Source organism: Gadus macrocephalus, chromosome 9 (genome assembly GCF_031168955.1).
Source record: "Gadus macrocephalus chromosome 9, ASM3116895v1".
Classification (NCBI taxonomy): Eukaryota; Metazoa; Chordata; class Actinopteri; order Gadiformes; family Gadidae; genus Gadus; species Gadus macrocephalus.
In genome coordinates this window covers 10565633-10698210 of record NC_082390.1, presented here as the reverse complement: position 1 = coordinate 10698210, position 132578 = coordinate 10565633, and the positions used below count along the sequence as shown (strand labels likewise).

Genomic DNA, 132578 nt, shown 5'->3' with positions numbered 1-132578 from the left:
GTGTGGGTGAAAAAAAAAAATTATGAACTTGTTGTTAATAAACGAGTAGGTGAACATGTTACAATGAACTTGTAGGTTAGTATGTTATATTGAACTTGTTATAATGACCGTGTAGGTGAACATGTTATAATGAACCATGTAGGTGCCTCTGAGGTAAAATGTCAAGAGGGGAGAAACAGCAGTCCCTAACGGTTCTGGGCTTCAGACGCTGACCTCTGTGTTATTTGGAGTGACCCTTGGCCAGGAAGTCGGGGCAGACTAGTCAGAGATGAAACAAGTGGGAGCGGGGGCTAATTGGCTGAGCTCTGAGGGAAGCAAGTCAATGTTATGCTAGCAATGGACCGCCTTGGGGAAACCGGAGACCTCCACCTCAAACACCACAACAGCTTTACCTCCAGGAACAGATCCATCGCTGGAACAGGAAATGGTCACGGTTCATTGGTGAAACTACGACATGGTTTCAATCTTCTGCACAGGAATCTATTTATTTTGTGAAATATATATGTTCAAGATATTTTTTTTATTTGACATATTGAATAAAAGATCCCATGAATTTGCAGTTGGTCAAGCAGGTAACTGACTGTGCGATGACAAGGTTTTGTGCAAATTACCAATGGTTCTCGCAGCTGTATATATACTTCACCTGAGAATGACTCTGATTGTTATAATGATAATAGATGTCATTTAAAAACTTGTCAACTACCTTCTGCATTCCACGGGCGGCGGGGGTTTCACTTTTCCACCCTTCTTCATCACCCCTCACACCATGGAGAGATCTGGTGTTCCTTCAGAGATCTGGTGTTCCTTCAGAGATCTGGTGTTCCTTCAGAGATCTGGTGTTCCTTCAGAGATCTGGTGTTACTTCAGAGATCTGGTGTTCCTTCAGAGATCTGGTGTTACTTCAGAGATCTGGTGTTACTTCAGAGATCTGGTGTTACTTCAGAGATCTGGTGTTCCTTCAGAGATCTGGTGTTACTTCAGAGATCTGGTGTTCCTTCAGAGATCTGGTGTTACTTCAGAGATCTGGTGTTCCTTCAGAGATCTGGTGTTACTTCAGAGATCTGGTGTTCCTTCAGAGATCTGGTGTTACTTCAGAGATCTGGTGTTCCTTCAGAGATCTGGTGTTACTTCAGAGATCTGGTGTTACTTCAGAGATCTGGTGTTCCTTCAGAGATCTGGTGTTACTTCAGAGATCTGGTGTTCCTTCAGAGATCTGGTGTTACTTCAGAGATCTGGTGTTCCTTCAGAGATCTGGTGTTACTTCAGAGATCTGGTGTTCCTGAGAGAGATCAGAGGGGAAGAGATAGAGAGGGAGAGGGAGAGTGAGGGAGAGAGAGAGAGAGAGAGAGAGAGAGAGGGGGGGGGGAGAGAGAGGGCGAGAGGGAGGGAGAGAGACCAGGGAGAAAGAGGGAGACAGAGGGAGGATGAGATGGAGCGAGAGGGAGGGATAGAGGAGAGAGAGAAGGGGGGGAGAGCGCTAGTGTGTTGAGACACCTGACACTCTGAGGGGCCACGGCCCTGAGACCGGGGGAGGAGGCGGAGCCTCTGTGAGTGACAGTCACACAGACAAGCAGACAGACAGGCAGACGGTTCCCAAGTGCCTAGCAGCGGCGGATGTTGTGCTCTGCTGCTGCATGCATCGTTATCTTCAATCAGACGTGTGTGTGTGTGTGTGTGTGTGTGTGTGTGTGTGTGTGTGTGTGTGTGTGTGTGTGTGTGTGTGTGTGTGTGTGTGTCTGTGTGTGTGTGTGTGTGTGTGTGTGTGTGTCTGTGTGTCTGTGTGTGTGTGTGTGTGTGTGTGTGTGTGTGTGTGTGTGTGTGTGTGTGTGTGTGTGTGTGTATGTGTGCGTGTGTGTGTTTGTGCGTGTGTGTGTGTGTGTGTGTGTGTGTGTGTGTGTGTGTGTGTGTGTGTGTGTGTGTGTGTGTGTGTGTGTGTGTGTGTGTGTGTGTGCAGGTATGCACAAGCTGTGCACCTCTGGGTGTGTGTGAAAGCAGGGAGGATGTGTGTGTGCAGCTGCGTGCTGCGTGGTGTTTTGGCCGGGCGTTGGGCCGGGGTGAGACACCCAGAGAAGAGCTGCTGCATGCCCACATAATCGAGTTAATCTACACCTCAGTACCCCATATATAGCATCTGGTACCATCTGGAGAGGGGAGGGAGGGGGCAGGGGAGGGAGGGAGGGAGAGGGGAGGGAGAAGGTAGGGAACTCCTCCCTTTCCTGACCATTTCCACATATGTAATACTTAAGTCTCACTTTTCACCATATATACCCTTTTAGATGTGTTTTATATTGTATTTTAAAAGGATTTCATAGCACTTATTTAACTTTTTGTGTTTAGCCATGTAATGCCCTTTGAGTCTGGATCTGAGAGACAAACAATAGAAGCACCCTCTCCTGTGTGCAGAGAGAGTCTGTGAACTAGGAAGAGACTGTTACCAGGCTGTAACCAGGGGACCGGGGTGTAACCAGGGTAACCAGCTGCAACCAGGGGACCGGGTTGCTGGGCTGTCACTCAAAACAATGCCTTCGAGTTTTAAGCGTCTACAAAAAAAGTGCAGCCTAATTTGTAACTCGTCATTTGTATCTTGTAACGTGGCTTTGTGTTACTTGGTGTAACGTGGCTTTGTGTAACCATGGAGGTGGTGGGGGTGGTGGTGGTGACAGGGACAACGGAACCGCGAGGCCAAGGGCCACCCCACTTTTCACAGGAAAAAGATACAAAAATAATTACATTGGTAGCTACCACAGCTAAGACTGACAATTGATTGTAAAGCATTATTTCTTATGGCAAAATTAATTCCATCTAGGTCAGACTAGGTTGCGGCAGGCATGTCGCATTGTAATTTGGGGATGAATAGGACTACAGGTAATTCAATTAAAAAAAGTTTTGGAAACCCACTGCAGCTTCAGCTGTCAGCTCAGATAGGAGACTTCAAAACGTATAAAGTGCATATAGAAAGTGGATATAGTCTACCCTTTACCCCACCACCTCCTCCACCACCTCCATCTCCACCACCACCCTCACCACCACCAACACCACTCAGTGGTGCCGGAATGATTTCAGTGGTGGGGGAGAGGAGGGAGGCCAATGAATGCCAGACGGCTGATGGTGTTAGCTCAAGGTCCTGTCAGACAGAGCCGTTGTGCGGGTCCTCCTGAACACTGCCCCGGGACGCTCAGCGCTCCGGCCAGCGGTCTGGATCGATTGGCGGCTGAGTGAGTCTCTGTTGTTAGAGACGCACTCAGTGGCGCTGGTCAGCCCTCTGAGGGAGCAGGAGGCCTGGAGCCCTGAGGGAGGAGGAGGCCTGGAGCCCTGAGGGAGCAGGAGGCCTGGAGCCCTGAGGGAGGAGGAGGCCTGGAGCCCTGAGGGAGCAGGAGGCCTGGAGCCCTGAGGGAGCAGGAGGCCTGGAGCCCTGAGGGAGGAGGAGGCCTGGAGCCCTGAGGGAGCAGGAGGACTGGAGCCCTGAGGGAGCAGGAGGCCTGGAGGCCTGAGGGAGCAGGAGGCCTGGAGGCCTGGAGCCCTGAGGGAGCAGGAGGCCTGGAGCCCTGAGGGAAGAGGAGGCCTGGAGCCCTGAGGGAGCAGGAGCCCTGAGGGAGCAGGAGGCCTGGAGCCCTGAGGGAGGAGGAGTCCTGGAGCCCTGAGGGAAGAGGAGGCCTGGAGCCCTGAGAGAGCAGGAGGCCTGGAGCCCTGAGGGAGCAGGAGCCCTGAGGGAGCAGGAGGCCTGGAGCCCTGAGGGAGCAGGAGGCCTGGAGGCCTGGAGCCCTGAGGGAGGAGGAGGCCTGGAGCCCTGAGGGAGGAGGAGAGAGGAGAGCGGCTCCTGTAAGAAGCCAAGGTCCACACTGAGGAACCCAAGGCCCCCTGTGAAGAACCCGTGGCCTTCAGTGAGGAACCAAAGGCCCACAGTGAGGAACCCAAGGCCCACAGCCACTCTGGATCAGTAATAGAGTTCTAAAGACCTGTGACCAGTAGTAAGAGTTCTAAAGAGTGTTGGATCAGTAGTTAAGGGTTCTAAAGAGCAGTGGATTCGTAGTTAGAGTTCTAAAGAGCGGTTGATCCATGGTTAGAGTTCTAAAGAGCGGTGGATCAGTAGTTTTAGTTCTAAAGAGTGGTGGATCAGTAGTTTTAGTTCTAAAGAGTGGTGGATCAGTAGTTTTAGTTCTAAAGACCTGTGGACCAGTAGTTACAGTTCTAAAGAGCGATGGATCAGTAGTTAGAGTTCTATAGAGCAGTGGATCAGTAGTTAGAGATCTAAAGAGCGGTGGATCGGTAGTTAGAGTTCTCAAGAGCGGTGGATCGGTAGTTTGGGTTCTAAAGAACGGTGTATCAGTAGTTAGAGTTCTAAAGACCCGTGGACCAGCCGTTAGGGTTCTAAAGAGCGGTGGATCGGTAGTTTGAGTTCAAAAGAGCTGTGGATCTGTGAGCAGGAGGTTCTCAGTGTCTATCTCATGGTGGCTCCTGCTCCCCACAGCCAACATCTCGTACTGAATACGTCAAACAGACAGTTGGGACTTTGTTCTTCCTCTCGGGCCCTTCCGGGGGTTAATGAGATAAGAGTGGAGCAGGAATTTGGGGAGGGTGTCTCTGCATCAAGAATGTCTGAGGGAGTCTGTGGGAGGTCCCCAGAGCCAGAGCCCCAGGCCACAGTCAGCCTTGTTGCAGCATCAGTCTGACGGGGGTTCTCAGAGAATCCCACAGGTGCTGAGAGGAGACGGGGTCAGGGACAGGCTCACCAGCCGCCAGACACGTTAGCAACACTTGGCACGAGACACGTTAGCAACACTAGCCGCTACACATGTTAGCAACACGTTAGCATCACTAGCCCCCAAACACGTTAGCAACAGGTTAGCAACACTAACCGTGAGCAACAATATACGCTAGATACGTTAGCAATACTATCCGTTAGCAACACTATCCATATGATACGTTAGCAACATGTTAGTAACACTAGCCGTTAACAACACTATCCAATAGACACATGAGCAACAACGACTCTGGCAGCTAGACATGTTAGCAACACAAGCTGCTAGGTATCATAGCCACATGTTAGCAACACTAGCCGCAAGACATCTAAGTAATACATTAGCAACACTCAAGACATCCAATACTGTCGGATACTGTGTGTCCAAAACAAGAAGGCTGTGGCTATAAGGGACAACTTATCTTATCTTATCTTTTCTAATCTGCTCCAGACTCGGCAGAGAACAGAACTCGAACTGAAGGAATGCAAAACAAGAGGAAGGTGAGAAACACAGCTTCCTAACTGTTGCAACTGAAACGGGCAGCGGGGGGGGCGGCAGAGAGCAGGTGTTTGTGTGTGCGTGTGTTGTGTGCGAGCCTGTCTTGTGCGTGCGTGTATTGTGTGTGTGTGTGCCTGTGTGCAATGTATAATATCATAATAATGGGGGTTATCTCATTAAATGTGTGTTGATCATCAACGGTCGTCAGGAGGAACCGAGCGGTGCTTTGCATGAAGCTGTTGTTGTTGTTTGCTGCTCTGCTGGTTTGTGGTTCGACCCCGACACACAGATGTGGAGCGGGAGTTAAACACTCCAGGCCTCTGGCTCTTTAGTTTATTACTTTACCACCATCCCTAACAGGCCGGGTGGAGGGGTCCACCAGTGAGGAGCACTGGGGGGAGGGGTCTGGGTTCAATCCTGATAGTGTGGAGTGGAGGTAGGGTCCTCCTAGAGAGGCAGGAACCTCCAGCTGACTGGAGTACAGCCGAGTTCACCCTCTCACCAGGTTCACCGTCTCACTGTATAATATATATAGATAGAAATATATGTATACATATATATATATATATATATATATATATATATATATATATATACACTGTCATATATCCAGTTCTATATGTAGTATATGAGTTCTTCCTTGTGTCTCTTGGATCTCTTGGTTCCAGAGTAGAAGCAGCATAACGCTGTGTTATATGTATATATATAAATATATATACATATATATAAAAAAAGATATATATATATATATAATATATATATATATATATAACACTGTTATATATATATATACTCTTATATATGCTATTATATATATGTACTCTTATACATACTCTAATATATATGCAATACATACTGTTATATATACCATTACATATACTGCTATATATACCATTACATATACTGCTATATATTCTGTTATATATACCTGTTATATATACTGTTATATACTGTTATATATACTCCTATATATACACTGTTCTATATATACTGTTATATATATACTGTTATATATACTGATATATATACTTTTGTAAATATTTGTTTAGATTATATAACAGGAATAATAACTTATATACACTGTTATATATGTATATATACTGATAATATATATACTGTTCTATGTATACTGTTATATATACTGTTATATATACACTGTTCAATATATACTGTTATATATATTGTTATATATACTGTTATATATATACTTTTATATTATTTAACAGTAATAATAACTTATGCATAATGTTATATATACTGTTATATATCCTGTTCTATATATACTGTTCAATATATCCTGTGCTATATATACTGTTATATATACTGTTATACTATGTTTAATATCTTCTGAATATGTTTCTTCAGAATGACGTCAGGCGTGTTGGCAGGGTGGAGGCTGCGCAGATCGGGGACGCGCATCGTCCCGTGTGAGTCGATGACGTAGTCCGTCTCTCACTCGGTCGCATGCACGTCAAGAAACACCTGTCGATCAACCTTATTGATTCATATCAATGAGGTTTAGAGGCAGCCCTCGTTCAGAACGGAAACACTCGTGATTTCATCGATAAGGGGTTGGAACGCAGACGGCCTTTTGGGGTCGAGTCCCTCCACCTGAGGAGGATGGAGGCTGAGGGACCGGGGGTCCATACACTCCTTTGGAGTCAGATGGAACCAGTCTGCCCAGTAACAGCCGCTGCTCACCCATTGGCTGAGCCGACCAAGGAGGAGGAGCAGAGAGAGGCTTTAAAGATACACGCGCTTACCACGCACACAATCACGCTCTCACCAAGAGCGACGTACACAGCGCCCTGCGCATGCTCCGTAGAGCTGACATGGAGATGTATAATATATATATATATTACATACAAAAATAATAAAAAGTCAATGTTTCTAAAGATCGGCCAAGGACTTCCAACACTGCTGTTAATGTTGAGAAATTCACGCAGGAGAACATTGAGGTAGAACTTCGGTTTACCTTCATGGTGTCTTCTGAGCTCACAGGAGAAAAAAAAAATACATGAAAAATGTAATGTCATCTCTGCATTTCATTTCCTTGAATGTTATCTGGCCACAGAGTCAGGCTGCTAGAATATAGTGTGTGTGTGTGTGTGTGTGTGTGTGTGTGTGTGTGTGTGTGTGTGTGTGTGTGTGTGTGTGTGTGTGTGTGTGTGTGTGTGTGTGTGTGTGTGTGTGTGTGTGTGTGTGTGTGTGTGTGTGTGTGTGTGTGCGTGCGTGTGTGTGTGCGTGCGTGCGTGCGTGTGTTCCATTAACATTTCATTTGGTGAATGTGAAATCAATAGTTGGCACATTCACTTAATTTCGACATGAACCAAATAATGAGCACAACACGTCAGAGTCAGAAAAGTCCCTCGTGTTGAAACGATGTGGAACTTTACATTCTTTAGGACCAATAGGCCTACTTAAGTCCCCAAACTTTACAACCAAGACTTAAGTCCCCAAACTTTACATTGTTTAAAGCCAAAACAAAATGTACGCCTACATTGTTAAGGACCAAGACTTAAGTCCCCAAACTTATTTTTTTATTGAGTAAGAGAGATTAATTAACATCCAGCGACCTAAATTCTGATTACAGGTCTCTAGCTTACCGTGATGTGTGGTTCTATAGGTTTCTAGGTCCTGCAAAGGTCTATATAGTGGTTCTTTAGGGTTTTTAGCTCTGTTACAGTTCTATACAGTGGTTCTATATGGTTCTAGGTCCTGGTTAAAGGACCTAGAACTGGTTATATGTGATTCTAGATCCTGTGATGTGTACAGTGGTATAGGGTTCAAGGTCCTGTTGTTCTAAAGGGTTCTAGGTCCTGTGGTTCTATATAGGTATTAAAGGTCTATTCATATGCTGGTGTGGGGGGGGGGGGGGGGGGGGGGGGGGGCTGCACGTGCCAGCTGCTCTGCATAGACTCAGCGACGAGTTGCGTCGCCGACGCGCGGAGGGTGGAGGCGGGAGGGTGGAGAGAGGGTGGAGGGAGAAGGAGAGACGGAGTCGATGCAAAGTGCTCGAGGAAGAGGAAAAAGTTGTGAAGGCAGAGCGAAAGAGAGAGAGCGAGAGAGAGAGCGAGAGAGAGAGAGAGAGAGAGAGGAGGTCTCTGCTTCCTGCCGTCTCTCGGTAGTTGTATGCCTCCGCTCCGTGAGTGCAGACCCTCCACCTGGTCTCCCGGATCAGAACCTTCTCCCCCGGACCGAGGACCATGGAGCTGCTATGCCTGGAGGCGGCGGTGCGGGCCCGGCCCGACCCCGTGCTGCTGGGCGACCAGCGGGTCCTGCAGAGCCTGCTCAGCATCGAGGAGCGCTTCCTCCCCCAGGTCCCCTACTTCAAGCTCTTCCAGAAGGAGCTCCAACCCTACATGAGGAGGATGGTGGCCACCTGGATGCTTGAGGTTCGTACGGCCGAGGAGCCCTATGTAAAACCGTCTGGAGTTCTGGGGGTCTGGAGGTCTGGAGGTCTTGGGGGAACTCCGGCGGAGACTAGCTCAGGACTCGAGTTTTGTGAACATTAGACAGTGTCTCTGCGACGCGTTCAGACAAGTGAGTTCAGACCAGTGAAATCAGACCAGTGAGTTCAGACCATTAAGTCCAGACCAGTAAGTTCAGACCCAGTACGGTACCGGGACCAGGTCTGGGTCTTCATGCACACGTATGCACTCCGCTCTTTATCGCCATGTTGCTCTGCGTGAGTTTCTGTTCCCGACGGATCCTCAGAACCCGGGGAACACAGGACGGTGGAGCGGGTTCTGATCCTTCTGTCGGGGTGAAGAACCTTTAGATCAGACGTCGTCAACATTTTAGATATTATACTTTATTATATATTTTTATATTATATTATGTTTCTGAAGGTTGGGACGCGGAAGGGCGCGGGCCTCAAGCCGCGGTCCTCCCGTCGCTCCCCGCGGAGTTCAGTTCCGTGTTCTGAACCGGATCAATATCTGAGTAGAAGACCGATCAGAGAAGAACCGCCGCCGTCGGGGCTTTATTATCATGTGTCGATGGTCCAGATCGGACCTTGATTCGGGTTTTTAATAAATTTTTAAAGTATTTATCGGCTGGTTGGTGACGCACTCGATATCAACTCCTCGGTCCTCCACTTCTAATTTGATACTTTTTTCGTGTTTCCCGGTCAGTAATCTGGTTCTGAATTGTCGGATCTGATGTGAAAGAGGCCGGGGAACATTGTAATACCATAAATACCCACCTAGACAATTTATTTATATTTCTAAATATTTTATGAAAATATGACGAATGCAGAAAGCGCTTCCGTGTGCGGCGGCGCTGCGGGGTTTCTGTTCTCTGCTCTCAGAACTCATTTAGACTCTGAACTCTTTCTCCCTTCAACTCTTTATTCCATAACACCGTATTTACACTTAGTGAGAAAAACTTTTCGAAAGTCTCCAATAATGTATTCTGAATGAATTGGTGATGTCGCAACAGATCGGGGCTGGGCTGGTCTTGGCCGGACCCCAACGTGTGTGTCATCGGAGTTAAATGCGCTCTTTAGATCCTGGGTTTCGTTCTCAAGCGAGCCGCTTCTCACGCCGTCTCCCCCGGCAGGTCTGCGAGGAGCAGAAGTGTGAGGAGGAGGTTTTCCCGCTGGCCATGAACTACCTGGACCGCTTCCTGGCCGTGGTCCCGACCCAGAAGAGGAACCTGCAGCTGCTGGGCGCCGTGTGCATGTTCCTGGCCTCCAAGCTGAAGGAGACGCGGCCGCTGACGGCCGAGAAGCTCTGCATCTACACGGACAACTCAATCAGCCCGGGCGAGCTGCTGGTGAGAGATCATCTTCGTCTTCATCACCGTCGCCTCATCTCCTTCCCGAACTGAGACGGGATGAGAGGGAACCAATGGATTTATTTAGTTCAGTCAATTGGTGTGTGTGTGTGTGTGTGTGTGTGTGTGTGTGTGTGTGTGTGTGTGTGTGTGTGTGTGTGTGTGTGTGTGTGTGTGTGTGTGTGTGTGTGTGTGTGTGTGTGTGTGTGTGTGTGTGTGTACATAATAGAGCCTTTATTTTTGGTTGTTTTCCGCACACGGAGCCTTTATATCTTTACTGTCAGACGTGTGTCCCAGCAATAATCAATGCCTGCATTTCACACAGAAACAACTATTGTCCAGTTGTCCCTAAAATTAGGATGTGGTCGCTGTCACATCCTCTTAGAGGTGAGGGAGGGAGGGAGAGAGAGAGTTCTCTAACAAGGATTTTACTGTACAGCGCTTACAGTTATGACGTGTGTACAATGGTCTCTATCGCCATCTAGCGGTAGATATTTGTATGGTAGATATTTGTATAGATCAACGAGGTCAACTTGAACCCGGGCCAAAATGTGATAATGTTTCTGCCAGGGAGAGAGAAGGGGGGAGGTGGGGGAGGAGGGGAGGAGAAGAGAGAGATTGAAAGTTTGCCTTTTACAGTAGCCCGCATCCAAACAACAGAGACATGATGTGTGCATTTCAATTCTGAATGGTGAGTGTTCAGAACCGCTCTGCTACGCTGAACAGCCCTCTGCTGTTCCCCGTACCTCGGGACCTCAGATGAACAGTCCTCAGGACCTCAGATGAACAGTCCTCAGGACCTCAGATGAACAGTCCTCAGGACCTCAGATGAACAGTCCTCAGGACCTCAGATGAACAGTCCTCAGGAACTCAGATGAACAGTCCTCAGGACCTCAGATGAACAGTCCTCAGGAACTCAGATGAACAGTCCTCAGGACCTCAGATGAACAGTCCTCAGGAACTCAGATGAACAGTCCTCAGGACCTCAGATGAGAAGACAAGGTTGATCGTTATCATCTCAGACAGGAAATTTGGTGCTTTGGAATTGTTTATTGTGTAATTTATTTTAAGCAATCTGTCATGAAATGACAGAATAACAACAACAAAAAAAATCGGATTGGATAAAAGGGTTATTGTTAGGGTTAGCCTTACACTAAAGGTCCATACATATATGAATCTCTGGTTATCATTCAGCTTTATACCTTTTAGCCTGGATGAGAGCCTGCTTAGAACCAGGAGGGCCCCTCCCTCTGCCCCAGCCCAGAGACAAGGGCCTCCGCGGGGCCCCAGAGCCGGTCGCGGGTTCTGGCTGAGTGCGCCGGGTCTGCAGCTCATTTCTGTATAAGGCCGGATTCTGGCTGACATGCAGATACAGGAAACACAGATCAGCTGCTGGCTGCGCGTCACCTCCCTCCGGTTTTTTTCTTTGCTAAGAATCTCTTGTAAAAGGAAGCACAGATGTTACGGAGAAGCAGCAAGCAGAAGAAGGGACAGAGAGGAAGTAGCTTTTAGATAGAGGCTGTAGTATGAAGAGGCAGAGGGGAAGTAGCTTTCAGATAGAGGCTGTAGTATGAAGAGGCAGAGGGGAAGTAGCTTTCAGATAGAGGCTGTAGTATGAAGAGGCAGAGGGGAAGTAGCTTTCAGATAGATGCTGTGTTATGAAGAGGCAGAGGGGAAGAGGCTCTCAGCTAGAGGCTGTAGGTCCCAGTAGAGGCTGTGGTATGAAGAGGCAGAGGAGAAGTGGCTAGAGGCTGTGGGCCCCATGTAGAGGCTGTGGTATGAAGAGGCAGAGGGGAAGCAGCTACAGGCTGTAGGCCCCAGTAGAGGCGGTGGTGCTGTCATCCTGGAGGCTAAATTCACCATGCAGACGTCTCACAAATCAGACTTCAGATTAAATCTAAAGTCCGATCTCAGACAACTGAAATCTGTGTGAACTGGGCAGTTCACTTTCTTTCACTTATATTTTTTAGACCAATCAGGTTGCTGGAGGCCTCCGTAAAGGTGTGATTGGTGAACACAAACTCGTTCAGCGACAGTAAACTGTAAACATTGTCTGTAAATGTTTCAGAACAACAATGTGTTTTGCAGTTATTAAAATCCATTTTCTGAGTGTTTCATCCACTCTTGCAAATCAGTTTTCTTGAGTAGAATATCTCACTAACGAAACGGGAAACAAGGTGTAACTCCGGCTCTTTCTCCCCCCCTGCTGTGACACAGTAGTACTGCTGGACCAGAGGTTCTGCTGTAACACAGTAGGACTGCTGGGTCAGAGGTTCTGCAGTAACACAGTAGGACTGCTGGACCAGAGGTTCTGCTGTTCCGTGATTGAACAGTGCAATAACTGGTTGGGCATTAATGCAATAGCTATTGGGCAGCGCAATCATCCTCATGGACACATTTTTCATGCTACTTATTTGAGGAAGTGTGTGTGTGTGTGTGTGTGTGTGTGTGTGTGTGTGTGTGTGTGTGTGTGTGTGTGTGTGTGTGTGTGTGTGTGTGTGTGTGTGTGTGTGTGTGTGTGTGTGTGTGTGTGTGTGTGCGCGTGTGCGTGCGTGCGTGTGTGTGTGTGCGTGTGCGAGCGCTTGGGTAGTGCCTAGACTATGTTTTCTATAATGGGTTTCAAGTTGGAGGTATGTGTGTAATGTGTTTCATGTTTCATGTTTTTTAAGTATGTCAATGGAAAATCTTTTTGTATGTGTCACCAGTGCTCTCTGTGTGCCCAAAGCATATTTCTCTTGTGAGAGGGACAATAAAATACTTACTTACTTACTTACTTACTTACTTACTTACTTACTTACTTACTTACTTACTTACTTACTTACTTACTTACTTACTTACTTACTTACTTACTTACTTACTTACTTACTTAACACAGTAGGACTACTGGATCAGAGGTGCAGCGTGTGTAGGTGTGTGCAGTGCTGCAGTATGATGTGTGGTACTGCAGTAATATAGTGCTGCAGTATGATGTGTTGTACTGCAGTAATATGTGTGTAGTGCTGCAGTATGATGTGTGGTACTGTGTAGTACTGCTGTACATTCGTAGAAACATTTTACCGGGTATTTAAATGTGTTTAGGTTTGAACAAAGGAAGTTGAAGTCTGGAGACTCCTTGTTGTTGTTATCTCTCTGCTTTAGGATCAGATTGAATGACTTGTAGCTGCAGACTCCTCATTAAGAAAAAAAAGATGTTGAGAGAACAGCGGCCATGTTGGATTTAAGAGAGTCATCTCTCTCTCTCTCTCTCTCTCTCTCTCTCTCTCTCTCTCTCTCTCTCTCTCTCTCTCTTTCTCAGATGTACCACGTCTATCGCTCAATTCCTGCTCTGTTAGTCACCAGCTCCTCTGCTCTTCTCCAGGAAACGAAACCAAAGTTAGCGTGTACTGGAGTGACTCTGCCGCTAGGCAGTCAGACTGGCTAGCCAGCTAGCGCCCGCTGCAGCTAGCCAGCTAGCGCCCATGGCGGGCGCTAGCTGGCTAGCTGCAGCGGCACAATGTGTAGTACTACAGTAATTTGTGCAGTACTGTGGAACGATGTGTAGTATTACAGTTAGGTGTGTAGTACTGTGGAACGGTGTGTAGTATTACAGTAAATGGTGAATGGTAAATCTCTCTCTCTCTCTCTCTCTCTCTCTCTCTCTCTCTCTCTCTCTCTCTCTCTCTCTCTGTCCAGGACTGGGAGCTGTGGTAACCTCTCTCTCTCTCTCTCTCTCTCTCTCTGTCCAGGACTGGGAGCTGGTGGTTCTGGCTAAGCTGAAGTGGAACCTGGCCGCGGTGACGCCGAACGACTTCATCGAGCACATCGTGAGACGCCTGCCGCTCACAGAGGAGAAGCTCACACTCGTACGCAAACACGTGACCACCTTCATCGCCCTCTGCGCCACAGGTAGCTCTGCCCGCCGCCGCCCCGGGGAGGTGCACGGAGGCTATGCTAAGCGTCTAGCGCTATTCAGGGTGTTGTTGACATTGGTTGTAAACATCGGTTATGACGGGAGGAGAGGGAGGAGGCGGAATGACGGTCCTCCTCTCCTTCTCTTCATCCTCTTCATCCTCTGTGATGGTCCCATCCCCTCCTAAGGTCTTTGTGTGCTCCTTCCTCTGGCCCCGGGGCCTCTGGGCTGATCGGGCTGCACGGGGGAGAATCAGTTAATTTATTTGTCAACACACGGCCCACCAGCATAAGAGGGGGAGGGGGGAGAGGGGGGAGAGGGGGGAGAGATGTCCTCCTGAGCGGACGCACGCCGTTTGCTTTGCAGATGAATATCCCAATATGTTCAAGATATGTTAATGATATGTAAATTATATGTAAATGAGCCTCGGAGGGGCCCGTTTGGGGCCCCAGGAACACACATATCTGGAGGGGAGGAGGGAATCTTTTCTTTACACAGAAAAACTACTTTAGGAGGGTCTGGAGACAGGCCTCTCTCTCTCTCTCTCTCTCTCTCTCTCTCTCTCTCTCTCTCTCTCTCTCTCTCTCTCTCTCTCTCTCTCTCTCTCTCTCTCTCTCTCTCTCTCTCTCTCTCTCTCTCTCCTCCCCTTCTTCTCCCTTTTTTCCAATTACCCCCCCCCCCCACACACACACACACACACACACACACACACACACACACACACCCACACCCACATGCACACGCAGACACACGCTTTGTCCATTTGTGTGGAGAGGAGGACGCGGGCGGGACAATGGACTCAGACCCCACCCACCACTCTATTAATATGCTAGCTAGGAGGGGCCCAGTAGGAGGGGCCGGTAGGAGGGGCCCAGTAGGAGGGGCCGGTAGGAGGGGCCCAGTAGGAGGGGCTTAACATGAGGGGCCCGGAGAGTATAAACTAAGACATACAAAGAGAACAGGATGAGAGGGGGGGGTGTGTGTGTGTCTCTCTCTCTCTCTCTCTCTCTCTCTCTCTCTCTCCTCTCTCTCTCTCTCTCCCTGACGTCCGTTGCCTCTCTCGCTCACAAGCTGTCTCATTAGCATACTGAGCGCGGGCCCAGCTAACGAGCGGATTGGCCGGGGGGCCACAGGGCTGGGGGGGGGGCGTGGTGCCGCGGGGCCTGGGGGCAGCGGGGCCGGGGGGCTGGGGGCAGCGGGGCCTGGGGGCAGCGGGGCCGGGGGGCTGGGAGCAGTGACCACACGTGGAGCCAGGGACCTACAGGGGAGTCGCCTGGCAGCCCGTCAGGGGCCCCATTCAGCCCGGACCGCAGGGAGGGGGGGGGGGGTTTGAGTGAGAGAGAGGGAGTGTGTGTGTGTGTGTGTGTGTGTGTGTGTGTGTGTGTGTGTGTGTGTGTGTGTGTGTGTGTGTGTGTGTCTGGTTGCTTTACAAGCTGAGTTGGGCCTTACTATGGGCACAGTGGGAGGGGCCTCTCTATGAGGATGGGCCCCTGCTGGGGGGGAGGAGGACAGCAGCCCGAAGAACCACAACAAACCCAATGGAGCGTTTCCATTGGCTGCGGAGAGAGGGAGGACTTGACCCAACAGCACCAGATGGTTGCCTTGGGGCCAAACCTGGGATGGAAGAACAGAGCAAGGCATTAGGGGGTTGGGGGTTCCATTCCCCCTGTGGGGCAGGGCATTAGCGGGTTTGGGGTTCCATTCCCCCTGTGGGGCAGGGCATTAGTGGGTTGGGGGTTCCGTTCCCCCTGTGGGGCAGGACATTAGCGGGTTTGGGGTACCGTTCCTCTGGTGTTCTCGGTCTCAGTGTTGTTTCTCTCCACAGACTTTAACTTCGCCATGTACCCCCCCTCCATGATCGCCACGGGCAGCGTGGGCGCGGCCGTCAGCGGCCTGCAGCTGGAGATGGCAGGGGGGCGGGGCCACTGCCTCACCGCCCTGCTCGCCAAGATCACCAACACAGAAGTGGTGAGTCGACGGCCTGCCCTCTGACCCCGACCTCAGTCACTGCAGCACTGTCCTGAGGTGCAGTCACTACAGTACTGTCCTGAGGTGCAGTCACTACAGTACTGTCCTGAGGTGCAGTCACTACAGTACTGTCCTGAGGTGCAGTCACTACAGTACTGTCCTGAGGTGCAGTCACTACAGTACTGTCCTGAGGTGCAGTCACTATAGTACTGTCCTGAGGTGCAGTCACTACAGTACTGTCCTGAGGTGCAGTCACTACAGTACTGTCCTGAGGTGCAGTCACTATAGTACTGTCCTGAGGTGCAGTCACTGCAGCACTGTCCTGAGGAGCAGTCACTACAGTACTGTCCTTTGCCACTATCCCTCTAGTCCAGGGGTCACCTACACAGTGCCCGCGGGCCCCAGGGCGCCCGCAAGGACCATAAAAGGCGCCCGCAGGCCTGTTCTAAAAAAATAGCATAGCTCATTCTTGAACAACTCTTTCCCACCTTTTTTATGTCATTGGTGTTAAATTATTGTGAGAAATCATTAACATGATCAGTGTCTTCACATAGATGAGTATCATTAATCATTAATAATATTATATAACTAAAGGCAAACTGAGCAAATTGGTTATTTCAGAAGAGTGTATCAAACTGGGTGCCCTTCGTATGTACCCATGAAGTAGCTCTCAGGTTCAAAAAGGTGGGTGACCCCTGCTCTAGTCTCTACAGTTCCTTCCTGAAGTGCTTTACCCTCACAGTGTCCATACAATACCCATCCCTCTCGGGCCCTCGCTGTACACTCCCAGGGCCTTCTTATCGTCCGTTTGTCCCTACTGGCCTGGCTGTCCATCGGCCCTCTCGTAACGCTGCACCAGAATGATGATTTGCTGCCCTCCTGACTACAGTGAGGCCTCTCTGCTCTCTCCGTATCCCATGATCCTCTGCTCCTCCATGGTTCCCCCTGGTGCGAGGCGTGTGAACTCTCGCTCAGCGCGTGAACTCTCGCTCAGCGCAGGCGGAAAAACCAACATGTGGTCCCAGCAGGCACAGGGCCTCAGTGTGTCTGGGCAGCGGGCTGGACGCCTCCCGCCGTCCACCGCTTCACGTTCCCGGACCCAGACAAGCCATCGCTCTCACGGACCGCAGGGGGAGGCCGTCCTCGTCCAGCGTACCGGGGAGCAGCAGTCAGCTGAAGATGTTGACTTAGTTTGTTTGTGAACTTGATGACCTTCTGCTAAAAGGCCGGTGAAGCGGCCAGGTGTGGCGGCGAGAACGGTTCCATCTGTGATGTAACTCACAGAACCAGCCGGCTCTCCTCCTCTTAACCACATCATGGCTCAGACCAGAGCCACTCTGGCCCCCCAGGGCCCCCCCTGTGTCCCGATGGGGCGGGGGACCCGCGGGGGAAGCGTGCCGGTCAGATGAGGCTGGAGGGGGGCTGAGGATACGTTCCTCTAGGACTGAGCCCAGCTCAGGGAACAGGCAACGGGCTAATTAGCCGAATGGACGACCAGATGGCCATTATGAAAGACCAGGCAACCTCTGCCAAACGGTGCTGCTGCCAACACCCTGATGTCCCCAGGGCCCTCCCCTGGCACCCTGCTGGCACCCGGCTGAGCCTCCCCACGGCCCACCGACTGGAACAAGGGGCTGGTTGAGAAACACAGGAGAACAAATCGACCCACCCAGGCTGTACTATGGACGTATGAGGTATAGATCCGATATAAACCCAGCCGGGACAGCCCCCCTCCTGGTGGAAGATAAGTTGTAATAAGAGGCTCATTGAGGCTGTGGTCCTGACCCAGTGAGGCTGTGGTCCTGACCCAGTGAGGCTGTGGTCTGGACCCAGTGAGGCTGTGGTCCTGACCCAGTGAGGCTGTGGTCCTGACCCAGTGAGGCAGTGGTCCTGACCCAGTAAGGCTGTGGTCTGGACCCAGTGAGGCTGTGGTCCTGACCCAGTGAGGCTGTGGTCCTGACCCAGTGAGGCTGTGGTCCTGACCCAGTGAGGCTGTGGTCTGGACCCAGTGAGGCTGTGGTCCTGACCCAGTGAGGCTGTGGTCCTGACCCAGTGAGGCTGTGGTCTGGACCCAGTGAGGCTGTGGTCCTGACCCAGTGAGGCTGTGGTCCTGACCCAGTGAGGCTGTGGTCTGGACCCAGTGAGGCCTACTGAGCCTGTCTTCTGTGTTTCTGCTCCACATCTGCTCAGCCGACCAGCACTGAGGAACTCTGTAGCCTCAACCTTCAAATGTCAAGCTGCCAAAGGGTCCTGGTTTGACAATGCTGCATTTGAGCCACAAGGCACCGGCGACAATGACGCTTTTATTGTGAAGGACGTGTGTGAGAGTTATGTGCAACATGACATTACTACTTTCAGCACAGATTTAATAGAGATAAAGGTTGCATTTAGCAGCTTTTAATTTGCATATTCATATCACATGAGGACCGCTAAGGGCGCCTGCGGATGTGTGTGGGTGGGTGTCAGGGTGTGTGTGTGTGTGTGTGTGTGTGTGTGTGTGTGTGTGTGTGTGTGTGTGTGTGTGTGTGTGTGTGTGTGTGTGTGTGTGTGTGTGTGTGTGTGTGTGTGTGTGTGTGTGTGTGTGAGTGGGGCTCAACCTCTTGAAGATATTAAATTGGTTTGCCTCCCAGTCATACTGTGTTATAGCAGAACCAACCTCTAACTAACCTCTCTTTCTCTCTCTCTGTCTCTCTCTGTCTGTCTCTGTCTGTCTCTGTCTCTCTCTGTCTGTCTCTGTCTCTCTCTCTCTCTCTCTCTCTCTGTCTGTCTCTCTCTCTCTCTCTGTCTCTGTCTCTCTCTCTCTCTCTCTCTCTCTCTCTCTCTCTCTCTCTCTCTCTCTCTCTCTCTCTCTCTCTCTCTCTCTCTCTCTCTCTCTCTCTGTCTCTCTCTGTCTCTCTCTGTCTCTCTCTGTCTCTCTCTCTCTCTTACTCTCTCTCTCAGGACCTGCTGAAGGCGTGTCAGGAGCACATAGAGCGTGTGTTGGTGAGCAGCCTCCTTGAGGGCCGGCAGCAGCAGCAGACACAGCCCAGCGAAAAGGGCCTGGAGGAGCAGGACCAGGCCTCCACCCCCACAGACGTCTGCGACGTCAACTTATGAACAGCAGGGGGCACCGTTGCAACGAGATGTTTTTCTTTTAAGAGGAAAAAAACGAACGTTAAAGAAAAAGAGTATTTTGGGGGGGAAAAGAGGGAAAAAAGCAACATAACAAAAACGTTTAAAAAGTCAAAAAGCCCTTGAGCGAGAGAGGGAGAGAGAAGAAAAGCTTTCTAGTTTTTGTAGATTTATATTTTTCAATGCAAACAAAAAAAAGTCCCCTAGACGTTATCGACGCTCTGTCTCCTCCATCCGAGAGGATCAAACAGGAGCCAGCGTGGACCGGGCTCTGGGTTCTGGGTATAGGGTCTGGGTTCTGGGTTATGGTCCTGCTGTGGGTCCAACCGGTCTACCAGACCCTCAGGCCTCTCAGGACAGGGAGGAGCTCTCAGCGGCGCCGGGACACCAGTCTCATCTCCATGGAAGGTTCTGCTCAGTGGAAGATATCAAATAGAGAGAGGGAGAGAGAGAGAGAGAGAGAGAGAGAGAGAGAGAGAGAGAGAGACAGACAGACAGAGAGAGAGAGAGAGAGAGACATTGATAAGGAGATGTAATGTTAGAGGATCCCAAATATAGAGAATTATTCTTATTGTATCATTATTATTATTATTATGAAAATTATTATTACCATACTAGAAAATATTATTGTGAATTGAGATTCATAGGAATCAATAAGCTTGTTTTTTGAATGTCTGTACGGGAGCTCAGCCTCTCTGCGCGTGTGTGTACGTGTGTGTGTGTGTGTATGTGTATACTTACGTGTGTGAGTGAATACATACGTGTGTGTGGGTGTATACGTACATATGTGTGTGTTTGCGTGTATTCGTACGTGTGTATACGTACACGTGTGTGTGTGTTTGTATGTGTATACGTACGTGTGTGTGTGTGTATGTGTATACGTAAGTGTGTGTGTGTGCATACTTATGTGTATGTGTGTATATGAATGCGTGTACGTACTTGTGTGTGTAAGCATTTGTATGTGTGTGCTTGTGTTTTCTTGTGTGTGTGAGCATGTTGTGGTTTGCTGCAGTAGTGATTCTGTTGCTATATTGCGATGTGCTTTTTAATGCATGAAGCACTTGAGCAAAGATGAACTTGATGGAGTCAAAGCGCCAACAGATCAGACTTTAGCTAGTACCTAACCAGTACCTAAACCAGTACGTATTAGTTTTACACGTATGGAATGGGACGGTAAGCTCCTAATCTTCCCGCCCGGGCCCTTAACTTAGGCGATATGTAAGGGGCTGGGATTTTTTCAGCAGAAACCGCCTAATATTTCCATGACATGGAGGCATTCTGCTGTGTGTGTGCGTGCGTGTGTGTGTGTTAATCCGTGCGTGTGTGTGGGTTGGAAGCTGATTCAGCACAGGGACAGAGGTGTCTGGAGAGAGACCAAGGAGAACGAGGGGTGCTCCCTGTTCCGAGGACATCCCTGTTGAAGGCGTTCCACAGTGTGAATGAGGAGGAGAACCTGATGTTCATCTGATTAGATCTGATGTCAAAAACAGTCAGGAGCCACATCTGTAGATTCCATTTGGTTTTCTATCAGATAAAAAAAGGAATAAAACATTTTACTTGAAATCTTTTGACACTTCTGCTCCACGTCAAAACATAAGATAAAAAACAGAAGCAAGTTAATGATATTAAAGTAAGGACCATGGATCATCATCATGTGTCCTGCAGGCCGCTGGAACAGTTTGACCTACTCTGAGAACCCCCCCCTGGTTGGGTCTCTGCGGTGTTGGGGGCTTCACGTTACTCTGAGACCCCCCCGGGTTGGGTCTTCACATTACTCTGAGACCCCCCCCGGGTTGGGTCTTGGAGTGTGGGGGGTTTCACATCGGGGCTTCAGGCTCGGCCCGAAAAGCACAAACCAGTAATGGGGCCGTGGTCTTCAGGACCTGGTCTTCAGAGGACCTGGTCTTAAAGGACTTGGTCTTCAGAGGACCAGGTCTTAAAGGACCTGGTCTAGAGAGGACTTGGTCTTCAGAGGAGCTGGTCTTCAGAGGACCTGGTCTTCAGAGGACCTGGTCTTAAAATACCTGGTCTTCAGAGGACCTGGTCTTAAAGGACATGTCTTCAGAGGACCTGGTCTTCAGAGGAGCTGGTCTTCAGAGGACCTGGTCTTGAAGGTCCTGGTCTTGAAGGAGCTGGTCTTGAAGGTCCTGGTCTTGAAGGACCTGGTCTTCAGAGGTCCTGGTCTTGAAGGAGCTGGTCTTGAAGGTCCATGTACCTTCTAAGGTGTTGCTAAGCTCTGCTCAGCTCAGGGTGACGGCTAAAGAAAAGGATAAACTTGGGAGGTTTGAGGAAACAATTGTGGTGTTTCAGCATCAAAGAAAGAAAGAGAGGCCAGGGGACGGGGGCCTGAGGCCAGGGGTTCGGGGGCCAGAGGCCAGAGTCCTGAGGCCAGGTCTCGGGGGCCAGGGGCCTGAGGCCGGGGGCCAGGGATGGTCGGGGAGCGTTCAGATAACAAACAACCAAAACACAGTTCAGAAGCAGCTGGGTGCTGAGCCTGAGGGTCCTAACGCCACAACCCTGTTACCTGTCTGTGTATCCAGTTCACCTTTGGATGTGTGTGTGTGTGTGTGTGTGTGTGTGTGTGTGTGTGTGTGTGTGTGTGTGTGTGTGTGTGTATGTGTGTGTGTGTTTGGAAGTGTATGTATGTGTTTGATTGTGCGTGTGCGGTTGGATGTGTGTGTATGTGCGTTTGGATGTGGATTGACCACATACACAATAGGTCTGAGTTTTTCTAAAGTTGAGAGCTACTGTATTCCAAAGTGAAGAGACAGAGGAACGGGTGTGAAGACAGAAATAATAGTGTCAATAATTTTGATTTAATGTTGTCTATTTTGCGCTGCTAAAAGCTATGATTTTTTTGTCATTTCTTATAAACAACAAAATAACATTACCTAGTCGTGATGGGTCACTTGAGTGTGCTGCTATTTTATAAACTTTGTGTTATAATATAATTATTTTACTGCTTAAGAGATGCATTCAGAAATCATGCCGGGGCGAACAGTAGAACAGTGGACTGGAAACTTACACACGCACACACACATGCTCACAAAGAACACACATGACCACACAAACACGCACACACACACACGGACCTCCAGTCCCAGGCAGATCTGCGTTGTTGTGTATTGTTTCACATTTTGTTTTGTTTTTGAGTTTTTTGGGGAGGAGGTCGTCTTGTTGGACACTTCAGGATCTCACTTGGCTCCAGCTGTATGGGAGGGGGGGGGGGGTCTGAGCCTGGTTCCTCATGGTTCCTCATAGGGTTCCAGAGGTCAGCTAGCCCCGCCCCCCGGGTATACAGCACCAATCACTTCATGTACCTCAATGTCTGCTGCTCCACCTTGGTCAATAAACTTCTGCTTTCAGACGTTGTCTTGCAGTCCTTTGTCTCCAATAGTCCGCTCTCCAGTGGTTTTACCTATGAGCTTTATTTTTTATTTTATTGGTTTAGTTCAGGGACATTGCACACTAATCAACATTCAAAATGTAAGCGAGCCAGAGTTAGCCCAAGAGGCTAGTTTTCATCTGTTGTCCCCTGCCAGATATTCAAAAGGCAACCTAAAATTACAGAAATAAAATGTATATAAACAAAGATTAAAAAACAACATAGTAGTAAGAATGAATTGACAGACAATGGCAAACAAACAATAAAATAAGCAGACAATAAAACACAGTGTACATTAAACATTTAAGGAAAGTGCACAAAACAGTAGATTAGAGCAGGACAAACACATCTACAATAAAAAAACATTCAGCAGCATAGAACACAAACATGCAGCACAAACATATATAGCAGCATAAAGCACAAACATGCAGCACAGACATACAGCAGCCTAAAGCATAAACATGCAGCACAAACATATACAGCAGCATAAAGCACAAACATGCAGCACAATTAACTTACGACACTAACATGACCAGCACAGGACAGGAGCACACAAGAGACAAGCAAGCAGGACACAGCATTTACTAAGATGAGTAATGAGTAAGTTAGAATAAAAATGTATCTATGATGTACAACAATTTATATAAAAATACACACACATCCAGGTTTGAATGAATGAATTAGAACAACGAGAATATATGTGAATAACGAGGCTCCACCTCGTTATTAAAATGTCCTGTTCAGTTCCACTAATATGACATTAATCTCCCAGTTCTCTGTAAAATAGGCTGTTAAGTGCCGTGAAATGTTTAGTGGCGGAGCCAGGAAATTTCCATTGGGGTGGCCAGGATGGGGCCAGTGATAATTTTTGGGTGGCAAGCATTTGTCTCACCAGGAGATGCAGAGCTATTTAAGACACATACAGCAAACATCTCAACATTATTCGGAATTCAGGTGAAGGTGCAATAGAAAAGTATTCAATATATTTAAATTGTTCTTATACCTAAAGGCAAAGTAACAAAGAAGCTAAAACTTAAAAAATAATATACACTTATTCTGTATTCATACTTGTTTTTAAACTGTGTTGATTTACCGATTGCTATTTGTGTTTTTATTTGTATTGTACGACTGAGTCGAACAATGGTTGTACAGATATGCATTGACAGCAAGGTATTCTATTTTATAGTAGAGATGCCCTCAGTTTATGGCGACAAGCCAAGTCAATTCTCTCAGTGTATCATCAGGAATACAAAACAAGGATACAAAATTAGAAGTGCAATGTTTTTTTAATCAAGTCTGATCACAATATGGATTTATCTTTAAATAACAAAAAGTATAAAATACTGAGCTAATATATAGAAATATGAAAATAAATAAAATAACATCCTGAATACAATTTGCTAAATTCCAACAAATGTAAATATGACAAGCATTAACAGCCCGTTTAAATAAGCAGTGTCAATTTTTCTTAAATTCGATCCATAAACATCTATCAAACACATAATAACAAACATCATATTCACAATGGGTATTAGGCAGACTCTGCATGATTAGATTCAAGTTTGAGCCACATTTACACATATCAGACAGAGAATCCAAACAGTGACATCTCATTAAAACTGAACACTTCAATGACTGTCCTTAAAAATGGAAAAAAAGGCATATTCAATTATTAAATTACAGCAGAGATTAATAACAATCAAGATAAACTCATACATTGGAGTGTACTATCCCATGTTACATCTAATCGATTATCTGAACACTATAATCTGCTTAAAACGTTATAGATTTGAGGCCATTCATCCAACTCTACTCCAGTTGAGGTGAGTGGTATGACTCATACCTGTTTATGAATTATCAGGCCACTGTATCAGATTGGGCAAAACTGAAGTGGAATTAAAGTGTCCAGTATGTGTGAAAGAGTGAGTATACCTGGAGGTCCACTTGGGCCGCCACTCGTTGTTGGAGGCTCCTCTCTCTCGCTGTCTGAATCTTCTGTGGGAATCTAAATATATGTATTAAAAACATTAATAGGTGTTTAAAGTATTTTCCACAAGGTGTAATGATCCACTATCCAAGTACGGTATTTCACAGATACAAAAGATTAAAATTCATTTTCTACAGCATTAAACATATACAATATAAACTTGTGGACAATATCGATGGAAAAGTTAGCAGAAGAGTACAACATACAATGTAAGATTGACAATTTACCTGGGGATCCACTGGGGCCACTCCTCAGGGAGGACTCTTCTGTCCTGCTCTCAATCAATCTTTCAGAAACATCAAAAATAATTACAATAAGGTGTACAGGTAATTTTCCTAAAGGTTTTATAATGCATGCTATATAGTGTTTAACAAACACACTATAAGCTAAAGTATAATATTAGTGAAAGTGTCTCTGGATAGCAAATACAAATATGCCATACTTTAATGTACTGAAAAAACGAACTGATATGTTTTACAATGCACTTTCAACCTGACCTGTATATGAATAGACAAACTTTAAGCCAATTGTAAATAAGATAATCTCATACCAAGCTGTACTATATGTGAGTCTCTATACTGTATACCTGGAGGTCCATTTAAGTTGCTGCTCTCTGGGGGCTCCTCATCCTCGCTCTCTTCCTTTTTCTCCATCTCACCCTCATTCTTTGCCTTAGCTGACTTCTTTCCACTTGCCATGAAGAAGGACGCTATGTCTGCCTTCTTCCTCTTCATTATTTTTCCCTCTTTAATGACACTTATCCAAAATGCAGCATAAATACTGTATATACCTGACACAATCATAACACGTTCTAGCAGTTAACAGCAAATAACTACATCGAAAGTCGATCCGAAGTTGCAAAAACAAATACGTGTAGAGACTAGAGAGAGATTATATTAAAACAATGTACACAATCTCGCAACGTAGTTATCAAATACAGCATAGCATATAGCAATTTTAACAGTTTACTATGTTCTCCTCCGATCTACCTTGCTTCTAAACTTCGCAAAATAGATAGTCATGGGTGGGATAGTCACAGTTATTAGAAGACAAAAACAACATCCATTATGATACCTTTCTGTTTTGGGTTTCTTCACTTAGCCGCAGGTTCAGGTCGAAGCGTCAGGTGGCAACAGGCATTCAGGCCATGCTTGAGCCGTTTAATTCAAATACAGGACGTGTGCGCGCTGCGCGCGGCTAAAGGGTCCGACAGTGTACTAGCGGTGCGAGAAAGGTTCCCACAGCCGTCAAAACTTTTGACCGCTGTGATGTGGTGCTTGGGGTGGCCAATGGGGTGGCCGAGATTCTACGGGGGGTGGCCGTGGCCACCCCCGGCCACCCCCTGGCTCCGCCACGTACCACTGTAACTTCTTAAGATCGGGAACGACTGTGATGAATCCCGACTAGCCCGGAGATAATTAACTGGTACACAGCGGAAATTGCGTTCCGTCTGACCGGGATAACGCTCTAATTCAGGGTCCTCTCCAAGGCACGCCTCTGACGTCAGGTATAGCTCCGCCTCCTCGTGACGTACGCTCCCTCCTCCTCCCCTTTAAACGCTGGCGGGAGTATAGCTTAGAGCCGCAGTTTCGCAGAGCTCCGAACCCTTCGCCTTTTTTGAGAAAATAACCATAATAATGGTCCGGACGAAAGCGGACAGCGTCCCGGGCAGCTACAGAAAAGGTAACGGAGGCCCCGGATCCCGGGTTGCTTCAGGGTCCGGTCTGGATTACGAGCATATGGCTTTATATGAATAATATATAATGGTAGATGAGTGTGTGTGTGTATATTTGTATAGATATATAATGACTATTCGTATGTAATGACTTGATTAGTTCAATACCAATCAGAATTGCATGTGAATGTTGGGATGAAACTTTACGTTTATTGACGTAGTTCTGTTAGCGGGGATCGTCTCCCGCCAACCCGGGTCCCACAACCTCCTCCCGGGTTCTGTTTTCATGCATCAATATGTAATCTGTGTGTATGTATATATGTACGTTTATAAAGGTTAATAGTTCTGTTGGTTATGAAGGGGGCTTGAGCGCTTTATCGATTTATCTCGATGAGAAACTGGCGCCAGTTTTAGGCGCCAGAGCTCCGAGGAACGTTAACTAGCGCGAGCGGTCACGTTACAGGCTTCATTCACGTCAGTCATGTGTTTATTCACGTTAGTCATGTGTTCATTCACGTTTGTCATGTCTACATTCCTCTGGATTCATGTGTTTGTTGTGTTTTGTTCAGCCGTCGCAGCCACGGCGCCTCGGAAGTCTCTGGGCTCGTCCACTTCCGGTAACAACGGCAGCGGCGGCAGCAGCAGCTGTGCTCCCGGTACCCCCGGTGAGAGGCGGAAGTGGAGAATAACTGACCAACTGCTTTCTATCCATTTGTTATCAATGTTGCATTTTTTTTTCATCTGGCTATAAATCCACGTATTAATGTTCTCATCTGGATTTAAATTGTTTTCTGTTGTACTGCTAACCAGGTTAACTCATGGTGAACCTGGTTAATCTGTGGTGAGCTCTAGTTAACCTGGTTAACCCTGGTTGTGTCTCCAGCTAAGGGGAAGTATGCGGGGGGTAACCCTGTGTGCCCGCGGCCGACCCCGGACTGGCAGAAGGGCATCGGGGACTTCTTCGGGGGGCCGGGGCGGGTCCCCGAGAAGGAGAACCAGCTCCCCCTGGTGGAGGAGGGGGAGGCGGGTGGCAGCGGCACCTCCAAGGCCAGCAGGAGGTCAGAGTCCGCCCACCACTGCCGCTGGGAACACAAGGGATCCAATCACATGCCAGCACACTTATTAAGATCAGTTTCCGTCCATCGCCACAGAGAGGAGACTCAGGCCGGTCTAAACAGGGTTTAACTATCAGGCCGGTCTAAACAGGGTTCAACTCATTAAACTGTCTAAAGGGGTGGTGTATCACTAGGGTGCTGTACAGGGTAGGAAGGACCTGAACTGGTAAAGGGTTCTTCATGTAGCAGGGGGCGCTGCTATTGGCTGGGCATGCTGTCTAACTTGTTTCTACCGCCCCAGGTCCCGACCCCTGCCGGAGGAGGAGGATGAATGAAGCTGTCTGCGCGGTTCTTCCTGTTTCACTACCTTCTTGAACTGCTGTCTTTTTAATGTACATCTGTAAATAGTTTACTGCTTCATTTTGTATAGCGCTCAATAAACACCATGTTTTGGATTCATGTGTCTTGTTGTCTGGAGCGAAACACAGGGAACATAACACTGTCTCACTAAGTATACTATTGAATGAATAGAACTATCCACTACCTACTATTGAATGACCAATAGAACCATCTCTACTAGTATATGACTAGAACCATCTATCTAGAATTTTAAACAGACATTGCACCGGGAGAAGATCTTTCCGTTCACAATTGTATAAAATATTAAAATGGCTGCATTGTTTAACACCAAAAAATATAAAGAGTGGGTGACCCTTAAACATCTTACCTGGATGAAGTCTACATTGAATCTGGTAAACGGAGGGGTCGTTTCCTTTAGTGGCCAGGTGGGTGTTAGTTTGAGTAGCACGGACATGAACATGACTCCACTCCTGAAGGGACGGTAGTATTACAGGTATCCATGAATGGCTTTCCCTTAGCCGTTACAAATGACATGCAAAGGTAGTTGCATCTATTATTTTGGGTTGTGAAGTCTGGTCTGTATTGATTCAGAACTATATAGAAAATGTTCCCAAAGAAATCGGGAATATCAAAATTTGTATGCAATGAATTAAAACTAACTGAGGCGAATGTGTGTAGGTGGATAAAGGACCGATCGAGTCAACATATCTCACGTTCATATACGTCTGATCTTAAATACATTTACCGTTATCCTCCTAAAAATAATGAATTATTTAAATAGTACTTTATTAGGCAAATCAAGTCTCGATCAATGTCAAGTCTCGCGAGATTTGAGTTGTTGCCGGAAAAGATTGGTGAGAGCTGGAGAGAGCGAAGGTTCGTATGCTCTGAGAGATTAGTGTTCTCTAAAGTGAGTGTTCTCTAAAAGAGATTACTGTTACTGTTCTCTAAAAGAGAGGTTCGTTTTCTCTAGGAGGGATTAGTGTTCTCTAAGAGAGATTACTGTTATTGTTCTCTAGGAGAGCTGAGTGTTCCCTAAGAGAGGTTAGTGTTCTCTGAGAGGTTAGTTATCTCTGGAAGAAGAGAGGTTAGTGATCTCTGGAAGAGAGGTTAGAATGCTCTAGAAGAAGGGAGGTTAGTGATCTCTGGAAGCAGAGAGGTTAGTGATCTCTAGAAGACTCAGGAGATTGTAAGGAGATCTCCTGACCACGAGACATCAGAGAATTGTTGGACCAAACCGACCTGATCAGATTCCTTCATCTTAATAGATTTTAACCTGAGCCTGTCATTGACCCTTCTAGGATGTACAGGGTCCCTTAATACGTAGTTGTAGTCCCTTAATATGTTCTTATAGGTCCTTAATATGTACTTATAGTCCTTTAATATGCACTTCTATCCCTTCTCCCTCCAGCCCGTCAGAGGTCCTTGTGGTTTCAGACTGAGGATCTCAGAGACGATGCTGAGCGGACCTGCAGGCTTCAGATGGACCGTCATCATATTAACGTGCCAACATAAAGACAGTGTTTATGCCTTTCAAAAAGGTGACTTCATGGAAAGAAGATATAGTGTGTTCTGGTCCTGTTTTCTCTGGTCTCCTGGTTCTCAGTGTGTTCTCCGGTCTCCTGGTTCTCAGTGTGTTCCTGTTCTCAGTGTGTTGTGGTTCTTTGTGTCCCAGAGCTGGACCTGCGTCAGACCCGGGGCTCGGTGGGCCCGGGGACCCTGCTCCTGACGGCCTCGGACCCGGAGGAGAGGCTGGGCAGCGGGGGGGCCACGCTCAACGCCCTCCTGGTGGCAGCCGAGCATTTGAGCGCCCGAGCAGGCCACACGGTGAGCTCCTCTTTATGAGCAGGTGAGGTCCTCTTAACAAGCAAGTGAGCTCCTCTTAATGAGCAGGTGAGGTCCTCTTAAAATGCAGGTGAGCTCCTCTTAACTAGCGGTGAGCTCCTCCTAACGAGCAGTGAACTCCTCCTAACAAGCAGATGAGCTCCTCGTAACGAGCGGCCACACGGTAAGGACCTCTTAACGAGCAGGTGAGCTCCTCGTAACGAGCGGCCACACGGTGAGCTCCTCCTAACGAGCAGTGAGCTCCTCCTAACAAGCAGGTGAGCTCCTCTTGACGAGCGGCCACACGGTAAGGACCTCTTAACGAGCAGGTGAGCTCCTCTTAACGAGCGGCCACAGAGTGAGCTCCTCTTAACGAGCAGGTGAGCTTCTCATAACGAGCGGTCCCCAGGTGAGCCTCCCCTCCCTCCGTGTAGTCTCACCTGTCTGATGGTAACAGGTGAGCCCGTCCGCGTCACAAAGATAAAGGAGGTTCTCTGTAATTCTGTGTTTCTATGTAGCCCAGGGTGGTTGTGGGTAATATGATCTGTTGATGTTGACAGGTGGTGACGGCCGATGTCCTGGAACACGCCCACATCCTGGTCCTTCACACGGTAAGGTGGGGGGTCTTGAAGAGGAGGGCGTCTCCTCCTGGGACCTGGCCTCCCAGGTGACCCCTGACCCCAGAGTGATGTGTCCTCAGGGCCGGGACTACCCGTGGGGCGGCTGCAGCAGGGCCTTCAGCTGGCTGGCGGAGGAGGCGGCGTCCCCCAGGCTGACGGCCCCGGTGTGCTGTGTGGACCAGCTGCTGGACCGTCTGGACACCCAGGTGACCCATGACCCCCGGGGCCCCAGGGCAGTCCAGGGGGGGGCGGCTACAGGCCGTTTGAAGTGTCTGAAGCATTTATTCCAAGCCGCCCTCTTGGTACTGTTCAGCCTTCCTGTTGTCATTAGTCTTGCTGTTGTGTTGCAGATCTGCCCGGGATCGCCCCCTGGGGTCTGGGTCTGCAGCACCGACATGCTGCTCAGCCTACCGCTCGACTACGGTGAGCCCCTGAGATACTAAAGCTAGCCACATGCTAACTATGGATGGATACATGAAGAAACCTGCTAATTATGGCAAGCGACATGCTACCTTTGACGAGCTATATGCTACCTACGCCTAGCTACATGCTTGGTATGGTTAGAAACGGCCATCAACTTACTAACCATTGCTATCTACATGATAATTGTCTGGTTATATGCTACATATAGAGCTAGAGCTAGAGCTAGCTGCTGATCTTGTGTTCCAGCCCCATCCTGGGAGGGTTTCTCCGGGGTCAGGGTGCTGGCTCTGCCCGGCGACCCCTCCTTCGCGGCCCATCACGGAGTCTACCTCGCCGACCAGCAGGTAAACAAACCTCTGGCCACTGCGTGTGTGGTGGTCTCCTAGCCTCCAGAGGCAGCGTGTGTTGTGGTCTCCTAGCCTCTAGAGGCTGCGTATGTTGTGGTTTCCTAGCCTCTAGAGGCAGCGTGTGTTGTGGTCTCCTAGCCTTTAGGCAGCGTGTGTTGTGGTCTCCTAGGGGACGGTGAAGGACATCATCTACAGAGGCAGCAGCGAGGAGATCCAGCGAGCGTCCCTGCCTGACGGGAACGTACCCATGGTGAGATGCGGGAGGTCGCCACACACACACCAAACACACGGTGGCCATGGTTACACACAGTCACCATGGTAACAGGCTGTTACCCTTGGGATGCCCGCCGAACAGACTGTTACCGTGGTGTATATATATGATTTCAGGTATCAGGCGTTGTGTTCTTCAGCAGCAGCGTATCAGAGCGCTTGCTGCAGACCCATGTGACCCCTCCTCTGGACGGCTGCACCTACCTGGGCCTGGACTCTGGAGCCCCGTCCCTCCAGGTAGTAGCAGCGGTTACTATGACGACCGCAACCAATGGCGACCGCTTCCATGCCAAGATACCATAACGACCGCTGCCATGACAACATATAACGACCGCTGCCATGACAACATACCATGAGGACCGCTGCCATGACAACATACCATGAGGACTGCTGCCATGACAACATACCATGAGGACCGCTGTCATGACAACATACCATGACGACTGCTGCCATGAGAACATACCATGACGACTGCTGCCATGACAACATACCATAAGGACTGTGTGTTCCCTGTAGATCTCTCTGTTCCTGGACGTGGTGAAGGCACTGTGTGCCGACCTGACTCTAGAGCAGTTTGTCAACAGAGAGCCAGAAGACGGCCGCACTCTGGAACCCCCCCAGCGGGCAGCGCTGAGGCGGGGGCGAGAGACACTGTGGCACACGCTGAGAGGAGCCTCGCTCACAATGGGTGAGAGAGGGCGAGAGACACTGTGACACACGCTGAGAGGAGCCTCGCTCACTATGGGGGAGAGAGGGCGAGAGACACTGTGACACACGCTGAGAGGAGCCTCGCTCACTATGGGAGTGAGGGCGAGAGACACTGTGACACATGCTGAGAGGAGCCTCGCTCACTATGGGGGAGAGAGGGCAAGATACACTGTGGCCCACACTGAGAGGAGCCTTGCTCTACTTGGTCACATGGTTCATGGTTCGTGGATCAGCTCCATAACCTCTGCTCTGTCCTGCAGCGTACGTCCCAGGTGGTCGCTATGACTACCTGAGTCTCTCTGCCAAGGACCATGTGACCCGTCTGACCCGCGACACCATGGGGAACCGGTTCATACTGGCCCACGTTCAGGTGAGCTTCACCATCCTAGTGCTACTCCACCCTAGAGCTACACCACCCTAGTGCTACTCCTCCATAGTGCTACCCCACCCTCTGGGTAAGCAGTGTCTGTCTCCTCCAGAGCCGTCCCTCAGTGAGTCCCGGAGCCAGGGTCATCAACTCCGTCCTCCAGGGAGACGTCACCGTGGCAACCGCCTCTGTGGTACAACATTGTCACCTGCAGGTATCCATGAAAAATTTGAGTTAAGCATACTGGCATTATGTTTGTCTATAAAAGTATCTTCTTACTATCTGCTCATTTATCAGATGCTTTGATTTAGAGAGAGATGGAAAGTTCAATCAGATTCCTGTCATTAAGGAGCAGGTAGGGGTAGACAGTACAGAGACAGGTCATTAAGGAGCAGGTAGGAGTTAAACGGAACAGAGACTGGTCATTAAGGAGCAGGTAGGGGTTAGACAGTACAGAGACAGGTCACTAAGGAGCAGGTAGGGGTTAGACAGTACAGAGACAGGTCATTAAGGAGCAGGTAGGGGTTAGACAGTACAGAGACAGGTCATTAAGGAGCAGGTAGGGGTTAGACAGTACAGAGACAGGTCATTAAGGATCAGGTAGGGGTTAGACAGGACAGAGACAGGTCATTAAGGAGCAGGTAGGGGTTAGACAGGACAGAGACAGGTCATTAAGGAGCAGGTAGGAGTTAAGGGGCTTTGAACCCAGGACCCTTCAGTTGGTCGGACCCCCTAACCCACCCTCCCCCCAGGGTCCGCTGAGCCTCCCCTCAGGGGGGCTGCTCTCCGGCCTGGACCTCCAGGCCTCCTCCCACCTCCGGAGGCTCACCCTGGCTGATGACCTCATCATCCAGGGACACAGGATCCGGCTGGGCGGGCTGCAGCTGACGGTGTTCAGCGCTCTGGGCGCCCGCGACCACCTGGAGGTACAGACCAGGAGCACACTGAGACCAGGAGCACACTGAGACCAGGAGCACACTGAGACCAGGAGCACACTGAGACCAGGAGCACACTGAGACCAGGAGCACACTGGGGTTAGGTGATCTCCTCACAGACCATGAGCAGACTGAGGGGTTAGGTGATCTCCTCACTGGAGCACACTGTGGGGTTAGTTGATCTCCTCACAGACCAAGAGCACACTGAGACCAGGAGCATACTGAGACCAGGAGCAGACTGAGGGGTTAGGTGATCTCCTCACAGACCAGGAGCACACTGAGGGGTTAGGTGATCTCCTCACAGACCAGGAGCACACTGAGGGGTTAGGTGATCTCCTCACAGATCAGGAGCAGACTGAGGGGTTAGTTGATCACCTCACAGACCAGGAGCACACTGAGACCAGGAGGATACTGGGGTTAGGTGTTCTCCTCTCATATCAGGGGGACACTGAGGGGTTCACAGACCAGGAGGACACACTGAACCCCTCAGTGTGCTCTCCATCGAGAAGGTTTAGTTTGTACGTGGTACCTGGTTCCTGTGTGTTATGTTGTGTTGTCTCCAGGGATCCTCTGAGACCATCCTGAACCAGGACTGGAGCCACTTCTACGCACGCACCGGCATCCAGTAAGACTCTCTTAGTGTCACTCTCCCAGTGAGACTCTGCCACTAATGCCGCGTTTCCACTGCAGGAAACGCGGAACGGATCGGATCGCAAAGGTGCGGTAGGGAGGGGGCGGTATAGCCCAGCTCAGTTCCGAGGTCGCGTTTCCACTGCCGACAGTACCCTTTGTGGTAGGCCGGATGTCGATCGCCGTGGCAGCTACGTAAACATCGTAAACAACGTCTTCCTCCCCAAGAATGCAGACGAACATCTCCACCTCCTTGTTCGCCCAAGCAAGCGTTTTACGCGACAAGTTAATTGTAAATAATAATACCTCGAGGCTACTGTTTGTTTGTTTTTATCCCCGCGTCACCCGGAAGTGATGATTCTGTCGACCAATCAACGGAGGGGGTGTGTAGCTAGAATTTCCCGGGACCCTTTCAGGCGTCTCGTCTCGTTTTCAGTACCCCAACGGAGGAGTCCTGAAAACGAGGCCAAAACGGGTACGGCTAAGTCCGGGTCACGCCCACTTTTGGCGGTGGAAACGCGACCCGATCCGCACCTTTGCGATCCGATCCGTTCCGCACCCTGCAGTGGAAACGCGCCATAAGACTCTCCCAGTAAGACTCTCCCACTGTGACACTCCCAGTATGAGGAGACGTTAGGATTCAGTAAAAGTAGTAGTAGTAGTAGTAGTAGTTGTAGTAGTAAGTCTGGCTATTGCCAGACCAAGCTCAATCGTAGATTGCACGTTGGTCTGGGGAAGCTGCTGTCATTTTCTTCAGCACAAGAGGCGTGATCAACGGGCCTAGGTCAACTGACTTTGTACGCGATTGGCTCTTTGCCGTCACTTCCCTGTCGTCATTGTGTTAAACCAGCCAATAGCGCGCCAAGGGGAAAAGCCAGCTCGGTGATTGGCTCCCGCAAAAACGTATCGGAAGCAGAAAGAAATGTATTGCCCTTCCCCAGACCCTTGTGAAGGGCGAACTCAAATCGCCGGTAGACTAAGTAGTAGTAGTAGTATTAGTAGTAGTAGCAGTACTATATGCTCTGTGTCTCCAGGCCAGAGGACCTGTGGGCTCCAGGTAAGCCCCGCCCCCTGCTGGAGGCCCGCCTCTTCCCCGCCCTCCAGGCCAGGGGGGGGGCAGTGGGCCTGGACCAGGGGGGCGTGGCCTGGCTGCTGGGCGGGGCCGGGTCACTGGAGCGGTGGAGAGGGGCATGGCGGCTGTCACTCAGAGAGCTGCTGTCGCTCACCGACCAGGAGGCGGAGCTCCGATGGAGGGAGGAGCTGTTGTTCCTGGTGGGCCAGAGGAGAGTGATTGACACGCTGACCAGCCAATCAGACGACTGCCTGCTGCCCTGCTTCAGAGCAGCAGTCCTAGGCGGCCAACAGGGGGAGCTGCTGAAGACCCTGGACTCCAGTGAGCAACTACATCAACTTATTAATATAGATATATATGTATAGAGATATATATATATATATATATATATATATATATATATATATATATATATATAGATATATATAGATATATATATATATAGATATATATAGATATATATAGATATATATATCTCTATAGATATAGATATATACATATAGATATATACATACATATAGAAATACCTCAGTTCAAAACGCTACATGACTGCTACACCACCTTAAAACAAACTATGAACTACGCTACACCACACCGCCTCTCCCTGGCCTTCCCTCCCTTTTTATGATGTTATTTTTATGTTTTTCATGTACTGTCCTTATTTTAAATCAACATCAATAATGTTTGTATATACTGTAGGTATATAAAGTGTTCTGTGTTCCTTTATGTTTTCACCATGTACGGCACTTTGGCCATAAATGCGCGTTCTAAAAACATTAGATTTACTTACTTACCTCCCCCTACACCACCCTATCTGGTTAAACTCTCTCTGTGTCCCGCTGTAGTTGCTGCAGGCACCCTGGAGGGGGCGTGGCCAGGGGCGGGGCCAGAGGCGGGGGCGGAGGCGTGTCTGGGCGTGGCCGCTCGCGCCCTGGCCTGTGTGGCGGACGTCCTGGTGTGCATGGCGGGGGAGGGGAAGGGCGGGCTGCGAAGCGGCCCAGCTGCCAATCAGGCGTGGAGCCCCGCCCTCAGCCTCCTGGAGGAGGGGCAGGTGCAGGAGGGCGTGGCCAGCCTGGCCAGGGAGAGAGAGCTCTGGCTGCACAGGTGAGACCAGTCCTACTGGGAGTGTTACTGGGGTCCTACTGGGAGTGTTACTGGGGGGTCCTACTGGGGGGCCTCTACTGGGACTGTAACTGGGGGGTCCTACTGGGGGGCCTCTACTGCGACTGTTACTGGGGGGTCCTACTGGGAGTGTTACTGGGGGTGTAACTGGGGGGTCCTACTGAAAGTGTTTCTTGGGGCCCCTACTGAGTGTTACTGGGGGTCCTACTGGGAGTGTTACTGGGGGGTCCTACTGGGGGGCCTCTACTGGGAGTGTTACTGGTGGGGTCCTACTGGAAGTATTTCTGGTGGGGTCCTACTGGGAGTGTTACTGGGGGGCCTCTACTGGGAGTGTTACTGGGGGCCGGGCCTCTACTGGGAGTGTTACTGGTGGGGTCGTACTGGGAGTGTTACTGGGGGGCCTCTATTGGGAGTGTTACTGGGGGGTCATGCTCATCGTGTGACCTCTGACCTCCAGACCCGACCTGCTGGTGCGTGCGGCGCGGCACTACGAGGGGGCGGGGCAGGTGCTGCTGCGGCGCGCCCTGATGTCCTCCCATTGGTCGGTCTCCACAGGCCCCGCCCCCGTCCCGCCTCTGGACCGCTGGCAGGAGGTGGACTGCCCCGCCCGGCTGGACCTGGCAGGTGAGACCCCCCAGGACCAGGATTCTAGGCCGACCCTCTACCTACCCTCCTCCCCATTGGCTGATGTGTTTGTCCGTCATGTGCAGGGGGCTGGAGCGACACGCCCCCCATCGCCTTCGAGCACGGCGGCTCGGTCACCAACATGGCGGTCAGGGTGGACGGGCAGCGGCCAATCGGAGCCCGCGCCCGCCGCATCAGGGAGCCCCTCCTCCTGTTGGTCAGCCATGCCGGGGGGCGGGACAGCGAAGTCGCCACGGAAACCATGTGTGAAAGTCTGGATGATCTGAAGGACCACTGTCAGCCTCACGCCCCCGGTAACCATGGAGACGCAGAGGTCATGACCCCAGACATAGGGAACCCCGGGCGCATCCAATTAATGTGTGTGTGTGTGTGTGTGTGTGTGTGTGTGTGTGTGTGTGTGTGTGTGTGTGTGTGTGTGTGTGTGTGTGTGTGTGTGTGTGTGTGTGTGTGTGTGTGTGTGTGTGTGTGTGTGTGTGTGCGTGCAGGCGCTCTCCTCAAGGCAGTGTGTGTGTGCAGCGGCCTGGTGTCGCTGAGCTCCCAGCAGCCTCTGGGGCAGCAGCTGATGGAGCGCTGGGGGGGAGGGGTGGAGCTGCACAGCTGGTCCCTGCTGCCCCACGGCTCCGGGCTGGGTACGACCTCCGTCACCTCAATCACCTCCAACCCATCACCTCCATCACCTCCATAACCCAATCACTTCGACCCCATCACCCCATCACGTCCCCCTCCCAAAACCTCCGCCCCCTCCACCAGCCATCACCTCCACCCCATCACCTCCACCTCCTTCACCTCCAACCCATCACCTCAATCAGCTCCAACCCTCACCTCCATCACATCACCTCCACCTCCTCCACCCAACACCTCCAGCCACCATCCCTGATGGCGTGTGTCCTGCAGGTACGAGCAGCATCCTGGCGGGGGCGCTGTTGGCTGCCGTCTACCTGATAACCGGCCGCTCCTACAGCCCTGAGGGACTGGTCCACGCCGTGCTGCACCTGGAGCAGCTGCTGACCACAGGTACACTGGAGGGGCGGAGCCACAGGTACACCTGGGGGGGAGGGGCCACAGGGACAACTCGGTGGGAGGGGCCACAGGCACACCTGGGGGGGGGAGGGGCCACAGGGACACCTGGGGGGGAGGGGCCACAGGAACACCTGGGGGGGAGGGGCCACAGGACACCTGGGGGGGAGGGGCGTCAGGGACACCTGAAGGGGAGGGGCCAGAGGGACACCTGGGGGGGAGGGGCCACAGGGACACCTGGAGGGGAGGGCCCACAGGGACACCTGGGGGGGAGGGGCCACAGGGACACCTGGAGCGAAGGGGCCACAGGAACACCTGGAGGGAAGGGGCCACAGGGACACCTGGGGAGGAGGGGGCTGGGAGGGACGGGACGGGGAGGATCCATGGATCACAGATAGATGTATGTATCATCCATGTATATTGGGTGGTGTCTCTCCCTAGGTGGAGGCTGGCAGGACCAGGTGGGGGGGCTGGTGGGTGGGGTGAAGGTGGGGCGCTCCCGGGCGGCGCTGCCCCTCCGGGTGGAGGTGGAGCGTCTCACTCCATCACAGCACTTCCTGGAAGAAGTCCAACGGCATCTCCTATTGGTCTACACCGGCAAGACCCGCCTCGCACGCAACCTCCTGCAGGTAGGTCTCCATAGCAACCTCCTGCAGGTAGGTCTCCATAGCAACCTCCTGCAGGTCGGTCTCCATAGCAACCTCCTGCAGGTCGGTCTCCATAGCAACCTCCTGCAGGTCGGTCTCCATAGCAACCTCCTGCAGGTCGGTCTCCATAGCAACCTCCCGCAGGTCGGTCTCCATAGCAACCTCCCGCAGGTCGGTCTCCATAGCAACCTCCTGCAGGTCGGTCTCCATAGCAAACTCCTGCAGGTAGGTCTCCATAGCAACCTGTTGCAGGAAGGTAGGTCTCCATAGCAACCTGTCGCAGGAAGGTAGGTCTCCATAGCAACCTGTCGCAGGAAGGTAGGTCTCCATAGCAACCTGTCGCAGGAAGGCAGGTTTCCCTAGAGGTCCTCAGTACAGACCAGGGAGGAGCTGGGGTCGTCAAGGTGGGGTTGGTGATGGTGTTTCAGGTCAGGGTGGTGATGGTGATGGTGTAATGGTGTTTCAGGATGTGGTGAGGAGCTGGTACGCCCGCCTGCCCTCCATCGTGCAGAACGCCCACGACCTGGTGGCCAACTCTGAGGCCTGTGTGAGGGCCTTCACAGAGGGTACACACACACACACACACACACACACACACACACACACACACACACACACACACACACACACACACACACACACACACACACACACACACACACACACACACACACACACACACACACACACACACACTAAAGCGGCCGTGCTGATAGGCTCCCTGCAGGGCCTTGGGGCGTGTCTACAGCGGGCGCGGCAGCAGAAGAGGCAGATGGTGCCGGGCTGTGAGCCCAGCTCCGTCAGGCTGCTGATGGAGGCGCTGGAGCCGCTGGCGCTGGGCCATAGCCTGGCGGGGGCGGGCGGAGGAGGCTTCCTCTACCTGCTCACCAGGGAGCCCCTGCAACGGCTCGCTGTGTTGGAGCTGCTTCAGCGCACCCCGGTAACACCACCCGTACCCCACCCTAACACCACCCCACCTTGTTTACCCTGTGCTGGTTACTGTGGTAACGGTTGTTTGTTCCTCAGGGTCTCGGAGACTTCAGTGTGCACAGCGTGGAGCTGGACCCGGAGGGGCTGAGCGCCTTGCCACCCGGCTGAGACACACACCTTTTCTGTAATGGTTAAACATTAAAGTATTAACAATTGAAGTGTGATTTTCTTGTGTGGTCGGGCAGAGAGGCCAGAACTAGTTATTCATGGTCAGTGAACACGTGATGTCATCACCAGTGAAAACATGCCGCCTTCAAAACAGCTCGGTAGTTCGGAAGCCCTCCGTGTGTTCAGCTAACGCTTCTTAGAAGTTCGTAAGGCTATGACATAAAACCAGAAAACAGATCCTTCTGGAGACTACACCTCATAAAGTATGGATGCCCGCCGGGACCTTTTTGCGCTTCTTTGCTGAATCTGATGATTCAGTTATTAGAACTGCTTGCGACGGTTGAACATGAGCAAGAATTTATCAGATGATTTATAATTGTAAGCTATAATTTATCGTAATGCAAATGTTGGAATGGGTGTTAAGTTTGCCTCTTAGTGCTTGCTGCAAGTTCACTTTAGTCTATCAATAAAATGGGCAGCCATTGTTGTGACGTGACCTCGGAGGACTCGGCTAGCTTTAGGCCCAATCCCATTTCTACCCCTTACCCCTTCCCCCTCCCCCTTGTTTTGAAGGGGGAAGGGGAAAGGTGAAGGCGTAGAAATGGTATTGGGCCTTAATTCCGCACAGCGAAAACTCAGACCCAACAGAGTGTTCAAAGCACTTTCCTCCAAGCTTAAGGTCCGAACCTCCTGGAAACTGACCGTTTTGAATGCTGCAACAGTGACGTCATCACCAGTGAACACAGTGATGTCATCACCAGTGATGTCATCACCGCTCGGCACTACCCAGAGGAACGGGAGAACTGTTCATATTTAACACTTCATATTTTTACACTTTATTCATGCTTTAATTCTGAAAGATTTACAAAAACAAAATGTAAAGTTACGCTTTATTAGAAATGTGACAATGAACAAAAACCAGCTCCACAAATATCTCGTTACTATGGAAATTCTAACAAAGACGGAGATAGATATTATAGAACAGGTACAGACATAGGTATATATAATATAGAGCAGTTATAGATGTATAATGTACAACCGTTAACTGTTGTGGTACATGTGTTGACACCAGAGTTGTGTTCCACCAGAGTTGTGTTGACAGCAGAGTTGTTACTTGTTGTGGTGACGCCAGAGTTCTGTTAACACCAGAGTTGCGTGTTGACACCAGAGTTGTGGTACATGTGTTGACACCAGAGTTGTGCTCCACCAGAGTTGTGTTGACACCAGCGTTGTGTTACATGTCGTGTTGACACCAGAGTTGTGTTATTTCCCGGCCACCAGGGCCAGCTGCTGCCTCAGGCGTCCCAGTCCGTCCAGCATTGTGTCCAGAGTCTCACGGCTCGACTCCACCACCACCCGGTCCTCCCCCAGCTACACACACACACACACACACACACACACACACACACACACACACACACACACGTTGAAGCCTTTAAAGAGGTGTTTGCTTGCGTTGTGGGGAAGGATAGCTGCAGCTGGCTGAGCAGCTAACCAACCTGCAGGCTCAGCAGACAGCTTGGTACGGCCATGCGGCTGACGGAGTCTGATGACGTCACCATGTCCACCCTCCAATCAAACGCTTTCAACTGTGGGAGAGAGACTACACACACACACACACACACACACAGACACACAATGTGTCCAAATATTGCACTTGACCCCCGCCCCTGAAGTCATGTGACTATATGTTAATGAGTCCTACTCACTGTGCGTCTGGATGGCCTCTGAGCGCCAAGCAGGGCTGAGAGGAGGTCAAAAAAACATTATCACATCAGAGTAGATTACAGATCATTAATGGGGCTATTAGATGATGTCATCACAGGCCTCACGCTACGGCCCCCAGGGGCCCCAGGCTCACACTACGCTCACCAGGGCCCCCGGCCTCACGCTACGGCCCCCAGCTGACCTGAGCTCCAGGAGGATCTTTGTGATCAGGTTCTTGAGGCTGGCATGGAAGGAGGCGGGGAACAGATCCTGGATCTGCTGCGGTCGGGTCAGACCGCGGAATACCACATGGTGGGCGAGAGAGTGCAGACACTGCAGCAGCTAGGAGAGCGAGAGAACATTACCAAAGCTTTAAACAACTTTATCAAAGCGCCTTAAAAATGTAACAAATGGAAGAATAACCGAATCCTATGGAGTTTAAATCGAACCTGCTGCGCCTGCGCGAAGGGGATGTCGAGGTCCTCCGCCGTGCGCTGGGCCAGCCGGCCGCCCTCTGGCGCCACCTGCTGGTAGCTCTGGGAGAACAGCTCCCGCAGCGCATCCTTCGAGGGCGACTACACACACACATGTTGATAGAATAACATGTTGATAGAATTACATGTTGATAGATTAACATGTTGATAGATTAACCGTAGAAGTCCAATGAGGTCAAGTCTCTTTTAGGTACAATACAAGAAAGCCTTTAGGACTTGATCCTCATCTAGGATCAGATGGCTTGAAAAGACACACGAATTACATGCGGATACATAATCACATGATTAATAACCGATTAACATTAAGACACATTTACAACACGAAATACATTTTCCTTGTATGCGATGTCAACCTGCCAGGACAACTGACGTCTCCTGAGGAAGCTTCAAGCATCCTATTATATATTATATATGATATAAAGAGTGTTGGTGAAATAGAGGCATGAACACAGAGCATCAAGACTACTGGAATAATATAATATGAATAAACCTTTAGGAGAAGTTCCAGAGACACAAAAAACTGTTCATCGAAGGGAGCCGCCATATTGCCACGTGACGTCAAGAGGACTGGTCACGTGAGGCAGATTACGGTCACGTGACAGTAGATCGCAGTTTTTAAATAAGATTCAAGATTCAAGATTCAAAAAGCTTTATTGTCTAGTATGTTGGCATACTAGAAAATTGTCTTTTGACTGAAGGCTTGGAGGTGTGTGTGTGTGTGTGTGTGTGTGTGTGTGTGTGTGTGTGTGTGTGTGTGTGTGTGTGTGTGTGTGTGTGTGTGTGTGTGTGTGTGTGTGTGTGTGTGTGTGTGTGTGTTATTTGTGTGAGTTCTTTGAGGAATGAGTGTTCTGTGTGTGTATAGCTATGGGGATGAATGATTTTTTGTAGATAGCTTTCCTGGCCAAAGGCATTCTGAATCTTCTGCCAGAAGGAAGTAGATCAAAACAAGGATGGAGTGGGTGGGAGGGATCTAAGAGGATGGAGTTGGTCTTCCTTCCCACTGCCTGGATATACAGATCCTCCAGCGCTTTCTGGTGTATTCCTATTAGCTTGCTTGCTTGCTTAGTTAATCTATTAAGTCTGCTTTTAACGCATTGATAATAATATAGTGAATAGTGAATTGAATCAATTATATTCCTCGTTTCCTAATTGTTGATCTTTAATCACTTTATTGACCGTTTGTATTGTCAGTTAATCTTTTGAATTGGGACATGGCCATTTTTATTATTATTATACGGCAAATAGAGTAGAACGTTCAAATAACAATATCAACCAATGTTGCGTGTCACAGCGGGAGGAGGCGGGGCCTGTCACAGTGGGAGGGGCGGGGCCTACAGATGACAGGCAGCCTGTCACAGATGGAGGGGGCGGGGCCTGTTACAGTGGGATGGGCGGGGCCTATAGATGACATGCCGCCTGTCACAGCGGTTTGGGGCGGGGCCTGCAGCAGTTGACAGGCTGCCTGTCACAGCGGGAGGGGGCGGGGCCTGCAGATGACAGGCAGCCTGTTGCTCCTGAAGATGATCTGTTCGGAGGAGCTCCGCTGACTCTCAGGTGATCTGAAGAGCTGAGGTTAGGATCTGAGGCCGGAGGCTGTAGTTTGAAACAGAGTTACTTAGTAAAAAACATCTTTGAAGCGGGCCAGAGGCCATGGCTTCAGAGACCAATTGGCTGGATAATAATCGGACCTTCTTCTTTACGGCCGGTCCGGGAGGACGTTGAGGTGAAGACGTCGCGGAGGTGAGTGGAACGCTCGCTTAACGGAGCTTTATCCGTTAAAAGTCCACTTTGATCCACAGAGAGGTTCCGACAGATCATCTGCTGCACATGTTTCTGATTAAACACGATAACCAAAAATCACATGAAGTCAGTCTTCATCTCAAGCGCAACCTACTGCACGCACACGCACGCACGCGCGCACACACACACGCGGGAGTGTATTAAGGGGTTGAGTCGCTGCACGTGAGAATGCAGAACCTCACAACACAAAGTAACGAATGAAGTAATAAACCGGATGAAGGAATATATATATATATATATATATGTATAATATATATATAATACATATATAAATGTGGTTTTTTTTATTAGACGGCTCTTCTCAATGCTGTGGAACGCTCCGTTCACTTGCATGGGCCTTCACAACTTAACTGCTGTTACTGTTACTTTATGTATATCAGGCATCAGAATATACATCATACCTGATTAAACAACTCAGTAAACCAAGAGGAATACACGTTTAAACTTTACGCCCTGAAACCATTCAAACCAACCGGAGCGAACCGCAGACTGCTGTCCAAGAAACCCAGCACACCACCTCTACTCAGGACCTCCAGACCTCCTCTACTCAGGACCCCCAGACCTCCAGACCTCCTCTGAGGACCAGACCTCCTCTAAGGACCTCCAGACCTCCTCTGAGGACCTCCAGACCTCCTATAAGGACCTCCAGACCTCCTCTGAGGACCAGACTTCCTCTGAGGACCTCCAGACCTCCTCTGAGGACCAGACCTCCTCTGAGGACCTCCAGACCTCCTCTGAGGGCCAGACCTCCTCTGAGGACCTCCAGACCTCCTCTGAGGGCCAGACCTCCCCTGAGGACCTCCACACCTCCTCTGGGGACCAGACCTCCTCTGAGGACCTCCAGACCTCCTCTGAAGACCTCTAGACCTCCTCTGAGGACCAGACCTCCTCCACTCAGGACCACCAGATCTCCTCTGAGGACCAGACCTCCTCCTCTGAGGCCCAGACCTCCTCAGAAGTCCACCACCAGTCTTCACCCTTTGGTTTGGTCCTCACCGGCTGCCGTACTGGCCTGGTTGGTTGACAGGGCAAATTCCATTTATCACAAATATGTTGGGATGAATGGATTTTGGATGTTGCAGGCACGGAATGTGTGTATGCATGCTAGAGTGTGTGAGTATGTGTGTGTGTGTGTGTGTGTGTGTGTGTGTGTGTGTGTGTGTGTGTGTGTGTGTGTGTGTTGGATTGTGTGTGTTGGATTGTGTGTGTGTGTGTGTGTGTGTGTGTGTGTGTGTGTGTGTGTGTGTGTGTGTGTGTGTGTGTGTGTGTGTGTGTGTTTGCTCGAGTGTGTGTGTGTGACAGAGAGACAGGAAATCCAACAGTCAGAGAGAGAGAGGAAACCAGGGTTGAAACGGAAGCTTCTTCTGAGTGAAGGTCACCGCGCTCCCTGTGAGTGCTCAGTGCTGAGCCTCATTCTACCGTCACTCTCTCTGACCATCATCTGGGGACACATCCACACCTCTCTTCGTCTGCTCAATAATCAACACAATTTGCAAGAAAAACAAAGACTGTTATGCCCCTTTACCACCGACAGTACCAGCTCAACTCACCACGACTTAGCGCGGCACGACTTGGTTTAGTTCCAGGCACATCGTGTTTCAATCTAGAATGTACCGCTTCAACGTAGGCGGGTCGTCATAGCACGCATGCGCAAAACTGTGACACATGGGCGACCACATGACACATAAACGGACAGGGTTACGCACAGGAGCGTCTCCCCCCCCCTGTCACGGTCCACTGCGTGCTCTCGCCCGCTGCTCCTGCCATGTTCAATAATCCTTCACTATTGTTGACTGAACGCTGATGATAGTGTTTAAAGATGCCGGGTGTCGGGTGTCAGGATGTTGCGCTCATTATTATTCGTCCTGTGGCGTCACAATCAGTGGCCAGCAGCCTGGTTGCGTCACAAAAGTATCAGATCAGCTCTCTTGTAACCTCGACGGAGGTTAAAGGCCCGCCTTTATTTTGCATCCTTTGGTGTTTAACTAAGGCCCTGTGTCCTCAGGTGTGTCTCCTAAGGCCCTGTCTCACCGCAGATCGGTGACCATGGGGTCTCTGCGGAGGCCCAGGGCTCGCTTCATGAGCTCCCCGGTGCTCTCGGACCTGGCCCGCTTCCAGAACGGATCCTCAGCTCTGCAGCTGTCCAACACCAGCGTGTGGAACAGGTGAGTCCACCTCTACCCCCTCCACCTCCAGCCCCTCCATCAGCTCCACCTCTACCCCCTCCATCTCCAACCCCTTCATCAGTTCCCTCCCTCTAGAGGGGCGTGGTCCTGTATCTGGTATAGAGGGGCGTGGTCCTAGAGGGGCGTGGTCCTAGAGGGGCAGGGTCCTAGAGGGGCGTGGTCCTGTATCTGGTATAGAGGGGCGTGGTCCTAGAGGGGCGTGGTCCTAGAGGGGCAGGGTCCTAGAGGGGCGTGGTCCTGTATCTGGTATAGAGGGGCGTGGTCCTAGAGGGGCGTGGTCCTAGAGGGGCAGGGTCCTAGAGGGGCGTGGTCCTGTATCTGGTATAGAGGGGCGTGGTCCTAGAGGGCCGTGGTCCTAGAGGGGCAGGGTCCTAGAGGGGCGTGGTCCTGTATCTGGTATAGAGGGGCGTGGTCCTAGAGGGGCGTGGTCCTAGAGGGGCAGGGTCCTAGAGGGGCGTGGTCCTGTATCTGGTATAGAGGGGCGTGGTCCTAGAGGGGCGTGGTCCTAGAGGGGCAGGGTCCAAGAGGGGCAGGGTCCTAGAGGGGCGGGGTCCTGTCTCTGGTAAAGAGGGGCGGGGTCCTAGAGGGGCGTGGTCCTAGACTGTACAGAGTGGTCTCTGCCAGAGCAGGGTTCACCTCAGGGTTTCTGCTGTGTAGCAGAGCAAGGCTGAGATTAGCTGAGTTTAGCGTAGATTATCATAGATTACCGTAACCCAGGAGACGGAGGAATGACCACTAGATCCTGATCCCAGAGCGCAGAGTTCAACTCTCTGAGAACGGCTCTACAACGTTAAGAATCGCTGCTCTGGATTGATTTGTATTAATTGACTTGAAGTGCAACTTGTAGAGCAAGGCACTAACACTGCCCGGGTGGGGGTTCCATTCCCCACTGGAGTCTCCCATAGTTAGAATGCACACACACAAACACAGCCTTGGCGGTTAGGGGACGGATGTGTCGGCAGGATGAGGACGTGAGATGCAGAGTGAGAGGAGGCCTCTTGTTTAGCTTTAACCTACTACTTCCTGTCTGCACAGGAAGTAGTGGCAGGATGAGACTATTGGCACAGGAAGAGCGAGAGATACTGAGTGACTCGGTATCTCTCGCTTCGTAAGGCACACACATGCACGAATGCACACACACATGCACTTTAATTAACACTTAAAGTGACTACGATTTCCTGTCCTTGTTCCTGGTGTAGATCACTCTGGTGCTGATTGGTTATATGATAGACGCTTGATGTCTTGCACAAAAAAGGAATTTCAAGATTTGGTTAAAAAATAAAGTGTCTTCATTTATTCATGAGTCGCTTCTAATTATTCAAACAAATTCAAAGTAAAAATGATTGTTGAAATCATAACATGACATGGGAGTTATGCAAGGTCTAAAACAGTATGCTTTTCCAGCCAGCCCCCCCAAGGCCACAGGTCCTTTCCTCTTGAGGAGAAGGACCTCCTGTAGGACACACTCAGCAGGCGCCAATCTATTAATTAGTCATCAATTAATATCACACACACACACACAGACACACACACGCACAGAAAACTGTAACTAAATGAAAACAAAGGAATTGGCTCCTACACACATAACATAGAGAGCTGCCAAGTGGACAGAAAAGTGTCGGTGTACGGTCTGTGTGCAAACCACCGATCACTGATCATGTTGACCAGTTTATGATCAGACATCCAAACTTCAAGAGGGGCCAGCAAAAGAGGATTTAGTTCCAAAGAGAGCATCAATGTCAGTTGGAATTGTTTGGGTGACAGAAAAGACGCTGTTGACCAAAAACAGGTACTTTGTCGAGACTGCCTTGCAATTGTTGCCACAACAAAATGCAACACGGCTAACTAGATGCCCTCCAAAGACTTTGGATGCCTTTGCCAGTGTTGCACCAGAGAGGGGTTCACAACACATCTATGCCCTCCGCGACAAATTCACCCAAACATTAACCTGAGTCCATCTGACATTGATTGACAGCCAGAATAGCCAATAAGACAGAGAGCACATTCACCTATAGCGTAAATATGAACAAGATATGAACAAATCCTTGTGTTACTGCGAGGTATCACCGCTCATCCCTCAGCCTTTGACCCTCAATCCCTCAGTGTCCAGACGGCTGTCATGAGGGTGTTCCAGGGAGGAGGGCTGCAGGCCAACGAGCTCTACACGCTCAACGAGAGCATCAGGTACACACCATGCCCTCGTAAACTATGAAAACCCTATAACATGTCCTCATAAACAGACTAGCATCCCTATGGCATGTCCTCATAAACCATGATATCCCTATAACATGTCCTCATAAACAGACTAGCATCCCTATGGCATGTCCTCATAAACCATGATATCCCTATAACATGTCCTCATAAACAGATTAACAGCACTATACCATGTTCTCATAAACTGATTTACATCACTACACCATGTCCTCACAGACGATATCACTATAAGATGTCCTCATAGACAGATTAACAACACGATAAGATGTCCTCAGAGACGATGATATCACTATAACATGTCATGATAAACAGACTAGCATAACTTGATTCTATTTTCCAATTTATTCCCTTTATTGACTATTTTATTTTATAGATTATGGTTTAAATTCATTCCATAGTCTTCCCTGGCCTTGCTACTAGAAGGTCACAGTGTACTCTGGGTTAGGGTCTAGGTCATCGCTAGCAGCACACCATCTGGATGTCTCCTCGGTCAGCTCCTGGCCCCTCCCACTTTCTTCAAATGATCTGTGATTCAGAGGTGTGAAATGAGATCAAAATGAAGGCTAGATGTATGCCGTTACCACACCATGTTGACTTTTGTTCATGGCCCTTGAAGGAACAAACTGGGTCACAACCAATTCTGAATGTTCTTGTTGCTCTCAAGAGTCGCTTCAGCATACAGTTGAAGAGAAGGCATTAACATCCTGACACACACATACGATAACATCAAGAGTAAATTCCATCTCTCATGGGAACCAAAAGCGAGCGTTCCTACGTATCAGTTCCCCATCGCTGCACGCCTGATTATCATCTCTGGAGCAGAGTTCACAGCTCAATGGAACATTGGGCCCTGAAGCCCTGAAACCCTGAAGCCTTTCAGCCAACGGCTCACATTGAGTGAGGGGTGTCCCCACAACCAGGGGGGTCGACCACCAGGGGGGGCCCAGAGAGAAGAGGACGTGACCGTGAGTGTTTCCTGTTCCAACAGGTGGCTTTTGAAGACCGAACTGGGCTCCTTTATCACAGACTTCCTACAGGTAAGAAACACACTAACAAGGACCTACAGGTAAACACACTGACTTGGACCTACAGGTGAACACACTAACGAGGACCTACAGGTGAACTCACTAATGACGACCTACAGGTGAACACACTAACGAGGACCTACAGGTAAACACACTAGCAAAGTGCCTCAGGTAAACACACTAACGAGGTGCTACAGGTGAACACACTAACGACGACCTACAGGTAAACACACTAACGAGGACCTACAGGTAAACACACTAGCAAAGTGCTACAGGTAAACACACTAACGAGGTGCTACAGGTGAAGAAGGGTTCTCATACCTGATTACCTACTAACAGCTACAGGGGTCAGGAGTCAGGTCGTTAACGTGTCTGTTTGTACCCCCAGAACCAGCTTCTGACCAAGGGTCTTGAGCGCCTCCTGGAGAAGATCCAGTTCTATGATGGTGAGATCTTTAGATGTTGAGACTACTTCTAGGATGTTTAGATCTATGAAGGTGAGATGTTTACAAAGCTTTTCTGATGTCTGATGTTCTGATGTAACGTTTAAAATGAAAGGTGTGTCATGGAGCCTTCAGTCTCGCATACAGTCGCAGACGAGCATAACATCCTGACAAACACATAACATAACATATCTGCCCTGTTGGGGTAACTAGGTAACAACCAGCTGACGATGCTGTCTGAGATATGGGTTCGATTCTTTACGGAGACACTGCCGACCCTACAGGCTATATTCTACCCTGTCCAGGTAAACCCTGATCTACTACCCTAGTGCCCTATCCCAGACCCTGCTACACACTGACCCTGATATACCCTGACCGTGATACACACTACCCTGACATACCCGGACCCTGATACTCACGACCCTGATACATCCTGAACCTGATATACACTACCCTGACCCTACACACTACCATATCCCAGAAGGATCTGCAAATATATATTTTTTTTACAAGGCAGAAGAGTTTTACCAAATGTTTGTCTGTGTGTGTGTGTGTGTGCGCGCGCGCGCGTGTGTGTGTGTGTGTGTGTGTGTGTGTGTGTGTGTGTGTGTGTGTGTGTGTGTGTGTGTGTGTGTGTGTGTGTGTGTGTGTGTGTGTGTGTGTGTGTGTGTGTGTGTGTGTGTGTGTAGGGACAGGAGCTGACCATCAGACAGATGTGTCTGCTGGCGTTCAGAGACCAGGTTCTGCTGCAGCTCGCCCTGGAGGAGACGCTGGGCGCTGCGGCCGGCGTCCCCCCGCCCCTCACACAGATGCTGCTGGTGCTGCAGGTACACACACCTGGGGGGTCGTCCAGGACCACACCACAGGACTTTGGCCATGTCTGTATCTAGCGTGGTCTGTCTGTCTGTCTGTCTCTAGTTTGGTCTGTCAGTCTGTAGCGTGGTCTGTCGGTCTGTCTCTAGCTTGGTTTGTCTGTCTGTCTCTAGCGTGGTCTATCTGTCTGTCTGTCTCTAGTGTGCTCTGTCTGTCTCTAGCGTGGTCAGCCTGTCTGTAGTGTGGTCTGCCTGTCTGTCTGCAGCATGGTTTGCCTGTCTGTAGCTTGGTCTGCCTGTCTGTAGCGTGGTCTGTCTTTCTGTCTCTGGTGTGGTCTGCCTGTCTGTGTCTAGCGTGGTCTGCCTGTCTGTCTCTAGCATGGCCTGCTTGTCTGTCTGTAGCGTGGTCTGCCTGTCTCTAGCTGATCTGCCTGTCTGTCCTTCAGGGGGTCCAGGATCTCAGTGGTCCGGGTCCGCAGTATCTACAGCTGGAGCGTTTGGTGGAGATGGGTGTGTCCCCGTATCTCGGCAACGTCCTGCGCCATGGCAACCAGCATCAGCCAGGTCAGTATACCGTTACCCTAACAACCCTCACCATCACTACCACGGTTACCGTGACAACCACTGTAAACATAGATACTATTGTTACTATAACTACCAGTTACTATAAATAAATACCATTGTTACCATGGCTATTGTTACTTTAACCACCAGTTACCATGGCTACTATTGTTACTATAACTACCGATTACTTTAAATAAATATCACTGTTACCATGGCTACTATTGTTACCAGTGAAGGAAGGTTAAAGGTTATATTCCCATGGACTTCCTGTTCCTGACGAGTGTCCTTCCCCCTGCGGCCAGACGAGGGCGTCGGGGAGCGCCCCCCCCGGGCGGGGTCCCAGGGGGCGGAGCCGCCCTTCGCCCGGCCCGACTCCTCCTCCTTGCCCCCCCTGATGGAACAGGAGGGCGAGGCCTACCTGGAGAGGACGGGGGGTCAGCGGCGCCACACGGTGGCCAACGCCCACTCAGACCTCCAGCTGCTGACCGCCTCTAGCAGGATGCATGCTGGGGGGGGAGGGGCCCGAGAGGCTCTCCGGCCAATCGCACGGCACACAGGCTCTGAGGGCGGGGCTGAGCACGGATTTGGGGGCAGGGTAAAGCCTGCTGGTCATCTGAGGTCAGCAGAGATGTGTTGCTCAAGAGAATGTGTGGCAGCTGGCGAGGAACCCTGACTCTGTGGGGACTGACCGTATAGATCACACTGTACATGACCGAATACACATCAGCATATGTACATAAGGTAATGTACATGATCATATACACATTACAATATGTGCAATAACATGTATACGTTACCATATGTACATTACAATATGGTAACATTCATTTGCATGTGTACAGTACATATAAACAATACAATATATACATTACCATATGGTCACGTACATATGGTAATGTTCATTACCATATGTACATTACAATCCACCATGTACCTTCTGTTGGACACTAGTCGAACGTGATCCACATGTTGTACTTTTATAAAGGAGACTTTTACCACTTACTCTCCAGACTTTTTCTTCACAGGTTTGTTTTAAAGGTTAGGAAGCAATCCGGCCACATTCCACTTTGGCATTTAGCCATGGTCACACTAGCAACATATCAGCGCTCTCCGTGAAGTGAGTGCTGATTGGTCGAGCAGGTGACTCATCAGGGTCCAGTCACTAAAATATATTGTGTTGGCTGGGATCAGTGTAAGCAATATTTAGTCATTTGTGTCAGCTTAGGGTTGAAAATGGTGATACTGCCCCCTAGTGTACGAGTTACCGTGACCTGAAAGTATGTGTGTGCATGCGTGAGTGTGTGTTGAATGACTACACTTGATATTCCACCAGTTACAATTTTAATAACATCAACATGTAGAAAAACAGAAGAGCATCCAGAAACTTCTTTTAAAATTATTCCCCTGTACAGTATTTACACACACACACACACACACACACACACACACACACACACACACACACACACACACACACACACACACACACACACACACACACACACACACACACACACACACACACACACACACACACACACACACACACACACACACACACGAGCCTAGCCCGACAGTCCTAGCCTAGCCCCACAGTTCTAGACCAGCTCCAGAGGTCCATCAGAAGTGTGTCCAGTGTTGGGGAGCAGGAGGTCGGCTGGTTCATCTGTTGTCCCTTTGGGAGGTTGAGGACAAAACATGAATGAATTTCAGGACGTTAACACGGCTAGGATACATTGCCAACAGCAAGGATACAGTGCTAACGGCTAGGTCATCCAAAGTAGAACCACAAAGGCTCCCGTAGCTGTGTCTTAGCAACGGAGCTGACTGGGGTTTGGTTATATCAGGGTAAGGGCCAGAGGTCAGAGGATTTGGTTATGTCTGGGTTAGGGGGAGAGGGTAAGGTTGTGTTAGGGTCAGAGGGTATGGTTGTATCAGCGTTAGGGTCAGAGGGTTTGGTTATATCAGGGTTAGGGTCAGAGGGTTTGGTTATATCAGGGTTAGGGTCAGAGGTCAGAGGGTTTGGTTACATCAGGGTTAGGGTCAGAGGGTAGGAGTCTTACCTTCCTCACCTCCTCGCCGGGGGGTACATGGAGGGAGCGGTGGCCTGCTGACTGGCTACGATGGCGGACGATGACATGCCTGTGGGGGAGGAGCCAAACGTCAGATCACTCACCCGTCCCTAAGGGTAACCCACCCGTCCCTAAGGGTAACCCACCCGTCCCTAAGGGTAACCCACCCGTCCCTAAGGGTAAGGTAAGGCTGACCTGCGGCGTAGGGCAGGTCGTACTGCCCCTTAGGGGTGAGGTACGGGTTAGGGTAAGGGTTGAGGCCTACCTGCATTATAGGGCAGGTCGTACTGCCCTGACAGCAGGGGGTACCCAAGGTGGTGGTGTGAGGTGACGGCGCGCTGGGAGGGGGAGGAGCGCGGCCGCTCCCCGTCCCTCTCCCCCCCGCCCCCCCCTCCTCCACCCCCTCCTCCTCCTCCTCCTCCTCCCCCGCCCCCCCGGGGGTCCCGGTCTGGGGGGCCCTTGGGGGGCCCGGCGGTGGAGGAGGACTTGGTCTTGTAGTGGGAGGCGTGCTGCTGCAACAATTCCAGGGCCTTGGTGTCCCCGGGCGGCTTGGAGCCCGACGGGCTGGAGCGGGACTCCGCCTCCTCACAGCCCTTCCCCCCGTAGGGCGCGGAGAACGGGTAGCCCGCCGGCAGGTAGGAGCCTGGGGGGTGGGGGGCACGTCAGCAACACCACAACACACTTCAGCACCACAACACACGGGTCTACAGGAGGTCTACAGAGTGTCTTCATGGGTGGGGTCTACAGGGGGTCTACATGGGTATGGTCTACAGGGGGTCTATAGGAGGTCTACAGGTCGTCTACGTGGGTGGGGTCTATAGGGGGTCTACAGGCTCTCACCAGGGTAGTTGTGGATCATGACGGAGGGCACCCCGCGGTAGCCGGGCGTGTTGGGGTCGAAGCCCTGGCCGTAGGCGTAGGCCCCCTGCATGTAGGGCAGGTAGGCCTGGTGCTGCTGGGGAGAGAAGTGCATGTGGAGCGGCCGGGGGTCCTTCCCCCCGCCCCGGGGGTCCTCGGGGGCCCGGGGCCCCTCCCTCCCCTCCCCTGACTCCTCCCTCTGGTGCTCCTCCTTGGGGCGGGGCTTCTCCTCCTTCCCCTTCCTGTCTCTCTCTCTTTCTCTCTCTCTGTCTCTCTCCCTCTCGCGGTCTCTCTCGCGGTCTCTCTCGCGGTCCCGCTCCCTCTCCCTCTCGTCCCTCCACCGCTCCTCGTCCGCTGGGTACTTGTTGGGGTAGACGTAGGGCCACAGGCGCGAGTCCGGCTCCTGGGGGGGGAGGAGGAGAAGGGAGGGGGAGAGAGAAGAGACGCTCAGAACAGCCGTAACCAACAACCTTCTACTCAGAGACCCTCACCGAAACACTGGCTGAGAACACTCATCTGTCGGCCTTTTACAGTGCTTTGATGTGTTGGATGATCCTGTGTTGGATGACGGGGTGTTGGATGACGGTGTGTTGGATGACGGTGTGTTGGATGACGGTGTGTTGGATGACGGTGTGTTGGATGACGGTGTGTTGGATGACGGTGTGTTGGATGACGGTGTGTTGGATGACGGTGTGTTGGATGACGGTGTGTTGGATGACGGTGTGTTGGATGATGTGTTGGATGACGGTGTGTTGGATGACGGTGTGTTGGATGACGGTGTGTTGGATGACGGTGTGTTGGATGATGGTGTGTTGGATGACGGTGTGTTGGATGACGGTGTGTTGGATGATGGTGTGTTGGATGACGGTGTGTTGGATGACGGTGTGTTGGATGATGTGTTGGATCTTCAAGGGGTCCTGGTCATACCTGTCTGTACCACATGGCTGGCTCCATGCCGGCAGGCCGGCCCGTCTCCATGGCAACCTTGGGGTCCTCCTTGCCACGGTACCCCGGGGGGGGGGCGCCCCCCGGAGTCCTCCTGCCCCCCCCCTCCTCCTCCTCCTTGGACATGATGACCGACTTGCTCTTCTCCGTCCCCGGAGTCCCGGGGGTCCCGAGGGCCCCTGGGGGTCCGGCCCCGTGGCCGGGTTCCTTCAGCTTGCTGGCGAGGAGGTGGGGGGTTGGGAGGGGGTCGTGGTGGGCGGGGCCGCCCCCCCCCTTGGGGCCCGGGTCCGGCGGACCGGGGGGAGGCGGGCCCTTCTGCTTCCCCTCTTCCTTTCCGCCGAGTGCGTGCTCGGCTCTCCTCTCAGGGGGGCGGGGCCGGTCGTCATGGGGACGGGGCCGGTCGTCGTGGGGGCGGGTCCTCTCGTCGTGGGGGCGGGGTCTCTCGTCGTGGGGGCGGGGTCTCTCGTCGTGGGGGCGGGGTCTCTCGTCGTGGGGGCGGGGTCTGTCGTGGCGGTAGGCGGAGCTGGCCTGCAGCATGTGGCTGTGGTAGGTGTAGGGGGGGACGTAGGCGTACTGGTTGTAGTAGAGCGGGGGCATGTACATGTTGGAGCGCTGCTGGATGACGGACAGCTGCTGCTGCTGCTGCTGCTGCTGCTGTTGCTGCTGCTGCTGCTGGGATACAAGCCCCGCCCCCCCGGCCTCCAGCTTCCTGTGCTCCGTCGGCTCGGACTTGATCCTCCTCAGCTCCACCTGCTGCTGCTGCTGCTGCTGCTCCCCCTCCTCCTCCTCCACCTCCTCCTCCCTCTCCTTCTTCACCTTCACTTGCGCTCCCTCCACCTGCGGCGGGGCTCCGCCCCCCTGGGGCGCTGCGCCCGGGGGCCCGGGGTAGCCGTAGCGCCCCCCCGGATCCCCAGGGGCGAGCGGGGGGAACAGGGTCTTCTTGGGACCCTCACGGACCCCCGGCTCAAGCTTCACCGACCGGCCCCCCTCCCCGCGCCCCTCGCCGTCCTCACCCGCATCGGAGATGTCCGAGTAGGCGGGGCTTCCAGTCTTGACGGACAGGCCGTCGGCCCCGTTCTGGCTGAGCTGCAGCGGCGTGAGGGGCGGGGCCAGGCCGATGCAGGGGCTGGGCGTGTTGTCGGAGAAGCTGTACACCTTGTCCGCCTCCGCCTTCATGCTGGCCAGGCGGCTGTGGTGGGGGGGGTGGGGGGGCTCCCCGTTCAGCTGGGGGTCAGAGCACTCCGAGTAGGGGCTCCTCCCCTCCCTGCCCCGGGGGCTGTCCCCCTCCCTCCCCCCCTCCTTCCTCTTCTTCTTCTTCCTCTCTTTAGGACTGCCGGGAGAGGGGCTCGGCGACGGGCTGGGGGCGGGGCAAAGCGGGCTGCCTTCCAGCGGTCCTTTTGATTGGTGGCTTTTAGCACCGGAGTGAACCATTAAGGAGGGGTCGTTGGGAATGGATTGAACCATTAAGGAGGGGTCGTTGGGAATGGACTGAACCATTGAGGAGGGGTCGTTGGGGATGGACTGAACCATTAAGGAGGGGTCGTTGGGAATGGACTGCACCATTAAGGAGGGGTCGTTGGGAATGGAATGAACCATTAAGGAGGGGTCGTTGGGAATGGAATGAACCATTGAGGAGGGGTCGTTGGGAATGGACTGAACCATTGAGGAGGGGTCGTTGGAGGGGGGGGTGTGCAGGGGGTACAGTGGGCCGGGGGGCCAGCTGGTCTTGCCTGTTTTAACACAGCCCTTCTCCTGCTTGACCCCTGACCCCAGCAGCCGGCCCTCCTCCTCACAGTCCTCCCCTGCCTCCCCCTCACCCCACCTCCGGCCCTGCCGGGACCCCCAGCCCGGGGAGGGGCTCTGGGCCTCGGGCCCGCGGGCCCTGGGGGTGGTGGGGCGGCCCGGGGATCCGGCCGTCCCGTTTGGGGGGGCCGAGGGGACGTGGTCCTCCCCCCCCTCGCTGTCGCCCCCGTCGGGGTCCAGGGGGTCCGGCAGGTTGTGTGCGCGGGCCTGGTGGTACTTCAGCCCGTTGATGTGTTTGTACTTCTTGTTGCAGTTGGGGTGGGGGCAGTCGATGAGGGTGGGGGAGGGGGGGCCACCGGGCTCCGGCGGGGCGCCCGCCCCGGGGCTGGAGGAGGCCCGCATGCGCTTGGTGCTCTTGGGGTCCTCGGGGGCGGGGGGCTCTGTCGGGGGGTCTCCCGGGGGCCTGGGGGTGGGGGTCTTCCTCTTGGTCGCGGGGAGGGGCTCCTCCGGGGCGGAGGGCTGGCTCCCGCGGCGGCCCTTAGCTCCCCCGCTAGCCGCCGCCGCACGTGTCTTACTGCCCCCCCCGCGCGGGTCCGATGAGGAGGAATGGCTTCCGGGCCGCGCCCGCTTGCCCCGCCCACGCCCGCTACGCACCTCCAGCTCTCCCGCCTCGCAGAACCTAGCAGGACGTAACGTTAGCATGGCTAGCACCGACAGACGTTAGCATCAAGACAGAATAGCATGGCAAGCACCGAGACGTAGCGTTATCATAGCTACGAAGAGGCGTAGCTTCACATGGCTAGCAGCGACAAACGTTAGCATCGAGACGGAGCATGAGCGTGGCTAGCACCGAGAGACGTTAGCACCGAGACGTAGCGTTTACGCCTTCAGTTGCTACCAATGTGTGATGTGTGTATATGAATGTACACCATGGTGTGTGTGTGTATACTACTACTGTGTAGTCTGGTGTGTGTGTCTGTACACTACTACTGTGTAGCCTGGTGTGTGTGTGTGTGTGTGTATACTACCACTGTGTAGCCTGGTGTGTGTGTGTATACTACTACTGTGTACACCACTGTGTACTTCCTTTGGTGTACTATTATTACGTAGTACTACATCGGTTTGTTTACATGTATATGGTGTATTACAGTAGTACTAGAGGGTTTATATGTTTATCAATGTAATACTACACCTGTATATGGTGTATTACTGTAGTACTACCTCAGTGTGTGTACATGTATATAACTGTAGTAATACCTCGGTGTGTATTCATGTATATTGCTATAGTACTACATGTATACTACTGCAGTAATACCTCGGTGTGTGTACATGTATATTACTATTGTACTGCATGTATGTAACTGTAGTATTACCTCGGTGGGGCCCAGTTGTGTCGTGTGCAGTCGAGCAGAGTTCCAACGTAGGTCTTGTTCCTCCAGGACACGTTCACCACCAGCATACCTAGATACACACACCGGATGTGTTAACATGGCTACATGTAGCAGGATGTGTCAACGTGACTACGACTAGCAGGATGTGTCAACGTGACTACGACTAGCAGGATGTGTAAGCCTGGCTACGACTAGCAGGATGTGTTAGCCTGGCTACGACTAGCAGGATGTGCTAGGGTGATGGGTGATGGGTGAAGGGGGGCTGTGTCTGGGGGCTGGTTGCTGGGCTCACCGTCCTCGGTCTCCTGCCAGACGATGCCCTCCAGGTTGACGCTGGTGCCTGGCTCACAGGGCCCCAGGCACTCGGGCTCGGTGGCCAGCGCTACGTGGGCCGTGGTGACGGCCAGGGAGCGCGTGCCCACCGCCAGGGAGCGCGTGCGGACCATGATCTGCTCGCAGCTGGAGGAGATGTCTGCGCTGCTAGCCGGAGCTAGCGACAGGTCTGAGCTAGCAGCAGTGGCTAGCGGGAGCTCTAGGCTAGTGGTAGCAGCTAGCAGGAGGTCCGTGCTTACAGGAACAGCTAGCGGGAGTGCCACAGGAGGAACGGGCGGTGCCTCCATCTGACAAGGTGAAACAAACAGAAACATTTAGCCTTGATAATAAAACATGCTATTCCTGGCTAGCCTCTAACCTCTTTAAATATGCCAAAAAAACCAAAGGAGTGTCTGTGGTTCTTCAGAGGAGAGTGTGGAATATGCTGCCTGATATTATATTACATTATATATACTCTTCATTCCAGGACTTTGCGTATTCATCTCCTTTGAATAAAGGAGACGCTACGCTAGCAAATACAAAGTCCTGATTCTAAATCACATTGAATTGAGTGATCAAGTGAAAGTTTGGCTAATCAAGCATTCATCAAGGCTCTTGTTAAACGAGGATGGAACACGGAATGAAACTATCATAATATAGCAGAGGGAAACGTCTGTATAACACACACACACACACCCCCCCCCCCCCGCCCCTTTGTTCAACATCACCTACAACTACAACATCTAGCCCCTAGTGACCCATCAGGGTGGAGGAGTCCTTACTACACCACCCTGCCCCTAGTGACCCATCAGGGTGGAGATGTTCTCACTACACCACCCAGCCCCTAGTGACCCATCAGGGTGGAGGAGCAGTCCTCCAGGTCGTACCTGCTCCCCAGAGCCTATCTGGAGGCTGTGGTACTCGCTGGCCTCCGCCTCCTCATCTGTTGCCATGGCGACGGGCAGCCGTCCCTCTGTCAAGTCCAGAGCGATACTCCCATGATGCTCGGCGGCAGCCAAGTCCGTATTCTGTCCCTCAAACAGGCCGGGGTGGGGGGCCCCCTGAGACAGAGCAGGGGCCCCCACCTCTTTGTCCACGGCCCCCACCCCTGAGGGGACCACCTCCATCTTCTCCTTCTTACTCTTCCCGCAGGCCCCCTCCTTGTCCTTTTTGGTGGGGGGACCACTGCGTGTGATTTTGATGCCCTTCTCGGGGCCCTTTGTGGGGGTGTTGGGGCCGGGAGAGGGGGCCTCCCCTGGGGCCCCGCGCCCCGGGAGCTCTCTCTTGGGGGTGTCTGCAGAAGCGGGGGGCTTGCTGCCCTCCTTGGGGGTCTTGCTGCGTTTGGACTTGGTTTTGCTCTGAGCCCCGGGGGCTATGAAGGTCACCTTCTCAGGTAGGGGGGCCCCAGGGCCCGGCGGCGGGGCCCCTGGGCCCGTCGGGGGGGCCATGCCGGCGTCCTTACTACCCGACATCTCCAGCTTCTCCTTCTCCAAATCAGCGTCCAGGTCGATGATGAGGTTCCCTACGCCGATGTCCCACTCATCCCCGCTGTCATACGCCTCCACTGCAGTCGAGTCCACACCGTTCCCGCCTGTATCAGCGCTGCTGAGGGACATGTTACTGGGCCGGGCTATGGAGGGCCGGCTGCCTCTCTGCTACCCAGAGCCCCGCATCTCACCTGAAGAGAGGAGCACAGACACACAGCTAACAGCACAGCTCACCACAGCAACACAACCAACCTTACCACAACATCATAGCTGACAGCGACCATGATAGCTCACAGCTAACAGCAGCAACACAAGTGACAGATAAAAACACCACTAACAAATAAAACAAAGCCAGCAGACTAACCCCTGCTCTTTAACAACATGGATCTGTACTGTCTAACCCTGACCTGCTCCTTAATGACCTGTCTCTGTTCTGTATCACCCCTACCTGCTCCTTAATGACATGGGTATAGAAGGGTTCACAGCTATAAATAGCTTATAAAAAGGGTCACATTGAATAAATCCATACAACCCATGCATTAATAAAATGCCTAAATAACATTATTCAGGAAAGTTAAACACAGATTATAACACAGTTAATAACACTAAACCATATGGACCGACGGTTTGCTGGACTTTTGTCCCAAACATATGTAAATATGTGCTTTGGTTATGGAAATACTAGTGTTGACATTATTCCCCTCAACAGCTCATTCATAGAGCCATTTAAATATAACGTGGATTGTTCTGTTATTATTTGTATTTATTAACCTCAGCAGTATGCTGTCCACAGACCCATTAGTCTATGACCCCGTCCCGTCAACAGCTTGTTATGGTTAAAGTCCACCCTAAGGCTTAATATCACCTTTATAGACCTCAGAGCCCGCAGGTCTCCTGGGTCCAACCCTGACCTAGCCCTGATCCAGGGAGTCAACTCTTAACTCCTGCCCGGCTCAGAGCCCCTGAGGTCGGATCAGTGTGGAGGAGCAGCTAGCTTGCTGCTAGCGGGCTAGCCTGTCAGACCCTCATGACCCGAGACTATCATGTCCTGTGTGTTCCCCCGGGTCTCCGATGGGTACCTCCACCAGGAGACTCCCCGTGTAGCAGCCCCACTGGAGAAGAGATCCAGGGCGGTGGGCTGGAGCCTAGCCCCACAGCCCGGGAGCGGGCCTGCTGCAAGCCCGCTCCCGGGCTGTGGGGGTAGCAGAGCCCGGGCTGTGGGGGTAGCAGAGCCCGGGCCCCCTGCAGGCCCGTCCCCGGGCTGTGGAGAGCAGAGCCCGGGCCCCCTGCAGTCCCGCTCCCGGGCTGTGGAGGGTAGAGCCCGGGCCCAGGCCAGTCCCCGGGCTGTGGGGGCAGCAGAGCCCGGGCTGTGGGGGTAGCAGAGCCCGGGCTGTGGGGGGAGCAGAGACCGGGCCAAGGCCCGTCCCCGGGCTGTGGGGGTAGCAGAGCCCGGGTTCTCTCCAGACAAAGACGCCGTGACCACGGCTAGCTAGATAGCTACTATAGCTCGCTAGCTAACTAGCTAGCAGGCTAACCCCGCGGTTCGTCCTGACCCTCTGTTCTGGCCCACTTACCCCGTGTGTGAACCCGGTCGGGCTGAATTGATCATGTACACTCCATGGACCGATGGGACCGGGTACAGCCCGGGGTAAAGCCCGGGTCCTCGGTGGGTTCGCAGCCCCAGACTCGGTGGATCGTAGCGGCCGATCGATCACTGTGCTGCCGGGAGATCCGCGGCGAGCACCGGGGGACGGACCACTGGAACGCAGCGGCTCCCCGTCCGGTTAAAGTCCACTCACACCGGCCGAGACCCCGTCCTTCTCATTCAGGGGTTTTCTCGGAAGCCAACATTATCATAAATACACTGCTTTTGCTCTCTAGTTTGCCCACATCGAGGCTCTCTGTGTGCGGCTAACGGCTGTTTGTCTGGCGGACGGAGCGACGGAAGACCCGGACCGGAGTAACTGGACCGGACCGGAGTCACTGGACCGGACCGGAGTCACTGGACCGGAGTCTCGGGACAGTGGATCTGGAATGGATTCAATACATTTCAGGAATATATTCGATGCATTGTTAATCCAAGACGGGTAATTCGGGATCATATTCAGTAGTAAATAGATTATTTGGGATATTTTGTATTTTGTCAAATTGGCAGAAAAGGATGCAATGCATGATGGGGATAATATTTTGGGTTAAGAAGGTTGGTTGGTGTTTGACTGAGGGTAGGGTTAGGTTGGTGTTTGAGTGAGGGTAGGGTTAGTGTTTGAGTGAGGGTAGGGTTAGTGTTTGAGTTAGGCTAGGGTTGGTTAGGGTTTGGGTGAATGAATTTCTAAGTTATTGGTGATAAAACTGTGTTAAAGACATGACACTAGTATATAGTGCAAGAGAAAGAAACAAAATGGTTAAACTTTCAAATAAACACAATGCTACTAATCTGCCTTCTGAGGGAAACTCTGACCCATACTGTGTGTGTGTGGGGGGGGGTCAGCTCAGTAATAATAGATGGTCACTCTATCTGACGAGAGAAAGAGAGAGAGAGAGAGAGAGAGAGAGAGAGAGAGAGAGAGAGAGAGAGAGAGAGAGAGAGAGAGAGAGAGAGAGAGAGAGAGAGAGAGAAAATCAGCCCGACAGAAGAGAATACAGAGTTAGGAGCAGAGACAGCCAGTGAATTAGAGCATGAGGGGATATAGACAGGGAGCTAGAGAGAGTGGTAGAGAGACATCGAGGGTGAGCTAGAGAGAGTGGTAGAGAGACATCGAGGGTGAGCTAGAGAGAGTGGTAGAGAGACATCGAGGGTGAGCTAGAGAGAGTGGTAGAGAGACATCGAGGGTGAGCTAGAGAGAGTGGTAGAGAGACATCGAGGGTGATATAGAGAGAGGAAGAGAGACATCGAGGGTGAGCTAGAGAGAGTGGTAGAGAGACATCGAGGGTGAGCTAGAGAGAGTGGTAGAGAGACATCGAGGGTGAGCTAGAGAGAGTGGTAGAGAGACATCGAGGGTGAGCTAGAGAGAGTGGTAGAGAGACATCGAGGGTGAGCTAGAGAGAGTGGTAGAGAGACATCGAGGGTGAGCTAGAGAGAGTGGTAGAGAGACATCGAGGGTGAGCTAGAGAGAGTGGTAGAGAGACATCGAGGGTGAGCTAGAGAGAGTGGTAGAGAGACATCGAGGGTGAGCTAGAGAGAGTGGTAGAGAGACATCGAGGGTGAGCTAGAGAGAGTGGTAGAGAGACATCGAGGGTGAGTTAGAGAGAGTGGTAGAGAGACATCGAGGGTGAGCTAGAGAGAGTGGTAGAGAGACATCGAGGGTGAGCTAGAGAGAGTGGTAGAGAGACATCGAGGGTGAGCTAGAGAGAGTGGTAGAGAGACATCGAGGGTGAGCTAGAGAGAGTGGTAGAGAGACATCGAGGGTGAGCTAGAGAGACATCGAGGGTGAGCTAGAGAGACATCGAGATGGCGAGTGCGAGAGCAGGTTCCGTGGGGCCCCTGGAGCGGCGGCCCCTCTGCTACGCCCCCCTGCAGCCCAGCACCAACCTCTACCTGCAGCAGCGCTGGGACCACGACCGGTACCGGGCCCACCGCCACCGGGTAGGTACCCTCAACCCTCACCCCAGCCTAACCTTAACCCTCACCCGCCTAACCCTAACCCTCACCACCCCACCCTGATTATTATTATTGTTGTCCTGTTGTTACCTATTGTTTTCCTGTTGTTACCCGTTGTTGTTGTCATGCTGTTACCTGTTGTTGTTGTCCTGTTGTTTTTTTTCTGTTGTTACCTTTTGTTGTTGTCCTGTTGTTACCTGTTGTTCTGTTGTTACCTGTTTTTGTTGTTGTCCTGTTGTTACCTGTTGTTCTTCTGTTGTTACCTGTTGTTGTCCTGTTGTTGTTGTCCAGTTGTTACCTGTTGTTGCTGTTGTCCTGTTGTTACCAGGTGAACTCAGCTCTGCCAGTTGTTGACACAAAAGGCATCAGAACTCCTGCTCACGTGACCCTCAAACTGAAGAAGCTGCAGGTCAGTGGGACATTAGAGCAGGCGTACTGGTCATACTGGGCCAACTCTATCAGCAGCTAACGCTAACCCTCTAGCCAGTATGCTAACATCCTAGCTAAAATACCTACACAACAAAGTGATATTGCTATCCCTTTACAAATAACCTATAGCTATAATGCTAACATAACCTAATGGTCTGGATGCTGTAGCTACAAGAGGAGCGGCTAGCCGACATCAACCGAGATAATAAGCAGCTGTCCTCCAAACTCTCCGGGATCATGCACTCCAGAGGCCAGGTGGACAACTGGAACATCTATCCCCACAGGAGGTCAGAGCACTGACCATGTTCCGCCACAGAAGGCCAGAGTACTGACCCAGTGCCTAGCAGTACTGACACAGTACCATATCTGATCATTGCTAGCATTAAATGCAACTTTATACTACTGAATGTTTTGGACAATACTACACCTAATTCAAAGCCTTGACAGAACAATGCACTTACTACTGCTAATGACCAGCCTCCACAATAAGAGGCTCTACATGACAGCATTATAAACAGTAGCCTCCACAATAAGTCTCTACAGGACAGCATTATAAACAGTAGCCTCCAAAATAAAGAGTCTCTGCATACAGAATATTCTACAAGGTTGATTGTTTTTTTCGACGTCGTAGCAACAGTGGACAGGTCAAAGTGACAGGGTTAGTGAAAGTAACAATAAAATAAATTGGATTTAGAAATAAATTATACTTGCTATACATAATAAATATAAATCACATTTATTAATATATATCATAGATAGAAATGACCTTTATTATTTGATCGAATAAAGAGTAATAGTATTATTATAATCAGTCTGATCTCTCCAGTCTGAACGCTGAGAGCAGGTTTGTATTATTATAATCAGTCTGATCGCTCCAGTGTGAACGCTGAGAGCAGGTTTGTATTATTATAATCAGTCTGATCTCTCCAGTCTGAACGCTGAGAAGAGGCTGGCGGACCTGGCTCAGATCAGCGCTCAGAACCAGGCCATCTTCCAGCGAATCACGCTGCGGCAGTCAGAGTTCAGACGGCAGCTCTGGTTGGACGACTGGGAGAGGACAGAGCGGAGACAAAAGGACATTGGACGTGACAGCAGATGCCCCACCCACAAACTGGTAGGACCGCCCCCTCCACCCTGATGTTATCTTGTGTTGGGTGACGCTGATCATCGGCCTCTCGTGTTGCTCCAGAGGGCCGAGAGGAAAGTCCAGTTTGACGTTGGTGATCGGACAACATCACCATGACGACACCACCATGATCTCACCGCCATGATGATGCACCATGACAACATAACCATGACGACGTCGCCATCTCAACACCGTGGCAACATCATGACCGCATCATGACGACACCACCACCATGGCACCATGACAACATGAAGAGGATATCACCATAACAACATTAAGAGTTGTAATATTGTATGGGCTGATTAAAGGAAACAATGAATCATTTCTCTTGTTGGTTTTCTGCAAATAAGTAATCATCAATCAAGCTTAATCTTTCAACTGGCATATTGGAATATTTTAATAGTGAGAAAATATGAGTTGGATAGAAAATGCAGATTTTATATGAATATTACAGGTTCGGTTATGTTCAGAATGCAGAACTCCAAATTCAGTTAATCTGCCACACGTGGTAATAAGGCCCAGAGCAACTGTCAGCTCTGAAGATCCCGTCAGTCAGTCAGTCAGTCAGTCAGTCAGTCAGTGAGTCTGACGGAGTGGTAGTCAGTCAGTCAGTCAGTCAGTCAGTCAGTCAGTGAGTCTGACGGAGTGGTAGTCAGTCAGTCAGTCAGTCAGTCAGTCAGTCAGTCAGTGAGTCTGACGGAGTGGTAGTCAGTCAGTCAGTCAGTCAGTCAGTCAGTCACACAGCCAGGTGGTCACTGAGGTAGCTGCTGGTGCGGGCGTCGGTCAGCAGGCTCTGGGCCAGGTCGGTGAGCTTGTGTTTGTAGGCCAGGCGGTAGCGGGTCACCACGTCCTCACACTGGGCCAGCAGCCGCTTCAGGTTCTGGCTGCTGCTGCCGCCAACCGCCTCCTTCACACACATCCTACCACACACACCACACACGCATTACACACAGTGTTACTCTTAGATACACACAATACACACAGTGTAACACCTACAATACACAAAGTCTAACACCTACAATGCACACAGTGTTACACACAATACACAGTGTTACAACTAAATAGACCGAGAGCAGCCTTGGGTCTCCCTGGTTCAGTGGACCTGAGGACCTACTGGAGACCTGAGGACCTGGTTGAGACCTGAGGACCTGGTAGAGACCTGAGGACCTGGTAGAGACCTGAGGACCTGGTTGAGACCTGAGGACCTGGTAGAGACCTGAGGACCTGGTTGAGACCTGAGGACCTGGTAGAGACCTGGGGACCTGGTAGAGACCTGGGGACCTGGTAGAGACCTGAGGACCTACCTGGTAGAGACCTCCTCCATCAGGGCCCCGCCCAGCGGGCAGAAGGTCTTCAGCTGTTCCAGGTACACGAAGTCTCCGCCCACAACCACCTTCTGGTACACAAGCTCCGCCCAGTCCACGCCCTGCTCATACGCCTCTGCCAGGACACACACCTGCACACAAAACCAACAACTAACACACACAACTACATACATACAACACACACACACACCTGCGCACACAACACACACTTAACACACACACACACAGTACCTGGTAGCAGCGCGGCAGGGCCAGCATGGCGGGGCCCGTCTCGGCGGGCTGCAGGTTGATCAGCCGCTGGTCCGAGCCCTGAGAGAGGAGGTGGAGCTGGAGGACCACCAGCCGGGCCAGACGCACACACCGGGAGGCCTGGCGCACGCACTCGTCCTGACGCACACAAACACATACACACACACACACACACACACACACACATTAAGGCCCCCATATCTTAAAGCTCAACATAAATTGCCGTATCAAACATACAAACTAAAAGTCTGAAAACAGACATATTTATTACTTGTTAATGTTGAGGATATTGATTGATAATGGTTCCATAACAGACGTGTGGGTCTGGTGTGATCTAGGGGGGGAGGGGGGGGGGGGAGAGGGGGGAGGAGCCTACCTTGTGGTAGCTCTCGGCGGCGTCCTTCAGGAGGCCAAGCACCTTGGTCAGAGAGCTGCTCAGCTCCGGGGTCACGGCTGGGGACACAAACCGCCTGTTAGACCCTGGTACTACAGAACCTGACGCTAGGCGAACTCATTACATAGCAGGATGCTAGGCTAACTCATTACATAGCAGGACGCTAGGTTAACACATTACATGGCTGGACGCTAGGCTAAATTATTACATGGGAGTACCCCAGGCTAACTCATTACATGGCAGGACGCTAGGCTAGCTCACTCCCTAGCAGTATGCTAGCCAAGCTCACCCCTTAGCAGTAGGCTAGCTCCCTCCCTAGCAGTGTGTCTGCTTTCTGCCCTAGCAGAATGCTAGTCTAGCTTCCTCCCTAGAAGTAGGCTAGCTCCCTCTCTAGCAGTGTGCTAGCTCACCCCAGGGCTGAGAGTGGATGATCTTGAGCTGCGTGCGCGCGGCCATCTCGTGGTTCTCCCCGATCTCGCGGCGCATGCTGAAGTGCAGCGCCACCATGTTGTGCTTCTCGCTGTCGCCAGGGAGACAGCGCTTGATGTAGTCCAGGAGGGCCGCCTTCAGACTGGAGCTCTGGACACGCCCAGGGAGGACACGCCCCCACACAGTGAGGTAGAGGTGTGTGTGTGTGTGTGTGTGTGTGTGTGTGTGTGTGTGTGTGTGTGTGTGTGTGTGTGTGTGTGTGTGTGTGTGTGTGTGTGTGTGTGTGTGTGTGTGTGTGTGTGTGTGTGCTTACGGTGTGTATGTCCAGCTTCTTCCTCAGCAGGATCTCAAAGCGGTGGTTCTGATGAAGCAGGTCGAACACGTAGGTCATGTCGTCATAGCGACCGATCCCGGTCAGCAGCCGCACCTACACACACACGCACACACACACACACACACACGCACACAAACCAAAGTAAACAAACTAAGAGGAGGGGCTTGGTGAGGTGTGGCTAAAAGAGGCAGGGCTACATAGGGGAGGGGCTAAGTGCTCGGGGGGGGGGGCGGGGTTTACCAGCAGGTTGAAGTGCTGTCCGGGCGCCAGGTGGGCGTGGCTGAGGTGGCGTGCGGCGTGGAGCACCCGTACAATTCCCTCCATGTCACAGCTGAGGCTGAAGCAGTCGTGGGCCAGGACAAGCAGCTCCACCGCTGGACCCATAGTGATACAATACATAGTAAAGCAGCGGTGGGCCAGGACACGCAGCTCCACCGCTGGACCCATAGTGATACAATACATAGTAAAGCAGCGGTGGGCCAGGACACGCAGCTCCACCGCTGGACCCATAGTGATACAATACATAGTAAAGCAGTGGTGGGCCAGGACACGCAGCTCCACCGCTGGACCCATAGTGATACAATACATAGTAAAGCAGCGGTGGGCCAGGACACGCAGCTCCACCGCTGGACCCATAGTGATACAATACATAGTAAAGTAGTGGTGGGCCAGGACAAGCAGCTCCACCGCTGGACCCATAGAGTCAGTGTGCATTCGTGTGTGTGTGTGTGTCTTACAGCAGGCCACCTGGCTGACTCTCAGGGTGGGGATCTTGTCCAGCAGGTGGCGCCCAAGTAGACTGGAGTCTCCACACAGCCTCAGAACCTGTCTATCTGCTGGCACAACACACACATTACACCTGTCTGTCTGCTGGCACAACACACACATTACACCTGTCTGTCTGCTGGCACAACACACACATTACACCTGTCTGTCTGTCTGCTGGCACAACACACACATTACAATTGTCTGTCAAAGCAGGCAGGGGTTAGACAGTCCAGGGATAGGTCATTAAGGAGCAGGTAGGGGTTAGACAGTCCAGGGACCGGTCATTAAGTAGCAGGTAGGGGTTAGACAGTACAGAGACAGGTCATTAAGGAGCAGGTAGGGGTTAGAGTACTCACCAAGCGGGGGCTCCGGGGGCTCGGCCTGCAGGCCGTGCAGCGCTGCGTTGGCCAGGAAGCGGGCCGTGGCCTCGGGGGCGAGGCCCTGGGCCCTGACGAAGGCCTCGGCGCGGCGGTAGCGCTCCGGGTGGCCGCAGCGCAGCAGCTTGTCCAGCAGCGTCTGCGGCTCCTCCTGGCTCAGCTCCTCGAAGGAGCAGCGCAGGTCCTGGGAGGAGGAGGTGTAACTGGGGCTAGCTCAACTAGCCTGGATGCTAGGATAGCAGATACTATCCTGGATGATAGGATAGCTCAACTAGCCTGGATGCTAGGATAGCAGATACTAGCCTGTATGCTAGGATAGCTTATACTAGCCTGGATGATAGGATAGCTAATACAAGCCTGTATGCTAGGATAGCTGATACTAGCCTGTATGCTAGGATAGCTAATACTAGCCTGTATGCTAGGATAGCTGATACTAGCCTGTATGTAATGGATAATTCCCGACGAGGTGTCCATTATCAGGAATTAATGGACGACGCAGAGGCCTAAGAAGGGTTGCCTCCGCGAAGTCCATTAATTCCTGAAAATGGACACCTCGAAGGGCAATATCCCGCTTATACCACGGTCACTTGCCAAAGAAAATAAATTAAGACCACTAATTTATATTTTCATGCATTTTACAATCCAAATATAAAGTTTTTCAAAAGCCATAACTTTGTTTCCCTGGTAACGCCTGAGGGTTTGACTAATACCTGGAACAATCATTACCATCCTGTAAGGTTCTTATGCAACGGAAACGTTGTTCACTCCTCCAGTAAATAAGACGGGCCTTAGTTACGACTTGGCGACGGAAGGTATTCTAGTCCGCTCAGCTATGAGCCAGAGAGCTAAAGTTATGCATTGTACATATTTATAATTCGAAATTCGTCCCAGCTTTTATACCACAGATACTCTAGGGTCTAAAGCATATAACCGCGTTTACAGTTTAATTAATTGTTCACAATTTACCAGCTCTCGTTTTGAAGACTGAATCACTGCGCCATTCGTTTCAATGGGAATCGCGACGGTCTATCTATACTTTCAACATAAAGTGTACATATTTATAATTTGAAATTCGTCCCAGCCTTTAAACCACAGATACTATAGGGTCTATAGCATATAACCACGTTCTCTGAATGCAGTTTAATTTTTCATTTTGAAGTTTTGAAGGCTCGTTTTGAAGGCTGAACAGACAATTTGACTGGAACTACTTAGCAGGTGTCTGTATATCAGGGGTTAATTCACACACTGCAGCCAATCAGAATCGAGTATTCCCCCAGACCATGGTACAAGCTAGGATAGCTCATTGTTGGCGCTGCCAGTTTAAGTATTATTACTATATTTGTATGCTAGTTCTTAGCAGTACTTTAGCAGCCGTTAGCGCTGCTGTTAGCATGTACCTTGGACAGTTGGTACAGACTCAGGATCTGCCTGCAGTAGTTGTTGCCGTGGTGACACTGATCGAGAAGCGCCTGAAGCTGGGTGAGGACCGGGTCGTCGGGGGGGGGCAGCATCACGAAGGACGAGGGACTACCGCTAGAAGGAGCTGTGAGAGAGAGAGAGAGAGATGAGAGATGGGTTAAGGATTAGATCACGAATAAGGAGAAGAAGAGAGGGGGAGAGGGGGAGAGGGGGAGGAGTCAGGGTCTGAACCACCTACAGCTTGGCACGCTGGTCCCAGGATCAGATGTCCCTTCCTGCGGTTGCGGGTTCGACGCCCCTCCGGTGGCGAGCTCGCGGCAGCGCAGCGCCAGCCAGACGTCGGGCAGGTGGACGGAGAAGTACCGGCATGCCCGGGAGGCCTCGTGGACACGCCCCTCGTCCAGCAGCTGGCCAATCAGGCGGCCGAGGAGACGGCGTCGGGCGGGGCCCATCGGGGGGTCCGCCCCCTCTGGGGGAGGGGGAGGGGAATCGGGCCCCGGGAGTCCAGCCAGACTCAGGTAGGAGTCGTGGTTCAGGGCCGCGATCCTGGAGAAGGAGAACTCCTCCATCAGGGAGTCATACGAGGTGGTGTCTCCACCTGGGTTCAACACCGCGTCCTCTTCCTCCTTCTCCTCTTTCTGCTCCTCCTGCTCCTCCTCCTTCTCCTCTTTCTGCTCCTCCTCCTCCTGCTCCTGCTGCTGCTGCTCCTCCTGCCGCTCCTCCTGCAGCCTGCTGATCCAGCTCTCCTTCTCGAGGGCCTCCAGGCGCTCCAGGGGCGTGGGCTCCACCAGGGAGAGCCAATGCCCCGCCATGCCCAGCAGGAGGCACCGCTCCTGGGCACAGAGCGGCCGGGCGCCGGCCTGCTCCTGGAAGAAGTGGGCGGCGATCTGGGGGTCGGGGGCGTGGCCCTGAAGCTGCTGGTGACATCGCCTCCAGAAGAGGACCCTCACCTCCTCCTGCCCCCAGCGCCGCTTCGACCGCTGTGATTGGACGTCCTGCTGCAGCTGCACATGAAACAAACCAATCAGGAGTCTGACATTCAACAAACACCGCATCAAAAGTCTTTGTGCAGACAGACAGGCAGACCCACATACAGGCAGTCTCACAGACAGGCAGACTTACAGACCCACAGACAGACAGACCCACAGACAGGCATCCCACCGACAGGCAGACCCACAGACAGAGAGTGATCCCGCTGACCTGGTTGATGAGCAAGGCATCAGCCGGAATGCCGGCCAGCTGGGCGACGCGCTGGGCCCGGGAGAGCAGCCCCGCGGCCACCAGCTCCTCCAGGAGGCACTGGTACTCCTCCTGGAGGACCTGGGGGGAGCAGCGGGAGAGCAGGGCCAGGGGGAGGCGGACTGGACTCCCCTGGAGCACCGCGCTGAGCCGGGCCAGAACCCCCAGGTCCACTCCTGGGGAGACAGGACAGCACCGCTATAGATCTACACATCTACTATAGATCTAGACACCTACTATAGATCTACACATCTACTATAGATCTAGACACCTACTATAGATCTGCACATCTACTATAGATCTACACATCTACTATAGATCTAGACACCTACTACAGATCTAGACACCTACTATAGATCTAGACATCTACTATAGATCTACACATCTACTATAGATCTACACATCTTCTATAGATCTAGACATCTACCATAGATCTAGACATCTACTCCACCCTAACATCCTCTATAGATCCTCTATAGATCTACTCCACCCTAACATCCTCTATAGATCTACTCCACCCTAACATGTCCTATGGATCTGCTCCACCCGTGCTGCGGTCTGACCGTGGGCCTGCAGGCTGTGCTCTGAGTGATGGAGGAGCTGCACCAGTCTCTGGAGGTGAAAGTGGTCGGAGCTCCGCTGGAACAGCACCATCAGGAGCACCGACGCCTGGCTCTCCACCCACTCCTGGGGAACCCAACCTTCAGCACCACTGCTCCGCAACTAGAGACAGAGACAGAGACAGAGACAGAGACAGAGACAGAGACAGAGACAGAGACAGAGACAGAGACACAGACACAGACACAGACACAGACAGACAGACAGACAGACAGACAGACAGACAGACAGACAGACAGACAGACAGACAGACAGACAGAGGGAGACAGACAGAGGGAGGTAGGCAGGAAATGAGACCGAAAGAGAGACAGAGTGAAATCAAGAGTGAGACAGAGTGTGACAGAGAGAGAGAGAGAGTATGAGACAGAGTGAGATAGAGAGAGAGCCTCAGGTCAATTGTATACCCACAACGATGTCCACTAATGAATTACAGACGAACTACAGCGTGACCTGAGCCCCGTCCCCATGACAACATGAGGCTGCGTCCCCTTAACAACAGGATGCTGTGTCTCCATAGCAGCTGACTTACTGAGAGGAGGGAGTGTTGGAAGAGCAGGAGTTTGTCTCTGGCCGCGTCGTAGTTCCTGAACTCAGCACACAGCTCAAACATCTCCAACAGCAGCACCAGAGGACTCTCCTGACAGACAGACAGACACACAGGCAGGCAGGTAGACAGACAGACGATAGGATTCAGTGTCACACTACTTTCCATGACCAGTCCAATATGTGAACATAGTACTCAGAGTACATGGTAATACAGAGTACATAGTTAACAGAGTACATAGTACTACAGAGTACATAGTACTCAGAGTACATAGTTATACAGAGTACATAGTAGTCAGAGTACATAGTATTAGAGTACATGTATAGCCCCCACCTTCTGGAACAGTGTGAAGCCCAGGAGGAGGGGCTTCACTCGACCTCCACTCAGAGTGTTCTTCCAGATGATTGACAGGTCATGGAGGGTCCAATCGTGGTGCTGGGCAGCGTCCTGGAGGTGGGCTGTGGCTTCCGCCGCCGTAACATCATCAACGCTGGTCAGCACCCAGACACACAAGCACTGCAGAGGCTCCGCCCCCTGTCAATCACAACAGGACGTTGGTTGGTACTGTGGGTCAGTCCCACCCTGACCTTCACCTGGGTGCCCTGGGGGGGCCAATCAGTCTGATCCTAACCTCCCAGTACCAGTCAGGTGGTCCTTACCTCCCAGTACCAGTACCAGTCAGGTGGTCCTTACCTCCCAGTCCCAGGCAGTGTGCTACTAACCTCCCAGTCCCAGTCAAGTGGTCCTAACCTCCCAGTCCCAGTCAAGTGGTCCTAACCTTCCAGTACCAGTCAGTGTGCTCCTAACCTCCCAGTAGGTGGTACTGGGAGGGGCTAACCCCAGTCCTCTGACCTGGGCGCAGGCGGCCAGGACGGCCAGCAGGGGGCAGCGTCTCTCCAGGGCCTCCCCCAGCAGCCGTCTCCATGGGCTGCGGTCCAGCTGGCTCTGGAGGGCCACCTGCAGCAGCTCCCTCTGGGGCCCCGGAGCCGGCCAGCCAGGGCCCTGGAGGCGGAGCTCCTCGAACGCCAGACTCAGGTGACCCTGGAGGGCGGGGCCAAACTGGGAGGCAAGGGTCCTCACCTGGAACGGTGAAAAGGTGATCGGATGAACGGATGAACGGATGAACGGATGAACGGGGTAAAGGGGTAAAGGGGTAGTCAGGTGAACAGGTGATTACTAAACAGGTAAACAGACTAGTTTAAAACAGGGTACCTGGTTTGGTTAAGGTACCTGGTTGGGTTAGGGATAAGTTACCTGGGTGGGTTAAGGTTAAGGTACCTGGTCTGAAAGGGTGCCGGCAAGTTTGAGCTACACACACCGTCAGTTGATTGGTCGACCGAATCGTCAGTTCCGTGCGACAGGGGGATAATAACAAACAAACGCACTACCCGCGAGGTAGTTCTGTACAATGGCGAAAGCTTTGTTTATTTAAGAAAATGTTGCACAAAAGTTTGAAGGCCTTACTGGACGTCCTACATTGTTTATTGTGTCGCTTTCTTCTTTGCCTTGGATTTAATAGCAGGCTAAACTGTGTCGGGCTGCTATGGTCACGATGCTTACATAGCTGCCGCGGCTATCGCCATCAAGCTTAAAACCTGCCGTACCATAAGGGTACTTTCGGCGGTGGAAACGTGAGCCGTAACTGAGCTGGGCTATACCGCACCCCCACTACTGGGCTGAGGCGTGCTGGGTCCGAAGGTTACCCGCCGGTGGAAAAGCACCATAAGTTACCTGGTTGGGTTAAGGTTAAGGTACCTTTTGGGGTTAAGGTACCTGGTTGGGTTAAGGTTATGGTACCTGGTTGGGTTAAGGTACCTGGTTGGGTTAAGGTACCTGGTTGGGTTAAGGTTAAGGTACCTGGTGGGGTTAAGGTACCTGGTGGGGTTAAGCTACATGGTTGGGTTAAGGTTATGGTACCTGGTGGGGTTAAGGTACCTGGTTGGGTTAAGGTTAAGGTACCTGGTGGGGTTAAGGTACCTGGTTGGGTTAAGCTACATGGTTGGGTTAAGGTTATGGTACCTGGTTGGGTTAAGGTTATGGTACCTGGTTGGGGGGGAAACTGTGCAGTTGGACAAACAGCAGGAAGTGGAGCCACTGTCCGTCGGCAGCACAATGGGCCGGATAAACCGAGCTGAGGGCCAATGAGTGAAGCTGACAGAACTGGACTGGAACCGCCCACTCTTGGCCAGCCTCCATGGAAGACCTGGGAACACACACACACACACACACACACACACACACACACACACACACACACACACACACACACACACACACACACACACACACACACACACACACACACACACACACACACACACACACACACATTAATACCAGTCCAGATCATCTCAAACTGGTCCCGACCAGCAGGGACTGGGGTGGTACCTTGGGATGCCTCTCTGCTCCAGGCTGTCAGTCACAGCTTCCTCCAGGTAACCAATCAGCTCTTGAGCTGCCCCTGGCTTCGCCTCACCTAGCATGGAACCAAACATCATTATATTAAAACCATCACTACTATATACTACATATACTATATACAAATACTATATATTTATTAATTGGGCCTGCGTTGTGTGGTTACCCAGCAGGTCCAGACGGGGCCCTTGGCCCCTGTGGCCCCTGTGTGCCTGCAGCAGCCGCAGGGCACGGAGGTCCACGCGGAGCCCCAGGCTTGGGGCCCCCAGAAGCTGGAGGAAGCCCAGGCAGGCTGCTGCCACGCTGGGCTGGCTGCAGGAGAGCAGGGCCAGCCTGGAGGCCTGACGCAGGGCCTGTTGCACACTACACACACACACACACACACACACACACACACACACACAAACAGTTCAGACATGCCAGAGAAGATACCAACTCCCCCTTACCCCATAACTCCCCTGTTCTCTCATCTGTTCTGCTCTAAACTCATCTTAACTCATCTTAACTCCCCCAAACTCCTCCTACCTCCTCCTAACCCCTCCCACCTCCTCCTAACTCCTCCCACCTCCTCCTAGCTCCTCCCACTCACGGTGGTGTCATGTCGGCGGAGCCGGCCAGTTCGTGCAGCAGGAAGCTGGCGTAGGCGTAGGAGGGCCGGCTGTGGCGCAGGAAGTAGAGGAAGTCCATCCGCTCCACCAGCGCCCAGCGGCTCACCAGCAGAGGGCTGGAGAAGTGGGGGGGCTCCGACGACCCTGGACCAGAGGGGGGCGTGGGATTGGTCAGTGTGTGATGTGTTGGACAGGGGTACGCTGTGATTGGTTAGTGTATGACTTGTCGGTCAGTGGTGCGCTGTGATTGGTTAGTGTGCGCTGTGATTGGTTAGAGTGCACTGTGATTGGTCAGTGGTGTGATGTGATTGGTTAGTGTGTGATGTGATGGTCAGGGGTGCGCTGTGATTGGCCGTACCGGTGGACAGCAGTGGGTTGGCAGTCTGCCAGCCAAACAGCCGGGACTGATGAAGAGGATGAAGAGACTGGAGACACAGAGGAAAACATCAAACACTAGACCACAACCATCTAACCCTCACTCTCCACCAGAAACACTAAACTTTAACCATCTAATCCCTACTGCATAACAGGAACACTAAACCTTAACCATCTAATACCTACTGTATAACAGGAACACTAAACCTTCACCATCTAACCCTTACTAGTAGTATCAGAGTATATATATATATCATAGTATTAGATTATACTGTATATCATAGTGTAATTGGTAATAGAGTAGTATTATTATTGATAATACAGCAGTATTAGAGTATACTCTAATACTGCTGTATCAGAGTATACTCTATATCAGGGGTCACCAACACGGTGCCCGCGGGCAGTATACTGTATATCATCGTACTATTGATAATACAGTAGTATTAGAGTATACTGTATATCATACTATTATTAATAATACAGTAGTATTAGAGTATACAGTGTGTCATAGTATTATTGATAATACTGCTGTATCAGAGTATACTGTATATCATAGTATTATTGGTAATACAGTGGTATTAGAGTATACTGTATATCATAGTAATATTGGCGATACAGTAGTATTAGAGTATACATGGTCTGTACCTGCAGCAGCTGGTAGATGGAGACGTCGGGGGGCCCCAGGCCGGCCCGCGGGCCCCCGGGGGGGAACAGGGCGGAGCGGAGCTTGGGGTAAGGGCCCAAGGCCATCCTCAGCAGCTGGTGGTCCAGGCTGTGGGCGGGGGGGCCGGGCCCCGGGGCCACCACCCCGTCCACGCCCCCCGGCGGGAACATGAGTGAGGCCAGCGCCACCACGCCGTGGCCCTCCAGCAGCAGGCTGCTGAGGGACGCCTGGCCCCCCGGGACCAGCACCTGGGCGCTGGTCAGACTGGCCTGGAACAGCCGCTCTGGGTCTGGGGAGGAGGACACCATCATCACCTAGAACCCTGGAGAACGCCTTCATCCTCTAGAACCCTGGAGAACGCCTTCATCATCTAGAACCCTGGAGAACGCCTTCATCATCTAGAACCCTGGAGAACGCCTTCATCCTCTAGAACCCTGGAGAACGCCTTCATCATCTAGAACCCTGGAGAACGCCTTCATCATCTAGAACCCTGGAGAACGCCTTCATCACCTAGAACCCTGGAGAACGCCTTCATCCTCTAGAACCCTGGAGAACGCCTTCATCATCTAGAACCCTGGAGAACACCTTCATCATCTAGAACCCTGGAGAACGCCTTCATCACCTAGAACCCTGGAGAACGCCTTCATCCTCTAGAACCCTGGAGAACGCCTTCATCATCTAGAACCCTGGAGAACGCCTTCATCCTCTAGAACCCTGGAGAACGCCTTCATCCTCTAGAACCCTGGAGAACGCCTTCATTACCTAGAACCCTGGAGAACGCCTTCATCATCTAGAACCCTGGAGAACGCCTTCATCACCTAGAACCCTGGAGAACGCCTTCATCACCTAGAACCCTGGAGAACGCCTTCATCCTCTAGAACCCTGGAGAACGCCTTCATCATCTAGAACCCTGGAGAACGCCTTCATCATCTAGAACCCTCGAGAACGCCTTCATCATCTAGAACCCTGGAGAACGCCTTCATCATCTAGAACCCTGGAGAACGCCTTCATCATCTAAAACCCTGGAGAACGCCTTCATCATCTAGAACCCTGGAGAACGCCTTCATCATCTAGAACCCTGGAGAACGCCTTCATCATCTAGAACCCTGGAGAACGCCTTCATCCTCTAGAACCCTGGGAGGAAAACACCTCAATCATCTAGAACACTGGTCACTTGAATGGGGGGAAAGTGAGGAAACAGGAAGTCACCTGACAGGTCCTGGGCGACCTCTTGGACCCTCAGCATCATGTGGAACCAGGGGGGGTCCTGTTCCAGGTTCCCCCGGCCCGGGACCCCGACCCGGAGGGTCCTCTGGGTCAGCCTGGACAGAGACGCATGTTACACACACAGAGACACACACAAGAGACACACACACAGACACACACACACACCTGTGATGCTGCAGGTAGGTGTAAAGGAGGTATTGCAGGTTGTTGTTCAGACAGTGGGTGATAAAGTGGGTGTGGAGCTCTGGGCCAATCGGGAGGTGGTATCGGGGGGAAGGGGCGGTGTCACACATCACCCCTCCCACCTGGACCAGACGACACATCAGCAGATCAAGCTCCTCCCCCTCTGCAAAGATCCCCTTCCTAGAGAGACCACAAGACAGCTCATTACTAGGATTAGTACTGCAGTAGTACTGCAGTACTAACCCTAGTACTACTGCAGTAGTACTAGGGTTAGTACTGCAGTAGTACTAGGGTAAGTACTGCAATAATAATGCTGTAGTACTAGGGTTAGTACTGCAGTAGTACTAGGGTTAGTACTGCAATAGTAATGCTGTAGTACTAGGGTTAGTAATGCTGTAGTACTAGGGTTAGTACTGCAATAGTACTAGGGTTAGCACTGCAGTAGTACAGCAGTAGTACTCCAGTAGTACTAGAGTTAGTACTGCTGTAGTACTAGGGTTAGTACTGCAGTAGTACCAGGGTTAGTACTGCAGTAGTACTATGGCGAGTACTGTGGTGCTGTGTGTACCTGGCCAGGAGATTGAGCAGCTGCTCCCTGGTGTGGTCGCAGCAGGCCGTGTGTGCCCTGACCAGCTGAGGTGTGATGGCCGGCCAGCAGGGGGCGTCGCGGTCCTCTGAGCTCTGGATCCAGCGGCTCAGGCGCTGCTGGTTGTTGAGGGCGGTCAGGTGGGACCACAGGGTCTGGGCGTCGCAGGAGACCACCGCTACGACGACAACAGGAGCTCTGTCAGTCTAGGAGCCCTCCTCCCAGTCCCCACAGCCTGACGCTAACGCCATGCTGGCTGAGACAGCTGCTACAACCTACTAGCATAGGCTAGCATGATGTGGAATGTTTCGAAGGTCTGATAGGTTAGCACACGTTAAAATTAGCACCGGTCAGTGTTAGCACCAGTTAGTTTGGGTGTGTCAGGTGGTCGTGAGGTTTAGCAGCAGAGTCGTATCCTTCTCCAGAATTCTAGCATAAGGAGCGGATTAGAATAAGTGTGCCTTAGATTGGCTTTAGCGCCCCTAGTGGTGAGGAGTCTTACCTTCACCTGGGCTTTAACGCCCCTAGTGGTGAGGAGCCGGTACCGTCACCTGGGCCTTAGCCCCCTAGTGGTAAGGAGCCGTACTTCTGGGCCCTAGCGCCCCTAGCGGTGAGGAGCCGTACTTCTGGGCCCTAGCGCCCCTAGCGGTGAGGAGCCGTACCTTCATCCTGCAAGCGGGACAGCCGAACGCTGCTGAGGGCGTTCGGGGTCCAGTGTCTGATCCAGTCCAGCCGGAGGCGGCTCCACAGTCCTGCTCCCCCCGGGACACGGTCCGGGTCCGGGTCCAGGCCCAGCAGAGTGGGGTCCTGCTGCGGGTCTGACCGGGCCAGCTCCAGAACCCTGAACCAAGAACACAACCCTGAACCAAGAACAGAAACCTGAACCAAGAAGACAACCCTGAACCAAGAACACAACCCTGAACCAAGAACACAACCCTGAACCAAGAACACAACCCTGAACCAAGAACACAACCCTGAACCAAGAACACAACCCTGAACCAAGAACACAACCCTGAACCCTCGGACCAACCAAGCCTGACAGGATGACATGCTTAACCATGTACCATGGAACCAGGTCTACCATGTACCATGGAACCAGGTCTACCATGGAACCAGGTTAACCAAGGAATCCAATGAAACGAAAGCAACACGTGTGTAGTGTGATGAAGATGGAGAGAGAGGAGGAGAGAGGAGGTCTGTACCGCAGAGAGTTCTGGGGTGGAGGAGAGAGGAGAGAGGAGGTCTGTACCTCAGAGAGTTCTGGGGTGGAGGAGAGAGGAGAGAGGAGGTCTGTACATCAGAGAGTTCTGGGGTGGAGGAGAGAGGAGAGAGGAGGTCTGTACCTCAGAGAGTTCTGGGGAGGATGTGTCAGCCTGGCAGTGGCTCCCAGCTTCTCCACCTCCCTGAAGAACTGCACCCTCTGGGTCTCCTCATGGGAGAAACACTGCTTTCTGGTCAGCTCCTCCACCTGCCAATCACACACAGGCCCCGCCCACACAAGCAGATTGACAAACCCAGAGCCAATAGGAATAAAGGAGCAGAAACTTTGGAGGATTTTGATTGGTTCTCACCACAAAGTCCCGGAGCTCCTTCTGGTCAGTGTACAGACACACACTGTGGAGCACCTCATTGACATGGAAACCCTGCACACACACACACACACACACACACACACACACACACACACACACACACACACACACACACACACACACACACACACACACACACACACACACACACACACACACACACACACACACACACACAACCATTAGATACATGTTGATAAAGTACATGAAGCTCATTGGTCATGTTTCCATGGATACGGTGTGTGGGTGTGGCACCATGTTCCTGAAGAGAGTGGTGGCGTGGGGCAGCTGCCTCTGAGCCAGGCAGCAGAAGGCGTGCTGCAGGCCCACCCTCCGCAGCTCGGGCAGCGTCTGCTCTGGTCTGTTCTGGGAGCGCAGGAAGGCCTGGAGGCAGGGCAGCCGGCCGCAGAGCACGGCCCGCCGGACCGCTTCCTGACACACACACACACACACACACACACACACACACACACACACACACACACACACACACACACACACACACACACACACACACACACACACACACACACACACACACACACACACAGTTGATGCCTCATCCTGGTAGTAGGGGGCTGTGTGCAGAGGGTTGGTGTGTGTGTGGTGGCTCACCTCGGTGGAGAGATGCTCCCATCTCTGGTGCTGTTCTGTTTCTGATTGGCTGTCAGCGGTCAGGTGGCTGGGTGCGGCTGGATCTGATTGGCTGTCAGCGGTCAGGTGGTTAGGTGCTGCTGGCTCTGATTGGCTGGAGGCCCAGGGGAATGACCTCATCAGGGTCCACAGCTGGAAGACGTATCGGTTCAGGATGGAGACGCAGCTCTGAAGCTCTGCGTCCAACTCTGAGGACAGACCATAATAAAACCACGGTGAGTGCGTGTGTGTGTGTGTCTCTTGGTGTGTGTGTGTGTGTCTCTTGGTGTGTGTGTGTGTGTGTGTGTCTCTCGGTGTGTGTGTGTGTGTTGATTTGGTGTGTGTGTGTGTGTGTGTGTGTCTGCGCGCGTGTGTGTGTGTGTGCGTGCGGGTGTGTCCCTCTCTCTCGGTGTGTGTGCGTCTCGGTGTGTGTGTGTGTGTGCGTCTCGGTGTGTGTGTGTGTGCGTGTGCGTGTGCGTGTGTGTGTCTCACGGTGCGTGCTGCAGCAGGCGGTCCTCAGCTGGGTCTGGAGGAAGGTCAGGGTGGTCCTCAGCAGCTGCTCTGAGAACGCTCTGGACTGCAGCTCTGCGTGGCCATCTCTGATGGTGCAGCACAGCAGGTCCAGGGCGGGGCACACCTCCTGCACACCTGGAACCATGACAACGTGTCACCATGACGACACATCACCATGAAACCACGTCACAATGACAACACATCACCATGAAACCACATCACCATCACGACACATCACCATGACACCACATCAGACATCACCATGACAACAACCCCAGCCGCCGCCCTGAGGGCGTGGCTGAGGGGTCTCCTTACGGGACAGCAGGGCGCCCCGGGGGTCCGGAGGGAGCTCACTGGGGGACAGCAGCTCCTCTTTGCTCTTCAGAAACAGGTCCACCGTGTCCAGCTGTCGGTTCTTCAGCCCTGCCTGTGAAGCACAGGGTAAGGGTCAAGGTCTGCTCCTCAAACACAAGGAGAGCTCCGGAGTCTGCTCCTCAAACATAAGGAGAGCTTTGCTCCTCAAACAAGGAGAGCTCTGCTCCTCAAACAAGGAGAGCTTGTTTGAGGAACACAACCCGGGACACGACTGGAAAAAGTCCCGGAATTTATCCCAGCTGTCCGCAGCCTACCTGTGAGGGGCTCCTGCCCCAGGAGGCTCACAGGGGCCGGGGGCATTGGGCTTCAGTCACAGAACCTTTGACCTGCGACCAGCCAACTGCCCAGAGGTTGAGTTCATGGAGCTTCATCACAGCCCTGTTGGTGTGTCGGTGGGAGCGCCCCCTACCTGCAGGGCGTGCATCGGGATCGAACAACGGCCCCAGGTATTCAGGTGGCACAGGGCGTCCACCGTCGCTGCCTTCCCGAACACCATCAGCCTGCTGAGCAATCGCTGCTGGTCCACATCAAACATCACCTGGGAGAGACCACCGCCGGACCCCGGACTCCCTGGAGGGAGCAAAAACTGACTTAGGACCCCTGGACAGAGTTAAACTGACTTAAGTCCCCCTGGAGAGGGTAATACTGACTTACGACCCCCAGGAGAGAGGAAGACTGACTTAGGACCCCCTGGAGAGAAGAAGACTGACTTAGGACCCTCTGGAAAGTTTAATAAGGTCCTCTTTAATCACTCTTCATCAAAAGCTCTATATGTGGCTCACTCTTGATTTAAAGCTCTATACATTACTCACTCTTGATTTTAAGCTCGATAGGTCACTCACTCTTGATTTAAAGCTCTTTATGTAGCTCACTCTTGATTTAAAACTCTATGTGTAGCTCACTCTTGATTTAGGGCGTTATATGTTACTCACTCCGATTTAAAGCCCTATGTTACTCACTCTTGATTAAAAGGTCTATATGTTACTCACTCTTGATTAAAAGCGCAGTGTGTTGCGGTCCTTTCCATTTCACCGCCGTAGACGCTGACTCACACCGGTGGTAGCTCACAGCCTGGGACTCTAAATCCCACAATGCCACACTGGACTGGCCGTCGTCAGGGGATACAAAGGTAACCAGGGCAGAAAATTGGGATACGGAAAGCAACGAAGCAATAGAGGAAGCAGGGACCGAGAACAGGGCGGTGGCACCCCCCGGTGGCACTCTGCTGAAAGACAGCCGGGCCTGGGAAAGAGCCATGCGGGACGCCACCTCTGGCAGACCGGAGAACCAGGGGGCGGGGCCCTGGGAAGGGGCGGGGCCCTGGGCAGTGCTGTACAGCCGGGTCAGACGCGCTCCCCAAGACCTGTGGGACAGAACAGAACCGGGTCAGAACAGAACTGGGTCAGAACAGAACTGGGTCAGAGAAGAACCAGGTCAACCATGTCGCACCGAACAGTTGAAATAAAACATGTACAACTTCGAAGTGAAAGGCAACCATCAGGATTGTACCAAAGAATTCTCAGTAACAATAAGAGGGGTTTGAAGGCATCGCGGATATCCCCCACATGTTAGCACTGCTCACCGGTCGGTGTTGAGAGAGCCAGCGTCCCGGGCCCTGGAGGTTCCCTCAGGGGTCATCAGGCACCCAGGGGCCTCCGCTCCCAGCAGGTGGTCTGGGCGGGTCCTGGGGGGGCAGCCAGTTGGATCAGGTCTGCAGTGTGTGTCACAGCTTCACAATATTCAACGCCTTCACATGTACCAACTATCAAACTACTATCTGTTATATACATTGCAATTATATTATATCGGTTATCTATGTTATGATACCTCGTTATCAAAGGAAGGCTTCATTTTAAGAAACTCAGCCCATCCCTACTAACTCACCCATTGTAGCTAACTGAACTAACTAAACTAACTAAAATAACCAAACCAAGCACTCCTACCTGAAGTAGTGGTTCAGGTCCACTGCCACCGCCGTGTGGGTGGGGCTTAGAGCGACGGCAGTGCTCAGGTCAGCTGACACACGGAGCTGACTGAAGGAGGCGGGGTAGGAGTGGGAGGAAGAGGCGGAGGAGGAGGGGGAGGGGGAGGGTTCTTCCTCCCTGAGCGAGCTCAGGTAGGAGGGCAGGTCGACAGTCGCCAGCAGACTGCCGGCCGTGATGTCATAACCACCTGGTGTCTGGTTAAAGAAACAATGTTACGCTTCAACTAACCCAGGTTACACTTCAACTAACCCACGTCACCCTTACCTAACCAAGGTATAATACTTACATTAGACTTACAGTGATAGTAATACATCATATATAGTTTATCAAACCACGTGGTAGTAATCGTACTAGTTACTAATTACTAGTAAATCATGTGAGTTAAGGATACAGATCAGTCCACTCCTGCAGAGGAGGAACAGAACTCCTGCAGACAGACAGGAGGAGGACACCTCCTCCTGCTCCCCCTGAACAAGGAGGGAGCAGGAGGAGACCATCTGCACCTCCTCCTCCTCCTTCTCCAGCTCCTGACTCTCCTCCAGGTCCTGGCTCTCCTCTGGGTCCCGGGCCTCCTCCTCACCCTGCACCTCCTGTCTCCAGTGCAGGGTGAGAAGCAGGGAGGAGTTGAGCAGGAGGACAGAACAGGAGTCCTGGAAGCTCAGCAGCCTCACACTCTGGAGCCTGGAGACGCCTGGAGAAAGGGTTTTTCATGTGATTATAAATAAATGGATTTCAATGCGTCTCGCTAGATCATCAGATTTCCCTTCTCCTCGTCCAAAGATACATCGAACCACCAGCATCATAGTGAATAATAACACTAACATCATGGTGAATAATGATCAACACTAACATCATAGTGAATAATAACACTAACATCATGGTGAATAATGATCAACACTAACATCATAGTGAATAATAACACTAACATCATAGTGAATGATGATCAACACTAACATCATAGTGAATAATAATACTAACATCATAGTGAATAATGATCAACACTAACATCATAGTGAATAATAACACTAACATCATAGTGAATAATGATCAACACTAACATCATAGTGAATAATGATCAACACTAACATCATAGTGAATAATGATAACACTGAACATGCAGAGTCATCCTAGTGATTCATTTAAAAAGTCTGTCCACACTCACTGAACCCGCTGTCCTCTGCCATCTTCAGCAGGCGGCCGGCGGGGCACTCAGACACACACACCAGTCCAACTCCATCAGCTGCCCCCGTCACAACCGTCACCAGACACACGTCTTGGCTGCCTGTGACCGCGAGCAGCCTGGATGGGCCACCTCCTCCTCCGCCTCCTTCTCCTCCTTCAGGGGTAACCTCCTCCCAGGCAAAACTAATCAACAGACACAACACAAATAGATAAGGAAAAGTACTCTCTGTCTACACACAGCAATGTAATCAAACTAATCCAACAAAATGTGCTTATATAATAATATGCTTCACATAGAGGTCTGGTAAAAAGGTTTATATTTTAATTCTACTCAGTAGAAGAAAATCCTAGACGACCAAAAGATATAAACAGGACCTCAGAGACAAGCCACATAGTTACTCTGAGAAGGACCCCTCCAGTGTGGCGGAGCCCCCAAGGACCTCTCCACGGTCAGCCAGGTCCCCGACGGTCAGCCCGCCCCGGGAATCCAGGCGGCCCAGCAGGGCGCCGCCGGACAGAAGGGCCACCCTGTCCCCGGACCTGACCCGGCCCAGCAGCGGGTGTCCCGGGACCAGCAGCACCTCCAGGCCGCTGCTCTGCTGCGACATGGTGGCTATAAGAGGATAAGAACACAGAGGAACACTGGAGCTACTGGGTTAGATATGGTCATCTCCTGACAACTGTAGCATCATGGAGCTTCATGTCAATATAATGATCACATGATGCTGTGGATGTCACATGACGTGGAGGTCAGCTGATCCAGGCCGGCTAATCGAAAAGTGTCTGAAGAGTTGATTAAATAATTCGAAATTCAATGACAGGACCAAAACGGGGCTTGTTGTATGCTTTATTTACGTTTCACGTTATAGACAATACCCTCACAACGTTATTGTTGTTATCGTGTAGTTAGCTTCTGACCTCGACTGCTTTGGTCTGGAGCGGAACGACCTGGAGGAAGCGATCAGATAATGTTAACTGGATAACGTTCTCTAAGTAATGTTCTCTAGATAATGTTCTCTGGATAATGTTCTAATTCGCTTTAACTGGTTATACTGGTAAACTGCTATGGCGCCGTCCAGACTCAGTGGGACCAAGAAGAATAATGACCTTTAGACACCATGAACATGGAGGAAAAAGAATTAGAGGTCTACGGTAAGATACTGTGGTACATATAGTTGTAACTCTATGGAGGTAGTAGTTTGTTAATGAAGGAACCCCTCATCCCGTAGATGTGATCCGGTCTATACGGGACCCGGAGAAGCCGAACACCCTGGAGGAGCTGGACGTGGTGACGGAGAGCTGCGTGGAAGTCCGCCCGCTGCCGGGCGACGAGTACCTCATCATCATCAAGTTCTCGCCCACCGTCCCCCACTGCTCGCTGGCCACCCTTATCGGTACAACTTCCGTGATGAAGCCACACGACCATCTCTCTGTCTCTCTCTCTCTGTCTGTCTGTCTCTCTCTCTCTGTGTGTGTGTGTGTGTGTGTGTGTGTGTGTGTGTGTGTGTGTGTGTGTGTGTGTGTGTGTGTGTGTGTGTGTGTGTGTGTGTGTGTGTGTGTGTGTGTGTGTGTGTGTGTGTGTGTGTGTGTGTGTGTGTGTGTGTGTGTGTGTGTGTTCAGCCCCTCATTACATATTGGTCTCAACGGTAACCGGTGGTTCATGTTATGTTTTGCAGGTCTGTGCTTACAGGTCAAACTGCAGCGCTGTTTACCTTTCAAACACAAGGTATGACCTCATACCTACGTCACCTCACCTGTAGTCATGGTTATGTCAGTCATGGTTATGTCATTCATTTTTATGTAAGTCATGGTTATGTTGTTAAGATGTAGATGTTTTCAGCTGGAGATCTACGTCTCTGAAGGAACCCACTCCACAGAGGAAGACAGTGAGTGGCCTGTGTGTGTGTGTTTGTGTGTGTGTGTGTCCAGCAAGCCTACTCTAGTTAACTGTCGTTGTGTCTAATTAACTCTAGTTCTCTGTCTAGTTTAGTCTCTGGTTAACTGTCTAGGTAACTCTCTAGTTCTCTGTCTAGTTAACAAACAGATCAACGATAAGGAGCGGGTCGCGGCGGCAATGGAGAACCCCGACCTGAGGGAGATCGTGGAGCAGTGTGTGACGGAACCAGATGACTAACACACACACACGCACACACACACACACACACTGTGTTTGATGACTGTGAATCAGGATCTTAGAAACATTCTTTATATTTGTATATGATGTTTACACATTAAAACATTCTGGTCTAGAAGCCCTTTGTGCGTTTTATTGCCCAGTAAGATGATCTGCCTTATTTCCAATCCAAGGAATGTGGTCCAAAATGGTGGCTGGAAGGAAGGATTGACTAACCGCTCTATAGCTCGTTCTGGGGACTTGGAGGAACCCATGTTGGAATTTTACGTACTTTACATTTACATTTAGGGTAATTAGCAGATACCTTTATTCAATTAGACTAACAATAAGTACATTAACTTCCCTGTAGTTGATTGTGAAAATCATTTATTTGGTGTAATTTCTTTAATAAACCTTCTAAGAACCAAAATCGACCCTGCCTAATGAATTCATTTAAATGTGACTCATAACTGATTGTTTAGTTGAGTGTCTACCAGTGTATTGTCTTCATGGATCAGTCAGCACCCTGTATACAAAGAAACAATCTATATAAATGAAATGGCCATTTAAGAAATAAAGAATGAAGTCCCTTCACATTTTGTAGAACATATATCACAAAACTATTTGCGTCAATAATACTGACTATATATTATCATAACGCACGGTCCAAATTATTTAATTTCCGTTCCTAGTCGGATCAGTTTTTATGTGGGACACTTCCGTCGAGTCACTGGTTAGCAACAAGGTGAATCCGGAGCGGTTTCGGTGGAGAACAAATAGAACGAACGCACCTTTAGAGCAGAAATACCGAGTCTAAAAGTTCCGTATGTGGTTTTTTTTAGAAACAAGAAGAGTTCGGGATGTTTCGGTCTGACGTCACACCCTCTCTGACCCGGCAGATCGGTTGAATTAGTCCGTCTGCGGCAGCTCGGTCTCCCGGAAGCTGATCGTCGCTCGGTATTGAACTGCTACGAAGACCGAAACTAGGAGCTCACCGGTACCCCCCCCTCAGAGGGTCCGCCTGAGACGAGCTCACCGAGAAGCCCCTAGAGGGTCCGACCTGAGAACCCCCCCCCCCTCAGAGGGTCTGCACTGAGACGGGCTCATCGAGACCCCTCTTAAAGGGTGCGCCCCGAGACCCCCGACATTCTGCCTAGACGGGCTCTTCTTGAAGGCGGGTCTCCAGAGCCCCTCCATGTGATCCCGGTGGTCTTCTGGTCTCTTGATGGGAGGCGGCCTGCTGCGGAGAGCACACAGCAGGCGGCCCGTCAGAGCGAGGTCCCGGCCTGTGGCCCTCACATGGAGTCCCTGGCGGGGTACGTCTACAAGGCGGCCAGCGAGGGCCGCGTCCTGACGTTGGCCGCGCTGCTGCTGAACCACCCCGAGGCGGAGACACGCGACCTGCTGGGCTTCGTTACCCAGCTGGCCGGACAGCGCTCTACGCCGCTCATCATCGCGGCGCGGAACGGACACGACAAGGTGGTGCGGCTGCTGCTGGACCACTACCGGGTGGACACCGAGCAGACCGGCACGGTGCGGTTCGACGGGTGAGTCTGGGGCCCCGGGGAGCGGTTAGCCGCCATGTTGTAGAACCAGTTAGCCCTGTTGTAGTCCCAGTTAGCCCTGTTGTAGTCCCAGTTAGCCCTGTTGTAGTCCCAGTTAGCCCTGTTGTAGTCCCAGTTAGCCCTGTTGTAGTCCCAGTTAGCCCTGTTGTAGTCCCAGTTAGCCCTGTTGTAGTCCCAGTTAGCCCTGTTGTAGTCCCAGTCAGCCCTGTTATAGTCCCAGTCAGCCCTGTTATAGTCCCAGTCAGCCCTGTTATAGTCCCAGTCAGCCCTGTTATAGTCCCAGTCAGCCCTGTCGTAGTCCCAGTCAGCCCTGTGGTAGTCCCAGGCCCTCTGCTGACCTCTGACCCCTGACCTCCAGCTACGTGATCGACGGGGCCACTGCGCTGTGGTGTGCGGCGGGGGCGGGGCACTTTGATGTGGTGCGCCTGCTGGTCAGTCACCATGCCAACGTGAACCACACCACCGTCACTAACTCCACCCCCCTGCGGGCGGCCTGCTTCGACGGGCGCGTGGACATCGTGCGCTACCTGGTGGAGCACGCGGCCGACATCGGCATCACCAACAAGTACAACAACACCTGCCTGATGATCGCTGCCTACAAGGGGCACGCCGACGTGGTGGGCTTCCTGCTGGAGCACGGCGCCAACCCCGACGCCACGGCCCACTGCGGCGCCACCGCGCTGCACTTCGCGGCCGAGGCGGGCCACCTGGACATCGTGCAGGCACTGGTGCGGCGGCAGGCGGCCATGGTGGTGAACGGCCACGGCATGACGCCCCTGAAGGTGGCGGCGGAGAGCTGCAAGGCAGAGGTGGTGGAGCTGCTGCTGGCGCACGCCGACTGCGACGTGGCGAGCCGCATCGAGGCCCTGGAGCTGCTGGGCGCCTCGTTCGCCAACGACCGGGAGAACTACGACATCTTGAAGACGTACCACTACCTGTACCTGGCCATGCTGGAGCGCCACCGCGACCCGGCGCGGCCTGTCCCCAAGGAGCCGCTGGCCCCGCCCATCGAGGCCTACGGCGGCCGCAGCGAGTGCCGCACGCCGCAGGAGCTGGAGGCCATCCGCAACAACCGGGACGTCCTGCACATGGAGGGGCTGATGGTCCGGGAGCGCATCCTGGGCTCGGACAACATCGACGTGTCGCACCCCATCATCTACCGCGGCGCTGTGTACGCGGACAACATGGAGTTCGACCAGTGCATCAAGCTGTGGCTGCACGCGCTGCGGCTGCGGCAGAAGGGCAGCCGCAACACGCACAAGGACCTGCTGCGCTTTGCCCAGGTCTTCTCCCAGATGGTGCACCTGAAGGAGGCGCTGCGGCCCGCCGCCGTGGAGCAGGTGCTGGGCTGCAGCGTGCTGGAGATCCAGAGGAGCACGGCGCGCATGGAGGCGGCCCCGGAGGCCGAGCTGCCGCAGGCCACCGACAACTACGAGTCGAACCTGTTCACCTTCCTCTACCTCGTGTGCATCTCCACCAAGACGCTGTGCAGCGACGAGGAGCGCGCCCGCATCAACAAGCAGATCTACACCCTGATCCAGCTGGACCCGCGCTCCCGCGAGGGCTCGTCGCTGCTGCACCTGGCCATCAGCTCCAGCACGCCGGTGGACGACTTCCACACCAACGACGTGTGCAGCTTCCCCAGCGCCCAGGTCACCAAGCTGCTGCTGGACTGCGGCGCCAACGTCAACGCGGTGGACCGCGAGGGCAACAGCCCGCTGCACGTCATCGTGCAGTACCACCGGCCCATCAGCGACTTCCTGACGCTGCACGCCATCATCATCAGCCTGGTGGAGGCGGGCGCCCACACGGACATGACCAACAAGCAGCAGAAGACGCCGCTGGACCGCAGCACCACCGGCGTCTCGGAGATCCTCCTGAAGACCCAGATGAAGATGAGCCTCAAGTGCCTGGCAGCGCGCGCCGTCCGGCAGCACAGCATCAGCTACCGCCAGCAGATCCCCAGCAGCCTGGAGGAGTTCGTAGAGCTGCACTAGGACCCCGCCTGGACCCGGGGACCCGGTCTCCCGAGGACCTGGTGGAACACCCCTAGGATCCAGTCTTCAGAGGACCGGGTCCACTGCTGACTCTTCTCACGACCTTGGAACTGATGTCAGTCGGCCGTGGGTCTCTGGACCCATGGCCTGAGGTCTCCGCCCTCAGGCCTGCCTGCCTGAGGGCGGAAAGAAACTGTACTTTTTGGTCATCCATATTTTTAATTCTTTATTTAAGGACTATGCTTTATAAAAGTATTGGGTGTGATTTATTTTCTAACGGTCAGACTGGTGGAGAATGTGACTGTTGAACACCAAGTATCTCCAACACGGCCCTGGGGGTGGAATGTTTTGAGAGGGTGGGTCCCTTGGGAGCCGACCACAGCGTAGACCTGCAGGGGGGAACCTGGGTCCCCCCCCGCTGGGACCCCTGCTGGGACCCCTAACAACACTAATGGATTCAGGGTCTTCCCTACAGCTCAATGTTGCTCCGGCTGAATTGAGGCCAAAGAGTTTCCTTTTTAATTGAGTGTAAAATGTTTTAAGAGACGATCTGGAGACTGCTTGATTAAATACTGAACCAGTCGTCTGCTTTTAGCCTCTGTTTTCTCTCCAATAAGATAAAATAAGCTTTGACCTACTCAAAGTCATCAGGAGCAGGTAGGGGTTGGACAGTCCAGAGACAGGTGATTAAGGATCAGGTAGGGGTTAGACAGTACAGAGACAGGTCATTAAGGAGCAGGTAGGGGTTAGACAGTACAGAGACAGGTCATTAAGGAGCAGGTAGGGGTTAGACTACAGAGACAGGTCATTAAGGAGCAGGTAGGGGTTAGACAGTACAGAGACGGGTCATTAAGGAGCAGGGAGGGGTTAGACTACAGAGACAGGTCATTAAGGAGCAGGTAGGGGTTGGACAGTACAGATGTAGGTCTTGACCAAATCTAGAAAAGTCCAACCAGTGCATTTTCAAAATAAAAGCTCTTACCAGATGGTGAGATGTATTTTCTGATATGTTTTATTTTGTCTCAACATTAAGTCATAACGTACCATCTCATATTACGGTTACATGTTTAATCAGAATACTTGCAACACACATATTTCCCACACAGATATTTACACAGGTTCAAGTTCACACAACAAAAGTGCATTAGCTATGTATAAAAAAAACGATAACACAGCGAGTAGCTTCTAGAAGCCTCTAGTGGTTAGTCTATCTAGTAGGTAGAGAGGGCAGGTTCATTGTGGTTAGGCTATTTCAATCCCAGCTGAGGTTCTGGGTTCAATCCCCAAATTCCTCAGTCTACCTGAAGGCATCCTAGAGCAAGATGCGTGTTAATGACCTGTCTCTGTACTGTTTAACCCCTACCTGCTCCTTAATGACCTGTCTCTGTCCTGTCTAACCCCTACCTGCTCCTTAATGACCTGTCTCTGTACTGTCTAACCCTACCTGCTCCTTAATGTCCTGTCTCTGTACTGTCCAACGGTTAGAAAGTACAGAGACTGGTCATGAAAGAGCAGATAGGGGTCAGACAGTACAGAGACAGGTCATTAAGGAGCAGGTCGGGGTTAGACTAACCCCGACCTGCTCCTTCATGGCTTGGTCTAAAGAACAGTTTTCTGTAAGTTCTGATTAGTCTTGTCGATCTACAACAAAGAGTGTAAAAAACAACATTCAGACGATATATATAACATAGAAATGTATGCATTATGTGTATATATATATATCTAGAGGATGACAGGGTTAGGGAGTGCTGGCCCTGAGAGCAGGTAACCTGTAGACTTGAGGACATCTTGACTACAGCAAGTTCTCTGCCATCTTCTCGTTGGTCAACGCCAGCCCCTCCGCCTCCTCTGCTTCCTTCCGGGTCCGCCTCCTGAAAAAACCCAGCTGGAGAGAAGAAGAAAATCCTCAGAACCAGGAAGTTCCGTCTGTTCTAAAAGCTAGCTGGTTCTAAACTAGCTGTTCTTAACGCTATCTGAACCCAAACGGCAGTTGGTTCTAAGCATTAGCGGGTTCTAAGCTCTAGCTGGTTCTAAGCATTAGCGGGTTCTAAGCTCTAGCTGGTTCTAAGCATTAGCGGGCGCTTAAAGCTAGGTGTCAACACTTGCTAATGGCCGGGCCCCTGAGCCTAGCCCCTGAGCCGGGCCCCTGAGCAGCCTAATGGAGGACGCGTCTCACCCTCCACAGGAGCAGGACCAGCAGGGCGAGCAGCACCAGTCCTCCGAGCACGCTGCCCAGCACCACCAGCACGGGCAGCTCAGAGAGCACCTCCTTCCTCAGCCCCAACACCACCTGCACACAGGACAGGGGTCATCAAGAGACAGACAGGGAGAGACAGACAGACAGGTGGGTAGGCAGACAGTTAGGTAGACAGACAGACAGTTAGGTAGACAGATAGTTACGTAGACAGACATACAGCTAGGTAGGTAGCCAGACAGCTCGGTAGGCAGACAGACAGCTAGGTAGGCAGACAGACAGGTAGGTTACCACTCTAGTCGGTCTGTCCTCCTGCAGAAAGCTGCTGCTGGTCAGGTCGAGGTGAAGGTTTGCACACGTCAAGATCTCCAGAGATCGGAACTTCACCTTCTGAGGACAGAGGTCATACGTGTCTCAGGGCAACACAAAACCTGTCTCTCCTCTCTAATCCCTCCATCATTCTGTCTCTCCTCCCTCATCCGTCAATCATTCTGTCTCAGCCCTCCTTCATTCTGTCTCTCCTCTCCTCCATCATTCTGTATTTTCTCTCCTCCCTCCATCATTCTGCTAATATAAAGTGAGGGAATGTAAAGTGACTCACGGTGGCCAGCGTGTGATGCTGCAGTCTCCCTGAGATGCTGACCTGCACGGTGCTCCTGGCCGCGACACTCAGCCTGCACTCCACAGCCAAACTCCTGCTGTTAGAACGGTTCTGCACACACACACACACACACACACACACACACACACACACACACACACACACACACACACACACACACGTGTAATCATGTATAAAAGTACAATCCTTCTGAACCATGTCCATGTGTGTGCTTGTGTTACCAGCTGTGGGGTGTGGGTCAGGTCCTCCTCCTTCTCCGTGGTGTGGGCTGTGTGGGCCGGCAGGCTGCAGTGACCCCCGCCGGCCTGCATGGGGGCGATATTACACAACACTGGTTAATAATATATTACAGTAGGACACAACCCTGGTTTAAAACAGCTCAAAATTAACATCATCATCTACAGCACTATACTGTGTTTTATAGCGTCTATATGGTGTGTGTATATGGTACCTATACTGTGTACTATAGTATGTACTATAGGGCGTATTTGAGGGTGTAGTAGGGTGTATTACCGGCAGGGTGCTGTAGGAGGTGAGGTTGAGCAGCCGGGTGCCAGACGGCGTCACAGCCCAGACATCCAGACCGAGCAGGAGGTCCGACACGGGAAACATAGCCAGGTTCTGGACCTGCAACCAGAAGCTCAGCCTATCAGACCACTGGACCTGTCCCCTGACAGAGCGACAGTCTCCCCACACACTGGCCTACAGAGCAGGAGGAGCAGCAGGAGGAGCAGGAGGAGGAGCAGGGGGAGCTGGAGGAGCAGAAGGAGGAGGAGGAGCAGGAGAGGAGGAGGCTGTAGATGAGGAGGAGGAGGAGGAGGAGCTGGTTGAACAGGGGGAGGAGGAGGAGGAGGAGGCTGTAGATGAGGAGCAGGAGGAGCTGCTTCTCACCTGGTACGTCAGGGTGGTGTCCAGGGAGGATGAGGAAGATGGGGGTGAGGAAGAGAGGTCATAATGATGAGAGTCAGGGTGCCTGGAGACAATCACAGGCATGTGTTTGTGAGAGAGTGTGTGTACGCAAGGGGGTGTCTTCAACAACCTTCATGAGAGGATGACCGAGACTGAATTGCATCATGGGTAGCGTGGTTCTTCTGATATTGTTTTCTTAAAGGGGACATGTGCAGCTACTGACATCAGAGGTGGGAGTATCCACCTAGATGTGTGCTGGATAGATCAATCTACCAGCCTACCCAGTGGACTGTAGCAAACGTTTCTCATCTATTCGTCATACATCTAGGTGGACACACCCACCTGTGATGTCAGAAGCTGCACATTCATTTTTAAGGCTTGTAATGGCTAATCACACTCACACCTGGTGGTATAATATGTCCCTTTTAAACGGTTGGTTGGTCACAACAAACTGAAACTACAGTTTTCAGCCAAGAGGACATATCTCCTGAAACGCCACCTGACCCACCTCTCCCTGGGGACCAATCAGAGCTGACAAAACTCCCGAGTCGGGTCTGCAGGGTTACCTGGTACCAGGGTTACCTGGTTACCTGGTAATAGGGTTACCTGGTACTAGGGTTACCTGGTGAACAGGAGATCTGCTTCGTACTGTAGAGGAAGGTGGAGATGGTTCATGTTGTCTGCTGGATTCCTCTCAATGCCCTCACTATTTAAAAGACAAAAGCACACACACTCAAGCACACACACTTGTCTGTAATTCTCCATTTAACCAATAGGGGCGGGTGATTGGGTGAGGAAGAAAGGTTTCACCTGCTGGCTTCTATGACGACCTCCATGTGGTCCAGAAACCCCAGGTGGCTGAAGTCAAACTCCACGTGGAAGGACAGCTGGGAGGAGAGAGGAGACAAACCACATCCCATAGATGGACATCTGTGTGCACAGACATCTTAAGACCACCATGGGGCGGGACCTACCTGCGCCCTGGACCTCATGAAGGGAGCACTGATGTTACAGCTCCTCTGATTGGCCAGCTCAGCGTGACACTCTATCTGGAGATCTGATTGGTCCTGGCAGGAGGGAGGAGTCTCTTAGATCAAGAGATAGAGCTATAGATCGTTGTACAGACCAGGCAGCCTGGTTGTCGTGGTAACGGTTACCTTGACGAGGATGCTGGAGAGGACCAGGTTGGGGGAGTGGCGGAGGTGCAGCGCAGCGCCGAAGGCGTTCTCCCCAAGGTTCTCCAGACGGCCGTAGACCACCACCCTCCGACGGCTCGACTCCACCACCCTCACAGAGGCTCGCTTCGCCCCAGACGCCGGGCCACCCCGCCCCGAGACCACGCCTCCCTGTGCTGTGACCCCCCCTTTCTGTTCTGGGCCCGCCCCCTGCTGGCGGCACAGGGCAGGATGCCCTTTCACACCACAGAACTGGCTGCCATGGAAACAGGATTATTATCACAGGTTTTGGTGTTTGTGTGTGTGTGTGTGTGTGTGTGTGTGTGTGTGTGTGTGTGTGTGTGTGTGTGTGTGTGTGTGTGTGTGTGTGTGTGTGTGTGTGTGATGTGTGTGTGTGTGTGTGTGTGTGTGTGTGTGTGTGTTGGTGTACCTGAGTGGGCAGGTGTGAGTGTGAGTGTTTGTGTGTACCTGAGTGTGTGTAATGGTATGTAGAGGTTTTTGTGTGTGTACCAAAGATTGGGCAGGTGACTGTGTGTGTGTTTGTGTACCTGAGAGTGTGTGTGTGTGTGTGTGTGTGTGTGTGTGTGTGTGTGTGTGTGTGTGTGTGTGTGTGTGTGTGTGTGTGTGTGTGTGTACCTGAGTGTGGGCAGGTCTGAGTGTGCGTGGAGGACCAGGTCAGGCCGGCAGCTCTCCTCATGCTCACAGCCATTCCAGAAGGGGAGCTAGGGAGAGAGGGGAGGGGCCACAGAGTAGAGGCTCTAGTGATGTCACTAAGGGGAGGAGCTAGGGAGAGAGGGGAGGGGCCACAGAGTAGAGGCTCTAGTGATGTCACTAAGGGGAGGAGCTACAGAGAGAGGGGAGGGGCAATAGAGTAGACGCTCTAGTGATGTCACTAAGGGGAGGAGCTACGGAGAGAGGGGACGGGCAACAGAGGAGAGGCTTTAGTGATGTCACTAAGGGGAGGAGCTACGGAGAGAGGGGATGGGCAACAGAGGGGAAGTGCTGGTGATGTCACTAAGGGGAGGAGCTACGGAGAGAGGGGACGGGCAACAGATGAGAGGCTCTAGTTGTGAAGTCGCTAATAGGTGCTTATGATTGGCTGGTCAGCTTAAAGGTCGGGCCTCACCTCAGTCCTCAGGACGGAGGGCCAGTCGGGGTCCAGGACTGTCCCGTCGTCGGGGGTCTGCAGGCCGGTCTCCGTGACGACCAGGATGGGCCGGCCATAGTCAGGGGTCTCCTGGGGCGGGGGGGGAGAGTGTGACCACGGGCTCACCTGGAGGGAGGGGCTTCACCTGGGCTGTAGTGTCGTCTCACCTGAACAGAGAAGCTGATTGGCTGACAGAGCTCTTGTCCAGGAAGCAGGGAGAGCAGCAGCAACCTGTCCTCTGATTGGTCCAGAACTGCCCGGGGGGGGACCCGCCTCTCGTCCAGACCCAAAGAAACCCAGACACCTGGGGGCGGAGCCACAGGTCAGGTGACGGCTAACTCCAGGTGTGTGTGGAGTTAGCACGCACACAAATACACACACACACACACACACTGTGAAGCTATATGTTTAGCTGGCACCATGTGCTTGCTATCTCCATGGCGACGACTCACCCACTGGGGCGGAGGTGGGGGTGGGGGCGGGGGCGGCTGTCCGGGCCAGCAGACAGACGGACAGCAACATGCAGCTCACCTCCCTGCCCCCCCGCTGGCAGTCCTTATGGAACAGGTTCACCTTCTCAGGTTCAAAGGTCACCCTGGAGCTGATCCGCAGCACACTGCGAGACCTGCTCAAACACACACACACACACACACGGGCGCGCACACACACACACACACAAACAAACACACAAACACACGGGCATACGCACGGGGACACGTACACACACAAGGGGACACACACACATGCGCAGACACACACGGGCACATACACACACACACACACATTACTAAACTCCCAATCCCACTGATGAGGTGACGGCCCACATGGTGACTGGTGATTGGTTAACGGACCAGATTGTGGCCACGCCCCCCAGCGCCCCCACGGACAGGTCCACCAGCCCGTCTGCATTCAGGTCCAGGACCCCGTGGAGACTGAGACCCAGGTACTGCAGACCGGACCCCAGGGAGACCGCCGAGATCCTCTACAGAGACACAGGGGGGCCGACAGAGAGACACACAGGCAGGTAGACAGACACACAGACACACAGGGAGGCAGACAGACACACAGACAGACAGGGAGGCAGACAGACAGACAGACAGACAGACAGACAGACAGACAGACAGACAGACAGACAGACAGACAGGGAGGCCGACACACAGACAGGGAGGCAGACAGACAGACAGACAGAGAGGTAGGTAGGCAGACAGACACCCAGACAGGTAGGCAGACAGACTGAGTAAGTACCCAACAAGGACGAATACCAACAACGGTAATTAAACTCACTATCTACATCATGAGATATAATCACTGTATAGAGATAGAGATATATCTGTATATCTATAGATCTATCCACCATCTGTACCTGTCTGTATTTCTTCTGGATGCGGTCTCTCTTTCCGTAGAAGACGTAGACCGCCCCCTGGTGGTCGTCCTCCAGTGGCGCGCCCACCACCAGCTCGCTCCAGCCGTCCCCGTTCATGTCGGGGATGGGGGCGAGGGCGGAGCCTAGCCGGGCGTTCTGGGCGTGCTCCGACCCCTCCAGCACCCCCTGGTGGACCAACGTTCCCTGCAGCCACAGGGGGAGGGGCCGGTTGGACTAGTCTAGTTACTATGGGCTAGTCTGGGCTAGTCTGTTCTGGTGTAGTGTAGTCTGGTGTAGTCAGGGCTAGTCTAGTCTGGTCTAGTATAGTGGGAAATAGTCAGGGCTACTCTAGTCTGGTCAGTGTAGTGTGGTATAGTCAGGGCTAGTCTGGTCTGGTCTAGTGAAGCGTGGTATAGTCAGGGCTAGTCTAGTCTGGTCTAGTGTAGCGTAGTATAGTCAGGGCTAGTCTAGTCTGGTCTGGTCTAGTCTGGTCTGGTGTAGTCTGGTCTAGGGCATCATCAGGTTGTCCTGATGGTTCTGGCTCCTCCTCTCCTCAGACCCACCTGGGCGCTGAGGGCCCACATGTACACGCGGCCTCTCTCCCAGCCCTGGCAGTAGTACATGGGCGCGGCCACCAGGAGGACGTCTGTGTCTCCGTCCCCGTCCAGGTCCACCGACGCCAGCTCACTGCCGAAGTACGAGCCGATCTGAAGGAGAGGAGGAGAGAGGAGACGAGGAGAGAGGTGGAGAGGACAGAGGGGAGGAAGAGGAGAAGAGTAGAGGAGGAGAGGAGGAGAGTAGGAGAAGAGTAGTGGAGGAGAGGAGGAGAAGGAGAGAGGAGGAGAGGAGTAGAAGGAGAGGAGAAGGAGAGGAGAAGGAAAGAGGAGGAGGAGAAGAGAGTAAGTGTCAGCTATCTATTGACAGGGACTCTACATCTAACCCTATCATCTGTGGACATCAAAAAGATCAACGGTTCCAAACTTAATATGTAATTCAGTAGACAAACTGGCAGCTAAGAGACCAGTTTAGTCAAACTCAGGCCCTGTCCACACGGAAACGATTTTTGTTTAAAAACACAGAAGTCTTGTAAGTTTGGGCCGACCGTCCAGACGGATCTGGCGTTTTTGGTACCTGCAAACAGACTTTTTTGAAACCAGGACCCAGGGTGAAAAAGAGAAAAAAGCCCACCTGCGTTTTGGTATTAGGTTTTGTGTGGACGCCAGATACGCAAACGATGACATCATCGCCCTCCCGCCAGCGGGGCAACATAGAATTTCCGTCTGATTTGTTTTTGTTTGATTTGATTTGTATTTAGCTTTAAATACAGCCCTCTAAGTAAATTGTATTACTAACTGTACATTAAAAAGTATTTTCTGTATTTTCTGCAGAAGAAGACGATGTTCCGCCTTGTATTCTTATTTTTTTGGTGCCAAGGAAAACAGGGCCTCAGTCTAATCCTTTGTCCCAGCAGATGCGTTTGGAGGAGAGGTTGCTATGGTTTCCTGTTGTCTCTGATGTGTGTGGAGGAGAGGTTGCTATGGTTACCTGTTGTCCCAGCAGAGTGTGGAGGGGAGGTTCCTGTGGCTACCTGTTGTCCCAGCAAAGTGTGGAGGGGAGGTTGCAATGGTTACCTGTTGTCCCAGCAGCGAGTGGAGGATGCTGAGGTGCCCGGTGTTCTTCATGGTGAACACGATCACCTTCCCCGTGTGGTTGAACCTCGGGGCCCCGGCGACGTACAGCTGCCTCCTCCGGGCCGTTACCATGGAGCCCACCGCGTAACCTAGGAGCAGAGCGCCGTCAGTGTGAGTGACAGTATCCCTCCTCCACCCCCACTGCCCCCTCCCTTACCCAGGTAGGCGGCGTGGTTCTGCAGGCTCTCAGGGAACTCCTCCAGGTAGGACGAGCGCGGGGGGATGACCTTCCCTTTGGGGGTCTCCTTCAGCACCGCCCCGTTCCAGTCGTAGGCCCCCACCGCCCCCACCAGCACCCCGTCCTGCAGGGTCAAAGGTCAGCCTTCATCCACTCATACGTTGACATCATTCTGCACATTCTTCTGATCAACGTTTCCATGGAAACATTGTAATCCTGTTGAGCCGTGGAGCAGATGTCTCCTCCAGACCGAGACCTTGGAGTGGGGACACAGAGAGCTGCCAGGCGCGTCCTGAAGGCTTCTGGACTCTGTGCAGACGAGCTCAGAGAGTCAGAAGATCCTCATGATTAATGTTTTTTTTCTTTTATTTCAATGGTGGCCGTGGAGCCAGGATCCATAACTCCAGCGGCTGGCTGTTGGACGGCAGCAGGACTGAGGTAAGAGGAGCCTTCTCTTCTCTCATGGAACGCTGTCAACTCAGATCCTTCTGTCACATTTAAACCTGTTTTTCCGCTGAGGAAACTATTTTTCCATGAAACAGAGCAGTGATATAACTCCAGGAAAAACACTCTATTTCCACCCGCTGAAGGGAAGACTTCTGAACTGTTTGTTCTGTTTCTGCCTGTGTAGCCACTGTTTAACCCCTACCTGCTACTTAATGACCTGCCTCTATATTCACTTTCTAACCCTGACCTTCCCCGCAATGACCTGTCTCTGTTCTGTCCTCCCCCTACCTGCCCCTTAATGACCTGTCTCTGTACTGTCTAACCCCTACCTGCTCCTTAATGACCTGTCTCTGTACTATCCAACCCCTACCTGCTCCTTAACGACCTGTCTCTGTACCGTCTAACCCCTCCCTACCTGCTCCTTAGTGACCTATCTCTGTACTGTCTAACCCCTACCTGGACGAGGTGGGAGGAGAAACCAGCCTGGGCCATCTGCAGTCCAAACTTCCTCCCCTCACTGTTGGTTCCTAAACCAAGCAGGAAAACAGAACAAGACACAAGAAAACAACAAGACACAACAACACAACAAGACACAACACAACACAAAAAAAAACACAACAAGGCACAACAACACAACAAGACACAACAACACACGACAACACAACAAGACCCAACACAACCAGACACAACAACACAACAAGAAAACACAACAAGACATAACAATTAAATACTCATACTTCTCCCTTTGATAGCGAACATTCCTTCATAATTAACAAGACCAGACTGCTGAGAGTCACAGGAGACCATGCTCTGTACACAGCTATCGCTACCAGCTAGGCGACACCTCGCTAATGCTAACAACAACATGTTTACAGACATCTTGCTAATGCTAACAGCTAACAGACACCTTGCTTATGCTCATAACTGAACGCTAACAGATATCTTGCTAATGCTAACGCTAAAAGCTCACAGACACCTTGCTAACGCTAACAGACACCTCGCTAAAACTAACACTAACAGCTAACAGACACCTTGCTAATGCTTACAGCTAGCAGCCACCTCGCTAATGCTAACAACTGAATGCTAACAGAAATCTTGCAAAAGCTAACAGCTGACAGCTGACATAACAGCCAACAGACAACTTGCAAACGCTCACATCTAACAGACACTTTGCTAATGCTAAGGCTAATGCTACTGCTCACCTTCTATGGAGAACATCCTCTCTCCCAGCGCCTCCACGATGTCCTTCAGCGCCGACTCGTCCGAGACCTTGAAGAAGTGCTGGTCCTCAGGGTCGCTCGCCAGGAGGCGGATCTCCTTCAAGAAGGATGCGGGGTCTATCCCCAGACGGGTGTAGCTCCCCAGGACCTGAGGAGGACCCCTCATCATCATCATCATCATCAACATCACAACAGGGTCCTAAACCTCGGTGAGAGAGAGAGACAGACAGAGAGAGAGAGAGAGAGACAGAAAGACAGACAGACAGACAGACAGACAGACAGACAGACAGACAGACAGACAGACAGACAGACAGACAGACAGACAGACAGACAGACAGACAGACAGACAGACAGACAGACAGACAGACAGATGGAGAGAGAGAGAGAGAGACAGACAGAGAGAGAGTGAGAGAGACAGACAGAGAGAGAGTCAGACAAACAGTGGGAGGACTCACAGCGATGGCGTACGTGGTGATGTTGGCCTTCCTGCTCAGCTCGACGGCCCGTGGCAGCTCGGCGGAGTCATGTGACTCTCCGTCCGTGATGACGATCATCACCTTCTTGGCGCCGCGCCGCCCGCCACGCGCAAACGCCTCCTGTCTGGAACACACACACCGTGACCTCCATGACCCCCGACCCCAACCCTCCTGACCCCAATCCTCATGTCCCCTGACCCCCACCCTCCTGACCCCAACCCTCCTGACCCCTGACCCTCCTGACCCCTGACCTTCCTGACCCCGACCCATGACCCCAACCCTCTCATCACCGTGCAACCTTCACTACCGTGCTCTTGGGGTTCTAAGGCTTCAGTGCCTCTGGGGTTCTAAGGCTTCAGTATTGGCTCTGGGGGTTCCAGAGCCCAGTTCAGACCAAAGACTTGCAACGAGACTGTTTTGGAACGTCGCAGGGGAAAAGTTGCAGCAGTGTGAACTGGTCGTTGCAGCGCGGCTGATGCCGTTGCAATGAGTCGCAAGGAGTCGCGAGAGATTGAACATGTCAAATCGCCATGTCCAGTTTTAGAACACAACGACAGAGCTATTTCTCTTCAGCCAATCAGGACACAGGACAGAACAACTTGTACGTCACAGCCTTACTCCGTCCCAGTCCCGTACTGTCCACAGTACACATTAGCTATAACAGTTGTTATGGTTACATGTGGCCATTCCAACATGCCCCCATTCAGACACCTTTTAGTAGGCCTACCGCCATTCCGATAGTCTACCAATAAGTGGCACCAACTTCAGGTCAACATTGGGGGTCATAAATATTTCGTTCAAATGTGTTCAACCAAAAAGTAGCCATTTCAGTATTATTTATCTGTAATTTATTTGATTAATTCCAAATATTGGTTGTGATGATGTATGAAATAACCCATTCCATCAATTGACGACTGCATTTTACAAGTGTGTTACGAGTGGCGGCTGGCAGGGCATGCACTCATTTAACATGCCCTGGGAATGTATAAATATTCTATGAAACTTAAAACTTAATTCGTTAGAGTTGGATTTAAACTCAATGCAGGACCACTATTGGAGTGGATTGGACGAACATTTGAACGAAATTAATTCAATTGAGTGCTGCGGCAGAACGAATCACAGAATGGGCGCAGTATCGGCCCAAAAGCAATAGGCCCACAATACGCTTTACAAAGGAGAAAGGCGAGAATATAGCTAGACCCACCCCTCTACACACAAATTCTCGAAGGGGATCAATAAAAATAAAACAACAGTTTTTGCCCAAAGAAATCTCTCTACAAAGATTGGCGTAGGACCCTGTTTCTGCCGCTGAAGTAGGCCTACCTAAACCCCCCGGACCTACTTGTCCGGGAGGGTAAATCTGGGAGCTAGCTCAAGCAATCTAATCGCAAACCTAAGTTAGGCTACTTTTTAGCCTGATGCTGATGTTGTTGCGGCTCTCAGCTGTGCCAGAGCGTTCACAGTTGCTAGGGAAACCACCTGACGTCACAGCAGGACAAGGAGTTGCAAGTTGCAAGTCGTTGCGAGACTAGTCTTTGGTCTGAACTGGGCTTAAGGCTTTATCACCGGGCTCTGTGGGCTCTGGGGGTTCTAAGACTTCAGCACCTCTGAGGTTCTAAGGCTTTAGTACTGTGCTCTGTGGGCTCTTTTGGTTCTAAGGCTTCAGGACTTCTGGGGTTCTAAGGCTTCAGGGCTCTGTGGGTTATAAGGCTTCAGGGCTCTGTGGGTTCTAAGGCTTCAGGGCTCTGTGGGTTATAAGGCTTCAGGGCTCTGTGGGTTCTAAGGCTTCAGGACCTCTGGGGTTCTAAGGCTTCAGGGCTCTGTGGGTTCTAAGGCTTCAGGACCTCTGGGGTTCTAAGGCTTCAGGGCTCTGTGGGTTCTAAGGCTTCAGGACCTCTGGGGTTCTAAGGCTTCAGGGCTCTGTGGGTTCTAAGGCTTCAGGACCTCTGGGGTTCTAAGGCTTCAGGGCTCTGTGGGTTCTAAGGCTTCAGTACCGGGCTTTGTTGATCCCGAGGGCGGTGCGCGTCTCCTCTCCTCCTCGCTGCTCGATGCTACGTGCCGCCGCCACCACCTCCTCCACCGTCTGGAAGTCGCTTAGCGCAAACTCATGCACCACCCGGGAGCCGTACTGCACCACCCCCACCTAGGAACACAACACAACAACACCTAGGAACACACAACAGACCACCTAGTACACACAACAGACCACCACCTAGTACACACAACACACCACCTAGTACACACAACACAACGACAACTAGTACACACAACACAACAACACCTAGTACACACAACACACCACCTAGTACACACAACACACCAACACCTAGTACACACAACACAACAACACCTACACACAACAGACAACCACCTAGTGCACACAACAGACCACCATCTAGTATACCCCCCCACCTGAGCCCAGCCCGGGCCGTCCACCACCCACACGGGTGCTAGGTAGCCCCGGCTACGTGGCATGTAGCACTGCTGACGTATCACCAGTGGTATGTGTTCATCTTATCGCTGTCCTGTACTCCTGCTGTGACCCACATCACTGTCTGGGATCAGCATCATATGCTATTGTCAACTAGCATGGAACGCATGGACTGGTGGATAAATCATCCGCCCGGACTGGACTCAACCAGATGTGTGGAGGACAGACTGGGACGAGGAGCAGCTGGTGTTCATAAGACAGACGACTCGGTCGAGTTAGAAACAGGAAGCTCTGCTTACAGACAGGATGTGTGGACCTGCTGCCAACCACCACATGCAGTATAAGATTCATTCTGATGTGGCTGAAAGTTTCATTTGACCGTTCTTAGTTCAGATGTTTGAGGGTCCACCACCCTGACTGTAAGACCCTCCTCACACATTGGGAACAGTCTAGTACCTGGGTCTGCCCCCGGCCCATGTAGAACTTCTCCAGGATCTTGATGAGGAAGTTCTGCACCTCGTACCAGGGGTAGATGGAGTTGGAGCCGTCCACGACGATTACGATGTCCATGAACGTCTCACACCCTGGGGAGAAAACACACCTCACTGGCTGATAAAGACTGAGCTAGGCTAGGCTAGGTGGTGTGATAGTAGACTGAGCTAAGCTAAGCTAGGTGGTGTAATAGTAGACTGAGCTAGGCTAAGCTAGGTGGTGTAATAGTAGACTGGGCTAGGCTAAGCTAGGTGGTGTAATAGTAGACCGGTTAGTTTCCCTTTAACCAGAGGAGGTGGTAGTTACTCTAGAATAGTTAGCCCCTTCAACCAGAGGAGGCGGTTGTTACTCTAGACTAGTTAACCCCTTTATCCAGAGGAGGTGGTAGTTACTCTAGACTAGTTAACCCTTTAACCAGAGGAGGTGGTAGTTACCTTAGACTACTTAACCCCTTTAACCAGAGGAGGTAGTAGTTACTCTAGACTAGTTAACCCCTTTAACCAGAGGAGGTGGTAGTTACTCTAGACTAGTTAACCCTTTAACCGGAGGAGGTGGTAGTTACTCTAGACTAGTTAACCCTTTTAACCAGAGGAGGTGGTAGTTACTCTAGTTAACCCCTTTAACCAGAGGAGGAGGTAGTTACTCTAGACTAGTTAACCCCTTTAACCAGAGGAGGTGGTAGTTACTCTAGACTAGTTAACCCCTATAACCAGGCGGTGGTAGTTACTCTGCAGTGCGGGTGCGATGGTGCTGGAGAACTTGAAGTTGCGTCCAATGCGAGAGCACATCCCGGTGCTGTAGAAGGAGCTGCCGCACTCATGAGACCAGAGGGGCCCGCAGGTCTGAGGACAGAGACACACACTGAGACCAGAGGGGCCCCATGAGACCAGAGGGGCCCGCAGGTCTGAGGACAGAGACACACACTGAGACCAGAGGGGCCCCATGAGACCAGAGGGGCCCGCAGGTCTGAGGACAGAGACACACACTGAGACCAGAGGGGCCCCATGAGACCAGAGGGGCCCGCAGGTCTGAGGACAGAGACACACACTGAGACCAGAGGGGCCCGCAGGTCTGAGGACAGAGACACACACTGAGACCAGAGGGGCCCGCAGGTCTGAGGACAGAGACACACACTGAGACCAGAGGGGCCCGCAGGTCTGAGGACAGAGACACACACTGAGACCAGAGGGGCCCGCAGGTCTGAGGACAGAGACACACACTGAGACCAGAGGGGCCCGCAGGTCTGAGGACAGAGACACACACTGAGACCAGAGGGGCCCCATGAGACCAGAGGGGCCTGCAGGTCTGAGGACAGAGACACACACTGAGACCAGAGGGGCCCCATGAGACCAGAGGGGCCTGCAGGTCTGAGGACAGAGAGGCCATCCGTCCCATCGCCCGGCACCCCGCTACACCACGCCTGCTGGTTGCTATGGTTACTCACCACGAAGCTCTGGTCCTTGGGGTTGGAGGTCAGGGACAGCCCCAGCTTCATGTGCTCCTTCCGCTCCGAGACATCGGGCAGCGACACGCGCCCTGAGCCCCGAGGAGAGACAGAAGAACAGCCCAGACATCACGCCAACATCTCCCCACACCTTAAAGGACATTGAGGTCAACGTGAGCTTTACAGAATATCCCGACCCTGACCCCGACCCCTGACCCCGACCCGACACACACACACACACACTGTGTCTGTGAGAGGTACCCAGGTGAAGTCTGGAGCAGTTCTTCCGGACGTCCAGAGGACAGCGGTACACGTCTCCGGTCTGCTGGCCGTCGCTGGACTCCAGCGGCGCTCCAACCAGCAGCCTGCACACACAAGTCCACCGTTAGAGCCCCACAGCATCCTCTAACCCAGAGCTCCAACCGTATCAGCCCCACCTCCCAGAACTCTAACCCTAACTCTAACCCTAACTCTGACTCTAACCCATAACTCTAACCTCCAACCACTAACTCTCACCCCTAACTGTAACCCATAACTCTAACCTCTAACCCCTAACCCTAACCTCTGACTCTAACCTCTAACCCCTAACTCTGACCTTAACTCTTACATGAACTCTAACCCTTGAACTCCCACCCCTCCAGAATATTCTATTTGGTATTTAAAGGTTGTATCAGCAATTCTAGGCCGAAACATAAATGATCACATTCATCTGATCATTCCTCAGAATCCGCTAGCTGCCCTCCCCATAAGCAGGCTGTCAACAGCAGGCGTCACTTCAAGGAGCCTATGCTCCGAGATCGTACACAAAAACACATGGTACCACCAACCACTCAAAAGCAAAATAAATAGTATTCAAACCAATCACCGACAAGGGGTGGTTTTTGTCGGGTTTTGCGCTGTGTTCATGATCGTTTTTTTGGATGCACGAAACACGGAAGGGAGGGGAGATCTGTTTGTTTGGGATCAACAGAAGTGACGTCCCCCAACATCGCTGATACAACCTTTAAGTGCTTTTGAGTCTCAGCCTTCATTGTTCTGTACCGTCTTCATTTGTGTTGTGGTTACTGCTGAGCAGGGCCTGCTGTAAGAAGGTTCGCCCAACAAACAACAGCGAGAGCGTTAAGGTCTGGGGGCCAGAGACGGCTTCAGACACATTAAGAGGAATGATGGTTCCTGTCACATCATTAAAGCCCGGTCTGGACAGCAGCTTCTGGGAACACAGAGGATCGACATTCCACACAGCCTGCATCATTGCGTTCGTACCTCCAATCATCTAACCCTGCTCCGCGCGCATCAAAGAGCCATAAGCTCCTAACCACATCCCAGCCCCGGCCCCGTCTGCCATCACTTCCCCCCTCAGCAGGGAGCCAGGCATCTGGGGGTCAGAGACGACCAGGGGCCTCAGGGGGGAGGGAGCCGTCTCCTGGCTCCTGGGGACCGGGGGGGGAGGAGCAGTTTCCTTGAGACACGTCTGTCCCCAATGGGGAGTCCGTTTCCCTGGGGCTCTCATTATCAGTCGAGCTACGAGGCCGTTCACTACGAGGCCGGGGCCACTGGCAGACGCCAGTGGCCCCGGCCTCGTAGTGGCCCCGGCCTCGTAGCTCGACTGGGGCTGGGATGCTCACAACAGGGCTGTGCGCTCTGGCGCGCTGCTCTGGAATGCCGCTCAGCCCAGGCAGGAAACTATGTGATAACATGTCCCAGATGATTTCGACTAGTACGTACTTTAGAAAATGCAGATTTTCATGAAGCTGACAAGCCTAGCCCACTGTGGCCAGCCTTAACATTCAGACGTTTTATAAATAGTTCTTACAGAATGTGCTTCGCCAAACGACGAAACAAACAGACGACAGTATTCCCAAAGGACCACACAGAGTAACCCCTCCTCTAGTTGCCCGGTGCACCTCTGAGGCCCCGAGTCAGGGTTAGGGGACCAGAGGGGGAGGGTTAGGGTGAGGGTGAGGGTGAGGGTAAGGGTTAGGGACCAGGAAAAGAGGGTTAGGGTGAGGGTGAGGTTGAGGGACAGGTTAGGGTTAGGGTGAGGGTGAGGGTGAGGGTGAGGGTGAGGGTTAGGGTTAGGGTGAGGGTGAGGGTGAGGGTTAGGGTGAGGGTGAGGGTGAGGTTGAGGGTTAGGGTTAGGAGACCAGAGGAAGAGGCTCCTCCCATGAGCAGAGAACAAAACCAGTCCTCTGTTGTTCCTACAGACGCTTCATGTCCTGAAGCGATGCAGAGGTAGGATTTAACGATGGAGGAGGACTGAGACTGGAGTGAATGTGAAAGAAGGTTCAGACCGGTGAAAACATCATTACACACACACACACACACACACACACACACACACACACACACACACACACACACACACACACACACATAGTTTCCAGACGCTTGTCAGCCTCAGGAGGGAGCAGAATATTTTCCACATATTTACCTTCAAATAGTTAGGAACCTCTAGGACAGACAGACAGGTAGTCAGACAGACAGACAGACAGACAGGAAGGTAGTCAGACAGGCAGACTGATAGTCATTCAGACAGACAGACAGACAGACAGACAGACAGACAGACAGACAGACAGACAGGGTGTCAGACAGGGAGTCAGACAGACAGGTCTGTACCAGGGCCGCCCCCCCGCCATGTGCTGCTGGACCGTGTATCCGAACTGCGTCCCCGGGGGGCCGCGGTGCAGCCCGGCACGGGTCGGGTGGAAGACGAAGGCCAGAGGAAGATCTACAACACAGAGGGGAGGGGTTACTAGGCAAACACACCCCAAACCTGTCCAATCAGAGAGCTCCAGCCAGGTACATCACATCTATCCTGGTCACTACATACCGGGTTCTGTCCCCTGTGACCCGGACATCTCTCTCTCTACAGACAGGGTTCTGTCCCCTGTGACCCGGACATCTCTCTCTCTACAGACAGGGTTCTGTCCCCTGTGACCCGGACATCTCTCTCTCTAAAGACAGGGTTCTGTCCCCTGTGACCCGGACATCTCTCTCTCTACAGACAGGGTTCTGTCCCCTGTGACACGGACATCTCTCTCTACAGACAGGGTTCTGTCCCCTGTGACCCGGACATCTCTCCTGCACCACGTTGAGGTGAGGCTAGAATGAAACAGGTGGACTGTGCTGGCTTCTGATTGGCTGACACCAAGCCGTGACTGGGTCACTATAAGTAAACCTCTCCCTCCCTGTCCTCCTCTCCTTCCATCCCTATCCTCCTCTCCCTCCCTATCCTCCTCTCCTGCCTCCTTCCCTCGAGGGACGAGTTATGAAGCCAGATAAACATCACTAAACGGGTTTGTTTCACATTACCCCTATCCCATCATCAAGGAAAACACTCTCAGACCGTTATGGGCTAATGCTGGTTCAGAGAGAGAGAGAGAGAGAGAGAGAGAGAGAGAGAGAGAGAGAGAGAGAAAGAGAGAGAGAGAATAACCTTCTGTATCTCTTCCTCTCAACTCAATATAATTAAATTCCAAAGTTGCACCAATATTGATTATACTAAACAGTTTAGCGATACATTGTACAAAGAGATGTTCTGAATTATGAAGGCAGGATTCCACAACAATAATAATACATTAAGGCTTGTTACCTGGACTACTCATCATCACTACTATAACTACCACTACTATTATAACTAATACCATTACTACTAATACTACATTAAAATAACTACTACTTCTTCATCACCATAACTACTACTACTAGTAAATTACCATAACTACCACTAAATACTACTACAACTACTATTATAACTACTACTACTATAACTACTAGTAATATTAATACTACCATAACTACTACTAATACTACGATAACTACTACTACTACTATAACTAATACCATTACTACTACTACTACTACACAAATCCTATTTATTCTACTACTACTACTACTACTACCAGTATCAAAATTCACTACCACTACTTCTACTACCACAATACTACCACAATAGTCTTCCTACCTGGCAGCAGGCTGCAGATCCACATGGTCAGAAAGCAGTAGTCCATGCCTGCGGAGTGTTTGTAGAGAGTGCGATCTGTGTGAATGGAAGTGTATCTTGTATATGTGTGTGTATGAAAGAGTGTGAATTAGACTATGTGATAGAGTGGGTGTTCTGAATGGGTGGGTGCGTGTGCGTGTGTGTGTGTGTGTGTGTGTGTGTGTGTGTGTGTGTGTGTGTGTGTGTGTGTGTGTGTGTGTGAGTTGGGATTTATTTGCGGTAAACTGAGTTTGTTTGAAGACTGATTGAGAGGGAGGAGTCAACAAACACTACAATAATAATAATAATTATACTTTAATATAAAGTATTGTTACAAATAAATAAATACACATATATATCATATATATAAACACAAACCAAACACCCACACCCACACATACACACACACTAACCATACTTTACATTAAAGTACAATTATCTAATTCCAAATTATGCCGTGTTCTTTCCTACAGCGATCGAACTTTACCTGTAAGCCTAAACTAGACGGGCTGCCGGCGCCCCCCAGAGGCGACCCAAAGCAACACAAGTAAATAAATAAACACAGACATGTCTCCGTCACTGGTTTTTACATTTAAGTTATTAACCAAATGGACGCAGGCGGCACCTGATATCAGCTACACAATCCTATCACACACTCACCCTACAACCAACCCAAGACTACACCTACCCGTCGGGCCACAACCACCTGTACAGACCACACCAATCTGTAAAGACCCCACCCACCTGTACAGACCACACCCACCTGTACAGACCACACCCACCTGTAAACACCCCCTCCAGCTGTCCAAGATGGCGTCGACTCCCCCTGCAGAGCTGTGGTCACGCTGATCCCCACTGACCTCAGTGGACCCAGAGGACAGAGCCTCTGGCCTCACCCTCACCCAGAGCCTCTGGCCTCCCTACTTCATAGTGGGTGGTTCCCCATGCCATAGTGGGCGGTTCCTTACATCATAGTGGGCGGTTTCCCATGTCCTAGTGGGCAGTTCCTTACGTCATAGTGGGCGGTTCCCTACAACATAGTGGGCGGTTCCCTACTGTCAGTGCACAGTTCCTTATGTCTAGTCGGAGGTTCCCTATGTGATACTGGGCGGTTCCCTAAGTCATAGTGGGCGGTTCCCTACGTCATAGTGGGTGGTTCACTATGTCATATTGGGTGGTTCCCCTACTACATAGTGGGTGGTTCCCTAAGTCATAGTGGGTGGTTCCCTATGTCATAGTGGGTGGTTCCCTATGTCATAGTGGGCGGTTCCCTATGTCATAGTGGGCGGTTCCCTATGTCATAGTGGGCGGTTCCCTATGTCATAGTGGGCGGTTCCCTATGTCATAGTGGGCGGTTCCCTATGTCATCAGCTCTTAAAATGAGCAGCAGGCCAAACAGATGCAGCATTGGTGTTGAGGCCTGTTTATTGCTTCATGGACAAACACACAGACTGCAGGCTAACCTTTAGCTCTGCACAATCATGAGGTAAATATACCCATACTTTGCGCACGCAGCCACCCACCCACCCAACTCCCACACCCACACACGTTACTTGGGCCGTGTTGACTGAAGCGTTGGACCAACTTCATGACCCACTGAACACTTGCCACTCCCCTAACTATATACCCCTCCAAATGTCTTTGACCCTCCATTGTTGAGTCCACCAGGGGGTCTGGGTAGGACCCCTGGGGTCTGGTTAGGACCATCTGGTTCTGGGTAGGGGGGGCTGGGGGTTCCTCAGCAGCTGATTCAGGACGCTGGAGTCTCTCAGGGCCTTCAGGTCTGACAGGTCCTCAGCAATGACCGGGACGTCCCTCTGCTCCACCCCTTCTGCTGGCCCCGCCCCCTCCTCCTCCTCCTCCTCCTCCTCCTCGCTGTCCACCAGCACACAGAGCAGCCCGTCGTTTTCATAGGTGGGGAAAAAGTACCTGAGACACAGAAACACCATCAGACACAGATACAGATACACACACACACGCACACACACTCACAGCTAGCTAAAGCAGACCAGCTGTTAGCTTTAGCATAGCGAGCTAAAGCATAGCGAGCTAAGCCGTGGCGGTGAGTGGATCGGATCTTACTGGGGCTGGTCCCACACTGACGGCGCTGGAAGCTGCATAACATGACCGGCTGCCATGATGTGTTGGAGGACCTCTTCTTTTGAGCCAAACTTCTCCTGGCAACCATAGCAACGGCACTGGTGCAGCTCCCTCCGGATATAGTTCACAAGCTTCACTTGCTGGTAGAACCGGAGGCCTGAGGAGAACCACGGAACAATAAAGAACACGGAGCAGTAAAGCCCACAGAACAGTAACGACCACTGAACAGTAAAGAGAGCAGTACAGATTAGTAAAGAGCGTTACTGAACAGTTAAGAGCGCTACTGAACTGAACCAACGTTTCTCAACTAAGCAGATTGCAGAAGACGATGAATGTAATGATCTGACGACCAGACGTTGTGATGATGTCATTGGTGAGAGAGCTGGGAGAGAGCTGGGAGGTTATGATGATGATGTCATGTGGGAGGTGAGAACCTACCGAGCCGGGTCTTCAGCTGGCGGAGATGGAAGCCATGGGCGTCCTGAGACACAGAGACACGCTTAGTCCCACATCACACGAGAGAGACAGAGACAGAGACAGAGACAGAGACAGAGACAGAGACAGACAGAGTGCGTGCATGTACCTCCATGTGTGAGTACATCCTGTCCATGCTTTCTGCCTGCTGCTCACAGAACAGGCAGACGGCCCTGACTGGGTGGGCCCGCCAGTCAGACCAGTCGCTGCAACACAAACCAGTTTGGTTCATATATCGCTTGTTCAGAACCATGATATTGTGATATTAGGGTTATTTTAATCTAGCGTTCCCTTTCTGAATAACCCCAGATGGGTGGTCGCCATGGGGTGTGTTATAGATCCATCGTTATAGATCCATCGTTATAGATCCATCAGTATAGAGACTTGTGGAGGCCACCTACTCATCAGCGGGGTCCACCATGTCTCGGTCGTCCTCAGACTGCACCTCCTCCCAGCTCCTCCCCATCTCCTGCAGGACACACACACACACACACACACACACACACACACACACACACACACACACACACACACACACACACACACACACACACACACACACACACACACACACACACACACACACACACACACACAGGATTAGGGTTACTGGTCCTAGGGGCTGTGAAGGGCCCTAGGTTCTGTCAGGGAAGAACCTAGTGGCCCTCACAGGTCCTCACAGCACCTTAGGGGCTGTGAGGGCCCCTAAGGTGCTGTGAGGACCTGTGAGGGCCACTAGGTTCTTTGAGGGCCCCTAGGTGCTGTGAGGGCCCCTACCAGATAGTTGATGACGTAGAAGCGGTCGTACTCGTGGTTCTTGGCGTTGATCCGGCGGTGGGACTTCTTCCTCATGTGGTCCTTCAGCGTCGTCTTGTCCCGGAATGGCTTCTCACAGTACAGACACTGGAGGCTGAACCAGACAGTAAGACAGGAACCAGGCAGTAAGACAGGCAATACAGACACTGGGACTGGAACCAGACAGTAAGACAGGTGATACAGACACTGGAGACTGGAACCAGAAAGGGAGAGAGGTGCTACAGACAATAAGACAGGTGCTACATACAGACAATAGAGGCTGAGGAACCCAGACAGTAAGACAGGTGTTACTGACAGTAGGACAGAAGAGACATATATCTACAGACATGTGGCAGAGACAGACAGGTGGCAGGGACAGACAGGTCTCCTCTATATCCTCACCTGTCCAGCTTCATCTGGAGGTGGTCCAGGAACTGGGTGCAGTAAACGATGTTGTCGGGGAGCCCCACGCTGAAGGCGTGCTCCCTGGCCATGTGGTTCAGCAGAGATGCCCTGCGGACCAATCAGACGCCCCCACCGTGACATCACAACCATGAAACCCTGTGTAGGTCAACCCTACCTAATCTCTGTGTGTGTGTGTGTGTGTGTGTGTGTGTGTGTGTGTGTGTGTGTGTGTGTGTGTGTGTGTGTGTGTGTGTGTGTGTGTGTGTGTGTGTGTGTGTGTGTACCTGTTCCCGCTGAACTCCTCGCTGCAGAACATACACACACGCTGGAAACTTGTATCGTCCCGCTCCCTCTGCTGCTGGTCCAGAGTCTCCTCCTACACACACACACACACACACACACACACACACACACACACACACACACACACACACACACACACACACACACACACACACACACACACACACACACACACACACACACACACACACACAGATTAGGTAGGGCTGAGGGCCTGCATGTAGACTGCCTGTATTTGTTTTTTAGTGCCTTGCCTGGTCTGCTCGGCATTGTAGAAAACAGGTGAATTATGGGATGGATGACTCACCAGTCTCCTCTGCTGAAGCTGCTCCCTCAGCAGTCGGTCCTCAGGAAGTACATCACACAACAGGAAGTAGAACTCTTGTTTCTCTACGAACACACGCCCATCATCAGTCAGGGGATTTATAATATTAGCATATCCCTCCATATATCATCACAGTAACACAACACTATATAGTGAGTTTGTGAGGTAGGTCTGCACTAGTGAGGCTGTGAGGTAGGTCTACTAAAGTGAGGCGGTGATGAGGTAGGTCTGTCTTACCGACTGGACCCTCGGAGTTGGTCTTGATGACGCTGCAGTACTCTGTGAGGGGCTGGTCCAGGAACCGGCCCTTCCAGTACGACATGTACCTGAGGACACACCTCAGGTCACACCCTACACCGACAAAACATACGACCCTCTCCTATGTACTTCAGTCATACATCAGCCGCTTTGATCCAAAGAGACTGACAGTGATGCAGGCGGGGGGGGTCTTACTCAAGTAGGGGTTTGAACCAAAGACCCTAACCGCTCGACCATCAGGGTGACAGTTTGGTCACATGTGGGGCTCGGCAGGGTGACAGTATGGTCACATGGGGGGCTCGGTAGGGTGACAGTATCCTGGTCCTACCTGGGCAGGTCGGCGATCAGCTTGACGTCCGCCACCACCAGCTTGTGATCCAGAAGGAGGTGCTTCAGCACACGCTCCGCCTCCGACAGCGGGGAGGTCTGCGGACACAGCGGGCAGACCAGCGCCTCGGCCCCGGGGCCCTGGTCGGTGCCGACCGCCAGACCCCCGGGCGGCTCCTCCTCCGGAAAGCTCAGAGCCTCCAGGATGCTGTCCTCATGTCCGGCTGCAGGGGAGACACGTTAGTGTTATCGATACAACCCTGACCCTTATCGATAAAACGGTTACTGGCAAGACAATATACCTTCACGTCCAACTACATTATGCATATATATAGTTAGATACTAGAACGGGTATAAACGTGAAGTTAAAGGTATAAACCTGAAGTTAAAGGTAGAGACGTTACAATACCTTCTTCATTAGCGGTGCAAGTCGCCATCTTCTGGTCACGTGGACAAAACAACAGAAAATGAGCCAATCGGAAGCCATGAAGGTATCACTTGGTGTAGTTCTCAGGAGGCCGATACGTGGCGATAGAGTCCGTCGGCCAGCTCTGATCTGGGATCGGTTCACTCATCTATTAGCAAGATCAAACCTTTGAATTCTAGATTTCAAATCGGTTCAGACGACGTGGTGTGTTGCATTCAGGTTGCATTACTAAGGTCACTAAATAAGGCGGCCCTAGGACCCGGGGACGGCTCTAGGACCCGGGAGAGACGGCCGCAGTGACGGTTACACCCCGGAAGTCTCTAGTAGGTCAACAACAGCACGCTGGTTCCGTACATTAAAGGACATCGGCCGGCTTCGGAGAGGACGAAGTCGATAGATACCTCATTAAAGATCCTCTTTAATCAGCATTCAAACGAATACTATTAAACGATGCAACTACGGTATACCTTTTGCAGAAAGAGCGTATGATTTGAACAAACTACTGTTCCGGTCCGTGACCAGCAGATGGCGCAGCAGGCGGGCCGGCGGTACCTGCGGGCGTTCGTCGGCGGGTTCTTCGTGGCGGTCCCAGTCACCGTCACGGTTCTGGACCGCGTGGCTTACGTGGCCCGGGTGGAGGGCACCTCCATGCAGGTCAGAGGGCTCTCCTCCACCGAATGGGTGTTGGTTTATGAAGGGGGATGTTAAAGCTGTCAGAAACCACTTCGGGAACTAAGTGTGTCGGCTCCACCCACTCTTCCACTCCACCTCACACTCCTGCTCCATCTCGACCTTTTACTCCACTTCACCCTCTTACTCCACGTTACCCTCGCCCTCTCCCTCCGGGTAATGGATAGTGGAGGCTGAGGGCTTGAATCCCAGCAGTATGTGTTGGGTTTGGTTACATGCGTGTGGGCGTTTCTGAGCAGGTAGCCCGACCCGTTCCCTGAACGTCGCTTTGCATGAAAGCAGTAGTAAACAGTTAATCAGCAATCACCACCTTTCACAATTTTTTTCTTTTGGGATTTTTATTTATGCGTGTGTGTAGCCCTTCCTGAACCCAGAGGGCGTGTCTGCGTGTGACGTCGTCTTGTTGAACCGCTGGCGCGTGCGAAACTACGAGGTACACCGCGGTGACATCGTCTCCGTCGTGTGAGTACCTGGTTCTACCGAGTTAGTTCACCTGGTTCTACCTAGTTAGTTCCCCTGGTTCTACCCAGGTTGGTTCCTATACGCCCTTCCACTGACCTGATGTCTGTGACAGGTCTCCTAAGAACCCCCAGCAGAAGATCATCAAAAGGGTGGTCGCCCTGGAGGGAGACTTCATCAGGTCAGACCCCCAAAAACCCTGAATCATACCCGCATCCTCATCGTACCCTCATCATACCCTACTCCTCCTCATCCTCATCATACCTGTACCCTTAACTGTGTGTGTGTGTGTGTGTAGAACACTGGGATATAAAAACCGCTACCTACGCGTCCCTGAAGGCCACCTGTGGATCGAGGGCGACCACCATGGACACAGCCTGGACAGCAACAGCTTCGGACCGGTGCGTCTGTCTGTTTGTCGGCCTGACTGTCTGTCTGACTGGTCTGTCCGTGCGTCTCCTGCAGGTGTCTGTCGGTCTGACTGATCTGTCTGTTCGTGTGTCTCCTTCAGGTGTCTGTGGTTCTGTCTGTCTGACTGTCAGTCTGCGTCTCTTACAGGTGTCAGTGGGTCTGCTCCATGGCCACGCCTCTCACATCATCTGGCCGCCCAATCGGTGGCAGCGGATCCAGCGGTCCCTTCCTGAGGACCGCGGCCCCCTGCTTAGCTCCCACGCTGCGGAGGAAGAGGAGGAGTTCTGAGGAGGACGACTGATGAAGAGGATCTTGTGGTCGAACTGAACAGCTGGACTTACTGTCGGGGGGGAGGGCCCCAACATCCTGTCTGTTATGGGACGTTACCCTGAACCCATCCACACGCTGTCTACGGTTACCCGGAGGACCGGACCGAACACAGCAAGATGCCAGCAGTACACCTGATTTTACATGAGGCGGGCCACTTGTAACCACGGCAACCATTTTCAATCACTGGCTTTGTTACTTACTTGTTAATTCCCATAATACGGTCTGTTATTTATCTAATGGATTTAAATACAATATTTTATTCAAGCATCATATTCTCTTTTATGAGAAGCTGAGATGAATACTATTAAGTAGGATGTTGCAATTCAATAATGAATATGAAAGTTGAATGAGTTTCAGAAATGAACAAACGTTTACAGAAAAACAAATCCATTCTCTTGTTCTATTACTGCTGCATGGCTGCTGAACAGTAATTTAGAGAGACCCCTCTGAAACTGTCATTCAGAGACCTCTCTAGAACAGTAATTGAACCCATGGTCTCTACAGTATGTGTCTGGGGAGGTCGTTTAAACAGTTACACATTTGAAATATACAGGCATTATCCTTGACACTACTCTCCTTGAAAAACCCAGTGAGAAAGGTCATACAAATATCTAAATACAATCTAGCCAACTTCAGATATATAAGGAACTGTCTGACAACACCTGTAGCAAAGCTCTTTATGCATTCTATGATCATTCCCCCCTTAACATACACAATGACGAGCTGGACTCAGGTGAATAGCACAACATTAAGGCCTATCTTATCACTTCACAAACAAGCGCTTCAAGTTTTACAGATAACCCAAACTTTACCACGACTGTTACATCCTTGACAAATCACACTTGCTCACCTGGGAAAATATTTTAAAACAAGGTGTTGCATGTCGAATTTTTAAGATTATCAATGGCAAGGTTTCCCCACCACTCTGCAATTTTATTGCAGAGTGAACAGCAGAACAAGGGCTGCTCTAAGAGGGGACTTTGTAGTCCCTTGTTCCAGCTCCTTTGATCAATTATGTTTCTGTGAAAGCCTCTCAATGATGGAACCAATTGCCTGTGGAGATTAGAAAATGCACCTCCCACCATACATTCACCAACCGTCGTAAGGATTGGTTTTTATGCAAGTAAAAATGTTAAAGGGAAACTTCACCCATTTCCATTAAGCTTTGTATCGTTAGAAACCCACTCATATTTTTGAATGGTCGTGCATCATTCCCTTATTTTCTGGAGAGACTGGAGAGATCTGTATCGATCTCCAACACTTCCTGTTTAAGATGAGGCAATATGACGATTTTTGCGTAGAAGCAAATAGGAAGTGTAAGAGGGGAGGATTCTCGTAAGACTACAACCACTAGTCCCACCCCTCTATAGGGGGTGGGAACCACTGCCGCTACAGAGAATAGGGTCTGTCTGCGTCCTGCAAGACGGAGGCGTAACTTGTAGTGGCCGTAACTTGTAGTAGGAGGCGTAACTTGTACTAGGAGGCGTAACTTGTACTTTTCTAAATCGCGGCCCACGCGAGATCTTCTCTTTTCGCGGTAAAAAAAAAAGCCTTGTAAATCACGGTTCACACGAGATCTTCCTTGAAGTCGGATCTTCAGATATTCATGTCGGTTAGTAAAAAGAAGTGGATTAACAAGAATGATTTTTTTTTGTTTTTACAAGCTTAATGAACTCTAGAACTAGGGCAGACTACTTGTGGTTGTGATACTGTATAACATTCTTTACGAAATGTTTGAACGCTTAGGCCTACTGTTTAACGTTGGAAGAAACCCCAGCTTTCGCCACCTCAGTGAAGTTAGTTTGATGCACACGTTTGAGATGCACACTGAACAGTCACAAAATACTCTATACTGTACAGGCTAGTAGATGTTGCTTGCTTCTTTCTGCCCCGAGTTTGCACAGTGCAACAGTGATGACGTACCTGAGAAATCCATGTATTGAAGACCGGCAAATATATATAAAATGAGGGCTTGTAATGTGAACGCTATAATATGAAGGCTTTCTCATAACTATCCTCCTGTTAGTGACATTGTTCTTCTTCTTTCTATCAGTAATATTTATTTTAATTCATTGTTTTCTATCTCATGCAGGACCTTGAAAACATGCAGCATGCGATCAATAACAATATGTATTGTGGCAAGCAGTGCGGGAAGGACGAGACGGGAGCCCAGGTTTAAACGGTGATGCAACTCTCGTGCCTCGATACACCGCACGACCCCGAGAGCTGCCTTTATTTAAACACACATACAAAACACACAGCGCACCGCACACCCAACCAACGGACATGCAAGTCTCGGTAACGGTGGCGGCAACACTACACACAATAAACAATACCCCACAACACACAACTACATTCTACCGAGCACAAAGCCCAAACCCGTTAACCCCAACACGAAAAGACAATAAAACCCCTTATCCCCAAACAACATGAATACCCAGACTCCCCGGGGGGTAGGAGTCGCCACAGTATTCAATACAATTATCTGAATTATTAATCTGCTGTCTTTAATTCTTTGAATTATTAATCTGCCGTCTTTTTGTTAAAGGTATAAAGGGATTAAGTAGGCTAAACTTAAGCAGGTTCCCCACGTTAAACTGCTATATGCATTGTAAAATTGTAATTGGCTTCTTTTCTTAAATGCATATGACTCAGGGTCCAGGGATGTCAATTTCAAGTAAGGCTATGATTAAGCTAATCAAGAGCATATCAAGATTAAGCTAATCAAGAGCTTATTTTTAAATGAGTGGGTCGGGTGCATTATTTTTATATAAGGCCTAATATTTGAGGTCCGAGTTGCGGTCATTTATGTACCCGCGCACCACTGCTACATACAGATCACTTCCGCAATTTAGAAAAGTACTAGACACGCCTCCGACTACAAGTTACGCCTCCGACTACAAGTTACGCCTCCTACTACAAGTTACGCCTCCTCCGACTACAAGTTACGCCTCCTACTACAAGTTACGCCTCCGTCTTGCAGGACGCAGACAGATACTATTGGCTACAGACCTATTAGAGCAGTGCCAGTGGGTGGGACTTCACCAGCAGAAACTAAGATCCACAGTGTCTGAAGCTAAGCTAACAGAGGCTGTTGATAAAACTGAAGTACAATGGCGGAGGGTACTGGATCTGACATAGAAGATGGCACCATGCAAAAGTTCACAATTTCGGAAGAAATACAAACGAGGACTACCGTATTTTCCGCACTATAAGGCGCACCGGATTATAAGGCGCACCTTCAATGAATGGCCTATTTTAGAACTATTTTCATATATAGGGCGCACCGGATTATAAGGCGCATAGAATAGAAGATACTGCAGTCAAACGTTTGACTGGGGTTGCGTTATGCATCGACTAGATGGAGCTGTGCTAAAGGGAATGTCAACAAAACAGTCAGATGTCAAACTTTATTAAGCGTTCTGACAACTCCGTTCACTCCCATGGTAAAGATGTTCAAACGTTAATGTGGCCTGTCACGATAACACATTTTTCTGGGCGATTAATTGCCCCAGAAATTATTGCGATAAGCAATAATATTGCCGTTTTTCAACTAATATAATGATAAAGTACACCCTTCCGAAGATCAATAAACTTTTATTTTTAAAGAACACTGGGACTGGACGTCTGGAAGACATTTAAAATATCCAGAATAAATTAACAAAACAACCAAAAACAATCTATTATTAACAAAAAAGGCTCTTGAATAAAAACGAAACACCACCAAAAACAATAAATAAAATTGAAACACTAAATAAAAAGGATGTAAACGCGATTGCGCTTCAAAAAATAATAAACACGCGCCAGGGCTCCGCCTCCCACACAGACCATGCAACAAGTGGCTGACACTTGACGAGACTGCGGTCAAGTGAGCCGCCGTTCGTTCATCCGACCGCGGTTAAGCCAGCCGTCACACAAAATCTTCGTGCGCCTTTACTCTAAACAGCCTTTGGGTGGTATCTCGCAACGTTTTCAAAATAAAACCCTTCACCTACGTGTGTAGATATATAGAACACTAGCTGGCGGCGTCTAGAATGTCCGCACTTGCGGACATCTTGCCAGTCAGCTGCTCACCCATAACATTGTGTTGGTAGTGGTACATGTACTTTATAAATAACCATAACTTGCTACATTTTCAACCGTTTTACCAACGGTTGGGTTTCTTACAAACCTTATTAACGGGGTTATAAATATTGTACCAATTTTAGAACATTTCAATTTTTTTAGAATCTAACATAATTATTCATCAGTATCAAGTAGGCTATGCAGTGCCGTAACTACATCTCTGACGTTTATAACAAAACAAACCGTTTGAAAATGTAGCAAGGTGGTTAAGGTTATTTAAAAAGTACATGTACCACTACCAAGTCAACACAGTGTTATGGGTGAGCAGCTGACTGTGGCAAGTTGGCCGCCAGTGCGGACCTTCGACTCCATTGGCCAGCAGAATATGCATGCGTACGTTTTTCAAATGACATTTTCTCAAAATCTATACAGTAAAATCAAATGGTTCCTTGTGGTCAAGTAGTCAGTTCAACAGTTAGTATGGTCATATCAGTCAGTGCCTGAACTTATGTGACATTCGGTCTATAGCCCACTTCAAATTGCTGACATAATGCAATTTGCAAAGGCGAGAATATGCATGTGTACGTTTTTCAAATGACATTTTCTCTAAATCTATACAGTAAAATCACATGGTTCTTTGTGTACAAGTAGTCAGTACAACAGATAGTATGGTCATATCAGTCAGTGACATTTTCTCTAAATCTATACAGTAAAATCGAATGGTTCCTTGTGTACAAGTAGTCGGTATAACAGTTAGTATGTCATATCAGTTAGTGCCTGAACTTATGTGAAATTCGGTCTATAGCCCACTTCAAAGTGCTGACATAATGCAATTTTGCAAAGGCGAGAATATGCATGCGTACGTTTTTCAAATGACATTTTCTCAAAATCTATACAGTAAAATCTAATGGTTCCTTGTGTACAAGTAGTCGGTACAACAGTTAATATGGTCATATCAGTCAGTGCCTGAACTTATGTGAAATTCGGTCTATAGCCCACTTCAAAGTGCTGACATAATGCAATTTTGCATTATGGTGACCGATTAAATGTGATGGGAAAAATAAAACGACTTGTCCGACTTGAGGGCCGCGTTATGAAACGATGCGTCAGATAAACGATCGCACACATACGACAGAGCCTATAAACTCAACAAATGAATCCTATTAAACAGCCCGTTCCCTAGTAAATCATTTAATTTTTTTCGTTAAAGGCACCCAGTGCAACTTTATGTAAACATTCAATGAAAAATAAACATTCAATTTCTAGTCTTTTTTACACGTAGTAAGTTTCAATAACTCCATACCATTACATATCAACATTCAAGGAGCAAAGATGAGACGTCGTTGTGTGGTGAGAACTGATAGAAAATCGTAAACAACAACAATCGCCGGTGGGGAGAAGCCATTTTTCCATTGACTGGAAGCCTGCTTTATTTATTGTAGGTTACAAAAAATAAAGAAAATGGCGGCATTGTTGTTGTTATCGATTTTGTATCAGTTCTCACCACACAACGACGTCTCATCTTTGCTGCTTAAATGTCGGTATGTAATGGTATGGAGTTATTGAAACTTACTAAGTGTAAAAAAGACTAGAAATTGAATGTTTATTTTTAAGCCTCGAAAGTTGCACTGGGTGCCTTTAAGTGACCGTAACATACCTTTGTTTTACGTTCGTTCCTTGCAGAAACAACACAGACAGAATAAGCTTATGAATAATCAGACGGAAATCGTCGAGCGATGTCTTTTGTTCAGAAGCGTTTTTCAATATGTGTGCAACAGTAGACATGCAAACGTTAAAGATTCTTAGAAAAAAATTCCAACGTCATGAAGCTCATTGTGACGTCATAAGAGAGATGACCTCTCCACCGTGGCCGTGTGTGTGTGTTCCTGTCCTGTGTTTGTGCGTGCGTGTGTTACGGACAGTGCTGTTAGCCTAGCAGAGGCGAGATGTTTGCATGTCATGAATATTCATAATAAGAGCCAAAATCTATCTATCAATGTAAGCACCAACAGAGGATCATGGGCATCAGGGCTCCGTTTCCCGATAACGATGCTCGTACGATCATTCTCACGATGGATCTTGCAAGCCATCGTAAATTTCTTTGGAGCGCTTTGAACGCGCGTTCACTGCACTCACGACGATCGTAGGATTGTAACATGGACACAATAAAGGATGGACCACGGACTGGAAAATGGCCGCCCATTCATTCCTATGCAAACTGCTCAGTGGCGCATGGCAACATACAGGAGCGATTTGCTTCCGCGTTATGTGGCCAGGACACGTGACCTAGTCCGTGACGTACCGGATGCAGAGATCTTCTTCGTCTTCTAGTTTAGTGGCGGATCATAGTTTTTCCCCATATACCGCGACCTACTGGACTACTACACAGGAGTTTGTGACAAGGACGTTGACAAGGACAAGGACGTTGGCAAATCATACTTTAAATCATACAAATAAATTCAAAGAAAAAACCAAACTAACGAAACAAAATAAAACAAACTAACAAAAGAAATGAATAAATAAAAATAAAAAATATATATACTGAAGGTTAAATTCTTCTAATTAGGTTAGTATCTTTTATCTAATTTATCAGCAATTTCATTGCCATATATTCCATGGTGGGCTGGAATCCAACAGAACTGAATAACTAAACCAAGGCTTATAATATTTAAAAGAAGATGCTTTACCTCTGTCACCAAATCTTCACGTATTGAATTATTTGTTGTAAAACGTAGTATCTACAACCCATCTAAGAGCGGTTATTATTGTGGCCATCTCGATTGAGTATACTGATAAAGTCACCCACTCTATATCCATATCCTTTTTCAAATTCTGGAATATATATGCCAATACCACATTGTCCTTTGGGATCTTTAGAACCATCTGTAAATATTTTCAGATATCCATAGAATTTAAATAACTTGAGCAGGCATTAGCAAAACTTTGCTTGGTGAGATGCTCGCTTTTTCGAAATGGAATAAGATGCAGCTGGGTAGGCGCCGAGAGGTGATGCATGAGGCATGATGGTGGCACGGCAGACAAGTAGAGGAGCATGATGGACTGGGATCTGATGAGGAAACAAAAAAAGATTATCTAACTTGATAAAATATACTCTGAAGTTTCCAGTTTCTGCAAAACAGAAGAGAAGGGGTTTAATTAAGGCTTTGTATCATTAATAAGATAGACTGTGAATAACAAACGAAAAAATATAAAAGGCCTGGCTTAGTTTAAAGCCCACTCACCACGTCAAGGTGCAGGCCAAGGGACAGCTACGTCCGCCGTGGAGAGGAGAGAGCCAAGGAAACCTGTGGCCCCCACCTTGGCCTAGAGGCCAGGGTCAGTTGGTTTGGCTGGGGCGGGCTGAGATGGAAGACCCTCATCCCTTTCTTCCTGCAGTCCCTGAGAGGAAGAACAGCCCCGGATGTCCTGCTCATCCACTGTGGCGGCAACGACCTCGGACGCCTGGAGGGAGTTGAGGTTGTTGCCGCAATGAAGCAGGACCTGCAGTACCTCCACCGGCAGTTCCCAGCAATGCAGATTGTCTACTCTACCATCAACGAGAGACGCTGGTGGAGGGCTGACCATCCGGGGAAGCTAAATCACGCTAGGAAATGGGTGAACAGTGTGATGAACGCATTTGTTAGTGTAGAGCTAGGAGGCAACAGCGTAGAGCATCCTGGAATAAGGTTTAACTGCTGTGGTTTATACCTAAAAGACAAGGTTCATTTCACCAATAGGGGAAATGACATTTTTTTAAAAAGCATTTCACAGTCTCTTGAAGCGATAATCCAGAGTGGGTGAAACTGACACTTTTAGGGCCAATGCCTTCAGCCTTCTCCACTCTGAATTGTAATTTCAACAGTTTTCAATACTGTAAGATATAATCCAGGTCCTTAATCTTTATTCGATGATGCTCTTCTCTGCGTATTTGATAAATCAGTAATTATAACCTTTTTGGTAATCATTTGCGTTTATCACACCGTTCATTCATTTCACTGTTCTTCCTCTCATTCCTTTCCTTACTTCTTAGGCTACCTGTCTTTGTTTCCCCTTCCACTCTTCTGCCCCAGCCAAACAGCCAAAAAATGTGTTTTGTTCAAATTTGGGGTGGGGGGTCTTTTAATAAAAGCTTTTTTTTATTGTAACACTTGGTTCAAATCCTATTTCTTACACAAGCAGCCATTTGGACACCATTCTATGATAGCTGATAACCAAGGTACACACTGTAATACTATAATCAAGAGGACATACAGGCAGTTCAAATAAAAAGAGATAGAACTTTATTGATCTGGAAACTTCATAAATATGTAAGATTGCTCCATATAATACCATAGTAACATAGTAAACGTATGTAGGCCTAAACATTTCAGTTCAATGTTATTGCTTAAGAAACAGATTCCTTCCAACTAACTATTTTACGAAGAATGCAATCAATAATTTATATAAAAGTAAATGTTTACATATCGACCAGCAACGAAGTTGGAGTAGCCTACCCAAATATTGAATTGTAATACACCAACATTGTCAACTGTCATACATAGCTAACCATAACCCTGTCATACATAGCTAAACAAGCAAATGAAAATGAAATACCTACCAACGCAACTGAAATGTTAATATCAGACAATTTACAATATTATGAAAATTACGTAGGTCTCCCATAATCATTCAGGTAATCAATACGTGCGTGCCTGTTCCAGCTATTTCAATGATATGTGTGTTATATATCCGTGTTCAACGCCATTCATGTCAAGTAAAGGACAAATCTCAGACTTTGGAAGTTAATGGAGTTAATGGAAGTTAATTCGGAATTTAATTTAATTCGGAAGTTAATGGAGCCGTGCACTTCAAAATAGGATCATAGCAAGGAGCCGTTTGTTTCAGTACGGCTCGTTTCAGCTGCTGTACCCAACGTAAACTGCTAATAAAACGCTTGAGGAGGCGTTTTGAAAAGAAAAAACGTAAATTTTTTTAGAACAGGGTAGAAATATAATTATGAGCCTTTGATTGATATCCAAACATTTCTTGCGGAGACACAATCCTGTTCCCCACTTGTATTGGAGTGGACGGCGATATCTACTTCTGGGCCACATGAAATGACGGACCCCCGTCCACTCCCAGCTAAACAGCTGCAATACCAGGCTTGGCCTCTGAGCACGGGTGGATTGCGGAAGTATATGCCTGTCCTGGGGGCCTGGATTGTAACCGTCCACTGACACGGCTCGCAGATCGAGGAGGAGCTAAATGTGGGCGGGCTTAAACGTTTAACCCCGCCCACATTTAAAGAAAATTCCGCGCAACATCATTGACTCAGTATCATGGTTTTACCCTCTCGGGCGCCATCTGGTGGCGGAGATCCGGCAGCACATTCTCAAACATCAATACAGCACAGCACAGCACAATGACTTACCGGTAATATGGAAAAAGGTTCATGCATTTGATAGACTGAGACATTCCTACTTTTAACTTGTCATTTCAAATGTCTATTTTAGTATAGACACATATTATTTCGTACACTCAATTATATTAGCTAATTCAAATAAACCAAAGACAGAAGACTTTGCATCATTGTTTTTTATTTTCACCCAAGGCAAGAAATTTTGATCTGTAAAGAAGAAAAAAAAAAAGCTTCCATAAATGTTTGACAAAGGCAAGTATCAAGGTATTTTTCTGGCCCATAGCAAGCAATGTACACGAACAGAGAGCGGCAACTTACCTCTAGGCAGAAAAGCGCGCAGTATCATGGACTCGTATTTCGTCTGAGTCCATGATGCTGCGCGGAATTTTCCTTAAATGTGGGCGGGGTTAAACGTTTAAGCCCGCCCACATTTAGCTCCTCCTCGATCTGCGGGCTGCAGTCAGGGGCACTTGGCTGAAATGGGCTCCGTAGGAGGGGGCGACGCAGGAAAATGGGGTTAAAAAGCGTTAAAATATCTCCCCATCAAGGCCATCAACAGAATAGCCTACGAAAAGATTAGACTGCAATAATATGAATGCTGAAGATATTAAAACACAATTGATTAGGCCTAGGCTGACATATGCTACATTAGTCCTTATCCTGAACGCACTTAATTTTTTCAAGGCATTTTCCCCCCTGAAATAATTACAAAAATAGCTTGTGTGACAACTACATTTATCTTAATGTGCAGCAAAGAGCCGACTATCTGAATCCGCATAAGGTTTCATTGATTGGCGCGCAATTTAGAATCTATGATGTAAAACAAAAAATGCAACATTCCATTAATTCAGTAGCATTCAAACTCAGATTCTGGGCATTGAAACCCGGCTTTTGCTGACCCGATTAGGAGAGCTTGGTCTAGATCCTGCCCATATTGTTGGGCAGGATGATGTATAGGCCTTTTTACACTGCCAAGCCGGACACCCGCATGCAAGAATGAGCTCACGTCTGAGTAAAGGCTACAAACGAAATTAACTATTTACAAGTGCAAAAACTTCAACTTATTGTTCATTTTGCTGAGCACTTGTTTTTTATCCCAACAAAAGCCTCATAAGGAAAGTTCCTCTGCGTCTCTCGTAGATCGTAGGCCTACCATCTTTCAAGGTATTTTTTAATGTGACTACATAACCTTCTCTCACATGATCAGCAGCTTGCGGATTTCACTTACACCGAAACAGCCTGCCCTGGCCATCATAGCCCTACTTTTCCAGGTAGGCTATACTAGGTTATTAACTTATCCTGGAAATGATAATAGTATATTAAACAAATCCCAGCACCACACCAAAAGGAGGCAGCAAATCAGAGCTAAACATATCTATCTGCTCATTTCCACATGGTAAGAGAGCAACACAAAACAGGTTTATAATATTTGGATGTTTTATTTTCTTTAAATCAAGCAGGTTACATTTCATTCGTTTTTACACAATCTGATATTTGGAGGCATTTGCAAATATGCTCATAAATTACATGATTTGTAATCCCAAAGAATGATGTGGTTAATGATCAATATTGGGATCAACAGTGATCACCCTACTAATGTAGGCATTACGTATGCAGGCAGAAAAATAAATGTTCCCATTAAGGTCTCATGTGAAACACCACAGGTCTGAAATACTCAGGAACACATGAAAATGGCACAAAAATGAATTTCACTCTCCAACCTTTCGCTAAAGAGACGTTGACAGGCCCACAGAGAGCCTGGAGCTCACGGGACAACATTCACACACATTCTGCTTCATGAAGAGGTCAGATTATCGTCAGACCATAGACATTGCATGTAAGGACACTGAACATTTGGCCAGATTACACATAGAAATGCAATCCATAACAAAATGGGTAAAGATAAAGCATGTTTATTGATGCGGCAAACAACGGTTCAAATATCCTCCAAAGCACTTCAAGCCCTCAAAGAATGAAACTCAAAGAATGAAACTCAAAACGCAGATGAGGTAAAAGAAGAAACTTCTAAATTAAAGTGGAGCGACCCAGGGACAAGTCTGGTTTGGGTTAAAGATTATGGATGGTTAACTTTGTGTAACGTGTTTGGACAAGCAAGTTTAGGTTTTAGGCAAGCGACTTCAGGTATTAGGCAAGCGACTTCAGGTATTAGGCAAGCGACTTCAGGTATTAGGCAAGCGAGTACAGGCAAGCGAGTCAAGCTAAGCGAGTTTAGGTTTTATGCAAGCGAGTTTAGGTTTTATGCAAGCGAGTTTAGCCAAGCGAGTTTAGGTTTTATGCAAGTGAGTTTAGGTTTTATGCAAGTGAGTTTAGGTTTTATGCAAGCGAGTTCAGGTATTAGGCAAGCGAGTTTAGGCAAGCGAGTTCAGGCAAGCGAGTTCAGGTATTAGGCAAGCGAGTTTAGGCAAGCAAGTTCAGGTATTAGGCAAGCGACAGGAGTTTAGCCAAGCAAGTTCAGGTTTTATGCAAGCGAGTTTAGGTTTTATGCAAGCGAGTTTAGACAAGCGAGTTTAGGCAAGCAAGTTGAGGTAAGAGAGTCAAGTTACTTTAGGCCTCACTTTATTTGCGGTTAAATTGCGGCATTAGGTTTAGCAAGAAGGTTAAGATCCAGGCTCAGGTTTGCTTCCAGCCTCGTCCCTCTAGTCGCTCCCTATAAAGAGGGTTCCCAGCTACAGTGTTAAAATACAACAGCTGGGATTACAGATATGGAGTACAGAAATAAATGACAAAGATTGATTCAAACATTCTTCCCCCAAAATGTGGTGCAACATAAAATGGAGAAAATAATTACTTTCTCTCCATTGAAACCCAGTCATATCTTACGATCTCACGAGGTCCCGCCGCAAGGGGCGGACTTACGAGCTCTATAGAGTGTGCACTGTGTGTTGATGTTGGGTGTGGATTAATGTGCTGGTGTAGCCATCCAGGGATCCTCAGGGTTTATGGGAGTAGGACACACTGGTGTAGTTCAGTACTGTGAAGTAAATTGATGCAAAAAGTAGAATCAGTGTCAAGGGCAATCAAATGTCTATAAATGCAGGAACAGCCCCACCTGGTCTCAATCAGCATTTGATTTCATAGACTTAAATTAGCGAAAAAACAAGCATGTATTTACCGCAACAGTCCTAGTGCTGGAGAACCAGGTTTGAAAAAAATTCAATACGAGCCTCCAGGTGCATTGGAGTTACTGCATTTAATTAACTTAATTTAATTAAGAGCACACTAGTCAGTGGAGATGTTCACAGAAAAGACTTGTCTTCAGACCTTTATAAAGATCAGGAGTGATTATATAATTGCCGTTTGACGCGTTAGGTCTGTTCAAGGAGGAAGTAAATATTTACCAGCGTTGGGTCTCTGCACCATGACACCCAGCTGCCGCACATCTGGTCTCCCTTTAAGTCGCCTGAAGGAGAGGTCAACTTAATTGAACCTAAGGGGAATGGGTCACAAGAAAAGGTACGGATGAATCAAAGCTAAACATAGAAAGGATGAAAACAAGCATTGTCCAACATGGGGTTCGGCGATATTTTGATGTAAAAACATTTAGGTGTACGATCCAACCATCAAAAACAGGCTCTTCTTATCATGTTTCCAATGTACCCCGAGTTGCTACGCCCTCATCAGCCACCAGGTGGCAGACTTGATTTTGTCAGAAGGAGCAAAATAGCCATCCAGCTTGATTACAGCAATAGTAGAGGAGCGAGTCAAAAGAATGCGTTTGAGCACCTTCAGCCATTGGCTCTTGTTCAAGGACATCCCGCTGATTGGCTGAAGTCAGATCTTATACAAACTTATAGAAAGTTTGTTACAGAAGAAGCCCCTAGTATCAAAGCAACATACCCGCCAAACAAAACTAACCTTGTTGAATAAATGAAAATGTCTTCAAGATGGTCAATCCAGTATCTTACCGGTTCCACATGGAGTCTCTAGTCGGCTGCGCTGCGGGCCTTAGGTCCGTCCTCTGCTCGGGGACGAGGTCTTGAGTATAAAGAACCAGTCAGTCATCAAGCTGCTTGGTCTCTTCAAAGAGGTGGAGGTTTGACCGCCTGCACCATGAGGACGCTGTGGATACGGTATGGGACCATTTATCAGCGGATCTGAACTGCAGAACTTTAATCACATCAGCTGTAGATTTATGTACCTTTTCTGGAAAGATGAGTGGTCGTCAGCCCCTGAGCAGTGATCTTCATCCCCAGTGACTCCTTCAATCCTGCTGGAGCAAACACTCAGTTACCATTTGGAGATGACCCAGCTACCCTAGTGTACTCACTACTAAGTGATACAACCCGGTTCAGTGTTTCCCCCAGACAATGTCTTAGTCAAGGTGGGGGGGGGGGGGGGGGTCTTCGGTGAGGGTTTCAGTTCGCAATAATACATACAACCGCCTTTTCCAATTGCATTCAAAATGCTTTATGGCACGACTATTGTTTTGAACAATATACAGTATTAGCGACAAATTATTTATCTATATTTTTTGTACTTGAGGAAAGTATGTTTTCTTTCCCTACGAGTTTTGCACTTTGTTATTATTAATTATTTTTTTATATATAATTTTTCTACATTGGTAGTCAAGGCGGGGCCCTACTGTTAAGACGGCCTTAACCATACAGTGCTGGGGGAAACACTGCAGTTACTTGAGTTAAACATTAGAGTTTAGTCCCCAAATGGCAATACCACCAGTTCATGGCTGCGCTCTTTGATTTTCTCGTTGATCAGATTGACCTGGAGAAAGAGCTTACCTTCCATGGATGAGGAGCTGGTTGGTCTAATCACGAGCCGCCTTCGGACCTCCACCGCCGGACCCCCCAGCCGGACCCCCCAGCCGTCCACCGCCGCCGGGACCGTCTCCTCCAGGACCTCCACCGGGCCAACCGCCTGGACCTCCGCAACGTCGCCTCATTTCTTCTGAAATGTGACACACGTTCTATTTGCACCCCGGACATTCCTCCCCGTTCATGATGCACTGGAGAAGAGTTTAGCTTTACTGGATGAGGAGGAGCCGCCGCCGCCGCCGCCGGGCCCTCCAGGACGCCACCACCGCCGGGCCCTCCAGGACGCCGCCGCCGCCGCCGGGCCCTCCAGGACGCCGCCGCCGCCGCCGGGCCCTCCAGGACGCCGCCGCCGCCGCCGGGCCCTCCAGGACGCCGCCGCCGCCGCCGGGCCCTCCAGGACGCCGCCGCCGCCGGGCCCTCCAGGACGACGCCGCCGCCGGGCCCTCCAGGACGCCGCCGCCGCCGCCGCCGCCGGGCCCTCCAGGACGCCGCCGCCGCCGCCGCCGCCGGGCCCTCCAGGACGCCGCCGCCGCCGCCGCCGCCGGGCCCTCCAGGACGCCGCCGCCGCCGCCGCCGCCGGGCCCTCCAGGACGCCGCCGCCGCCGCCGCCGCCGCCGGGCCCTCCAGGACGCCGCCGCCGCCGCCGCCGGGCCCTCCAGGACGCCGCCGCCGCCGGGCCCTCCAGGACGCCGCCGCCGCCGGGCCCTCCAGGACGCCGCCGCCGCCGGGCCCTCCAGGACGCCGCCGGGTGGACGCCGCCAGGTGGGTCCCCACCACCGCCTCCAGGTCCTCCAGGTTGGTCTCCGCCACCGCCTCCAGGCCCTCCAACTCCAGGACCTCCAGGTTGGCCTCCACCTCCAGGCCCGCCGTTGCCTCCAGGACCTCGGCCGTCTCCAGGCCTTCCAGGTTGGCCACCAGGATCTTCATCCCCAGTGACTCCTTCAATCCTGGTGGAGCAGTTGGTGGTAACACTCAGTTACCATTTGGAGATGACCCAGCTACCCTAGTGTACTCACTACTAAGTGATACAACCCGGTTCAGTGTTTCCCCCAGACAATGTCTTAGTCAAGGTGGGGGGGTCAGTTCGCAATAATACATACAACCACCTTTTCCAATTGCATTCAAAATGCTTTATGGCACGACTATTGTTTTGAACAGTAT

General features: G+C 51.0%; 13 protein-coding genes and 3 long non-coding RNA genes across 27 annotated transcripts; 9 read left to right on the top strand and 7 right to left on the bottom strand.

The window, feature by feature from the left end:
• The first annotated feature begins 8202 nt into the window (after positions 1 to 8202).
• Positions 8203 to 19587, top strand: LOC132464414 (G1/S-specific cyclin-D2-like). Its single transcript, XM_060060773.1, has 5 exons — positions 8203 to 8632; positions 9801 to 10016; positions 13742 to 13901; positions 15731 to 15873; positions 18814 to 19587. Exons 1-5 carry the CDS (start codon positions 8444 to 8446, stop codon positions 18967 to 18969), a joined length of 864 nt encoding a protein of 287 aa, XP_059916756.1. The 5' UTR covers positions 8203 to 8443; the 3' UTR covers positions 18970 to 19587.
• A 1357-nt stretch (positions 19588 to 20944) lies between these two features.
• Positions 20945 to 22351, top strand: LOC132464422 (uncharacterized). 2 transcript variants are annotated; one of them, XR_009527255.1, is made up of 2 exons: positions 20945 to 21128; positions 21190 to 22351. It is a non-coding gene; the product is annotated as an uncharacterized LOC132464422 (long non-coding RNA). The 2 variants fall into 2 exon arrangements; XR_009527256.1 differs by having other exon boundaries at positions 21175 to 22351.
• Positions 22352 to 23180: 829 nt separating this feature from the next.
• Positions 23181 to 25570, bottom strand: LOC132464383 (uncharacterized). The gene is made up of 3 exons (XR_009527249.1): positions 25431 to 25570; positions 24584 to 24642; positions 23181 to 24374 (listed from the first exon to the last, which is right to left on the bottom strand). It is a non-coding gene; the product is annotated as an uncharacterized LOC132464383 (long non-coding RNA).
• A 311-nt stretch (positions 25571 to 25881) lies between these two features.
• On the top strand, positions 25882 to 27541 carry pclaf (PCNA clamp associated factor). Its single transcript, XM_060060721.1, has 4 exons — positions 25882 to 26039; positions 26601 to 26696; positions 26915 to 27089; positions 27388 to 27541. Exons 1-4 carry the CDS (start codon positions 25994 to 25996, stop codon positions 27419 to 27421), a joined length of 351 nt encoding a protein of 116 aa, XP_059916704.1. The 5' UTR covers positions 25882 to 25993; the 3' UTR covers positions 27422 to 27541.
• A 747-nt stretch (positions 27542 to 28288) lies between these two features.
• Positions 28289 to 39221, top strand: LOC132464379 (L-fucose kinase). 3 transcript variants are annotated; one of them, XM_060060719.1, is made up of 24 exons: positions 28290 to 28322; positions 28858 to 28987; positions 29122 to 29273; positions 29831 to 29881; positions 29971 to 30096; positions 30241 to 30313; positions 30560 to 30657; positions 30830 to 30910; positions 31048 to 31167; positions 31447 to 31618; positions 31899 to 32008; positions 32118 to 32219; positions 32758 to 32931; positions 33504 to 33565; positions 34605 to 34963; positions 35488 to 35746; positions 36222 to 36388; positions 36475 to 36702; positions 36895 to 37038; positions 37304 to 37423; positions 37868 to 38055; positions 38540 to 38639; positions 38790 to 39013; positions 39100 to 39221. In XM_060060719.1, the coding sequence occupies exons 2-24, from the start codon at positions 28903 to 28905 to the stop codon at positions 39169 to 39171; spliced, it is 3267 nt and encodes a 1088-aa protein (XP_059916702.1). In that variant the 5' UTR covers positions 28290 to 28322; positions 28858 to 28902; the 3' UTR covers positions 39172 to 39221. The 3 variants fall into 3 exon arrangements, with proteins under 3 accessions (XP_059916701.1, XP_059916702.1, XP_059916700.1); XM_060060718.1 differs by having other exon boundaries at positions 28289 to 28322; positions 38790 to 39221; XM_060060717.1 differs by having other exon boundaries at positions 28298 to 28356; positions 38790 to 39221.
• Positions 39222 to 40049: 828 nt separating this feature from the next.
• On the bottom strand, positions 40050 to 41953 carry commd9 (COMM domain containing 9). Its single transcript, XM_060060720.1, has 6 exons — positions 41863 to 41953; positions 41328 to 41453; positions 41081 to 41220; positions 40881 to 40915; positions 40671 to 40774; positions 40050 to 40542 (listed from the first exon to the last, which is right to left on the bottom strand). The coding sequence occupies exons 1-6, from the start codon at positions 41914 to 41916 to the stop codon at positions 40435 to 40437; spliced, it is 567 nt and encodes a 188-aa protein (XP_059916703.1). The 5' UTR covers positions 41917 to 41953; the 3' UTR covers positions 40050 to 40434.
• Positions 41954 to 42854: 901 nt separating this feature from the next.
• LOC132464375 (proline-rich protein 5-like) lies at positions 42855 to 51974 on the top strand. The gene is made up of 9 exons (XM_060060714.1): positions 42855 to 43112; positions 45178 to 45337; positions 47462 to 47542; positions 48561 to 48609; positions 48986 to 49043; positions 49254 to 49345; positions 49730 to 49867; positions 50299 to 50416; positions 50719 to 51974. Exons 2-9 carry the CDS (start codon positions 45219 to 45221, stop codon positions 51087 to 51089), a joined length of 1026 nt encoding a protein of 341 aa, XP_059916697.1. The 5' UTR covers positions 42855 to 43112; positions 45178 to 45218; the 3' UTR covers positions 51090 to 51974.
• Positions 51741 to 61168, bottom strand: znf609a (zinc finger protein 609a). The gene is made up of 9 exons (XM_060060710.1): positions 60799 to 61168; positions 58625 to 59415; positions 57718 to 58045; positions 57408 to 57495; positions 54274 to 56713; positions 53329 to 53749; positions 52754 to 53131; positions 52480 to 52558; positions 51741 to 52091 (listed from the first exon to the last, which is right to left on the bottom strand). Exons 2-8 carry the CDS (start codon positions 59351 to 59353, stop codon positions 52485 to 52487), a joined length of 4458 nt encoding a protein of 1485 aa, XP_059916693.1. The 5' UTR covers positions 59354 to 59415; positions 60799 to 61168; the 3' UTR covers positions 51741 to 52091; positions 52480 to 52484.
• A 143-nt stretch (positions 61169 to 61311) lies between these two features.
• si:ch211-284k5.2 (sperm axonemal maintenance protein CFAP97D1) lies at positions 61312 to 64697 on the top strand. Its single transcript, XM_060060715.1, has 5 exons — positions 61312 to 62807; positions 63151 to 63231; positions 63420 to 63538; positions 64182 to 64365; positions 64441 to 64697. Exons 1-5 carry the CDS (start codon positions 62673 to 62675, stop codon positions 64492 to 64494), a joined length of 573 nt encoding a protein of 190 aa, XP_059916698.1. The 5' UTR covers positions 61312 to 62672; the 3' UTR covers positions 64495 to 64697.
• A 52-nt stretch (positions 64698 to 64749) lies between these two features.
• spg11 (SPG11 vesicle trafficking associated, spatacsin) lies at positions 64750 to 85144 on the bottom strand. 8 transcript variants are annotated; one of them, XM_060060704.1, is made up of 41 exons: positions 84814 to 85141; positions 84395 to 84597; positions 83624 to 83923; positions 83191 to 83419; positions 82830 to 82958; positions 82237 to 82610; positions 81657 to 81817; positions 81188 to 81299; positions 80852 to 81007; positions 80342 to 80568; positions 79982 to 80158; positions 79706 to 79777; positions 79478 to 79602; positions 78797 to 78975; positions 78117 to 78312; positions 77531 to 77728; positions 77348 to 77460; positions 76120 to 76427; positions 75458 to 75524; positions 75081 to 75243; positions 74658 to 74854; positions 74462 to 74549; positions 74117 to 74276; positions 72881 to 73153; positions 72407 to 72607; positions 72059 to 72166; positions 71475 to 71634; positions 70873 to 71087; positions 69911 to 70676; positions 69651 to 69796; positions 68233 to 68437; positions 67846 to 67944; positions 67349 to 67482; positions 67088 to 67201; positions 66756 to 66924; positions 66328 to 66404; positions 65934 to 66089; positions 65682 to 65833; positions 65086 to 65297; positions 64996 to 65025; positions 64750 to 64923 (listed from the first exon to the last, which is right to left on the bottom strand). In XM_060060704.1, exons 1-39 carry the CDS (start codon positions 85020 to 85022, stop codon positions 65114 to 65116), a joined length of 7302 nt encoding a protein of 2433 aa, XP_059916687.1. In that variant the 5' UTR covers positions 85023 to 85141; the 3' UTR covers positions 64750 to 64923; positions 64996 to 65025; positions 65086 to 65113. The 8 variants fall into 8 exon arrangements, with proteins under 8 accessions (XP_059916687.1, XP_059916688.1, XP_059916686.1 ...); XM_060060705.1 differs by having other exon boundaries at positions 65098 to 65297; XM_060060703.1 differs by having other exon boundaries at positions 65090 to 65297; positions 84814 to 85140.
• Positions 85145 to 85287: 143 nt separating this feature from the next.
• Positions 85288 to 86666, top strand: ciao2a (cytosolic iron-sulfur assembly component 2A). The gene is made up of 5 exons (XM_060060716.1): positions 85288 to 85566; positions 85644 to 85808; positions 86091 to 86140; positions 86255 to 86300; positions 86448 to 86666. Exons 1-5 carry the CDS (start codon positions 85533 to 85535, stop codon positions 86546 to 86548), a joined length of 396 nt encoding a protein of 131 aa, XP_059916699.1. The 5' UTR covers positions 85288 to 85532; the 3' UTR covers positions 86549 to 86666.
• A 146-nt stretch (positions 86667 to 86812) lies between these two features.
• On the top strand, positions 86813 to 90238 carry fem1b (fem-1 homolog b). The gene is made up of 2 exons (XM_060060712.1): positions 86813 to 88074; positions 88451 to 90238. Exons 1-2 carry the CDS (start codon positions 87827 to 87829, stop codon positions 90087 to 90089), a joined length of 1887 nt encoding a protein of 628 aa, XP_059916695.1. The 5' UTR covers positions 86813 to 87826; the 3' UTR covers positions 90090 to 90238.
• A 64-nt stretch (positions 90239 to 90302) lies between these two features.
• On the bottom strand, positions 90303 to 91653 carry LOC132464378 (uncharacterized). Its single transcript, XR_009527248.1, has 2 exons — positions 91509 to 91653; positions 90303 to 91467 (listed from the first exon to the last, which is right to left on the bottom strand). It is a non-coding gene; the product is annotated as an uncharacterized LOC132464378 (long non-coding RNA).
• A 10-nt stretch (positions 91654 to 91663) lies between these two features.
• Positions 91664 to 110045, bottom strand: itga11b (integrin, alpha 11b). Its single transcript, XM_060060711.1, has 30 exons — positions 109843 to 110045; positions 108495 to 108606; positions 106140 to 106243; positions 105879 to 105970; positions 105162 to 105276; positions 104399 to 104526; positions 103506 to 103654; positions 101491 to 101635; positions 101018 to 101183; positions 100272 to 100342; positions 99348 to 99492; positions 99131 to 99279; positions 98063 to 98206; positions 97500 to 97703; positions 96988 to 97118; positions 96589 to 96761; positions 96304 to 96440; positions 96116 to 96226; positions 95626 to 95711; positions 94972 to 95245; positions 94789 to 94881; positions 94625 to 94701; positions 94437 to 94520; positions 93797 to 93878; positions 93419 to 93532; positions 93127 to 93210; positions 92885 to 92995; positions 92575 to 92673; positions 92266 to 92379; positions 91664 to 91974 (listed from the first exon to the last, which is right to left on the bottom strand). Exons 1-30 carry the CDS (start codon positions 109886 to 109888, stop codon positions 91882 to 91884), a joined length of 3633 nt encoding a protein of 1210 aa, XP_059916694.1. The 5' UTR covers positions 109889 to 110045; the 3' UTR covers positions 91664 to 91881.
• Positions 110046 to 111267: 1222 nt separating this feature from the next.
• Positions 111268 to 115950, bottom strand: znf277 (zinc finger protein 277). Its single transcript, XM_060060698.1, has 13 exons — positions 115827 to 115950; positions 115257 to 115287; positions 114849 to 115071; positions 114500 to 114588; positions 114245 to 114327; positions 113919 to 114010; positions 113632 to 113742; positions 113212 to 113344; positions 112836 to 112903; positions 112544 to 112640; positions 112399 to 112441; positions 111943 to 112117; positions 111268 to 111789 (listed from the first exon to the last, which is right to left on the bottom strand). Exons 2-13 carry the CDS (start codon positions 115282 to 115284, stop codon positions 111558 to 111560), a joined length of 1374 nt encoding a protein of 457 aa, XP_059916681.1. The 5' UTR covers positions 115285 to 115287; positions 115827 to 115950; the 3' UTR covers positions 111268 to 111557.
• Positions 115275 to 117550, top strand: immp2l (inner mitochondrial membrane peptidase subunit 2). Of its 2 annotated transcripts, none has more exons than XM_060060699.1 (5): positions 115275 to 115928; positions 116323 to 116426; positions 116539 to 116604; positions 116722 to 116824; positions 116982 to 117550. In XM_060060699.1, the coding sequence occupies exons 1-5, from the start codon at positions 115800 to 115802 to the stop codon at positions 117120 to 117122; spliced, it is 543 nt and encodes a 180-aa protein (XP_059916682.1). In that variant the 5' UTR covers positions 115275 to 115799; the 3' UTR covers positions 117123 to 117550. The 2 variants fall into 2 exon arrangements, with proteins under 2 accessions (XP_059916682.1, XP_059916684.1); XM_060060701.1 differs by lacking the exon at positions 115275 to 115928 and adding an exon at positions 115963 to 116203.
• Positions 117551 to 132578: the final 15028 nt, after the last annotated feature.

Excerpts from the sequence above, each read along its gene's own strand:
- immp2l (XM_060060699.1), top strand. The coding sequence starts at position 115,800 with ATGGCGCAGCAGGCGGGCCGGCGGTACCTGCGGGCGTTCGTCGGCGGG. Across the intron at positions 115,929-116,322 it reads TGGAGGGCACCTCCATGCAG|CCCTTCCTGAACCCAGAGGG; the intron begins GTCAGAGGGCTC and ends GCGTGTGTGTAG. Across the intron at positions 116,825-116,981 it reads ACAGCAACAGCTTCGGACCG|GTGTCAGTGGGTCTGCTCCA; the intron begins GTGCGTCTGTCT and ends CGTCTCTTACAG.
- ciao2a (XM_060060716.1), top strand. The coding sequence starts at position 85,533 with ATGAACATGGAGGAAAAAGAATTAGAGGTCTACG. Across the intron at positions 85,567-85,643 it reads AAAAGAATTAGAGGTCTACG|ATGTGATCCGGTCTATACGG; the intron begins GTAAGATACTGT and ends CTCATCCCGTAG. Across the intron at positions 85,809-86,090 it reads CTCGCTGGCCACCCTTATCG|GTCTGTGCTTACAGGTCAAA; the intron begins GTACAACTTCCG and ends TATGTTTTGCAG.
- commd9 (XM_060060720.1), bottom strand. The coding sequence starts at position 41,916 with ATGGCGGCTCCCTTCGATGAACAGTTTTTTGTGTCTCTGGAACTTCTC. Across the intron at positions 41,454-41,862 it reads CTCTGGAACTTCTCCTAAAG|TCGCCCTCGAAGGATGCGCT; the intron begins GTTTATTCATAT and ends GTGTGTGTGTAG. Across the intron at positions 41,221-41,327 it reads CCTTCGCGCAGGCGCAGCAG|CTGCTGCAGTGTCTGCACTC; the intron begins GTTCGATTTAAA and ends TCGCTCTCCTAG.
- LOC132464379 (XM_060060718.1), top strand. The coding sequence starts at position 28,903 with ATGCTGAGCGGACCTGCAGGCTTCAGATGGACCGTCATCATATTAACG. Across the intron at positions 31,168-31,446 it reads CTGGAGCCCCGTCCCTCCAG|ATCTCTCTGTTCCTGGACGT; the intron begins GTAGTAGCAGCG and ends TGTTCCCTGTAG. Across the intron at positions 31,619-31,898 it reads AGGAGCCTCGCTCACAATGG|CGTACGTCCCAGGTGGTCGC; the intron begins GTGAGAGAGGGC and ends TCTGTCCTGCAG.
- LOC132464414 (XM_060060773.1), top strand. The coding sequence starts at position 8,444 with ATGGAGCTGCTATGCCTGGAGGCGGCGGTGCGGGCCCGGCCCGACCCC. Across the intron at positions 10,017-13,741 it reads TCAGCCCGGGCGAGCTGCTG|GACTGGGAGCTGGTGGTTCT; the intron begins GTGAGAGATCAT and ends CTCTCTGTCCAG. Across the intron at positions 13,902-15,730 it reads CATCGCCCTCTGCGCCACAG|ACTTTAACTTCGCCATGTAC; the intron begins GTAGCTCTGCCC and ends TTCTCTCCACAG.
- znf277 (XM_060060698.1), bottom strand. The coding sequence starts at position 115,284 with ATGGCGACTTGCACCGCTAATGAAGAAG. Across the intron at positions 114,589-114,848 it reads CTGATCGCCGACCTGCCCAG|GTACATGTCGTACTGGAAGG; the intron begins GTAGGACCAGGA and ends GTGTGTCCTCAG. Across the intron at positions 114,011-114,244 it reads AGCTTCAGCAGAGGAGACTG|GAGGAGACTCTGGACCAGCA; the intron begins GTGAGTCATCCA and ends GTGTGTGTGTAG.
- znf609a (XM_060060710.1), bottom strand. The coding sequence starts at position 59,353 with ATGTCCCTCAGCAGCGCTGATACAGGCGGGAACGGTGTGGACTCGACT. Across the intron at positions 57,496-57,717 it reads CTGGCAGGAGACCGAGGACG|GTATGCTGGTGGTGAACGTG; the intron begins GTGAGCCCAGCA and ends GTGTGTATCTAG. Across the intron at positions 53,132-53,328 it reads CATGATCCACAACTACCCTG|GCTCCTACCTGCCGGCGGGC; the intron begins GTGAGAGCCTGT and ends CCCACCCCCCAG.
- LOC132464375 (XM_060060714.1), top strand. The coding sequence starts at position 45,219 with ATGGGGTCTCTGCGGAGGCCCAGGGCTCGCTTCATGAGCTCCCCGGTG. Across the intron at positions 45,338-47,461 it reads AACACCAGCGTGTGGAACAG|TGTCCAGACGGCTGTCATGA; the intron begins GTGAGTCCACCT and ends TCAATCCCTCAG. Across the intron at positions 49,346-49,729 it reads CTATATTCTACCCTGTCCAG|GGACAGGAGCTGACCATCAG; the intron begins GTAAACCCTGAT and ends GTGTGTGTGTAG.
- itga11b (XM_060060711.1), bottom strand. The coding sequence starts at position 109,888 with ATGGACTACTGCTTTCTGACCATGTGGATCTGCAGCCTGCTGCCAG. Across the intron at positions 106,244-108,494 it reads ATGGCGGGGGGGCGGCCCTG|GCTGCTGGTTGGAGCGCCGC; the intron begins GTACAGACCTGT and ends TTGTGTGTGCAG. Across the intron at positions 92,996-93,126 it reads TGACCCACACCCCACAGCTG|AACCGTTCTAACAGCAGGAG; the intron begins GTAACACAAGCA and ends GTGTGTGTGCAG.
- si:ch211-284k5.2 (XM_060060715.1), top strand. The coding sequence starts at position 62,673 with ATGGCGAGTGCGAGAGCAGGTTCCGTGGGGCCCCTGGAGCGGCGGCCC. Across the intron at positions 63,539-64,181 it reads AACATCTATCCCCACAGGAG|TCTGAACGCTGAGAAGAGGC; the intron begins GTCAGAGCACTG and ends TGATCTCTCCAG. Across the intron at positions 64,366-64,440 it reads GATGCCCCACCCACAAACTG|AGGGCCGAGAGGAAAGTCCA; the intron begins GTAGGACCGCCC and ends GTGTTGCTCCAG.
- spg11 (XM_060060704.1), bottom strand. The coding sequence starts at position 85,022 with ATGTCGCAGCAGAGCAGCGGCCTGGAGGTGCTGCTGGTCCCGGGACAC. Across the intron at positions 80,569-80,851 it reads CGCCTGCTGCAGCACGCACC|AGTTGGACGCAGAGCTTCAG; the intron begins GTGAGACACACA and ends GTCTGTCCTCAG. Across the intron at positions 69,797-69,910 it reads TGGGACCAGCGTGCCAAGCT|CTCCTTCTAGCGGTAGTCCC; the intron begins GTAGGTGGTTCA and ends TCTCTCTCACAG.
- fem1b (XM_060060712.1), top strand. The coding sequence starts at position 87,827 with ATGGAGTCCCTGGCGGGGTACGTCTACAAGGCGGCCAGCGAGGGCCGC. Across the intron at positions 88,075-88,450 it reads GGCACGGTGCGGTTCGACGG|CTACGTGATCGACGGGGCCA; the intron begins GTGAGTCTGGGG and ends CCTGACCTCCAG.
- pclaf (XM_060060721.1), top strand. The coding sequence starts at position 25,994 with ATGGTCCGGACGAAAGCGGACAGCGTCCCGGGCAGCTACAGAAAAG. Across the intron at positions 26,697-26,914 it reads CTGTGCTCCCGGTACCCCCG|CTAAGGGGAAGTATGCGGGG; the intron begins GTGAGAGGCGGA and ends TTGTGTCTCCAG. Across the intron at positions 27,090-27,387 it reads ACCTCCAAGGCCAGCAGGAG|GTCCCGACCCCTGCCGGAGG; the intron begins GTCAGAGTCCGC and ends CTACCGCCCCAG.